Here is a 125,999-nt window from a genome sequence, read left to right as displayed (position 1 = left end):
TAGAAACATGTAATATTGTTATTCAAGTCGCGTGAAGCAAAGTTAATTTGCATGTACACAATTATTTTAATATTTGAACATAGAAAATAAAAAATTAAATAAATAAAATAAAACATGCAGCACCATCTCATCCATATGTAATCTTTGACTAAAAGGAATTTTCAGAGAAGTAGTGGACATATTGGTAAAGAATCCAAGAGATAAAACATGAGACTTGATCTAGATAATTAACGTGTCAGATTAATGCTCAAAACTGGAAAGAATAAAATCCATAATATTAGCCAAGAAGCGCACCAATCATGCAAATTTATTTGCCTATTGCTTAAATTCAATCGTATATTTATTTTTTAAAAATCAACTTTTTAAACAAAATTAAATTTTATAGCTGATGATACAAGTAACTTTTGTAAACAAGAAGTCGAACATATGGAACACATATTTTATGATTTTCCGGTGATTAAACAGCTTTTGAAAATCTTATATTGCATCAGTTAAGAATTATATACTAAATATTACGATTTCCAGAGGTGGTCTTTTTCTTAAATGAAAAGTTTTGGTGATCTAATTAATTCTAACTGCAAAATTTATAAGACACGTTGTGCTTCAAATCGAGTTTTTTTTTAAAATGATATAGATTGTGAAACATAATAGTCAGGATATCTCAAAATGTATACATTACTTACAAACACCGTATCAGGTGGTCTTAAAGGGAATTTGTAAAATTCACGATAGTTAAGTTTCGAAAAAAAAAAAAGACAAGAAAAGACATTAGTCAAACTTTTGTTTGGTTTTACAGTAATTTTGATGGACGCGTTACGCTCGATGGACTCATGCCGTACGTTAACATATCCTTACGGCCAGATGAGCTAAAATTGTATTATATGACCTTAGTACGTATGTTTTGTGAACGGCACTTAGACGACATCGCTATTAGTTGAATTTTAGCCCGTTCGTACCTTGTCCCAATGTACCAGATTAAACCAGGATATGTTAACAAATTTAAAAAATAGGATTTCTAACATACCCGGGGGACAGCATTTAAATGTAAAAATGAGTCGAGGTTTAAAAACTTGAAACAAAGCCACCTCAGTTCCCAGACGCTCTCCCTAAAATTTTAATTTGTTCATTGATTTGAGGACGAATTTTGTATTGCTTTCCATTAAATCACACACACGCACACACACAGACACGCAAACACACGTTTTTATTTCATTGTCACGTTTTATGGGGACATATCATGGGAATGGGATGGGGTAGGGTGGAGTTGAGGTAGGTAGGATCACGTCACCCTTTTAGAGTTTCTGACTAGTCCGGAGCACTAAAAAGAAATGACTTTGTCATATGACGGATAATAAAAAGGCAAAAGCGGGACACTGTGAACCTAGTTTAGGTATACCTTGCATCATGTTTTGTATGTACATTTATACAAAAATTAATCAGCCAACCATTCAATCCAAATTTTATGTGAGCACAATCAAAGTACAAGCTGAATAATTTTTTGTTCTTCATAAATATATGTTATTATTTTTGCACATATAAACTATTTATTTCCAAAGACATTTGTTTCACGGTTTCCAAATGACATATCTAACTCTGATTATTCAGATAAAATAGTTGTTATTTTAGAATCCTCATAGTCTAAGCAGTGTATGACTTAGATTCTAGTATGTATGTCAGGTTAACAAGACAGGTGCGACTAACATATCACTGTGGTTTAGCACAAGCTCACGAATAGGTAGGTATACATGTGTAAAGATGAGTGATTAGAGAATTCGTCCACCCTATATCTACAGGTTAATGTTCAACTTCGTAAGTATATGTACCTATGGAGGGCCAATGTGGCCACCTACGGGAATCTTGTTGCTGTTGCTGTGGGTTTAACGCCATTTTCAGCAAACGATAGGTTATACATGGTGGCCAGTAAAACTGATGGAGGAAGGAAAACCCGCTATGAACTTGCTTACCCACGGGAAGCTACTGGCAAGCTTTCTCACATACCCAGGATGGCGATATTTTCTTCGAGTCAGTATAGCCTCAAAAGGAATTTATAATAAATTTAATAATATTTGTTTGACTTTCATACGCAGTTCAGAGTTCTCTATCACTCTTTGATGTTGTGCAACATGTAAATTGCAAATCTTTAAGACTTTCCGACTGAATATCCATTCTCCAAGAAGTAACGTGTGGCATAGTTAAAGGTGTTCTACCATTTCCAGTATGCTCTCCGTGATCAAAACTTCTGTTACTATATGAAGACCAAGTGGACAACATCGACAGAGCCGGTAGTATATGTCAAACCAGTCTAGGTGGTTTGTTTGGTGCTTTACGGCACAATAACACAAGTAGTTTTTTTAGTGTCAAGATAATTGGAGTAAAGTGCCTTGCCAAAGGACACACCACGTTAACTGACCCACGCTGGTCCGATGGTTGGATTCGAACCCGCACCCTTTTGGTCGTGAGTCCAGCCAGCACGCTACCTAGTGAGCCACAGCAGCTACTAAAATTTATGTGAAGGGAATGGTATTTTAAAAGTGTTGTAGTATAGACTATAGGTAACTAGGAGTTAAACAGACAAAAAGAACAAGAAAGTTTATATTGATGTTGACTAGCTTTTGTTAAGATGCATCTCTCAACCCGTTGTTCTTTTCAAGGCAACTCAAATCTCCCAGAATAAAAACCTGATTATTATTGTCCACATCAATATTTATGTTTGTATATGCGTGCTCGTAGTTGAATGTTGTAAGAAAAACTTTCCTTCCCTTATCAGTTTGTTTGTTTCTGGGTATTTGATTGTAAGTGTGTTAGTAATTCTATAACAGCATACCCCCCCCCCTTCATCTCATCCGTTTGTTTCCATACTTATGACGTTAGAGGGTACACAGGTGTCTGTAACGACAATTCCCACTTCCCCAGTCCTTTCTCGTTTGTAAGGGTATAAGTTGTATGGTAATGGCGGGTTATTATTGTAGTTATGTGTGATGTTGACAATTACCTATTATGTACCTTTCCTAACCCGTTTTTTGTTGTTGTAAGAGTTGGATTTGGATAATAAAGTTTTATGTTGGATTGTAATTATGTGTACTAGTGAAAATCATGTAACTCTCATTTCGCTCCTCTGCTTTTTGCGTGTAGAAATTTTTGTCTTTAAAAAAAGTGCGTTGTTTTGTAAAAACAGGTGCTAGTCCTCATAACTTCACCTTATTCTTCAAACTGCCCTAAACACGAGTCGTGTGTGCTCGCGCGCTCTTGCGCGCGCGTGTGTGTGTGTGTCTTGGTGAGTAAAGGTGAGTATTGTTAGGAAGGATGTATGTTAGTCAGTAAGACTGTGTTAGTAACCATTTCGTACTCCCTTCATCCGCTCATGTTTTTGAATGTATAGGTATTTGTTTTTCAAAGCGTGTGTTAGTGACTATTACCTATCAGCCCTATGCGCTCGTCTGTTTTTTTTTGTTTTTGTTTTTTTTTGTGCTCGTGGTAATTGGTTTGCAAATGCAAGTCACTGCCTGTATTTAGGTACGCTTTTATCTGTCTCTGCATTTCCAAAGATGCCCATATCTGGTCCTAATATTAAAGTTCCATATAGGGTTATACAGTTTGCAAATGCTTACGTTCTGTTCAGGGCTATACCATTATAACAGGCGGCAACATGTTCAGTTTTTATAAATCCTACAGTGAACATAATGTTAAGCTTCTATTAGCTCCGTAGTGACATTCATAGTGTTAAATTTGCATGGAACCGCATAGTAGACAATAATGTTAATTTCTCATAAGGACCCATACTGTTACATTCATGTTAACTTCTCATTTGACTTTACAGCGACACAAATGCTATTTGTTAACATTAGAGCCACGTTAAGGAATTTATATATATATATATATATATATATATATATATATATATATATATATATATATATATATATATATATATATATATATAATAACAATAAAAAACCCACTAACTTTAGCTTCCCTTGTAACCCCATACTGGCCCCATAAAGAAAAGAAAAACACAATCCCCACCCCACCGCTCAAAAACAACAAAATACCATAACCGAAAATTCCCGTAGGATCCCGTAAAGGTCTAAAATCACTAATGACATGACCCTGTAGGTCACATTGCACCATACATAATTCTAAATTCCGATAGGTCACTGTACCCGCTCAATTTTGTTTATCGTAATGTAAATTTCCAATGGGGCCATACTTCCTCCATAACTACTTTGGTATGACAGCACTTCTTTCTCGTGACTTCTAATCTTTTAGTTGATACACAGGCTAGCAGATAAGTACCCAGAGGATTTTAATTAGTCACAACAAAACAAAGGAAATATCTAATAGTTATATATTTACAACATCATAATCAAGGATAACTGAACAAAGAAAATGAAGATATCAAGGACCCTGGTTTTGCGAATCACCGCTATGATCGTAGGATGCCTGGGTATGGCGATTGCTGGGTCCGTGTACGCATTTGGGGCTTATGCCAATGCTGTAAAAGCTACATTTAACTACACACAGTCAGATAGTAAGTATATCCTGAGATTCTCACTGATCGGGTATATCTCTGTTTTATTTTTCTAAGTTAAAATAAATTTCTAGTAACTTATCGAGTTTTTAAAAAAAAAAATATTTCAAGCGCCCATAATGAATGCGCCTTGCACACGACATTCGTAAGATTTAAATTATGGACCTACAGGGCAAACACAACAATCTGACATAGCAAGGTCTCTCTCTCTCTCTCTCTCTCTCTCTCGCTCTCTCTCTCGTTTGCTGATTCTTTGGAGTACCATTTGCATCAGTGGAAACTAAACTAAACGTATTCTACTTAAAGACTTGAAACTATTTGTGAAGAGAATTATTCAGTTCGTTATGAGTAATCAGTCAACAAACAACATATCCTAATGTACATAAGCAATAGTCGATGGCAGATCAAGGACTGTGTTGTTTGCAGTTAGACTCGATTTATGCGCAAATATACACGCACCTTAAAATTAAGGGTTTAACTGGTTCGGTGTATTACAGTAGGTTACATAGTACATATGCTATAAGAGTAAAGTGCGTCCAAGGATTGCGCCGTTGTAGCGAACCATAGTTACCCACAAGAATTCATCTAAATAGTAAGATTCGAACCCTCACCGTTCCGGTGACGAGTCCAGCACCCTTACCACTGAGGTACTGCAACTTCAGCCTACATTAGTCGGCTCTAGTTATATGTGAGAGGGCTAATATGATGTATTCTACATATCTGAGCCATCAAGGGTACATGAAGAAGAACACAATGGACAAATATGTAGACAAATTCTGCAACTTAGGGGACAAAGATAAATAAGCTACAATCAAAATATAACAGTAACATGAAACACTTAAATAATGCAATGTGATACAGATTTATATTAGAAAATGCAAGCATACAGACAGCAAGTTTTAAAGGGATTGTTACGCATGAAACATATCATACAAACAAGCATGCATAACAATTAAAAGCACTATACACCAGTTAATACTGGATAAAAACACAATATACCAAGTATCACTGAATATAAACATTAAAGTGAATATCTTAAATATCTGTGATACTGAACAATTTTTTCTTAAAAAGTCCAAACACTTGCGGTTTGCACATATAGTTGAAATTCCTTCGTTTCATGCCCAGGAAAGGAGTCGCGAGTTCGATACCCGAGTAGGCCAGTTCGCTTGCGAGTGTATTGGACGAGCAAAGGTCGTGGGTTCGATACCAAAGCAGACCAGCCAGGTCCTTGGGAAAGGTAATTAGTGCCCATTTGCTCGGCACGATATATACTGTATTGAAGGTGCAGACTGATGTGATGTCAGCCATTATATAGAAAATGCAAGCATACAGACGAGAAGATATAAGTTTTGAAGCTAATGATAAAGAACATTAAGGTGAATTGGTTTGTTAAGTGTTTGGGAACCAAGCCATGTACGATCTTCGACATTTAACGGCATGTACTGTATATTAGTTTATTCTGAAATACTGAGATCACTGAGCTGGTTGCGAATATGAACCCTGAGTGTGGTAAAGACAGTTTAAATCAATTAGCATCCTGCGAGTTTGTATTTTATTCAGTCTGTCACTATAAATATTTGGCATACTATACAAAATATTAAAACAATAATTTATATCTGAGGAAAAATAGCAGTATACGAAATCTTCCTTGTAATCATTGGAATTAAAGGGGGAAAAACAGATTTAAAAAGACACACACACACACTCATATTTAACTTGCTAAATGATGATTGCAATTGTTATTCAAAAATTATTTCTAATGCAGTTACAGCTATGTCAGACTGGAGAACAATTAATGAAATATTCAATGATGGCAAGTTGAGTTAGTTAATTTTTGTTTCGACTGATATTGGTTTACAGGGAGACAAAGGCGTAAACCTTCTCAACTGCATTATATATATATATATATATATATATATATATATATATATATATATATATATATATATATATATATATATATATATATAGATATATATATATATATATATATAACATTCTTTTGAAAGCAAGTGAAATATATTGTTTTCACTGATCGATTTGTACTTTAATGTTAAGAAAGTTTCGGGACAAATAAAGTCGTTGTCTCTCTACAATTTCATTAAGTAAAACATTAATTCGTTATTAAAGAAATTGTTGATGATAAAGAGAAAAAGTCTGAAAATTAACCGCAAACTTTATCAAGAATTACCTCCCTTCCATTCCCCTATTTACATGTGTGTATGTTGTGGGTATGACAGAAGCATACATTTGATCTTAGGAAACTGGGCCTCTTCTGCATTGATACATCAGAATCCTATGGAATGGCTTGGAAAATTACCATGCCACATAAAAAGCTAAAGGTAGGAAAGCTTACAACTTGCTACAAATTGTAGCCGTTACAGATTGGAACGATGACCTAAATGCTTTGCTTACCCTTATGGAGCCCACTTAAGTTCAGACTATGATATATTTGACTGTGCATGGATCATCAGTACGTTAATCTTCCCTTCAAATGATCGATCCTCTTAAAAATCAAGATTTGCGTTTATGCCTACGTACATTTAGAACTTTGTCTATACAAAGTCTGAATGCTAAAACAATTAATCAATACTATGGTTACGATCCACCACACTCTCTTCAGTCTGTCATATTCCAGTCTATCAAATCCAGTATAAACTTGGGTATTTTATCATGATACATTTGAAGAAAAAACATTTTCTTAACATTCAGACTCCGATTTCGTTCAAAATTTGGAAGAATCCTATATTCAAAACTCCATATATTGCAATAAATTACATACCTCGTAGACTTACTGGAGACTCTCAAAAATTATTTACGATCGCATCAAAATTAAGAAATTCAACACGGCTTCAAATCCTTCCAGAACCAAAGGTTTGGCGACCAAAAATCAATACAGTGTTTAAAACCCTATATGTTTTACTGATCAAAGGACAGGGACAGGACGCTACATATTTCATAGTATGTCGTGGTGGGATCAAATGCCGGCTCTCCGATAAAACAAACATCTCAGAACGCACAAGGAAGGGAAATCATCCTAGCTACAGAGAAAAGTCTCAACACAGTCGATTCATTATATTTTCGGACTCTTTACTCACATTCCTTGCACAACCGACAAAATAAAAATGCATTAATATTGCAGGTGGAATAGAAAGACATTTCTCATTATCTCGTTTTCAGTCTGCTATCTATTGATAATGTTCCTATGTCGGTTTTGAACCTGTCAATCACACATTTCAGCGTTTTTTTAACTGGTTTTTCAATACTTTATCACAAGATATACCCAGAAACATGACAAAGCACTTGGGATGATGATGATGAAACATTGCACACTCATACAACCACTTGGTGATTTTGGTGTTCCGCTTCCAATCGGTTTGCGGAGACGAGGCTGTTCTGTGTAGACTACGTTATATACGTCTTATTCGTACTGTTTGAATGGGGTGGCGTGAGCTCCGCCAAAGTGCACTTCCTGTCAGAGATTTTGATGGAATGCATTGATTTTGTTGCCTTTAAGTAACAATATTTATATGGCTTGTCATTCGTGGCACATTTTGTAAGAAAGGTCGCTGGATACCGAAGTTAACAGTTATAAGGCGGAGAGTTATTATGTTATGGAGTATGTCCATCCGTCTGTTTCTTACTAATTTACTTTCTACAAAATAACTCTAGTTATTAATCATCTAATGTTACCACGTGTTGTAAATGGCTAACACCGAAAGACGGAAAATGGTTTCTGCACAATAACTCGAGTTTTCCACCATCTACAGTTACCAAACTCTCCAGATGATTTGCGCTTTAGGAAGGTAAGAAGCCCGTCATTTTCTGGGTAAAATGTATAACATTCATAGTCGTTGTAGCTCAAAGAAAAACGCTTTTCTGTATCATCTTCTACTGTCATCAAACTTTGTGTATGGCTTGCGCTAGGAATAAGGAAGAAACAAGTCGATTTTGGGGTATAAATTGCAAGGGTAAATATGACTGAAGCAATGTAAGTGGCTTCTGCAGATTAATATCCATTCTGTATATGTAATGTCAACTATTTATATTTTAACTGTATTTTTAATACTTTTTCATTTTACATTACCACTGTCGGTACAAGGTGGCTTTAGTAATACCGGCGTTCCGTAAAGCACCATTTCATCTTTATCATAACGTTGATTTTATACTATGAACCTCGCTTACCACACGTTGCTATCGCGAGATGGCATGAATGCACTTTGGGATTTGTAGGCTGGTTCTCTGTTGTAGAATCTTTGCTCACGAGCCAGATATCCTTAACAGAGCAAATAAAATCCCAGAATACGTACATGCCAACTGGAGGAGTAATATGTGGGCAAGTTCCATCAGAAAAGTCGAACTCGTGCAACTGATGGATACTCAGATCAAATTTGAACAACCTGCATGAATGGTATCGGATAGTCATAGAGTTAGAATAAGAAGTTGGATAAACAGGACCAGACTGTATTTTTCTATTAACGAAAATAACTTTTTAAAACAATTTTGTAGTCGAGATGTTTGCCTCTCTGGGAAACTTCGGGATATCAGTGGGATTTCCAGCGGGATTCCTGTTTGAGAGATTCGGTCCAAGATGGACGTCATTTGTAGGGCTTCTGATCAGTACGCTCGGGTTTATTCTGCTATGGAGTACAACGCTTATGAAGGAGTTTTACCACGATCATAGCTATCTTCAGTATATCTACTGGTTTGTCGGAGGTACATACATACATACATACATACATACATAGATACATACATACATACATACATGCATACATACATACGCAGAGCCGGATAAACAGATTTAAAGACACAAACAGGTAAAGATATTCAAAACCTGTGCACTTGCACTTTTCATCGTGTTTCGTATTACGAAAAATTTTTTCTAAGATTAACGTTGATAACAATTTTCACTTGCTTTGCTATTCATGCCCTCAACATTCAAAAAGGTAAACATTATCTCATCCGATGGATAGTACATTTTTTAAAATTTATATTGGCAGAGAATGTGACGAGATTGAGGAGGTTAAACACACATATTTCACACCATAAACATACACATCTTTAACACGATGAACATACACATCATTAACACAATAAACATACACATTTTTAACACAATAAACATACACATATTTAACACAATAAACACGTAACTGGTTGGAGTAGTCGAAAAACCGTCAGATCGGTAGAAATGTTTGGGTCGTTCGTGTTTCGACTATTAATTTTACTTACAAAAGTGTAATTTTGTAAAAACTTCCGTGCTGCATTTTATTGTTAAAAAAAATATTACTATTATATCTTCAGAGCATCCGCAAGATGACCGAACTTCCAAATATGAAGATAAAATCATTTACCAATATTTTTAAAACAATTTTAAGTGAGAAGATTCGAAATAATTGGAACATACCAAAAATATCACATAACGTATCTTGCTGGTGACTTCCACTGAAACGTCTCAGAAAAGGCGAAATTTGAATGTTAAACAATCAAATATCTTATATATAAAATTGTTTAATAACAAATGGAGAACATAACTTTTGAATTAAAATGGCACTTTGTTTTCTCAAAATAAATTTATTTCATCGAATACTTTTTCTTAACCCTTTAGGTTTTGGTTCAGTGTTCCTATATATATCATCATTAACAACCAACATGGAAAACTTTCATCCCAAACATCGAGGTAAAATTATTGGCCTTCTGGACGCTTCCTTCAGTGCGGGACCCGCTCTCATTGCCCTCATCTACGGGGTCAGCTTCAAGAATGGTCACGAGACAGATGAACAAAATCAGGACCTTAAGGGATTTTACCTCATGTCTGCCATCCTGTTTGCTGTAATAGCAGGGCTTGGGGTCCTTTCCTTAAAGCATTATGGGTACGAAGAAGAAGAAGAAGAAGAAAAGTCCAAAACTGACGTGGATGAAGTGGAGACAGAGGAGCTGACCACGTACAGCTCTAATGAGAACATAACAGGCTTAAAGCTGTTACGGAAATTCAGTTTTCAATTCATCTTCTGGGCTTATATATTTTGTGCTGGGCTCCAGCTAATGTACAATATTAACATAACAGCGTACCTTAAATCCTTCGATCTTGAACATTACAGCACGATGTTCACTACACTTAATCCTATTTTCCAAGTAGTTTCTAAATTCATTGTCGGATTTTTGTCGGACGCAATCGTACACAAAGTTCCGAGGATCGGCGTTCTTTTCGCATTCAACATACTGCAAACCATAATCCTGGTAATCTGCATATTTTTCGCAGACAATATTGTAGTCTTGTATATATCCTTAGTCGGTATCGGAATGCCAAATGGCGCTCTTTGGTGTCTTACACCGACCATGCTTAGCGAGTACTACGGTATGAAATACTTTGGTCGGAACTGGGGAAGCGTGATGCTTGGGAATGCGTTTGGGGGATTAGCCATCCAGAAGGCATACGGATGGATTTACGACAGCAGTATTACAAAGGAGGGTGAAACCTCTTGCTATGGTTTACACTGCTTCACATGGAGCTTCGCTATGGCTGCCGTGCTAAGTTTCTGTTCATGCATATTAAACATGGGGGTCCTGGAAAGAGAGTTAAGAAGAAGAAGCAACGCGAAAATTTTGACTAAATCAGGGTCGTTGTCAGAAAATGATATGTGCTGTACAATAAGAAGCATCAATTAACAGAATATTTACAGTAGGTTCCTCCCAATTGTCGCAAGCTACATGCGAAATTGTTGTACATTCTTTTCACTCATAACTGCCAATGTTACGATTTCGGAGTTTCTCACGAATATGCGTAAACAAAATACATCTTCAATCTGATGAAATAAGCAATCATAAGTCAAAGAATGTGACCTCTTATCGACTGATCAGTGACTGTGTTTGGAAAAGAAAATGTGATTGGCTTATTAAGTCAGCGTGAAAGGTCATGTTAGGTCAACAATCCTTGAAACCTTTACTTGCAATGATTGGTTCCAATAAAAATTGTACTTGCAGGTTTATACTATTAACGAGATTAGGCAGGCAGCGACAGGTGAGAAGAACGCGCAGCGGGCTTTTGGCATGTGGCTTGCCAGGATAGATGCTCCCTAGTGATCATGTCTAGTCAAAGATCAAAAGAAGCTTGTAAAATCATACATCACCAAGGCCTGTAACTTATTATAGTTAATGGTTGAGGGCGTGCCCACAAATAAATACATCATATTATTATAAATGGTAACTAGTGAAACTGGCTATAAAAAGGTAATAGGGAAACTGAACTAGTATACAACTGCAACTATTAAAAACACTTTAAACAATGCCCTACATAAATCGGTATGAACAATAATCTCGTAGAAACAAATAATATTAACACCTGTTTGATGACGTTTCCATCATCCCCACAGTCTTACAATTAGTTTAAGAGCCGTTAATTAACTAGGTTATTATGAAATTGAACGGCTTCAGTAAATTCGTTGACATCACCTATAATATTTACTCGCTTATACGACGAGTCCAACTGCAAGACCCAGATCTACCGTCGCTTAATGCGAAGATTGACACGTGTCTGTGCAGTTTATTGAGAGTAATAAGGACAACGTACAACATAAACATTGATATGTAGGTGGATTTACTCTACATCAAATCAGATAATATCTTGTTTGCAGTTGGGTTCGACTTTTAAGCGAGTACATGCAATACTTTACAATCCACTTCTTAATTGGAGCTTTGGCAGAATATATCTTTCTTGATCATTTCATTGCAAAAGCGTTTACCGTATTTGGACAGAAAATAAGTTTCAACATTGTAGAATAAAACCTTAACTTGTTAAGTTTACTTTAATTACTCCCAACAACATTATAAAATAAATCTCTAGGATTCTGGTTAAAATACTGACAGCAGAAATTAAAATAAATCTCTAGGATTCTGGTTAAAATACTGACAGCAGAAATTAAAATCTCTCCTGATCTTGTCGTATTTATTTATTATTTCTCACTGATATATTGGGTGGCCGGACAAAATGGTAGCGGACGTAATGGTATTGGACAAATTGGTATGGATAAAATGGTACGGACAAAATGGTATTGGACAAAATGGTACTAGGATTAAATGGTATAGACAAAATGGTATGGATAAAATGTTGCATACAAAATGAAATGGGACATATGGTACATATATTAGAATTTCGCTTGCTAATGAGAATATTAATTACATAAAATCATAATAAAATTTAAATTTTATTATTATATTAAAATATTCACGCATCCATAAACTAATTGGAAAAGAAACCAATACAAATGAATTTTATTAAATTCGTGTAACTTCGGAAATGTAAATTGTATTTTATTAAAAAACTCAAATGAAACTGCAAATAACTTATGCCGAATCTACAAAATGCAACGATAACAAATAGTAATTAAATGCAATTTTAATGACTGAAAACATTCGCAACAATTCTGAATCAACAAAATCAGTCTTCCATTACTTAAAAGCAATTTATGACAATGTACCTGTGCATTCAACTCATACATAAACTAATGGACAATGATTATTCATATCATCTGAGATAGAGTTTATGTTGGTCTCATTTTTAAATCAAATAAAATTAACTTTATGATGACCATCATCAAACTGGCTTTCTGGCATTGAAATTAAGCATTTACCATGAAGCCTAGGAATAACTTGATCTAGTCTTTGTGTCACGCTTTCATGCTCTTCCTTGCTTTCAAAAATCAATTTGTCTGTTTGTTTGTTTTTTTACATTTCGTATTAATTATAGTCGTACCATTTTGTCTATACCATTTAATCCTAGTACCATTTTGTCCCATACCATTTTGTCCGTAATATTTTGTCCTAGTACCATATATTGTCTTTGCAAAGACTATTTAAACCGATCCTGTACATGCATTAATTTCGTCATTACTTACAATAAAATGCATTCCCCTGATGTGTAGAAATATAATCATGGGCAGGATTATTGGCAGAAAGTACCGTGGCAAAATACTACTGAAATATGTATTAAGGTACTGCCTGCAAGACTGTGGACAAACGTGTTTTTTTATTCATATGATTTTATATTCAAGTTTATATTTATATATTTAGCTCTATGCAAATATTTTAGTGCTAGTGTGTTTTCTTAAAGAGACACAATTAACAATCACGATAGATTCCTAGAATTCTTAGATATTTATAATAACTTTTACTTCGTGTAATGCATGCCAAAGAAATAATGTTTTAAAACAGATAATAATATGCAGTGATGTAGATCTGTGTTTTTTATGAATATATTAATAAGAACACTGTGGAATTTTTTTTTAAATGACAAAATCCAGTTTTCTTCCCCACAAATGGATTAATTTTCTTTACTGAAAACAACCTGAATGAAAAATGGAATAAACTTCTATAACTTTCAGTAGTGTTCAGCACCAGGACTTGTGTGTATTCTTTTAAATTTGGCTTTAAATATTTACTTTTTTAGAATATGCAGATTACATGGCACCTGAGTATTTCATTTAAAGCAAAGTTCAACTGCAAGCGACATATACCCTGGTCTGCTGGCGCACGACTGGCCGGCAGATATGGGTCGATGTTGTTTGTTCGAAAGATTACTCGTGATCCACATCTGCCAGCATATTCGTGACAGCTGATCTAGGCGGTTTGAAATTCAACTTGACTTGCATACGATTATATATGATCATACCTGATTTTCACAGGTACCTTACGGTCATAATCAGGTAATGAGGTCATCTTTGGTATACAATATTAAGATTGTTTACTGAATTTGTTTAAATACTAAATCTATTTCTTTCTTGCTCTCATGAAATTAAAAACATTATTCCCAAAATCATTTGTTATATTATTTAAACTGTATCTTTGTACTTCTCACTGTATATAATAAAATTTAGTGGTATGGGTGTAACTGAAGACTTGTTGCCGTTCTATACTGAATAATGATTAATCTGTTTCACCAATGTTAACACTGTGGTTTGGATATTCTTATATTATCAGGAACAATGAAATACGGACACAATTTCTCATCAACATACATGCAGGTATCTCCCTTTCCGTTTCTCTGTAGCATTATTAAATATGTTACTAAATTACTAAGCACAAGAAGCAACGATATCTGTGTAGAGGGTGTGAGGTCTGTAAAGGGTAGTCTTATATATCTTAGCCACCTATACAGGTGTATTAGGGCTGTAGCGTGTGTGTGTGTTGGATTTTTAACGTAGCTATAACAATTTTTCAGTCAGATCGCTACGATGTCTGCAGTGTGATAGTTTATGGATGACCCCGAGTGGCAGAATGGTCTAAAGCGCTCACCGTTACGGATCACTGCCATCTCACCTTGACTGCATGGGTTGGAGTCTCGGATTCAGTTAATGTGGTTATGTGAGAAAGCTTGCCAGTAGCTTCTCGTGGGTCGGTGGTACTTTCTGGGATTTTCAGGGTTCATTTATACTGGCCGCCATGTATAGCCTATCTTGTGCTGAAAAATGGCGTTAAACCCTACAACAACAGTTTATGGTTATGTCTAGCACTGGGGTACCATGCCGCAGACATTTACATTATCCGGACACCAGTCCGACCAGTCCTAACACTAACCTCTTAATGCTGAGCGCCAAGCGAGGTAGCTGTTAGTACCATTTTTATAAGTATTTGGTATGACTCGACCAGGGATCGAACCCACGTCCTCCCGCATCCGAGGCGGACGCTCTAGCCACTGGGCCACCGGTGCGGTCGTGTAGCTTGTAAAGGGTAGTTATACAATTAGCCACCTGGAAATGTATAGACGTGGTGTACTTATAAATGGTAATGTTACGCAATTAACCACCTGGGCATACGTAGAAGGAGTGTAGCTTGTAAAGAGTAAAATTATACAATTAGCGACCTGGGCATACGTAGAAGGAGTGTAGCTTGTAAAGAGTAAACTTATACAATTAGCGACCTGGATAATTGTAGACGGCGTGTAGCTTGAAAAGGGTAATGTTATGCAATTAGCCACCTGGGCATGTGTAGAAGGGGTGTAGCTGGTAAAGGATAATGTTATGCAATAAACTGAATCCTCCTAACTCTCTCTCTCTCTCTCTCTCTCTCTCTCTCTCTCTAAACATATCAGCCAACTAATATGGGATTTAAAACGAAGAGGGGGCCCCGAGTGGCCGAGTGGTTTAAAGCGCTCACCGTTACGGATCACTGCAATCTCACCTTTGTCTGCGTGAGTTCGAGCCTCAGGCTCGGCTAACGTGGGTACGTGAGAAAGCCTGCCAGTAGCTTCTCGTGGGTCGGTGGTTCTTCCCGGAGTTTTCCAGGGTTCTTCCTCCACCAATTATACTGGCCGCCATGTATAGCCTATCTTGTGCTGAAAAATGGCGTTAAACCATACAACAACAACAACCTAAAACGAAGAACATTTCACTTTGTATTGCCAACTTGATCACAATGCTAAGACTACCAACTTTTCTTTTGTTTGTAGTTGTATTAAAGACTTCAAAGAACATGTGTATTATTTTCCTTTTTATCAAATTTGAATTTCCAGTAATTTTATATAGACTTTTTGTACTGGACAATGTTGCTTCTTCAGCTCATATGCAATGAACCCTCCTGGGGCCTCAGAATGCACTTTTTGAGTCCCCCAAAACCCCCAACACTGTCTGAGAATATGGCAGGTATGTGATGTCAAGAGACTGAAATGAAATATAATGTATGGTGTTTTTTTATGTCCTACATAACTGTGAGTCACTAATCAACGTTCAGAGAATAATACAATCAGTACAAACATTGCAGTACTCATTTTTTCTTATATTCAAAATCACTTTCCAAAATTGCTACTCAGTTTATTAGTAACCTAAACTTTTAATTTCTCTCTTGTTGTACAGAACATTAAACAGGTACTAGTGTAATCAATTTCATGACTGATTTTCTTGTATACCATACCTGTTTTAACTAAATCAGTTGATAAAGCTAAAATCAAAATGTACACTTAAGCTTCTTTTTGTTACTCTCTAGTTTTGTTACTGTACAGATTTCTGAAAAAGTACCTGATTATCAATTACACATCTGAACATTTTTGACAACCATACCTTCACAGCATGTACAGGTAAAACCAGAGAGTTTAAAAACTTTGCCTTGAAGCACACTTGCAATACATTCGGTAGGCTTATGATTGATTTTGAAGGTTGCAAGTTGTACCAGCACCAAGCCGCTGATTACATGCAAGAATTTTGTGCATAACCTAGCACCCATTCAAAACTAACACATATACTTGCTTACAAGACAGGTCCAGCTGCAAACTGCACAAACCAGATGTGCTGGTGCATAATGTGCTGGCAGATCTGTGTCTATGCAGTTTGTTAGGAGTAATCATTAAAACAAACAACTATGACCCTGATCTATCTCTGCATTATGGGATAATGTTGTTTACAGTTGGACTTATACACGAGTATATACAGTAAGTGTGATGGACTGAATCATGACAACAAAAACATGTTTATATATTGTGCATGATGTCTAATCCTTTCAATTAATGTCAATATGAACTATTCAGTAGATCTTATTGTATGTTCTCATTTAAAAGAAATTACAAACTTTCAATTTTCTCAGTATATGTAAAGATTAGAAAATTCGAAATTAAAAATAGTCTTCAAATTCATGAATACCCACTCCTCTTTCTCTAGTGTATGAGCAAACTGAAATAGGATTTTAAAAAAATTTAAACAAATAAAAAACATTTCTGATGTTATTCCATACTTAGTGTTTTATACTGAGCTGAACAATCTTGTCTGGCACGTGAGTCTGAATTACATTCTGCATAGCTGTGACAAAATCACTAACCAGTATTCAAAGGGCATTTAAATCAGTACCAATTTTTTCTTATATTTTAAATCAGTCTCCAAAACCGATCCAACAGCCATTTCTTTGCCCCTACTAAATCTCTAGGGAAATATTTGACTAGCTGATTCTTTCCCCCTCTAGTTATTCCCCCCACTCCTACAACCAATTAGTTTCCTCCTCCAGTTATTTCTGCCCCTCCCCCAACCAACCAATTAGTTTCTTTTTATTAATGGAGTCTTTGGAATAAGCTTAATGCCCACATGTGAAATATATATGTAATGGGTCACTTAACTAATAAGGGGGAGGGGCAGAATCATCTTAGACTAGCTTGTTCTTTCATTCTTTCCCCCAACAACAAATAATTTCTTTTCATTAATAGGCTCTTTAGAAATTAACTTAAGACCCACAAGTGAAATATCATACATATAACGGGTCACTTTACAAATCGTGTGGGGACAGAATAAGCTAGCTGATTCTTTCCCCCACTACAACCAATTGGTATCTTTTCATTAATGCACTTTCTTAACCTGCTAAATACTTACTTATAATAATTTCACTTACCTAAATCTCACATGAGCCTTTACATTACTCACGATTACAATTTCAGACTAATAACATTTCAAAAATCACTTAAAGAGCATAAAACACAACTTTTAATTCAATTTTAAGCTTCTTTGTAGCATCCTAACACTACATTGGCAAGGTCTGCAAATAAATTCCAGACTGCGTGAAAGTGTCCAAGGAAAAGGATGCTGAATACCTCAACCAGTCATACTGTTTAACTCCTTTGGAATTTTATCCACTAGCACTATACGCATAAATGTCTGTGGATAACAGTGATGCTGCATCCATAATCTCTGCACAAGTTGCTCACACAGTATTTGATGCCATATTACTGTCTTGTAAATATTTATTTACATTGTTTATGAGGTAGTTGCTAAACTTTTAGTAACCGCTGCGTGCATATGCCTGTTAATGTTATTACAGCAAATTTTGTAGCTCTCTTCACTTCCTGAAATTGCAAAGCTTATAGCTCTAAACATGAAATTACCATCACCTCATACAATTTTGGGGCTGTTGTTGTTGTTGTAGGGTTTAACGCCATTTTCCAGCACACGATAGGCTATACATGGCTGCCAGTATTATTGGTGGAGGAAGAACCCGGGAAAACCGCAGAAAGAACCACTGACCCACGAGAAGCTACTGGCAAGCTTTCTTACATACCCACATTAGCTGAATTTGTGACTCGAACCCATGCAGACAGCGGTGAGAATTTTGGGGCTGTGGATGTCTTATGTGAATTATATTTTAGTCGCTTCACAAAAGTGATTTGAATTTTCCTGCAGCTGTCTTTACATTGTTTTCTGTAGGCAGATTGAAGACAGATATTTTTTTCTGATATTATGAATGTTTTTGTTTTCCTTGTGTACCTGGGGCCTCTTTGAAAGTCTTGTTGGCAATATTTTCAATTGTTTAATTGTTTGTCTTTATGAACTTTGTTTTCTGTTTAATTAGCAATTTCAATAAAATAAAATTATTTACACATGACAATAAAAACTGACAAATTATGACATACTTCTTCCAAATGAGAACACAAAATAATTTCATTTCCTCATTTTATATTCTAATTATACATAAAAATGCAAACAAAGTAATACAAACATAAACCACCCTAAAGAAGAAAGTGCATTAATATATTTTTTGTTAACATGGTAGGTTCTAATATAAATATTTATTTTAATATGGTTCATTTTAAAAATATATTCATCTTCAGAAGGGAATTTGTTCTTTTTAATTTCTTAAAATAAGTTAATATGCTTCTGTAAATTTAGTTTCGCTAATTGTTCTAATGTATAAAAAGTGCAATTGGAGGCTGGAAAGAAACACCTAACCAATTCTTTCCACAGGGGGAAACATTTCAGCTGGAGGGGGAAAGAACAGGCTAGCCAATTCTTTCCACGGGAAAACTGTCAAAAGGAGATCAAATTGACTACTATACCGCTACTAACTAAATTTAAATTTAAGTTAAAACTAAAAATTTGTACTGCCCCAAAAGGATATATATTTCCAGGATTTGAGTTAATGATAAATAGTTGTGAAATTGTATAGTATTATATATATGTGTGCACGTGTGTGTGACCATAAACTGTCAAACTTTTCATCCCTAATTAATGTTAAACTTAATATTCTGATGTTCTTATATAACAAAGTTTTAGCATTTCACCTTTTTATATATTAGTATTCTACATGACTAGTATAAGACTAGTGTAATTATATTCTATGAGGCATGACTTTGATTATTAAGATTATTATCTAAAAACTAGTATGATTATATTCTATACACTAGTGTGACTATATTCTATACACTAGTGTGACTATATTTTATACACTAGTGTGACTATATTCTAATTAATTACATACTAGTAGTGTGATTATATTCTGTAAGACTAAAGTATCTATATAGAACAATCAAACAAGAACCAAAAAAATACAAAAATGTAAATTTTAATAATAAAAAAGTAAATACAATCAAATCAATTTGTGTGGATCTTTTTCCTTACACAAGTTCTTATGTACATTTTTCGAAGCAGGGAATGATGGTGCTTCCTCTACTTCCTGAAAAAAATATACATGTAAACTTTACTCAATGAAAACAGAATTTTGAGTCATACTGGGTAAATAAGCAGACTCTATGATAAAATAACTTAAGCGCAATAATCAAAGGGATGAACAAAACACTATGCTATTATACCCCCCCCCTTCTTGCTGAGACTGCATTTTATTTTGTAGCCATGTATAAAAGACTGATATTTAGGTTTATCCAGAGTGTGGACAGACATACAGACAGACATGTATATGGGCAGGTGCCAAAGTGATCACTATTTCAACTACACTGTTGAGTGCTCAAAGAAAATGAGTCAGACCACAGTGTTGCACTCAGAATCACAACAGCATGAGACAGTGTCCCCTGCCCTCGAAAATATGGAAAGCAAGCACACAACATTTTAAAGGCTCAAAGTAGAATTGTTTTACATAGTGCACTAGCAGCAATAAAATATTGGACAATCTTATTTGTTCGAACAGTTTGGAAACCTTATCTTTATTGTGTGCACTTTACTATCATATTTTCCTTTGACACTAACACTGAAATAAAATGTTCTATCATGTGCTCAGGTAACTCATAAAAAAATAACTGTTTGGATAACTGGCTGACAGTGGAATTTTCTATTCTGGTTCTTGATTTCATTTAACTTTAGTTTTTACTTATTATCTACCAACATTTATTATAATAAACAGTGTTTTTAGACATAAAAAAAGTTTCAAATTAATAAATCATTCCTTAAATGGCAAAATGTGAATTTGCTTAAATTTGATTTCTTTTATCAATAATTCAGCTTCAAATTACATTTATTTGCTGTATGCGAGTTTAACCTTGAAAATATGCTACACTATTGGCCATCAAAGACTTCACATTGCAACTCAACTAACTGCCATAAATCTTTACAATTATCATTGACAGATATAATGTTTGAAAATGATTTACTGCCATCTCACAGTTGTTATCACCTTAAAGTGACTTGGATGTAGATGTGTTAAAGAAATGAAGGTGAATTTTTGAACTTTTTTTCTGATAAAAAAGCATGTCCATGTAAAGATTTACAGGACATAGACCAAAAACGGGGAACCCCAGGAGATTCCATGCTCAAGGTGCAACACTGAGACCACAGCACAGATCTGCATTGGAAGAAATCAGGCCCTGCATTTATGAAATATTTTGAGCAAGAAACTTAAGCTAAAACTCAAAATCCCCAGATCAAATTACATGACTACAGAAATATCAAAGTTATAAATATCTTCAAAGTTTGATGAGATTCTCTTCATTCTAACATCAAATGCTGCAATGAAATCAGAATATCTTGTGTAATACAAATTTTTTATTTTGTTTCGAGTGAGGACAAAAATTTTAAAAGCCTTCTAATACATGACCCTTTTAACTTTTAATAAATATATATTACAAAAGGTTTACATATTAAATGGAGAAAGCAAACTTTTTTGTAAATTATGTTTCTCAAATAATACCTGATCACATTACATTAGGATAACTTTCTGCTACCTCTGAATCAAGTCCTCCTGGAAAGACGTAAAACGTCTTTCTGTCTACATACATGTTATATAGAAAAAAGAAAGCAACTCTTATAGGTTAACTCCCCTTTTACTTACTAGGGGGCCACTGTTATACCATGATATGCCATTTTTTTATTACTCCAGTTAAACATTAATGGATGCCTGCATTACATGAGGAGTTGCGTTAATTATTTATAAAGTAATCAGGTAAGTATTATCATACAAACAAAATTTACTAAATTTGCTTTCACTTTATCACATTACATAAGGTGATAATGTAAGAGGTGGAAATGCTGAGAATTCTACCACTATCTGTATCACCCAATAGGAGCATGATTGCTCTGCTTAAAGGATGAACTAATCCTAATATTAGTTTAGTAAAAGAAAAAGATATTTTTTACATACATGTGTTCCCTTGATTATAGTCTCACCTCAAAAGTTTCCTAAGTGAATTCAGCAAAAGTGGTAAATTACTGTCTGTGTCAAAGGCTGTGTTTTCATGATTGTTGTGTGTGTGTGTGTGTGTGTGTGTGTGTGTGTGTGTGTGTGTGCGTGTGTTTTTATATTGAATGTAGCTTTAACAATTTTTCACTCATATCACTATGATGTCTGTAGACAGCAGTTCATAGTGATGTCTAGCACTGGGGCATCATGTCACAGACATGTAGCATCATATCCCACCCAGTCACATTATCCTGACATGAGTTCAACCAGTCCTAGCACTAACCTCTCAATGCTGTGTGCCTAGCAAGGCAGCTGTTAGTACCATCTTGAATTGACACATTACTTTCATGGCCAGGCTCATGGAAGTCACTCATATTTCATGAACTGAAATGTTCACTGGTATACCTGATCCTGTAAGGGTTACACGTACATCGATTTAATAACTACCTTAAGTCAAGTGGAAAAAATAGTCATTTACAGCCAATGAAGATTTTCTCCATGTATCTCAGTTAAAATCTGATGGTACATACAGCATCCTTCAGTTCTGCATTTCTCAACAGATCATTCAAAGATAGGGAATGAATAATTATTGTTGGTTGTCTAGTGACAGTAAGGATGGAACCTGGCCATATCATTTGAACCAATGAACCATCAGAATGGAACTGCACATAGTTTGGATCTACAGATATCATATGCAGCTCGCTTACTTTACATGCCAAAGTTAGTGCTATCATAAATTGCAACTCATGTATGTTAGCTGCTTTAGTCAGGGGTCAGGGGAGAAAATGATAGCTTAAACTCAGATGAGTTTGTCAATGTCAAAACCCAAGAGAGATTCCACTGGGGAATAATGTCTGATCTGGACATGTCAAAACCCAGGAGAGATTCCACTGGGGAATAATGTCTGATCTGGACATGTCAAAACCCAGGAGAGATTCCACTGGAGAATAGTGTCTGTGATCTGGATATGTCAAAACCTAGGAGAGGTTCCACTTGGGAATAATGTCTGTGACCTGGACATGTCAAAAACCCAGGAGAGATTCCACTGGGGAATAATGTCTGTGTCAAAATTGGACCACAAGTCAGGGATTACCTTGTTGCAGTCTCTTCCATGAACTGTGAATGTGTCTGAAATCATGGAACAGTATCCCTTATTATGATTGGGACTAACTGTCTTCACAAGAAAGAGAAAGAAGTTCAGCATCAGGTAATGGGTGCTGAGAATCACTAACAACACAATATTTCCCCCTGTGTGTCCACAAAGTGGAGGATCTTCACCTGTTACAATCCTTTCCATAAATGAAGCTCCAAACTGCTTTTTTGATCAGGACATCCCCAAAAGACACTAGGAGTGAAGGAGGAGTTCTCAGGCATGTATAAAATAGTGGCAGTCTTGACTGCATGAGCTTAGTCAAGGTCGCTATGACTCATCTGGGTATGTCTGTTGCTCAATCGTGTAGATCACTGCTTCTGATTGTTTCATAAAAGTGGAGCAATCAGAACTATTGCAGTCCGTGCCCCTCACTTCTTAATTATCTTCATAATCTAAACTGGTGGAAGAAAAGTGTATGGCCACATCATCTGCCAGCTGATTAAAAGTGCAGGTATGGAAGAAAAGCCAGCCAGGAATGTGCCAGACATGGAATATTACAATCCTGTGAGTACACATGAAGGTATTCCCCTACCATGAGGTAAAGGTCTCTTGACTCCGCACCCCTTGCTGAGGTACATCACCCTAACTGAATTCCCTGACATTATCAGGACCATGTTTCCATGGACATGTTCACCCCACACATGGAATGCATTGAGAATGGCTTTCATTTCTAAGATTTTGATATGAAGAGCCTTCCCCATATGAATCCACATGCCAATGACCAGCAAAGGTCGAAAAGCAAACTGGCATTGCAGCAGGTCCTCTCCCCACCCCTCAGAGTCAGGTGAGGAGCTGTAAGAATCATCCTTGCCTAACAATGTTTTGTTTGATGCTTTCTCCGATGCATGACCTATATTTTTATGTCTTTGTGAGAAAGATGCCAGGTTAAGTGTTAAGAGTTCCATTTCAAGATGGACAAAATGTTGAGAAGGGATAAGGTCATACTTCTTTACACTGATTATCCACCATGAACTACAAACAAGGGCAGTAAAGTTGTTCAATTCATGTACCAAAAACCATGCTGTAGTGTGTCATCAATGAATGGCTGCCTTCTTTGTGAAGGACATCCTAAACTGGCTTGTGACTTGGTGTGACATCTTCCTGAGGGTATAACTGTAACATCTTGGTTGATTCCTTTTCTGAAGCCTGAACGATTCTTCTGATGCGTTTGGGAGGAAGATGCCAAGTTGGAATGTTTTTAAATTGTTCAGAGGGAACAAGGCCCAATGAGGGAAGTAAAGTTGTTGTGAACCAAAAACCAAACTTACCAAATGTTCCTGTGGTGTTTCATGCAGGAACATTGTGGCATATGTCCTGAACTCTTTGTGAAAACCTATGGGCTTGGGTTTTTTCCATATTAATCAGTATATGAAAGTATATTCTACACATGACTGATCAGACACCAACTGCATCTGGACCACCCATCATTCTGCGAGAATGGTTGGTCCTAATCTGATGAAGAGGGCATAGTCTGGCACCTAGGTGGTTTGCCAGAAGGCGTTCATGATGATGTATCACTGATGTTTAACAGAAGGTCTGGGGAAGGAGAAACTCTGTTCCTGTATCTCCTCTCCCAGCCTGCCTGCAAAAATACGACCATATGACCAGTTGTTGGTGAGAACCACCACAGCAAATTCTCTGCCAATAATCACCCTACTCATGCATGCTCCCTAACAGGGATGGTCAATTGCACTGAAAATTAAAGGAAAACTTTGTGTCCTATAGCTTCCTCACCTCCTCCATTTGATGGCCTAACAGAAGTGGAGAACCAAAATGGACAGAGTTCGTAGGAAAGCAACAATGATTGTTAGCAGCCTTTTTGGCTAAACAAAGAAAAAATCATCAGATGCATAAAATCATGTAGGAAGAAGTCAACACATTTGTAACTTTGGCGTAATGTTAAAGACTTGTCCGTGCACTTTATCAATTTCTACATGCAGGGAAAATATGCCTTTATCTGACTTTATATCACTGGGTTGAGAAAGCAGTGTGCAAATGACTCACCATAATGAAGTTCTTGCATTACTAGGATTACAAATGCTCCACCATGAGATGCCCAGTAATTTAAGTAACCTTCATCAGTTGTGGCAAGATTCTGAATGATGAAATGTCACCCTCATCATCTACATCTATCAAGGCACTGACTTTGAAGGTAGAACTGACTGACAGTGGAGGATGGCATTCCATGGGAGAAAAGAATCCTTTAGATTTCATCTACATCTGCCGTGAACTAAAATCTATCCATTCCACTGTTGGACTGGTATGTTCTTGCATTTTTATTTCATCAACTTCATCAAAGGGAAAAGATAATCAAGTATGCAGCATGCATCTTCATTTGCTCAATTTGGTTTTGTTTTCTGTTGTTTGGGAGGGGGGTACTTTCACAAATATGCCATCAGCACTGACTGCATTACGGAATTCCAGTCCGGCATTGCCAGTCTGACTCAGTTGGATGGCTTCATAAGTAATGATGCCAGTTCACTATACATTTCTTAGGAATGATCAAACCACTTGATCTTTTGGCCACCAACAAATCAGAGAAAACAGACTCCTGACAATTATAAATGTACATATCTTGTTTGTATGGCTGAACCAGCTGGTCAGCAGTTGGAATGGTGTATCAAAAATGGTATATGCCTTGCAGTCTGATTAGCTGGACAGGTGCAGTATGGTCATTATGGCTGGCTGGCTATGCAGTCCATCTAGATGACTAGTTTGCAGGTCAGAACTAACACATTTCTGATCAATGTAACTGTAGACGGCTTGTTCATACGGATCGACAGGTTGGTCAGAAGTCTGTCACTGCCATATAGTCAATCTGCAAATCTTCAAGTTTTCTTAATATTTTTGTGCACAGACAGGGTAAAAGATTGTAAGCCATATTTAGAATCTTCATAGGGAGTTAAGAGAGCGTTATGACATCACCCACAAGACTGATCAATGATACTCCTGTATTCATGGATTCAGCATGTTGTGACACTATTCTTTTTCTTCATGGGGAGTAAAGATGGCTTGACATCACCCATGAGACTAATCAATGATTCTCCTGTATTCACGGATTCAACATGTTGTGGCATTATTCTGTATGGGACGTAAAGATGCCTTGACATCACCCATGAGACTAATCAATAAGTCTACTCTATTCATAGATACAGTATGCTCTGGTGCAGTTTCTACATCGCTCTACTGGGAGTAAAGAGCTTCTTGACATCCCCAATGAGTCTAATTAATGAATCAGATGTGAGGTGTTGTTGAATGTGCTCATTTTTTTGGCCCCAAATTTTCTCTGGTGAAACTGAATGTTACAGATCTAAATTTCATATGAGAATAATGAACAGTACAATAATTGCAAAAAAAATATTAATAAACTCACTGAATTTTAAAAAGATGTTGCATACACCAGTTAAAACAACATTTTCATTTATTGTAAAACTGAAAAATAAATGAAAATGATTCAATTTAAATTATAAAGTGTATAGACTTTAACTGGATTGTTTGCAGGACATCTTAGCATATGGCAGAAAGTAAAAACTGGCACATCCAGGTATAATAGTTGCCACTGAGCAGATAAAAAGGGGAGTTATCCTATACGATTTGCTTCCCTTTGCCTATATAATATATAAACAGAATGACAATTATCTAATTTTAGAGTTATGCATCTTGTCTCTTATTGTTTATTTATCTAAGAGGCCATGTATTTAAGAAGGGTTTTGAATCTGCTGTCTTCACTAAGTGCATATATTAATTTAAAGATTTAGACCCATATTAGTATAAATCTTGCATCAGGCCTCAATAATTTTTAGTAAAAGTGTCAATAGTGAAGATGTGTACAGTGTTGAGGATAATGAGGACTTGGACAACTGAGAGGGGAGTTAACCTGTATGAGTTGCTTCCCTTTGTCTATATAATATATAGAAGGCTTTTAAACCAGTTCTCTTCACTATGAACATTTAAAATAATTTTAATGATTTAGATCCATTTTAGTTTCAAGCTTGCATCAGGCATCTATAGTTATTAGTAGGTGTGTTAAAAGAGTAGATGTGAACAGTGTCAAGTATAATGAGGACATGGACAAGAAACTATAGCAACACACTCAATCCAGAGATGGGTGATTATAATTGATTTTTAAGATACCGTCAAACCAAGTTATCTCAATTATGTTGGGGGTTGGGGTAAAAAAAAATTGTCCATATATCAGGGTCTCACGATATTAGGATTCATGAAAAATGGTAACATAATTTTAAAGATGTCCTTGACCTTTATTCCTGGTCTTGCTCTTAGGTTTACTGGAATGAAAACAGGTTGTAGCTTTCAGATTAAGAATTGCCTTATTTGTGTACAGTTTTACTTTAAGAACAAGTGTCATGATTTCATAACCTTTTAGACAAAATTCAATCTTGCTGTACATAGAAGACAATACAAAAAGAACAGTGTTGATAATAAATTACAAGTGTGTACATGTATGAAATAAAGGTACTCAATTTTCTCATTTAATTCCACCGCCAATGCATATTTTGCAGTGAACATACAATAGTCTGAATACTCTTCAGTAAATAAAAATACCTTACCTTCAGAAGATTTTTTTTACAAACTTAAAGAAACCTGACCACCCCTACTTAAGCGAAATAGATTTGCTTGTCTTTGAAGACAGGATATACATGTACCGATAGCTGCCATGAATCTAAATACAAATATTATTTAATGGAAATTGATACAGTGTAATTGTGTCATTATGTCAAATTTTACAGGCTCAAGACAGAATCAGAATTATAAAAAAACAACTGTTTATAATAACCCAAACTCACGTACCACATTGTAAAAGATAAAAGAAATGATCGTTTTATTTGTTCTTTTTTACTCAAATGGCTTCTGAGATGCACACATGTGCTCTAAATAATTTATATTTATTATTAAGATCTTACAATTTTTTACAAATTCAATTCAATGATTTTTGTACACTGAATAAATTCATAATACTGGTTTTAAAAAAATGGTAGTCTCCTTTTTTGTAATGTATAATCCATTGTCAACAAATGTGTGTAAACAAACAATTAACCACAATATCCATTTGGTTGTTTAGCTGTTGCAGCATTTACATGCTACATGTACTTAAATTGGCCTAGAATCTGGGCTGCCTCAGTGCCCGAGACAACAAACGTAAAAGGGGCACCCAAGTGGCTGATTGGTCTGAAGAGGCTAATCATATGGAAATGAATACCTGTCACCAAGTTTTTATCTATTAATTAAGCATAAGTATAACTTTCACTATATTTTTACAAGCACGAATCCCAGAGTAGAGTAATGCATATAATTATGAATAACCTGCAGAAAATGAAACTTGCACTACAAAATAAATTTGTTTCAATCACCAATAACTATGAAAAATGCAACATTCAATGCCTCAATCAGAAATGTCATCTTAAATCAATGGCTGATGAGAATGGCATTTCTCGGGAAGAATTTTCTAATTATGTACACGTGGATGATGAAGCTAGAGTGAAATGGCTGAATGTATTAAGTGTTACTGGTGTTGAGCTGTTCCATTTTAAATAACCAGTCCAGATGCTACTTAAGACCGAAACGTATGCCCAACATAACAGGGTTATCGACTTAACAGGGTTGAGATAAGCATGGTAAAATTAGCATAATAAAGAAGGATGTTTTCGAGAATGGACCGAAATGCTCAACATAAATGAGGTCAAGATAAGCAGGTTTGACTGTACATATTGGAACAAAAATGCTAAAAACATAGATGGATGAAATCCTTATAAAACGTGCCAAAATCTGGTTCAAGCTGATGACATATAAGAGTGCCATAGACTACTAAAACAACACTGAAATATTCTTACCTCAGCTGGAGAAATCCACTGTAAGATACAGAGAATGAAGAAGTTGATGACAGCAGCAATAACAAACAGTTTTCCAGCCAGTGGTCCACACTGATAGTACCTGAAATATACTTTGCTTTATACACAAAGTTTACAACTCTTTATACAAGCAAGGTGACAAACTTTGGAAGGATTTGAGACTCATAAAGGGAGCAGTGGCATAATATTTACTCATGTTCGTCATAAAGTTCAAATTTGTATTTCTTCTTTTGTACAAGCATAATGGACTCCTCGCTGGGCCTGATTAGAACTGGATGTAATACAGGCTTGTGGTTATCAGACTTTTCTAAGCACTACATGGGCTGGTCCAGTTGCTGAATTTGAAAATTGTTCCCTTAATATAAAATAGATGTCTACAGTTCAGGTCAAGAAAAATAGGCATTAGAATGACCCATGTAATAATATCATTTTATGATTGTCATTTGTATCAAATGACTTTGTTTCAGGGAGATAATGCAATTACTGACAGTAAAAAGAGTAATATTTTATGTCATTTCTACTACAGTAAAACCTGTCATAAGCGACCTCTGCTATAAGCGACCACCTGTCATTTCCGGCCACAATCGTAATGCACGGATCGATTTTACTATATAAACGCTCTGTTATGAACGACCACCTGCTGAATGCAACCAGCGACTGCGATTTCTTGGCAAAATGTGCATTTTGACACTGCTATGAACGACCGCATCGCCAAAAAAACAAAACAGATTGACACCACTGACCTTAACTTAATCCTTTGTAAATGCTAGAGCTCGGGATAAATGTAGTATGCAAACAAAGTGCACATTAAATAACACTATAGTTGAACAACCATATATCGAGATAAACACCTCCAACCATCATTTAATCCTTTCTAACAAAGACTGCATAATTAGTAAAGACTGCTCTAATAAAGTATTTAAAAAGAATTTGTCTTGCTACAGTACCAGTTTTGTGAAATTTACAACTCTAGCATACGGTGTCATTTGTAAACTGCAGTAAACCAGTCAAAAGTACATGTCACTAACCGCCATTGTAGTGCCGAAGTCATGTGAAATGAGGGAAAAAAGTAATATCAAAGGGAGTAATGATGGATATACACAGTCAATTTAGAGGTTTGTATTTTTTCTTTATCTTTATGAAAACTCACAAAACGCTGGTAGTGCTTATGTCCCAGTGAGAAATCGTTTGAAAGGGCTCCAGTGTACGTTTGAGTACATCGTTTGTCTTTCCAGTTAATCCATAATGCCTGGAGGGTGAATGAGCTCATTGTCTTTAATACTAGTAAGTGAGAATCATTTCCGGATTTTTTTTAAAATTATTTTTTATTTCTTTTGTTAGTGTTTCACCAAGCCACCATCTGTTTACCTGTGCAGATGGTCGCAACCTTTGTTTGTCGAGCTATAATGCTGTTGATTTAAACTTCGTCTCAGAGTTTCTTGATGAGTTAATTATGTCTTTTGGTTTCATTCATTGGTACATAATATATATTTATTCCACATTTCCCCAAAACCTGATCAAAACCTATAGTCTTTATAACGTCAACACTAATAACAATGGCAGAACCTCCACTGAAAAAAAGAAAAATTTTAACACTGGAAGAAAGGATTAATGTCATTAAAAGAAATGAAAAAGGGGAGACCGCTCGCAAAATAGCAGTCAGCTTAAGCGTTGGTAAAACGCAAGTTCAAAATGTAATCAAAGACAAGGAGTCCATTAGAAACGAATGGCAGAAAGGTGCATAAGCACAGAAGAAATATGCCACAGCACGACGGACAGTTTACGGAGATCTGAACGAGCGAGTATGGGAGTGGTTTTGTGTTGCAAGAAGTAAAAACATACCAGTAAGTGGAAAGTTGATTTAGGAAAAGGCAATAATTGAGATACATGTTCAGACCAAACAGCTGAGTAAAACATGTCAACAAAGAAGTATAATGGATTTCTTAAAAAACAAGTGAATAAGTGTATAGAATAAGATATATACATCATATCTAACTGTTCATTTTTTGTACACATTAATGTGATGTTGAAATATAAATTTTATTCTCGTTGTTTGATAGATGTATATCTTTATTATGTAAAGATATTTTGAGAGGAATGCATGCAATATTTAACAAGATTCATGAATAAAGGATATGATACATGTACAGTGAGTATGGGTATTATTTATTTTTCAACAATGCTAACTATTAACCCTGAAACCAGTCCATTTTCACACACCTTTTATAAGAGACCACCTGTCTTGAGAGACCACTTTTGGTTGGCAGAAGAGGCGGTCTCTCATAACAGGTTTTACTGTATTCCCTTCTAACCCTCTGTCACAGATTTGGAGCACTCAGCTCAGGTTTATGTGCTACCTGAGCATGTACAAATCTAACAGAAGAATTGTATCTGTAACTGTCCCTCTTAAGAATGAAAATATTCAGAAATACAATGAATAAAACTTAAAATGTAATCTGGCAACTGCAAAAATTTTACACTTAATTACACATAATGGCTTACCCTCATTATCTATTCACAAGACCCGGAAAAGATCTCTAGTGTTTTTAGTGTTTTGTATCTTGTACTACAGTATTAAAAGCTGAAGAAAAACAAAATAGCTTATGCAGATTGCTATGTGAATATTTTGTTCCCAAAGGCTGGGTAAAATTATACTGAGAGTAAGATCAGACATGGTGTCCTCTTGGTTCATACTGAACATCCTGCACAAAATCCAGTTCTCAGTAAGTTGCTGAAAAACTAAGATAAGTCATTTTCAATGTTCCAAATGTCAATGTATATGAATATATAGTTGATATCAACATATTCTGGTTCAAGATAGTGGGTTTAATACCTTCTGAGTCTGGCTGCCAGATCTCGGCATTCTAGCTGATGAACTCTATTGTACACAGTCTCTGTCCTACATGCCACATCAGGCCACGTGTACAGCTTTTTAATCCTCTCATGTGCCTTGAAAGGCGGCACAACTTTTCCCTGCCTTTTATCTTCAATGGCCCTTTCCAATGCTTCAAGTAGACCTTACGAGAAAGAACAAAAATGAAAGTTTAAAATATGGATTGCAGTGAAGATAATGTCTCCCTTGGATACAGTAGTGTGTTAACGCTATTAATGATGGACATTATCTATCTCCCTCCCTCCCCCACCAAATTAAAACAAAATACTTATATTTTCAAATTTAAATTTTTTTCTCAAGAAAGTAAAAAGAAAATCTACACTGCTTGAAATATGAATGTCCGCCTTTAACTCTGTAATTTATCTAAGTCATTATTATATGCCAAAATTGGGCTGCGTGTATGTGTCATTGGGAATGGGACTTAGTTTATTTCCTCTAAATGATACAGCAAAAAATGTTAAATACACCAAAAGAACCAGAAAATAGCAAACAAAGATATATGTCTCTGATTAATAAAACATAAATTAATGTTTATACTACAGCAATGGTTTTTTTCCAGACTATGCAAGATCCCTAGGATACCCCAAACTATTACCACCGTTGTTACTCTTATCTGCGACAGCTTCACTGTAGTTTGATACTCCTTGGACATCATCTCCTCATGATACTTTTCCATAGAGAAAGAATTCTCACAAACAAAAATGTCAGAACCTTAGCTTGAGATGCCAGGTTGAAAAAAAGTTAAGAGGACCCGGTGTTCCTTAGATCACTCACCATAATGAAACTTCTGTAGTAGCCAAATGCAAGAACAGGAAATCTGGGTCAATAAGATACTTTCCACTGACATGTTTTTTCCACTGCTGTTGATTGCATATTGAATGAAAACAACTGCTGACATGTTTTTTTCACTGCTGCTGATTGCATATTGAATGAAAACAACTGTTGACATGTTTATCCATTTTTTTAATATCTGTATCCATATCTAATTTCAAATCAACATATTCTGTCCAGTATAGAAAAGCTTTCATGCCCAGATTTCTTTTATCAAAGCTATCAAATTTTGTTCAAGAGTTATTTTAGATACAATTATTTCATTGTTTTCCTTATTGAGTCAAAGAAGTCATGTCTCATGAGAGATCAGCAACAGATGTCATGTCTCATGAGAGATCAGCAACAGATGTCATGTCTCATGAGAGATCAGCATCAAATAAAAACCAGAAAGACCTTCAAGCTATGATGCTTCATGTCAAATTTATAAAATCTTGGTTGAGTGGCTTTTTATCAATTTGGCGTTCAAAATTATCTAATTTAAGTAACCATGGCCATGTTTCAAGTACAGCCACAGGTCGGCATCATATAATAACTATTCAAGCCCTTCATACCAGCATGCTTTCAATTCCGTTTATCAGTTTGGTTTCTTTCAAAGCCATTAGAAGTTTTTTCTCTTTTTAGGAATGGTGCAATATTTGAAAATGGCTCTACAACATTTGCATGAACTTGAAAGCCATAAAAGATTAATCTAGTTTTTTTAAGTGGCCATATTTTATAGTGGCATGACATCACTGATATCATTTTACAAGCACTTTATGTCAGGATGCTTTCATTTTAATTTGGTCACATTTTGTTATAATAACTGAATTAAAGGTTTCTATATTTTTAGACCCCCCACCCACCCAGAACATTGTGTTTCCTTTTGTACTGGTTTTAAAATTAGGGTAGGCATGTAGTTTTGTTTTTAAAACATTACATATATTATAATGACTAGTGTATATAATGTACTAAGCACTTCAAGCAGTGGTAAAAACTGGCTCCATTAGATGTACAAATCATTGGTCGGGGGGGCACCACGTTAGTACTGGTGGTCATATTTCATGGCATGTCAACATTATTGGTAAATTATGTGAAAGACCTCTTTGACAGGATGCTGTCAATGAAAATTGAATAAATTCTTTCCACAAATTGTAGAGAAGTAATTTTTCGAATCTGAGTAACATTGACCATGTTTGAAAACAGACTGCCATAACTTGTGAAAGACTTAAGGTCTTCATGCCAGGATACACTCTGCCAAAATTCGATGAAACCGGTCCAGTGGTTTATGAGAAAATGTTGAAAACAACAAATGACAACAGATGTCACAAATGAATGGATGAAACACAATGTATGCTGGAACATACCATGAGCTCACTAGTTCTTACAGCCAGGTGAGTTAAAAGCAAATCCTAACTTACATTTAACACTTGGTTCTGCAAGGTAAATCAGGTCTGGAGGCAACACCTCAGGTATACCACCAACCCTGGTACTCACAACTTGTAGTCTACAGATACAAAACAAGAATTCTACATCATGTCATGTCTTAAATGCTCTGTCAAGGAATATTTAAACAAGAGACCCAGGTGAGCCTGACATTGCTCACCTGTCTTACATAACTTAATGATTGACCATTTCACTAAGCAGGCTTATTGAATATTGTAAGAATATAATCAATGTAAGTCTACTGGTAATACAAATTTATTCCAAGATAAAGACATAATTAGTATGCAGACTCTTGCTTATAATCAAAGTCATTAGAGATCTTTAAAAGTCACATTTACCTCATAATCAAAGTCATTAGAGAGCTTTGAAAGTCACATTTACCTCATAATCAAAGTAATTAGAGATCTTTAAAAGTCACATTTACCAACAAAGCTTTTAAATCTTTATTGAAAGCTAAAGATACAAAATACCTTTTATTTTCTAATTTGTGAATTATGGCACTAAGTGTATGAAATGCCTTAAAATATTCCACAATACATTTGACAAATGTTTTATGCACTTCAACACAGCCATGCTAACAACTGTCAAACTCTAATTCACCAAACATATCAAACTTGCTTCCAAATATTTAAGAGTAATAATTGTGATAAAGCCTTTCAACCTGATACTAAATTGTAGGGGAAATTGTTTTTTAGAGATCCAGTTAGCTTTCTAAATTTTTAGAAGAAAAACTTGGCTGGAGAAATAGGTCAGACAACACTAGACTTGTGCAAGTAATAATGTAGATAATGCTGAGAGAAGTTGACCTACCCACAACAAGCTGCTTCCACCATGGCTATGCAGAATGCTTCAGTTAGTGAGGTGTTTAACAAAATGTCTCCCTGTACCAGAATCTAAAAGACAATTCAAAATTTTGTGATTCTAATGGTCATTCTCAATATTGAGAGCAATATATTCTTTTATATAATGAAATGGCCAAAAATGTTTGAATACCAAACTACCTAACATTTCATGAAGTCTGAAAACACAACTGAAGAGTGAACTGTTCCAAGTCAGATATTTTAATTTATTACAGTATTTATTTTCTTCTGCTTATTTATCTTGCTTATTTCTTTTGATTATTCATTAGTTTCTTAATGTCATGGAAAGAATGCACTTCTTTATAAAAATGTAGTTCCTAATTTTCATGCATGTAACTAAGCTTTAAAAGCATAAAGCTTTTTGAAAATCTGATTGTATTAATAAAACATTTTTTTAATCTTGTACAACATTCTGAAGAAGCTACAATGAATTGCTCTTACAACTTAACTGTTCAGTTCAATGTCAACTGCAAATCTGGGGATCATAAAAAATGTGAATGTCTAACAACTGTAGAGCATGACGTCAATTGTAAATAGTAGGGATCATGTCAGATTTGTAATTCCATGAGGAAAGAATGCAAAGATGAATCATGGGGGTTCCAGAAAACTTTATACAACTGTTTCATAAGATCAATTAGCAAATATTATAAATGTATTGACCATATAATAGTAGAAAAATCTTAACTCAATCTGCTTGTGTAATTCAAATGTTTCAGCAAAGCTTATATCACAAAACTAAATGTGTCTTACATGTGGATCAGTTTAACTGGCTATCTCTAAGTAAATTCTCTTGCTCAATGATCCATTTGTAATAAATGTATAATGCAATGGTGGATAACAACAGCAGAAAAAATAGTGATTTATACTGATGACTAGGGAAATAGCCTGAGATAGAAGTTTCTCATATGTGGTAAGCCATACCATATTTGACACATGTAATGAAAGAGAGATAACTGTAAATTTTGAATCTGAAATCCATATTGTTACAACTACAATACTGAATTTTCTTTACAATGTGGCTGAATATAGAGTCCAACTGATTTTATTCTAATTCAAGCAAAGGTCCCTTGGTAGTTGTTATTGTGGGCTTAATGCCATTTTTCAGTATATGATAAACTTTGCATGGCAGTCATTATATCTGGCGGAGGACGAACCCTGAGAAAACCCCAGGACGAAGCACTGACCCACATGAAGCTACTGGCAAGCTTTCTCACATACTGACCTTAGCCAAGCCCAAGACCCAAACCTACATGGACAGAGGTGAAATGTCAGTGATCTGTAAAGGTGAGTACCTTAGACCCCAGTACTTCAGTAGAGCTGAAGTATGCAAGTGCTTACCTCTCTTACTTTGCCATGCTTCAGTGAACCAATCAGACCAACCCTGTCATGCAATTGGCATTTCTCTCTAACCTCTTCCAGTACAATCCTCTTGGGACCATCTCCACCTGTGGGAAATAGAAAATGCATAACAAATGAGCTTACAAGTCCAAACTTATATGCACTGAAAAATAAGAAATGTTAGTTGTAACAGCATGATACCCAAATCCAGCCATTGGTGGTGATTTTACTCTTCATTTATTTTCAAGTAGTAGATTTTTTGCCACTGACAAAAGAATATAATCATGTAGTGCCAGAGTGATGGCGTTTTTGGATGCTTATCTGAAACCAAACACTTGTAATAACAATTATATTATGTGAGTAAGTATATTATATTGGCATATACCCAATTCTGGCCTCGTGTCTTTATTCCATTTTCTATGACTTGCAATTGTTTAAATTACAAGATGATATATATGTCTGATACAAATGCCCATCAAGCAAATCAAAGAAATAAATGCAAAATGGCAAAATTAATTGCACACTTATTTTAACCAACATCTATGACTGGCAACGTTAACCCCTACTGACAAAGCCAAAAAAGGAACAAGTTGGTTTACTTTAATGATTCTGATTTTATTCAATTATTTCAGCAAAGAATATAAATAATAAGAACTTTAACAAACTAAGCAAAGAGATAGCTTCGAAGTAAAATAGACAGCATCTAAACTAGTTAAAGTGACAATACTGTGATTGTTATTTTGAGTTTAGTGCCATTTCTCAGCATAAGATAAGCCATACATGGTGGCCAGTATAATTGGTGGAGAGGAACCTGGGAAAGCCCCAGTAAGCTACTGGTAGCTTTCTCACTTACCTACATTGGCAGAGCTTGAGACTCAAACCCATGTGGACAGAGGCAAGATGACATTGATAAAAAAAGGTGAGTGCTTCAGACCACTCTGCCATCCTGGGCTCCTTAATGTCTCAAATTATCAGGAATAAAGTAAGATGTACAGAAAGAAATGAAATTTTACAGCTAGTTTCGTAGTAGAATCTCTGAGGAAAATACCAACAAAAGCATATAAAAATATTTTCCTCATAAGCTGAAGATATTAACTGATTATTGTGGCAACCTGTTATATAATGCTGACTTTACATACATCTTGTCAAATGATTACTGGTTATTGAGGCAAACCCGTCATATGATGCTGACTTTATGTGCATCTTGTCAAATGATTACTGGTTAATGAGGCAACCTGTCATATGATGCTGACTTTACGTACATCTTGTCAAATGATTACTGTTTATTGAGGCAAACCCATCATATGACGCTGACTTTATGTGCATCTTGTCGAATGATTACTGGTTATTGAGGCATATTGTCAAGCAATGTTGGATTTATTTACAGCTTGTCAAATGATTACTGGTTATTGTGACAACCTGTCATATGATGCTGACTTTATGTACATCTTGTCAAATGATTACTGGTTATTGAGGCAACCTGTCATATGATGCTGACTTTATGTACATCTTGTCAAATGATTACTGGTTATTGAGGCATCCTGTCATATGATGCTGACTTTATGTGCATCTTGTCAAATGATTACTGGTTATTGGGGCATCCTGTCATATGATGCTGACTTTATATACATCTAGTCAAATGATTACTGGTTATTGGGGCAACCTGTCATATGATGCTGACTTTATGTGCATCTTGTTAAATGATTACTGGTTATTGGGGCATCCTGTCATATGATGCTGACTTTTATGTACATCTAGTCAAATGATTACTGGTTATTGAGGCAACCTGTCATATGATGCTGACTTTATGTGCATCTTGTCAAATGATTACTGGTTATTGGGGCATCCTGTCATATGATGCTGACTTTATATACATCTAGTCAAATGATTACTGGTTATTGGGGCAACCTGTCATATGATGCTGACTATGTGCATCTTGTTAAATGATTACTGGTTATTGGGGCATCCTGTCATATGATGCTGACTTTTATGTACATCTAGTCAAATGATTACTGGTTATTGAGGCAACCTGTCATATGATGTTGACTTTATATACATCTAGTCAAATGATTACTGGTTATTGGGGCAACCTGTCATATGATGCTGACTTTATGTGGATCTTGTTAAATGATTACTGGTTATTGAGGCATCCTGTCAAGCAATGTTGGATTTATTTACAGCTTGTTAAATGATTAAAGGTTATTGGGGCATCGTGTCATGCGATGTTGACTTTACATACATCTTGTTAAATGATCTACTGATTTTAGTACCCTTTATCAAGAACTAGATATTTACTGGCTATTGGGCCATCATGTCAGGCACTTTATGAATAACTTTTCAAATGATCAACTGGTTTTAGTCTGATACCCTTTCAAGAACAAGAAATTTACTGGTTATTTTGGCATCCTGTTATGCAATATTGGCATTATGAACAGCTTGTCAAATGATCAACCAGTTTTAGTCTGGTACCCTGTCCATGGTCATCAGACCCAACTATTTCACTTAGCGGGTCAGTTTTAGTCTGGTACCCTTTCAATTTCATAACCGAAGAGAAGCTACTAAAGCTAAAACATCATTTTTACAATTTGGAGAACAGATGTTATGTTGACTTGAGCTGAACTACACTTTATTACAATGTGTAGAACAGATGTCATCTTGACTTGAGCTGAACTACACTTTGTTACAATGTGTAGAACAGATGTCATCTTGACTTGAGCTGAACTACACTTTGTTACAATTTGGAGAACAGATGTCATCTTGACTTGAGCTGAACTACACTTTATTACAATTTGGAGAACAGATGTTATGTTGACTTGAGCTGAACTACACTTTATTACAATGTGTAGAACAGATGTCATCTTGACTTGAGCTGAACTACACTTGTTACAATTTGGAGAACAGATGTCATCTTGACTTGAGCTGAACTACACTTTATTTATGTAGTTAGCTTTAATGATTCTTATAATTATCAAAGGTAATAAAAGCCATTATCAAGTGACAAGAACTTCTGAGGAATGCAAATAGTGAAGATACTCAAATAACGTATCTACCTGTAAGGATTAAAGCTAGGTAGCTGCCAACCTTCCAGGCTCACAATTAGTGAAAATAGGGATAAAAAGTTGTGAATTTTGACATGAATTAGTGAAAAATACCATGACAATAATTCCACCCACTCTGATTGTCAATACCACACTATATAAAGATCACAATATAAAACTAAAACACTACATATATGCAGAAATATTTATTTATCAAAACATGATACTGTGGCAGACCTGAACTTCCTCAACTGCTTGATCATAAATTTTGTTTTCTAAACAGTTCAGACTTCTTGCCTGCTGGTTGATCTTGGTGACTAAAATTGCTGACAAATTTTTTGCAGCTAAGAAGGCCTTAAAGTCTGTCCTATTTTTCCTCACTAGATAAAATACTCTTTCGCTGTACTGTTGCTGTGAGGAATGCACAGGAGCTGCAGCACTTGTGGTTCTTCCACAGGAAAATTTGGAAGCGCTTTTCAAGTCCAGGAACATTCGTTGGAACAAATGTTTAGCATGGTTTCCAGCTGATAAAAGTAGATTGTGTTCAACAAGAAAACTCACAAAAAATGTTTCAGCGTTGGTAGCTTGCAGGTCTTCTGCCAATGGCTTAAAATATTCCAGAGCTGAAAGCAGGTCTTCTGCCAATGGCTTAAAATATTCCAGAGCTGAAATTAGCAAGTTCTTAATTTTCCCAACTTCTATGTGTTTTTTTACAACCGATGTGCTTACTCACATTGTCTCTGCGGTGGCACACTGTGTGCAAAAGGCATGATGAATATCAATGTTTAATGGCAGAATACATGGCTGAATTTTGATATATTCCAAATTAAACTTCACTTTTTCAGCAATACATTTCTTTTTCCTTCGTGGTGAAGACATTTTCATGATCTTACATATGATGCTGAATGATAACTCAAATCAGTGTTGGTGACACATGTGCAGAGCAAAATTCCGGTTAGGTCCCAGTTTCTCTCAAAAGCATCTGTAAAACTACTCTTATACATATAGATTAAAATAGGCTAAACTGCTTGCTGCTTGGCCAACTGTACAAATCGGCTGTAGGTCTACTAATTTCACGACCAGCAGTACCGGACCATTTCGGCAAATGCGAATATCACAACAGCGCTAAATGGGAAATCGGTTATTCTATTTAAGATTTAAAATAATTGAGAATTGGAGAATTCGTGAATTTTTGGCTTGCTGTGTGAATCGCTGAAAAAGTCGTGAAATTCACGCCAAATTTTTCAGGGTTGGCAGCTATGTATAGGTATGGATAGGTGTGGACATCAATAGCTTTCTGTGTCAACATCAATAACTTTAGGGGTCCATATTAATAACTTTATTGGTAAATATTACTAACATTAGTGATCAATATCAACTACTTTAGATGTCAATATCAGTAACTTTAGGCATGTATATCAGCAACTTACCTATGATGAACTGGACTTCAGGAAATTTGGCACACAGTTCTGGAATGATACCAGCTAGAAGATCCATTCCTTTCCTGTAAACCAGTCTACTGACAACAATAACTGTAACTGGAACAAAAAATATTGAAGACTTATGTCCAAAAGTCTGAATATGATTAAACTTGCACAACTAATTTAAAAGACAACAAATTAAAATGAAAAAGCTGTATACAGGTCATCTACACAGGCAAATAACATGCCAGACAAACATTATTTGCCCATGTTAATGGTGCTAAGAAGGGTTCACCCTCGATGCTTACACCAAAAAAGGTCCAGAAGTCAGACAAATTTATAAAAACCATTCAATTGGCATGATGTTTTAAAGAGATTATCTGTATACCAATAGAATATGTCATCCAAATTTTGGAAATGGAGGTTGGTGCCATGGTCACTGATGGTGGTGCTGTTGTAAGTGTACCAGACTTGTGACCAAAAGGATACGGGTTAAAATCCTATGATCAGATCAGCCTAGGTCAGTTACCATTTCACATTATTGAGCAAGGCACTTTACTTCAATTTTTTGGCTCTCACTAGCCTGCTGTACCATAAAACGCCAAACCAAAAACCAAACAACCAAAGTTTACATGCCTAGGTCCAATGAATTCTAAAATGAATGTAATAGAAAAATGTTTTATGTCCACAATTTTTAACAAAAATCTAGATAAAATGAAAGAATTGTTATAGTTTGAGTAAAAATCTAACAGGATCGTCTACATATGTACACAAAATATGTAAATCGAAATTCATTTGTGTACCAAAAGTGGTTTTTGCTTTATTGTTCTTCAATAGCTTTTGTCCAAAATGACTAAATAAAAAATATTCCAAATCTTAAAATATAAATTAATGTAATGGCATGAGAATCTAATCACTAATTTACAAACAAAATTAAATATGCATACTAAATTTTGCTTATCTCAAGTGCTTTCTGCTTCAGTATGCTTGAAAGATTTCTATTAAAAATGTAACAAAACTTCAATGTCAAATATTCTAAAATTTCCTTTTACAATCTAAAAATATAATTAGGCCCTTTACATATAACCACAAATATGCCGTATAAAATTTTGTTTATCGAACTCAAGTGGTGTCTGCTTCATCATGTGTAAGTTTGTTTTTTTCTCCACAAAATGTGAAAAACTGTAATATTGCTGTCACATCCTAAAAATCTTGGTCACCTACTTACAACTATGATCAAATGTGAAAACTTTGCTAGCCCCAAGTTTGATAGTTTGATAGCCTCAAGTCTGATAGCCCCAAGTTTGATAGCTCCAAGTTTGATAGCTCCAAGTTTAACTTTTTGTGCTATTATGCCAAAGTGGATTCAGGATGGATGCATTGGCATATGAACATGGAGATATCTAGACAGATGCCAGCATAATAATAGTTTTCCTTCAATTATCACATGGGGAGGGATAACAATGTTATGATTCAAAAAGCATAAAAAACTAAGCAGGTTATCTTCAATTAGAAACATAAATAAATACACCAACTGTCAGGATCAGTCACTATGAGGACAAATTTTAAAAAAACTCTGAAAGGAACATTGTTTCCATTTAACTCATATTTATCCCAAATAAGCTGAGCCCAGCAAGGGTAATACTTCAGACAGCCTGTCACTCAATGCAGACTCTGGTTATTTTTAATCATCTTACATTCATTTGCTAAACCTTCAAAATAATTTTCATTACCTGGATAATTTTATACTGATTCATGAGTGTTCTTCTGTGTGATAATATGTAGCTGGTCCCACCAACACAGAAGCTGCCAAACCAAAGTGCACAGGTTAGTTGATTTAGAGCCCGTAATTTAAGAGGTAGGCCACCACTACAGAGTTGTCTGACATAATAAGGAGTGTGCCCTGAGAGATGAACCTTCTAGAACTGAAAGGCATTGATGATCGCCTTAAATTCAAGGAGGAGGATGTGTAGAGGTAGTTCCTTGGCTATCACTACTAATAACCATATCGAAGACTGGCAAAAGGTGAATTCCCAACTATATGTACTGAAATCTGTACATACTGTCACCTTGATGTCAGCAAAATTAGGAAATGTTTGTGACACCAGGTGGACAGGGACATGAAAATGTGCAGGTCAGATTGAGACTGATGACATAGTTGTCCCTTCTGATAGAAAGGCAAACAGATCTCACTGTCTAAATCTTGAATTTACGTGGAGGAATTTATTGACTGAGTCGAAACATGGATGACTACTGAATTTGCTGTTGGTCTTTTGTATAAGGAGAAGCCTTGAAATAAAACCCTAGAGACTGTAAGTTTCTCTATACTGCGCTTTTGTGATGTCAAACCAGCTTCAACAGATCCTGTTATGGTGTTAAGTCCTTCACCCAATCTGATGGTACATCCATTAGGAGGGAAGAGAGAGAAAGAGGATGAGCTTGGATAAACGAAGCCCCTCCAAAAAGATTTGGATTCCCCATTCATTCTGAAAAAAACACACTGATCCAACAACTTTTGAACCGTGGTTGTCTGGCATCCAGCAGTGAGCTGTCTGTGGGCAGTGGGCTCAGTAGGGCAAGAGTTATAAGGCTGGAGTAGGAGAAACTTTGTTTCTTGCCCTCCACCTAAGGTGGTTGCCTCTTAAACTGGTTGAGGTTAAAGACTGTTTTTCCTTTGCTTGCCTATCTTCTTCCACTATGGCAGCTGGGGGGAGGACTGCTCTTAATAGATTGTGCTGGGTGGGTGGCAAGTTGGTGGGACGTCATCTTTAATGCCAAAAACTTAATGTGGCTTGGGTGACATGGAATGCAAAAATATATCAGAGCATATCAGGTCACAAAAACAGCCAGAGCATTTGCCATGGAATGGTGAGCCGACCTGTTAATGACCTGAGCATCTTGGATCATTGCCTCCCAGGCATGCTCATTGCCCAATTTTTCCACAAGTTGGAAAATTGCCATCAAAGTCAAAATTAACACTGATGATGAGGTGACAACATTTCAAACCAGCTTCAATCTGTCACAAGACAAACTCCTGTCCACTTTATAAGGAAGTGGGGTGGATATGTGTACAGCTATTGAATTCTTATCCTGAATGAATAGTTTAGTATGGAATGTTTCAGAGTGTGTTTTTACCAGTACAATGAGATTGTTGCAGGCACTTAGCTTTCAGCCTTCTCTGAATCACACTCTTCCAGATACAAGTCATTAATTTCCCTGATCTTCACTCACTAAAATCCCTGTCTTATCCCCGTAATTGTACTATATGTGTCTCAAGCATGCAGCACGCCAAGCCATATCCTGTGGCCCGCAAAATGATTGGTCTCACAAGGTGTCATGATAGATAACAAAGGTGGTACAGCTCTTCGGCCATTGAAAATGTCCTCATGCAGTCCTCAGGATGGTTGAGTTTGAGACCCCTGCACTATATGTTGTTGTTGGCATGGTAGGAAACAGAGATCAATCATTAAGATCTCAGTATTTTAAGAGGTCAATCTAAAGGCCTGGTGAGATAAACAGATCTTTCACTAAGATCTCCATAATTGTAACTGTACGTAGCATGGTTGGATAGGCAGATCTAATATTAAGATCGCCATAATTGTCGAGAGATATGCCATAGCCTAGCAGGTCAGACAGATCTTTTAGTAAGATCCCCTGGACAATTAGGGACCAATCCAGACAGCAATATGACAATACAGGTTGGATCTGCTAAAACTCTGTGTACCCAGATTAACAGACCCAAAGTATATGCCAAACATAATAGCAGGACTTATACCTCCTGGGCTGCCTAAAAGTTGGGTAAACTTCCTGCACTGTATAATAATTACCAGCAGGAATAAGAGAGTGATAAAGGGGCAAAAAAGTGCCTGGAATCAATACAGGTGCCATCATTTACCATTTTGCATGCCTTTGATCAACTTCTGCAAAACTATATTCCAAACACTCTTGGACAATATGGTATGTCTCAAGTACTTATATGTGTCTTCTCTGGCCTAAAACTTGTTGCATTTATTACACTTTGTCAACATGTTTCACTGAAACAACCAAGAAAACCCCACAAAAAAATATATAAATTAATAATAAATTAACAATGAAGCATGTAAATTAGTCATAAAACACCCATTACCAAACTGGGTGAGTGAATAATAGGCAATGTGCATAAAACTGTGAATCACAACATGCATCAACAATGGCATGTTTTATCATGTGGTCTAAATAGGCAACATCTGAGAAAGTGATAAATTCATCAAAATATTATAAAAATTTCAAAAACAATGTATACCACCAGTAGGCGAATGACTGATATATAACATAAATCCAAATTTCTGATTTAATGGTTAAAGTTCCCATCAATATTGACATGAATTGAAAGGATGGTGGCAAAAAGGAAAGATAATGAGCAGGAGTTATTGCCCTTTGTCTATCTTGCATTCTTTTTCTGCAAGTTTGAAATGTTTCATTTTTCATCCTTCTTTTAATTTTAACTTTACATAGAATTATACTTGTGCATAATTGTTTTCCTTTTCCTTAAGTAATTCATTTCTACATATAATAAATAAATAACTAGATGGTTTTGTGGAAGTAGCAATTAAACTCTAGTATTGCAATGTATATGGCAGATACATGTATAGTTACATTAGACACAAAAATGAATTTGCTTGAAATATACCTACTGCATTTAACAAGTTAATGCTTTGCTAATTTGTCTTGGTAAGTAAAGAAATTGCTTTTGAGTGACTGGCAAAAGATAAAGACAGGAAATGTACTGTTCTTAATTACTTTTGTCTGGATTTCTGCGACTAGGATCCGGTACAAACATCGTGGCATCCACAGCATTAGGTATGACAGACACTGTCTCAGGTTTGATGCTGGCTCTCAACACTGTGTTCTCCTTACTGAAAAGTCATGATACAGACAAGTCTCAAAATGTATCTATTTTAGACCACCTCTATCCTCCTCCTCCTCAACACCAGGAAAGATTTCAAGAGTACAGTCCTTCTTTTACAACTCAGATCTGCCAATCAATGCTCATATTATACATTTTTCGACCTATCTAAACCTGCAACTACCTATAGGTATATACTTTGTCACATTTTGAGTTAAAAGGAGATAAATGAATAACATTTACATGTATTTATGACACACTAGCATTATTACTTTCATAAGGTTAACCTTGAAGACATAAATAGTAAAGTGAACAAATCATTAAGTAAATTACCTTTTAGTTTCATTTACTCAGTTCATATAAACACATTTTGTAATATTTCAAAAAATGTGTACTTTGTAGAATACAAATTGTAAGGAAGTAAAGAGAAATATTTTGAATATTTTTTATCAAGAATACTGCATTAATCAAATAAATTGAAATTCTGAGCATCACTTAACCCTTTAGCTAAAATAATTTTGGCAGAAAAATATATGATATTGTTTATGCAACATAAAGATGTTTCAAATTTTGTGTGATCTTCCTTCTATAAAAATCATGTGATATAACAAATACATGTCCACACTTTAATAACAGACTGAGTATTGTCGAATTATCGTATAATTTGGAAAGCTGACGATGGCCAGGATAAGAACAAAGTTTCCTGGCAATCCGATGAAAACTGTGAGCCTAGTTCACAAGATTCTGTCAAACATACTCAGCTGCAAGACAAAGAAAGCAATACTTCATACAAAAATAGTTAATTTCTCAAAATGCAAATCTTTAAATGATGACCTTAATACATACAATGTATCATAGCCATCCTTCAAAAGCTGTATGACACAACATTCTGCAATACGCTACATACAGCTCCAAAGTTAAAAAGAGCAATAATTCAGGCAAAATTACAGTGACTTGTTAACATGAAGATCTTTTGATGATTATCACAGCACTTCTGCAGTTTCATGGTATTTAGTTACATTGAAATCCACGAGAATAGTTCCCAAGTTTCATGGCAATTTGGTTACACTGAAAACCATGAGACAAGTTGATTCCCAAAATTTGCAAGAAACTAAAGCCAGCTGTTAAGTCAAAAAGGACAATACAAAAGTCAAAGAAACACAGTGATTTCTTGACATGTACATCTTCAGATTATGATCACATAGCAATCCATCAAAAGCTCTAACGTTAGTTGAATCCACAAGACTCTGTTATACACAGCATTCAGCTATAAGAAATAAAGGATAAAAACTTTCAAAAGAAATTGCAATACCAAACTGATTTTCTGATATGTGCAATTTCAGATGATGGCCATTAATGTTTACCATGTTTCAAAATAAATAACTAAAAAAAGTTGCATTTGCAAACGTTTGTCGTACATACAAATATAGTATTCAACTACAACTCAAATGGAAAAATAGCTTTTATAAAATGATGTAACCTAGAGGTCATGTAAGTACATTTACTCACGTATGTTTAAAAATTATTTTATTTTAAAAATTTAATTATGAAAATTATCAATCACTATGGACTTTTACAATGGCAGTTTGGCATTACACTCAGTCAAGAAAGTCAATATTGAATTTAACTATTAGTAGTGCAGAGGGAATGAAGGTACGATAGTGTGAACAAGAAGTTGCATGCATATTCTTCATCTCCTGTATGGATTTTCAACTATGAATGGCACAGAAGATTAACATAAAATAAGTTTTATTCTTAGCATGAACATATAACATTTCTTCAAAATGATAATTTAGCATTATGTAAAATTTAACTATAATAAATCTGAATTGACATTCGTGTTTCATGTTTTTAACACGAATGAAAGCACATATTTGTATGGGAAAAATAGGTCTCATGTACGAATTGAAATAAAAGACATGACATACCATACATAAGATATATACAAAATTACATATTTGCCTCCAATTTATTGGACTTGTGTGCCAATTTGTTTTCTTCTCCTGCCAATGTTTATCCAGGCTTTTGTTTATAAATGATGACACTATCGCATCTCTGTTTTGGTTTGTAGCACAATTTTTTCCCAACCACAGGTGCATTCCCTCTTACAACATAGCATGCAAATAAAACAGTTAAAACAAGATCACCCAGCATGCTTGACTGTGCCTAAAAATGTCAAAGAATGTTATCAATGAATCTGCTGTAAGCATTTTCAGAGGAATTTATACATTAATCTTCACTGGAATTTGGATGGACAAGGCGCAAAATAAATGCTACTTAAAGGTATGTGTGATCAAATTCTCCAAAATGACACCTGTAGCTGCAAAAAGTGACATAGAACATGAGCTATGTAACTTGTACTACAAGAGTAACCTTGAACAACCTTGAACAGATGCTGATCTGCTGTAGTATTAAGCAATAGCAGATCAAGGTATATACTGTTGGCACATGGACTCAACTTATAAGTCAGTTTATACAGTAATTTGAAAATATACTGTGACAGTCTTAAAATTAAAGGTTATGGACATTCAATTAAATGACGGTATGATTTATAATCCAGAAAACCTGGTTTAAATCTAAGTCTCTCACTGCATCATAATAATTAAAGATACCAGTTTATAGTTCACATTGCACATCCAATGAACTATGACCAGTTTCATTCAAAAACAAGGCAATGCCAATAAATAAAACAAGTTATGCTTAGTTTACTTGAAATTCCTAGCTGTATAAGTTTCTTTTGCAAATGGTTCAACTAATGTGTGCTTCACCAAATTTTTAAAATAATTATATCTTGTTCATTTTGTTCTTTATCAAGTTCAAGTTGGTACAATCAGTTTTTTCATTTACAATTTTCCACCACATGAAGGATAAATGAATAACGTGAAGAATCTTTTTATTATAAAGTATCTGATTCCAGCTGTTGGGTAGGTAGAATGTATATACTTTCTCACATGTTTGAAATTTTCACTTTTCTTACTCATATTACATAGGAAATATTTGCTGCTGAAGAAAGACCCCTACAAACCTGGTGTGTGATACACATATGACATGATTACAATCAGCCAGGGAGAACTTGAGGAGCTTGTTGGTCAAAATGGAACTGGCATCAGCAAATCCAAATAAGGAATGATCTGTGAAGACAGCTTTCAAACCCATGGTGCGAGCATGGAACATGGATTCATGAGCCAAAGTGGAAAAAGCCTACAAAAGAAATGCTGCAATCTGTTTGCTGGATCATTACTGCACTTAAAACTAAATATGTGTAAAAAGTATATGACAAAGATTTTTTTAAAGATTTTTTTAAAATGCTTACTAAAGCTGAGTTTCAAAAAAGTATCTGGGCACCCTCACTTCATAATTTCTAATTTTTGACGTTTAAAGATGTTTTTTCAGTTACCATTATTATTTTTTAAATACATCTAACACAACTGGTTCTAAATGCTGAAGGAAAATTGGATACCTGGTCCAAGAACAGCAACCATGCATTTTCTGTGGGTTAATTGGTGCATAGCTTATAAAGCACTTGTATTTTTGTTATTTCGGGGTTTAACATCAATTCCTAGTTCAGGTTTTATATTGGTAGCCAGTATAAGTGGTGCAGGAGGAACCCAGGAAAACCCTGATAAGAACCACTCACCCATGGGAAGCTACTGGCAGCTTTCTTACACATCCACAGTGGCCGAGCCAAAAAGGTGATTGCTTTTTTACCACTCAGCCACCTGGGGCCCCTGGGAAGCACTACAGTCTCAGTGATGACTGTTAACCTGGAGTGTACAACCAATCACATCCTGAGCATGTTTTGTTTAACTAACAAGTAAAACTAATGTTGTAATTACTACAAAGTGCTTGTTTGTGAGCTATAGATGTTCCGTACATCACATGATACATTTATGAGTTCCAGTTGGCAGCCTAAAGGAATAAATTCTTGGACAGTAAGCATTTCCCATCAACTAAAGGATGCTATAGCTGGCTAGAGGAATTATACTTATTCTAACAGGCACAATTACTACATACCAACATTACAGGTTGCCACACGATGACATGTGATGCATGAAACATATTGTTGACCTTTTCAATGAGAACGGTTCCTCCATAAAGTGTAGTGTGGCAGACTTTGCAATCTTGCCATCTTGCCCTCAGCCAGCTGCATAATACCCAACCAATTCAAAACACTATCTGAACTCCCTCAAAAGATGGCTAACATAGAATAAGAGTACATATTTTTTACCAACAGCTATAAAAACTAGCAACAAATTTATACAGGAGAGTATACACAAGAACAACTCAAAATTAAAGTCAGGTGTGTCCCTGGGAAAGGCATTTACCTCAAATTTTCTTGGCATGATGTTGCCAATAAAATGTCCAAAGTATTGTAAAAAAACCAGCCCCAAAAAATAGAAGATTAGTTGGACCTTCACATTTAAGCCATAGTGTGTGTGTGTTATTTGGATTTTTCACATAGTTTTAACAATTTTTCAGTCATATGGCAATGATGTCTGCAGTATGGCAATTTATAGTGATGTCTAGCACTGGGACATTATGCCACAGACATGAAGCATGATGTCCCACCCAGTCACATCATCCTGATACCAGGCTGACCAGTCCTAACACTAACCTCTTAAAGCTGAGCGCAAAGCAAGGCAGTTGTTAGTACCATTTTTATAAGTGTGTGGAATGACTTGGCCAGGGATCAATCCCACGACCTCCCAAATCATTTAACACAGAGACATTCTGAATAATAAATTGCGCAGTCTGTTCTCTTCAGGCAGCATATGTTCTTAAAACAGAGTACAGTCAAACATTGTAGACTTGTATTTCCTTTCCCTTCTTTGTAAATAAATTTGTTCTTTGATACCAGACAGACCTTTGACACTGACAATACTATTATCCTATGTTTGATCATGACACTGTCTGTATCTTGTAATACAGAAACTAGAATTTTGTCTTCGCAAAACATTATCATGCACTTCCTCATTTTGGCTCCATGAACAGTTTGAACTTAGGATCCATCCTAAGCCATTGGAGTAAAGTGCTTTGCCCAAAACCTGAGCTGATCAGATGGCAGGATTAAAACAGAATTCCACATCCATAAGCCTGCAGGAGTGAGAATCTCAATAGGTTATGACGCATAAACTAATTTTCAGAGGCCTGAGATGCAGTTGGAGACTAATACCAGCATGAGGTAGAGTTGTTATCTCATGACTGTAAGTGTAAATATAGTTGTAGGGCAAGAATCACAGCTCTTTCCAAGTAATGACCTACAATCCAAATCCTTAAAGGCAGGAATCACAGAGAAGTTAATGGCAACTGTATGTATATATTTGTCCTTACCATGCTTAGTAAGCATGCATAAGGTTATAAGGTGGAAATCTCCATATTTTTAACTTATGACTCAGGTCTTAGGTTTCAGGGAATAGGGAAAGACCCCTAGGTTGCATCCCCTTGCATTATGTGTTGACACTTGATTATATGTTATTTGTCACATGTGTAAAGCATACAGCAAGTTACCTGAAATTATGTAAAACCATCCCAAACTTCCTGGTCTGCACCCCACCCCACACTGGTTAGTGATCACAATTTCAAAAATGTTGGCAAAATCTAAACTCACAGTGTTGTTATTGACACAAGTTTCATTTGACTAATGGTGTTGGGCTCCTTCAAGGACATTACACAGCTGAACAGACTGCTATCAGAATATTGTTCACTTTTTCTAATTTTGTTGAATAAACTACTCACTGAATGCCCATGCACAATGGTTATCTTTTCTCTGATGAGGACATTTCTGATCAGAGGAAAGGTGGCAAAGATTGTTGGCAGAACACACTGGTTGTAGACTGCAGGAAAAGGTAGGTAATACACCTGTAACAGAAACAATTCATTTAAGTAATAGGTAAAAATATAGTTTGAAAAGTAATATCATAGGAACATCAATGACAAAACATACATCTCAACCACTAGTCTAATATGCATACCATGTTTCCTGAATAGTTTTTGAAGTTATGTTCTGCAAATGAACATATTTACTGAGGGGCAGATGGTTTATGTCCAGACATAGTGCATTGTCCACAATGGGAGTTTTAAAAAAACAGCCAAGTAATGTATAAAACATCTTTAGTCTTTCTTGTAGGGGTTGAAGATTAAGAGAACTCACATAAGAGTACAATTCCATTTCATGCAGATTTCAAACTTTCTCCACATATCAACAATTTAAATGAACTATTAGCCCTTTCATACACTATATATCATGTGACCCATCATTCAGCTCTGACCATGGGTGGCAGGATTACATACACTCAGCATGAAATCTTATTGGACGAATTTATTAAAAGCAATTCTCTAATGGACTAAAATAATGCTAAGACATTTATAATTAAAAACATCATAGAGATGTGAAAGTTTGATCAGTTTTGGAATTATGGAACTTAATCCATCACTTCCATTCACAATTTCCATATTTTATACTGTCCACAATGGTGTTCCTGTGATACCATTTAGGTCCATCATGTTGTTGTTGTTGTAGGGTTTAACACCATTTTTCAGCACACGATAGGCTATACATGGCAGCCAGTATTAATGGTGGAGGAAGAACCCAGGAAATCCCTGGAAAGAACCACCAACCCCTGAGAAGTTACTGGCAAACTTTCTCACATACCCCCATCGGCCGAATCCGAGACTCGATCCCACGCAGACAGAGGTGATGGCAGTGATCCGTAACAGAGAGCACTTTAGACCACTTGGCCACTCGGGGCCCCAGGTCCATCATGAAAACACTAAGGCTAATAATATGATATTGATGTATTAGTCCCCAAGTGACCAACTTTACCACTTAATCTACTTAAGTCAACATTATCAATTTACTTGAAAATATTTTGCTTAAAATGTTAGTCAGCAAGATAGAATAACTGAGAAAGTGGAGTCTCTCCAACATTACTCAACAGATGGAATATACCATATTCCAAACTGCACATACCCAGATCTGTTACTGCATTGTGTTCAGGCAGATATGGGTCTATGCGATTTGTTTGGAATGATCAGTAGAAAAAGCAAAACAGGCCTGATTTACTGACACATCATGCGAAGGAAGTTCAGGATCTTTTTTGTTTGCAATTGGACTCTACGTATAAGCCAGTATATAAGGTATCCTATTACTACATGTACATTAAGAAAAGGAAGACCTGCATGCCAAGCCCACAAAGTACTGCCATAAAATATATAGAATGAGCAAGCATGTCGAAAAAAATGTCTTTTCTTCATACTGATTCCTCTGAAGAATCAAGAAAATCCATCAAGGAAATATAAACAAATTAAAACCTCTTTAATCAAAACTGTAACAATTTTTTATGACAGTGACGTCCCAAGATCAAAGAGGCATGTCACAGAATAAACTGTCTTAGTTTCATAGTGATTCCTTCCCAAATTAAGAAAATCCATGAGGGGATTTAAGAAATATAAGCAATTTTTTTGGGTAAAAATTCATTGGGTGCAGGAAATATATGCACATTAAAACCTTTAACCAAAACCTAAGCAATCTGTTGATAATGATGCTGACAGAAAAGTAACTATGTGTCTCTACTGATACTAACATGCAGTCAACAAAAACAATCCCTAAAGTGAGATTTCACATGTCAAAAGTTTCAATCACCGATTTTAACATTTTTGGTGTATCAATTAGTGATTGCTCTAATTCACTTCTTTGTCTGAAAAGGTGATTTATTAGATGGTTATCCTTAAAGGTTGATTAACAATGAATAAAATCCCTCAAAAGATTCACTCCTTTCAAGAACCACAATTTCATTCACTAAATACATGTTGTACTTCATTCAGAATTTATAAGATTTGCTCATTAGAAGCTTTACAATTGTAACCTTTGAGAAAATACAAGGCAGGATGATCAGAAACTTTTTGTCTTTCAAAGACATATCTAACTTATCTATTTTTCAAAACAAATATTAATTCTCTATTTTCTTAAACAAAACTAAATCCTCTATTTTAAAACCAGGAATAGTGACTAAAATTTTCTATACAGTTTGAAAGTACTCTTTAAGCATAACATTTTTTTCCCCAAATCTGCCAATCAATCACTCTTACATTTCTGATTTCTGACATCATGAAAATGTTATCTAATTTAATTAAATTTGCTTCGATAAGATAAACCATGGAAACAATAATTATACCATGTTATGAACCTATGATTTTGAAACGAAGATGTAATCTACATGTACTATAGGAGGACTGAAGATAGACTACATGGTAGGATTGGACTACATGGTAGTAATAGACTATATGATAAAAATAGACTACATGATAAGAATAAACTACATGGTAGGAATAGACTACATGATAAGAATAGACTATATGATAAGAATAGACTACATGATAGGAATAGTCTACATGGTAGGAATAGACTACATGGTAGGAATAGACTACATGAATAAGAATAGACTACATGGTAGGAATAGACTGCATGATAAGAACAGACTAAATGATAAGAATAGACTACATGGTAGGAATAGACTACATGATAAAAATAGACTACATGATAAGAATAGACTACATGGTAGGAATAGACTACATGATATGAACAGACTACATGGTAGGAATAGACTACATGATAAGAATAGACTACATGGTAGGAATTTAGACCCAAATCTAACTACGCATGTGTTTACCGTCAAGAAATTTGTGGGAATCCCAGTTCTATGTGAACTCAGATGTTATGAACTATCCCAAGTGATGAAATAAGCACAGCTGTGGGAAGCTGTATGGGAGTCTATTGTGGTAGAGATGGAAATCTTAATTCCACACCAGCTGATCTGTATAAAGCTATCAATAAGGCTTAACATCTACACAAGCCATGTAAATAACGTAGTATAGCTAAGTGTCAATATGCATTTAATGTTATAAGTTGTATACCCACCTAAAAGTATCTGACACATTTGTTTATTATGTGGGTATCTCACTTCTCTGTAAGTTCAGATCTTATAGACAACAACAACTAATGAAATTATCATAACATAAGTGCATGTAAATCCACATTGGAAGAGTGAGAATTCACATCCCACAAAAGTTGTCCTGTATATTATTTTTTTATAATTGCAGGTCATTATATCTTTATAGAGCAACTGCCATGCTGAGAAGAATTTGAAAGAGGAATATATTAACAATTCATGCATCACATACAGCGTTTGACATCAGTTAATGTTGTATCAAACACCAAAGGATACACTCGCTGAATGCAGGATTCAGCAAAACATCTTCTGTACTATTTTTAAAAACCAATTTTTCCAAGTAAAATATGTTTCTTCTAGAATACTTGTAATTGTAATACCTTAGGAGAACTACTAGTAGCTTGCAAATCCAGCCCTCTCAGATACTACTTTTAAATAGCTAAAGGGAGCTAAATGTTGTCTGCCAACCAATGCATCAGTCAGGAAGAGTGATCTCCCCTTAAGTATAATACTTGGTAGCAAAGCGTAATAATATACAAGTTACTACTGGAGCAGAAGGTATGCTACCAATGGATGGAACTGCTGAGAGGCTGGGAAGGTGTATGTGTATTATGACTGTATAAGTATTCTTGAAGAAAGATATACTAGGAAAAATTGGTTTCTTCTTCAAATACATTTCCCAATCATAATACCTTACGTGGCAGGGTCCAGTTTTGTAAATTGGCCCCTGGCAAATTTCTTAACTTAAGGCTATGGTGTGACTTTTTCAGCTATTATTGTTTAGTATTTATAGATATGGGTATATTTGTGAACTAGGTGTTTTGGGCTTGTGTTGTTCTTGAAATTGATGTCAGGCATGTACACCTTCCATAGTTGCTCTGCAGTATGTTGATAGTGAAATACCAATAGTTGGCTAGGAAGAAGAACTAGCCTCCCATAGCAGTAGACACGTGGGTTCAAGGCAACTAGAGTATCTCAAAAACGGCTTGGATGACAACTATTCTGAATTGCATCAAACTATTTAGTAGACAATATTTTTCAAAATTTTCATCCAGGGAAAGGGCTTGCATTTGCACTGTGAGCACCACATGCTGTCAAAAATGGCATTTGGATGTGAAAAATAAAGGTATAAAATAGGGGTTGGGGTGCATAAACCTCTTCTGCTGTGAACTGCCATTGACTTCTCTGGTCAAGTGAATACTATTCTTATGCTTTGTTTTAATATAGGTATCTAAAAATATGGACCTTTTTGACCTCACTTGTGTATTTGAATTTTTATGATTTTTTTATACTAGGTCGCTGATTGCGGCATTAAATTTGTACATAAAAACTGGACCCTGCCCCCTTAGGAGAATACGTAACAGGTGGAGGAAGGTACATACATTTACCCAGGAGAGGTAGAAAGGGGCATGATCTCCCTTGATGCAACAGCTCTGTTCTATTAATGTACCACTACAAAGACCTGACTGGGTCTTGTAGGTGGTCTTCAGTTGATGTGTCCAGATGAGACAGAGGTTTCATGACAAAAGTCTGGTCACCCTTGACAGGGTGACGGTTCTTGGCAATGAAAGAGTACACTGTCATAAGTAAGACTGACCTGTCTTGTCAGAACTGCATGTAATTCAGGTCTGCGGAGATTTCGCTAATTCTGCCTGCCATCACTAATGCCATGAGGAAGCAGGTCTTGTTGGAAAGATGCACCAGAGATGCCTTTGCAATTGGTTCAAAAGGTGTCTTGTTTAGCCAATACCAAAGACAGGTTCCACTTTGAGCAGAGGCTTAATGTTTAGGCCACGTATACTCAAAGTTGGCAAGTAGATCAGATATGTCCTTGTTCTGTCCGATACCCTCTCTCCCATGATGACATAAAGTTTTAGGGATCATGGAACAGTAACCTTTGATCATACCTGGTACTAACTTTCTATCTTCGAAGTGCCAGAAGATGAAAGTAGCTATATGCAGTATAAATGCCTGGAGAGACATATGTACCTTTATGCACCACTGGCTGAAAATGTGCCATTTGCCTTCTTACGCTTTTCCGAGTAGATATGGGAAAACCCAAATTTTCTGTGTGATTTCCAATGAAAGATTGATGAGGTCACTGATCCATGACTTCTCCCATCAGAGTGATGCAATGAGGATGAGATGACAAGATGATTCCCTTGCTTTCTGTATCACTTTTGGAAACATGTGTTGGAGTGTGGGCATATTTGTTGGCTGGTCCAATCTTATGAGAGGGCATCAACTGCCCATGCTTTTGGGTCCAGGACAGGAGAGACAAAGGTTGGGAGTTTGGCATTCCGTCTTGTTGCAAATAGGTCTACCAATGGTCGGTCCCATAGGGTACAGATCTGAGTGAAAACCAAGTGACGGAGAGACCATTCCGTCTGTATTAGTTGACTGTTCCATGACAAAGAGACGGCCAGTACATTGAAGTATCCAGGATATGGCAAACATCTGGATTTGTTGCCAACAACATCACTATAGAAAGTCCCACACCATGACACAAAGGTCTGGAGACTTGATTCCTTGTCATTTGAGGTAAGTCACAGCAGTAGAGTTTTCATATAGAATTTGGACTCCTTTGCCAATTATGCATTCCTGCCAACAGCGAAAGGCTTTCATAATGGCCCTCATCTCCAGAAGATTGATGTGCAGAAGGCATTTCTGGGGAGACCATGTACCACTGGCTTTATGTAAGGATGGTAGTAGGTGGGCTCCGCAGCCCCCCATACTGGGACTGGTACAGATTGTAATCTTAGCTGGTGGTACTTGTTGAGGTATACCCGCCATGTGCCAAGGTAGGTTGCCCCAAGGTTGCAGATGGTGCCTCAGTTGTGAGCCGATGGTGAGAGGTTGGTCCAGTGGGAAAACTTGAGACAGAAGAAGCATTTGCAATGGATAAAAAGAAGACAGAGGATGAGGAGGTCCACTGCCGCATTGAGTAATCCCAGGAGACAAAGGAATTCACGTGCTGTTTGGGAAGGTACTAGGTCAGATTTGTCTTTGTTGACAATTAAGTACAGGTTGGTAAGCAGTGTGACAAGGGTTATCATTTCGTGATGTAAAACAGAACTCACCTGATGTTTTTGTAGGATATCGTCCAGGTAACTTGATGTTGCCACTGTAGAAATGGTTGACGTGTTCCATGACTTGATTCATGTGACAAGTGAATACCAAGGGGCTGATGTTGAGTCCAACTGGGAGTGCCATGAATTTATATACCATGTCATTGTCGGCGAGTCGCAGGAATCTTCCTGGTTAATAGGGCCATGGAGATAAGCATATTTTAAGTCCACACTGATGGCACAGTCCCTCCTGAATGTCATTTACAATGCGCTATGGTGGTTCCATTGAGAACCAATTAGTATGAATTAAGTGACTGATGGTACTGAGGATTGATGACCAGATGCCGAATACCTTTTGCCTTTGGAACCAAGGAAAGTCTGGTATAAAACCCTGGAGAGAATGTGTTTCAAATAAAGTTCTACCACCCGTTTCTTGAGAAGGTTGTTTACTCACTGCTGTAAGGTGGTGGCCTTGAGTGGACCTGAAGGGATATTTGTGAATGTTGGGACTCTGGACAGCGGAGCAGGAGTGTGAAAAGTGATGCAGAATCCCTCTGAAACCACTCGTTGAGTCTAGGTATTGTGGCAAATCTTGTCCCATTCAGCAGCAAAAAAACGAAGCCTTCCTCCAACCGAGATGTCTAGAAAGGGCAAATTAGAGACGATGTCATATTTTGAGGGTAGGAGGCTGTTGAGAAGAGAAACTTTGTGATGAACAAAAGAACCCTCTCAGTGATTTTTTTGCTTTGGTTTGCGAGGGCTGTGGCTTTCGCTGAGTGCAGCTTTGGTAGGACTGTTTTCCAGAGGTTTGTGTCCTATGTGTGGCTACTGAATCCTGTTCATGATTTCCTGTAGTATCCCTGTATTGATGCTGTGGTGGCAGATGAGGGAACTTTGTCTCCTTGGTGGCTTGTTTGCAAACTTCTTCAATCTGGCCATTACACAAAAGGTTGCAAGACAAAGGTTGTGCATGCAGTCTGGCCTGATGGTGGTCCTTCAGAAAAGTGGCAGTAGAGAGAATTGAATCGCATTCCGCCATCCAGAGATCAAGAGCTGCAGTGACAGCATTGATCAAGGTGTGTTAGATGGCAATATTTAAAACACTGGTCATTCTTGAGTTCAACTCCCATGCATGTCCTGTAGTATTTGAAGTGAGAGGAGATAGGCTATGTTCTGCCTGTTAGAAGACAGCTAATGAAAATGCAGTCCAAGAAAGAGCATACAGTGACAATATTGTGAATTAACTATTGAGTGTCATCAAAGGCCAACCGATCCCGAATTAGAACCATGACCTCTAGATGGTCACTGAGTAAAGAGTAGGAGACTTGTGAGGCGATATCTGTAGAAGTGTGAGCAACCAACTCAGCATCACATAGGTGGGGCTCAGGCAACATATGTGTTGGAGCAATCGCTGAACATGTTGCCATTCTTTCTTAAGCTCTTTCCCTCGCAGTTCAAAAGAGAAAATGAGTCAAAGCCAATAGGAGTTACCAATAATGCTTGGTCTGGAGGCAGTGATTTGGGTTTAGGGATAGTTTCTGATCGTGGGTGGAGGGTGAAGGGGCGAGTTATCACCCTTGTCGCCAGAAAATCTTGCACTGAGGAAAGGTCAGCATGCAGACTGATGATGTCATCATCTTTTGCTATCCATTACTGTGCTTTGCCCATAGTTCCAATCTGTAAGTATAATGTGCAGAAAATATAAACATGTGGGGCCTTGCACATGTCACCTTGTACATAATATCGGTTCAGAGCTAGAGCTTAAAGTTGGCCCAGTGAATGATAACAGGCAGAATTATGAGCAATGAACTGTACAGAGAGTATAATCATAAACAATATGCAACTATATGCATACACCTGTCATGTTTGGATACTGATTAGGTGCAGAGCTAACCAAGTGATAGTTACCTGTGATTGAATTTAATGCCAATACTACCTGTCAGAGAGGTCAAGGACATCATGGACAGGTAGAATCGTTGATGCGTGATGTCCAGATGCTAAGACTGCCTAGGTAAATAAATTAGAAGACAAATCATTAAAGGAAGGCTCTGAGACCGCCTGTACAAGTAACTCATGGACATATGGTAACAAGGCACTAAAAAATGCAGTGGTAAAGTACACCAATCTGTAAGTACCAGAAATGAAGGATCCATACAGATATAACAGCATTCTGAATTGCATAAAAAATTTGCACACATAAATTATTGCAGCCTGGACCTATCCAGTGGGGACAAAATGGTCGCCCACACAAGTGAGAAAAAGCTCTACAATATGCATGGATGACAAAGTGTTATCAAATGAAAAGTAGACCTTTATCAATGTAAGGAAGAGAGAAAAGTTGGAAATAGAGATGGAGTATACTTTCCTTGAGATGAAAGGACTCCTCCAAATGAAAAAGGTAAATTCCAATGTGAAACTGGTTGGCAGGGTCTCTCTTGAAAGAGAGCACTCTTTGTTACATGAGTGGGTGTAGTAAATGGTGTATTCTTCCGCTTGGCCATGAAGGGGGCGCTCACCAGTTAATATGTACTTTTGAAAGAGTGATGTATGTAAGGTGAAGCTGTTTGCATTTAAGACATGCACAATGGAGAGAATGGTGGCATACATCTATGCTACATTAATGTAATGTGGATAATATTTCTTTGGATATTAAACTTTTGGAAATTGTACATGATTTAAACACACTGCTACCTAAAATGAATGCTCCCTTACGCTAAAAAATCAGCCTGAATTTGTCTAAAGTACACTATCCATAGCAGCTATTAAAATAGGGAAAATGAATTTTGCCAGACTAGACAATACCAGCTTCTGAAAGTGCAATTATTGAATTACCAAATATATAAATTGTAAAAAAAGTTATCAGATCTTTTTTTATACAATTTACCTCTGAAGTTCAGGAAGTGAAAATGACCAAGTGGAGCTAGCATTTTTTTGAAAAGTGCACATCTGGAGTAAGGCCAAGCTGTATACTCTATAACACCCATCAATCATATACCAAAATAAAGGGAATTAAAGGTTCTTTGAATTATACCCAAGGTATACGTCTTTTTTAAATAGCCAGTATAACCAGTGAGGAAAGCCAGGGAAATTCTTTTCTTTAAAATCCTAACCCTATGCAAAATACGAAACTGTAGAGCACCACCTCAGTCTTTTATGTATGGGGAGATCACTCTGGTTGGCAAGGTCTCTCTTGAAAAAGAACATACTTTGTTGCATGAGTGGGTGTAGTAAATGGTGTATTCTTCCATTTGGCCATTGTCTTATATGTATGGGGAGATCAATCTGCCTGATCACCACATAGGTCTGCAGACAACTTTTAACTCCCTTTAGCTAAAAGTAGCATCTGGAAGGGCTGGATTTGCAAAGCAGCTGTAGTTCTCCTCAGGTATTATGATTGGGTAACATATTTGAAGAAGAAAAAAAGCCTTGAAGTGGCAGAAAATTACTCATCAAATCGATCAGCGAACAAGATTGTTGACAAATTTGAAAGTATTTTGCGAAATTGTGTCCAGTTCCATCATATATCCAAACTACATTATCTATTCAAGCTACAGTCTGGCTTATATAGAGTACAAACAAAAATTAAGCCCTTTTAGTCAATATCACAAAGTACATCTAGATACTAGTTTCATCTGTGTACATGTACCAAGTTTCATAAAAATATCTCAAATGTTCCAAAAACAACTTTATAATTTATGAATAGGCATACAGAGCCCACTTCTATAACGCCGCCAACTTCAAAGGTCAGAGGATGATCATTTTGAACCACAATGTACCTTCAACCCATTTGTCAGATATCTGATTCCCTTTCTGTTTCCATAGCAATGAGTAACAACAATGACCTTATGACCTCTCTGGAGCAGACACTGAGAGAGTTGATATATGTGACTTTCCACTCCACCTTGGTTTGGGAAGAAGAAGTCGGACACCATGCTAGAGTGAAAAAGAAAAAGTAAAGTATGTTAGGTCCCCTTTAAAAGACAAGATGTAAACCATGGCAAGTTGATAAGAACAAGACATGCCTGTAAAAACAGGAGTCATGTCAAACTAAGCAGTGCTTTGATGCATCAATTAACATATCATAAGGTAATTCGAGTATTATCTGTGAGTGACTGCCACAAATACAATAAAAAGCCATGATTTTATAAACCAACATTCAAAACTCTAAAATATTATCTTAGATCATAAAATATCTATATTACTGTCACTTACTCAATAATTTCTTTTGAGATAGTCCCTAGATCTTAAGAGAAGAAATAAGTGAGTTATTTTTACCTATAATCCATTTTAAGCAGTCAATGACTGATTTGGTCATAATGAGATATTTTTTACGTAAACATAAAATAACATTTATTTCTTTATCACCTACATTTGTTTATTATTTATTATTAGTCTGAATCAAATAAACAAATTAACTCAAAGATCCCTAATGTCATTTCATTATAGGTCTAAGTTTATAAAACAATTCAATCTATCATTGAAATAAGAAAGGGAATGGGGGGGGGGGGGCAATAAATACTAAAGTGGACAAATTATACAAAAGTAAAGTTTGATAGCTCTTTTAAAATATATTACTTCCAGAAACAAAAAACAAATTTATTTACTTCTTCTAAATATTTTTGTAAGAGCTAATAATTTTCGGAGTCTTTTACAGTTATTTAATGAAGAGAGATAAGAGAATCTATGCAAACACGACTTCAAACAGGATTACTTGTGTATGTGTGTGTGTTTGTGTTTTAGGCATAAGTGGTTAGTGCATCCGCCTCACTTGGTACTCAGCATTAAGAGATTAGTGTTAGGACTGGTTTGCCTGGTATCAGTATAAAGTGACTGCGTGGGACATGATGCTACATGTCAGCAGCATGATGCCCCAGGGCTAGAAACATGATGCCCAAGGGCTAAACATCACTATAAACTGCAATATTGCAAACATCATAGCAATATGACTCTAGTTGTTAAAACTATGTTAAAAATCTATAAACACAAACACACACACAAAATCAATCTCTTCTGAAGTCATTCTGTTGCAGGACTGCCTGAACGTTACCCACCATATGCTGTGTTTCATTTTGCTCAGATCTGTCCATCAGGCTATGTAGTAAAGTCCTCATTCTACTCATCGTTAACAGCCATAATACTGGTCTACAAAGAAAAAGAAAGCTATGGAATAAATATATTTCATGTTTACTCTATGTATATTCATTTATAAATTATTACAACTTCAAACTACACAGATCCAGATCTTCCATTGCATTATTGTACTAGCAGATCTGGGTCTATGCAAACTATTAGAAGTAATGAATAGAACTGACAAGACAGACCCAAATCTGCTGGCACATTCTGCACTTGCAGATCTGGATCCATTTTGCTTGCATTTGGACTCCACTTATAAGCAAATATATAAAGTATGGTAATGTCAATGATAGTTACATTCTATTCATGCTGAAATATGGTCCAAGTAGGTCTGACATTGCTCACCTGGTATGCATTGGTCTAAAAGGCAAATTTAGTTGGAAAAAAATGATGCAGGTACTTTACTTTTAAAGACACCCAGGTCTGGTTAATCTGCAACTACCATGGTTTCATCTCCTTCTGCAGGCATTAATTTTCCTGCTTTTGTAAACCAAACCATTTCCATTGTTACTTAAATGTTATGGAATGGCTGTTTAAGTTTGTATATTTGTAAATATTTGAATCTGTAGGTTAACATCAACAAATGCAACAATAAAGAATAAATTATAACAAAGATATGCTGGCAACAAGTAGTGGTGACTTCAGTGGCTAAACTAATATTAATGCCATTATGAGCACAATTGCCCTTATCAAATAATAGCAACATAAAGCCAAACAATAACTGAAACATATCCGTTTTCTTTTTACTTAAACCACTGTCCATAAAGCTGCACCAAAATCAGTCTATTTGATGAATGTGTTTTGTGGTTAATGGCATCATTCCATGTGTGTATCAATCACATGACCAACTGACTGGTGCTCCTTGCAATCAGCAGGTTATGGCAGGCTTTGATATGTAGTGGAAGAAAGTGGCACCAGACACAATGTGTGAGATCAGTCCTAACTATCCATGACTTTGAGAAAGATGGAGTTGTGTAGTTTGCAATATTGGAACTATATGTGACATACAGAAGACTTGATTGATGTCAAATGAGATGTGCTTTCAGAAGAATTTAAATTTTAACCAGAAAGTTTGCTACCTGTAATTAGAAGTCTAAATGTTTGCATTTATCTGTACATCATGTACATTATGCCTTTAGTTACATTATGATTGTGGCTAAATTAAATCATACAGAATTGCAGAAAATAAAGTACAATTTTGACATTACAGTAGTTTTGACAGTAGATCCACCTGAATGAAAGACTGATGCAAATAAATATTCAATAAAATTTATGTACATCATGCCATTTCATTTTGATAATACCAATACCTACATACTGTATGCTCTATTTTCAATATCTGATCTCACATCTTATACCAATTTAAGACAATGAATGGAAATGACAAATACCAGATAATGTATGCATACATTTGTATTAAAACAATGCATGGAAATGACAGATGCCAGATAATGTATGCATACATTTGTACTAAAACAATGCATGGAAATGACAGATGCCAGATAATGTATGCATACATTTGTACTAAAATAATGACTGGAAATGACAAATACCAGATAATGTATGCATACATTTGTACTAAAACAATGCATGGAAATGACAGATGCCAGATAATGTATGCATACATTTGTACTAAAATGATGACTGGAAATGACAAATACCAGATAATGTATGCATACATTTGTATTAAAACAATGCATGGAAATGACAGATGCCAGATAATGTATGCATACATTTGTACTAAAACAATGACTGGAAATGACAAATACCAGATAATGTATGCATACATTTGTACTAAAACAATGCATGGAAATGACAGATGCCAGATAATGTATGCATACATTTGTATTAAAACAATGCATGGAAATGACAAATACCAGATAATGTATGCATACATTTGTACTGAAACAATGACTGGAAATGACAGATACAAGATAATGTAAGCATACATTTGTACTAAAACAATGAATGGAAATTACAGATACCATATAATGTATGCATACATTTGTACTGAAACAATAAATACTGCTTTACAACTCTTTTTAAAAAACATTTATTAAAATAAAACCAACATTTACACATACAATAATAATTTATAACAAAGGAAGCATCTTGATTTCATCCTTTAAACCTGTCAATTCTGCCATGTATTCATCCTGAGAAACTTGTAAGCAAGATTGTACAAAACTCAATCACACAAAAACAATGAAATCTGGTTAGAATATCTGTATGCATATGTAGATCACCAGATTAGATTTACATGACATTACAGAAAATTTTCAATTCTTTTATGTATTTTGACACTTTTTGAGCAACTGACACTCCAGGCTGACAAATTTATAAACAGATCTGTTTTCAAAGTTCATTTAAATTGTACAAATGATAATGATATATGGACAATATTGGATGAAAAAGTAGAAATATTCACAATGGCAGCCTAATATTTTTTTAATTAAATAAACTTAGCAGCTATTGTAATCATGATCTGTTGCTATCATCTAATGTTCCTCCGATGTCGGCAAAGGTGTTATTACAAACAACTAAAGTTTTCCTGTGGGATGAAGAAAATGATGTGGTCTTCAACACATCTGCCAACAATGTGCCAGAGTCACAGATACTAAACCTTCCGTCTGTAGATGCAGTCAGTTTTTCTAGTTGATTACTGGAATGCAGCAGAACACATTATTTGTCCAAAAATATAATTTTAAATGTACGATAGCACGAGCCACGTACTCCAACAGAAAGGTTATCAGCAAGAATATTTTGCCAAAGACCATGTTATCAATGTAGTTTCAATCGCACCTGAGATGCCAAGTAGGCAGCACTTCCAGCTGTTATTGAAACAGAGAAAGCACAATTGATCCCAGCTGCTCAAGGCTTGGCTTGGGAGACTTTTGATAGTTCAAGTATTTCATGTTTATTGCTTTCTATTCTCATTCCATCCAAATCTAAACCGATACATTTAAAAATGAAGAAACTGTAGATACTCTCACACCTGTGGTTATATTCCTAGCAGAGATTGATGACGCATCATGTAAATGTGTTATGCGTATCACGTTATACACAAAACTGAAAATGTAGGACAAACAATGACAGCAGCTGAGAAGATGCATTCGATAATGCTAGAGCAAAATGATGTCCCAGGAGCTAAATTTTGTTGTTCTGAAATATCAGAACATTCAGTTTGTGAGCTGAAGTGATGGCATGAATGTTGTGGATTGGCAGTTGCGAAAAAAAAAGAAGCAGGAATTAGTCAAAACATAGGTCGATTCTTCCTTACAATACCACAATAAATACAATAACATTACTACGAGTTTGTTATTGTAACATTCTTTTCAGGCAAATAACAAACTGCCACCTCTATACAACCATATTCACTGCATGAACAGCAAACTAAAACTCTTCAAGTCCATGTCGAGTTCTGTATGTAGCATACTGTGCCATTTACCATTTTGTCATGAGGGTGGGGAAAGCGTGCAAGGATAAGTGTCGGAGTGCCTGTGATTAATTACTGTACTAATATTATGGGGTTACTCAATTAGATATTTGTAAGTTTCATAAAATATTTTATCACAGTATTATTCGTAAGTATACAAATATACAGAAATCTGTACATACAAGTAAACAAAAAACAAGGACATCAATAATTACAAGGATATACACAATTATCCATCCTGTTACGAAGTTAACATAGATGACATTACACTAATTATTAACAGGTTCTAATATTCCTGGGGTCACAGTGTTTTGAAATGTTCACAAAACGTTTTGTTGTTTCAACAGCTGAATTATTTGTTTGTGAAAATAAATAAATGTCTAACATTTTAAGATCCTGTAAAATTCTAAATGCAGGTAACAACTCATTTGCTAAATTTTTTGTTACTGCACACAATTATTATTGTTGTTTTAAATTTATATTGTGCATTAATACCTGAAAACAATTTTATTTTTATTTTAAGTATTTGGAGTGTATAGAATCAAACAACACATAGTTATGTTGATGGAGGAAAATGATGTGAACAAAGATTAAGTTAGGTGTTATCTTCTGCCAGGACCAAAAAGTCTAAAAAGACTGTACCTTTTCTTCCTACAAGCGATTGGAATACTTTCCCATCTGTTAATATTCCAAAAGGATTTTTTTATGGGAGAATTATGAACACATTCTATCAACTACAAAGGTGTACACATTTAACTCCGCCTCTGATAGTGAAAGTGAGGACAACTTGACTGACTTCAACACATCAAAACCTATGTTGAAAGGTCGACAATATTTTATAAGTGGTCATGTGAAAAACTTGCAAAATAATTATAAAGAGGAGCATTATTGTTTAAAATCATCTGTAACGGCATCATACACACAGCAAGTTGTGTATCACATATATGTGACTCTAGCAACACTCTCAGGAAAAGTAAGGGATGCATCATGGGACTGTAAAGCATCTTCCATGAGCATTAGCAATCATAATGCTTCTTTACATTTTGCCATGGAAGATTATACTCTTCAGTTTGGATATAAGCTGTGTGCATCTCCCATCAAACTTTGTACATGGAATGTTGGGAAGCAGTCTAAACGACAGCCACAATCATGCCATTCAACATCATACAGCAAGAAATTAAAAACAGATAGGTTTAGAAACTATGATCAAAATTAATGAAATAAAGTTTGTTAACAACTTTATTGCTACATTACCCAATTCAGGTTCAGATAGCATGTTCCGCCAAATATTAGAGACAGACTACCCTGATTATGAGGGGCCCCGAGTGGCGGAGTGGTCTAAAGCGCTGTCCGTTACGGATCACTGCCACATCACCTCTGTCTGTGTGGGTTCGAGTCTAGGATTCAGCCAATATGGGTATGTGAGAAAGCTTGCCAATAGCTTCTCATGGGTCGGTGGTTCTTCCCAGGTTCTTCCTCCACCATTAATACTGGCCGCTATGCATAGCCTATCGTGTGCTGAAAAATGGCATTAAACCCCACAACAACAACCCTGATTAAGAAGCTGACATGGAAGTATTCAAGAATAGAACTAAGTCTGCCTTACACTTAATGGAGGTATTATAGGATAGAACTAAGTCTGCCTTACACTTAATGCAATTTGACAAAAACACAGTCCCCTTTGAAATACCAAAATAAATGATCAGAGTCAGAAATGTGGCACAGTAGCAGATTCTGTAGAATAATTGCTTTGGTAGCAAAAGCTGTAGCAGTTGTCCACAGTAAATGAGGGAAATGTAATGTTCTGAACAAAATTCTATGGGGCAACAAAACAAATGTAAAATATGGAAGACAAAGAAAGCTTTTCGAAACATGGCTGAAAATACTGGAAAGATGTTACACCACAAAAAAGTAGATTTTGGATCAATCCTCTGTATCCAGAACTTGGATGTAGTCCTGATGGCCTTGTCTACAAACAACAAACTAATAGGCGTAGTTGAGATAAAATGTCCATTTGTTTTAGCAGGAAAAGACCCATTATGTGTAGATGAACTTAGTGCAAAAAAAAGAAACAATCTTTGTTATAATGTTATGATTGGTAGGACATTTTTATAAGAAATCACATAAATATTACTATCAGGTACAGGTGCAGATTGCACTTTGTAAAGTAGACTTTTGTGACTTTGTCATTTGGTCTTCAAAAGGAATGATTGTAGAAAAAGTATTGCTCCATATTGAATTTTGGAAAGATTTATGTTCAAAACTGATAAACTTTCATCAGAATAATACTGACAGGTAACTTATGTCAGGTTATATTCAGATTAAGGATTCAAAACATTGTCTGTGGTTATACTGGTGCTCCACTTTTTCAATTTAGCTTGTATTAATTAAGAAAGTCGGACAATAAAAAACATAATTATACAAATACTGAATGAACAATTTTACAATAACCTGTGTTATTTATAGTGGGTCATTGTATTATAATGACTTGTTTTATTTATAGTGGGTCCATGTATTACAATGACCTGTTTTATTTATAGTGGGTCCATGTATTCTAATGACTTGCTTTATTTATAGTGGGTCCATGTATTCTAATGACTTGTTTTATTTATAGTGGGTCCATGTATTATATAGTTTGCTGTCAGTTATTCATGTTTATGAACATTCATAAGAAAATAAGGTTCTTGATAATATAGCATGTGTAAGGGAATACAAAACAATGGCATGGAACTGCATTTTTATTGCTGCTTTTATCTTATGGCTTTCAACAATGGAAAATCTATATATAAACAAAATACACTACAAGAAACAAAGTAAATGAATGTATGCTATATTCCAAACAAAATACACAAATGCAGATTCATCATTCCACGACAACATTATTAATGCACACATAACTCTAGCTAGATATATTTGAACTTAGTCGTGCACTAGACATCATTTTTGGAAAAAAATGGCATTTTTGTCTACTTAAAATTGAAATTTGGAGTCATATTCTGAATGAATGCGCATTGCAACAACTTTTCCATTTGATCTGGAATGAATAGATTCTGGTATTTGTGTCGATTTCACGAAATTTCATGACTATGGACTGGATTTATATGTGACAATTCCACATGAAATTTATTGGATTGAAGAAGCAAGGGATAAGCATGTTGACATCTGCAAATGTGTTTGTTTCTGTAATTGAATGTTTGAAATCATAATGTGGGGAAAATGTGAAGTCTTTCAATTGCAATTATCAAAAACGCGCTATTGAATTTAATGCTTATTTCATTTTGAGTGCAGTAAGAATGATGCAATTACACTTATATTCGAAATTACAGTACAATTTAGAAATGTGTAATCAAGATTGAGGTCCTGTGACATGGTTCATGTAATCTGGATTTGCAGAACTAAGAAAGTACATTTTGAGGAAATTCAGGATGTAAAACTGTAAGTATCTTTTCTTGCCATTCTTATCACCAGCTAAAGAAGACAGTTTATGCCTTGTCACTTGTATGTTATTTGTAAGGACTTTCTGGCGTCAATGTATAGCTAGCCTAAATCCGAAACAATGTTAAAATACGGAATGTGCCAAAGCAGCTGGTATGTGGCAGGCCATGAAACATTTGCTTTACTTCATTCAAAAACAAATTTCGTCAAACAAAACGTAAAGTGCCAACTACGCGAGTGTACATGATTTGTTTACAAATCAAAAATGCTGGCGTCTGCGTCCATTGTTTTTTTACAATTGAAAGTAGTTCCTTTATACACGTGAATGCAATATGAAGGTGTGCAATATCGCAAAATATTGAATGATTCTGACAATATAAAGTTAACGGAGAAAAAAATGAGCATATAATAATTGACATGATTCTCTGTTTTGATTTAGTCTATACTGAAGACAGTTTTATTTCATGTTTTTAGAACATTTTGAAGAGTTAATCTACATGTATCATTTCAAAATAATAAAGTTGTATATTATTTTAGTGATAATACACTTGTACACACAAGCTGTTTTAAAACTGATGACAATGAAGAAATGTTTATCATTTAGTAAATAGCATGCTATCCTAAAATATTCATAAATCATTTGACTTTCAGACAGAATATCAAAGTAAAATCTATTGATGATGCAAATTTTGTCTCTTTTAAGGAAGTTTCCACCATTTTGGAATCATTGTTTCCTTTATACTTTTATTGGCAACCCCATCACTGCCATATTAGATAGTTTGTGTCCCAGCATCACAAACAGGGGTTGCTCTATACATGATGGCCTCTTCTAGTATCTACAAAACAAATCAGAAGACACAAGTACTTATGTTACATGTCACACTTTAATTTTGAATGTTTGAGATTTATAAGTTTACTTACTCATGTTTTGATTTTTACCCTTAAAAAGAAATATCTGAATAAAGGTTCCTACATATTAAATAAGCTGCTATTTGAACATTTACATTGTCTTTCTATGTAATATAAAAACTGCAAACTTTGGTAATACATAATTTATGCCCCATGGGTCCCACATCTAGTTTATGTTTTTTGTATATAAACACCTCTGTACAGTTTTGTATATCAAGCCTGTAGTAATATACCATTATTTAGACACTTGCAAGGATAACATTTGAAAATATATATTCTTCTGATATCTGAGTTGATGGCAGGACACTAAGTACCCCCTCCCTTGCACTGAGCAAGTCTGTATATAATTATGAAGTATACAAATAAGAGAGGAGGCAGGACTCCATATATATATATATATATATATATATATATATATATATATATATATATATAACTGGTCAACTCTAAATTATGCAACAAAGTTACTCAGTTCAATAAATCTTAAGTGTGTTTTCTTATTTGTCTGTGTGTATATATAAAGTTCTAGTTCTTGTGTACTATTTTGATTTATTTATTTATCTAGACCCCCTCTGTTTCATTCTTGAATCCACCCCTGTGTCATGGAACTGAAAGTTTTTGCATTACTAGCACATCTATTGATTAAATACATCCCCCACCCCGATGTTAATCGAACATGTTCTACTTTCTAAACAGATGTAAATGACGAACCTGATTTGGCATAAGTGTTGCTGTGATAGGGTTGGGATCATCTGTTTTCGGTCAATTCCCACCTACGAAATGTTTACTGCAGATATATGTCCATCTTGTGATTTTGTCAGTAATAAAAGTTCCCCTTCAACAGCTACACACCTAGCGCCTGCACATCTTGAGATTTTTTTCAGTTTTGGAAATGGAATCCAAAATACACATGTCATATGTTCACGATCTGAATATCTACTATCACTGTTACAAAGTCCAAAGCAACAATGTCTTGTAGTACCACGATTTTTTGGCTTTTCACTGGTTTAATTGTCCTACATTCTGCAGCGGAATCTGCGATCTATGAACAGGCATGCTATTTTTAGCAATTAACAGTGTAGGTTGACCTCTGCTATACTGTCTTTGTTGTCAATAGTAGTGATACCAAAGACTTACAAAAAATGGTACTAACAGCTGCCTCACTTGGCGCTCAGCATTGAGAGGTCAGTGTTAGGGCTTGTCGGCCTGGTGTCAGGATAATGTGACTGGGTGGGACATCATGCTACATGTCTGCGGCATGATGCCCCGGTGCTAGACATCACTATAAACTGTGACACTGCAGACATGGTAGCGATATGACTGAAATATTGTTAAAGCTATGTTAAAAATCCATATTACACACACACACACAAATTTAGCTTTTTATACATAAAAGCTGTCTACTTTTTTTATCATGTGATTACCTGCTTTGTTGTCATAAATCTTTTGACTGAACCTGATCACAAAACGTGAGATGTATCACACGAAATATTAGCATCAAAACAAAAATATCGTGTGATACGTCTTACGTTGAAGCAAAATATAAATAACATAATACGTCTTACATTGTAGGACTTGATTGAACCTAGATGGGTCTAGTATCTGCTATATGGAATTTACAATATTTTATCAATCTTTAATTAATGAAATTAAGTTTCCTTTTTGACAATTCATCGTAGTATATACTAGAATAGCACCATGATATTCGGTCATTTTCGAAAATATATCATCGGAAACATAAAACTTCACGCAAAACAGGCCTGTCTCTCATCGGTCCCCTGCCACTGAAAGCAACATGTATGGACTACGCTTGAAAATAATATCATCTCTCTTGTGTAATCAAATAAATGCAGAAAACTACACCAGCTATATATGTAAGCATATAAAAACAGTTTAAGTCTTGGATCAACTACAAAAATAACCCGCAGTGTAGCGTAATTTCGAGGAAGTATTAAGATCACGCACATTTCAAGCAATAGTTGATCTTCAAGAATTAAGAAAGCGATTCATATGTTCTAATTGCTACATCGAACTTGCTGTACATATCATTATCTAATTAACATGAGTTTAGTAATTAACTTTCAATACCTCTCATTACAAATGTATTAACACGCACAGAGACGCGTGCATGGAAACGGACATACAACGACAGCAACAACGACGCTACTACTACTACTACTACTACTAATACTAATAATAATAATAATAATAATAATAATAATTATATTTAAAATGCTGTCGGGCATTTCTGCGCACTTAAAGTTTCCGTCTCCAATTTTGAAGCAAACGCATACCGAATTCGACCGATTGACGAAAATAAAATACAGTACAGCAATGCTTACTATTTGAAAAGAGGCAATTGTCACCAGAATATTCTGTTTAAAATAATATTAACTTTGGACACAGGGGATACCTCCCCCCGTGTTTTCCTGACTCGCGATATGTCGGTCTATTCTGCGCACAGCATTGAAAAGATGTAATGTTTATCCATCGGGCTATAGAAATTAAAAATATTACTTTGGACTGTTCCTGTCAGCAGTTCAGTCGAGTAATTGGTTCAGGTGTATAGCTAGTTTTACAAAATTCAAGGTAAAAATGCCAATAAATGGCAAGAGATATTCAGCAAACTAAACCGATCTTGTAAAAAAAAAGTTAGTAAAGGTCAACGTTTAATAAAAATTAATATATTATGTGGAAGAGAAAAACAATGAATAGGATGTAATGTGTTTACAACGTCTTATTAATGGTGAAACAAATTACTAAAGAATTTAGAAACAGGCTATACGTTTGGGAATTTCTTGAGAATTTATGTTCTTTTTTTGGGGGGGGGGGGTACCAGACAGATCCCCCCCCCCCATTTCCAAAAAATAAAAGTATTTTATGTTTGTGTGTTTTCCCCTAAAATGTGTTGTATGTTTTATTTAAAACAAAATTTTATATAAAAAATGTAGTTTTTAGAATTTTTGATGGGGTATTTACGTTTCCTTAGTGTTATCTAAAGGGTTGTTCGTCCGAGCCTGGTTTCCCTTACCTTGCTCGAAGTTCCTTCCCTTGAAATTTTGTGACCTTTGCTATAGGTCGCCTAGGCCTCAGTGTTTGCTATATATAGTGGTGCTATACTGTGTATATGCTATATTTTCTGTATGTTTGAGACAGCAAGTATAAATCAAATATCTTTCCCAGTTGTATTTCTTCCTAATTTGGATTCAAGATCCGTTATGATATATTATATTTTATCTTTTAATTTGTTTTATGGTTTTCGAATTTTGACGATGGAACGGTGTACTATTTAGATTTGTTATTTAAAAAATTTCTATTGTATTATTCGAGTGATAATGTGTCGTTCCTCGTAATAGTTTTTAAAGATGTTGATAGGTAGGTTACGTTCGATCCAAGGTCCACACTTCTTTCATTCTCTGTGTGTTTCTCCTGGGTCGAGTTAGGCCTCCTTTATTTAGTTTATCTGATTATTCTTTATTGAAAGATCCAAAATTATTTAATGAGACCACATTTTTGTATAGTGGTCAACCATACAGTGCGGGAGCTGTATGGCTTTTAAGATATAGAAGAAGTTAATAGGGTTTTAAACTAAGTGTTATACAGTATGTATTTGTGTCTCTTTTGTCTGTTTATCTTCTACATGGGGTGTTTTCAAAGACTCTTTCATGGGCCTGTCACTTCGCGTAGCGCCGTGTGACTTACCCCCCATGATGTCATCGCCTTTTACTTCCCCATATAGTTTCCCTGTATCCATTATTATATGTCTTTAGAATCTTCTTTTAGCAACAAAAAAAAATTTTTTTTTTAAATAACAATATTTGATATATAATTTGACATTTTCTTTGAAATATGGCTGTTGTGGGGTGAGAGGATGGGGTATGGGTATGGCATCGGCTCGCATTTGCGCTACTCGACCCTTCCGTCTGTAATACCGATTTCTCCCTCCACCTCTCTCCCCCAGTTCCAACATAAATTACGTTATATCAGCCTGACGGTAAGTATCTGTTCGTCGTAAGACATAATGAGTTCTTACTGTGGTTAATACTCTTATTTGTACCACATATCTTATTTAAAAATCTTTATCACCTGTCCACAGGATATCATCGTCGTTACTATATAGTCTATAATTTTTAGAACGATTTTGTTTTCGTAGTCTACATCTATCAATAAAATGTTATTTTTGTTATGCTTATATTTTTTGCATATTTCCATTATTAACTTTGACCTATTATGTTTAGTTTTATCACATTGGACAATCGTATGTAGTTTGGTGAAGTTCGCTGTTTTACATAAAGGGCATTTCGGAACTATCCTGATCATGCGACGTTTGATTGCTTCTTCGCCTGTTAACCAGGCGTTGTGCAGGTATTTAAAAATTATACTTTGTGTTTTGACAGATCTTATTTTTTCCCAATTTTTCCAAGTTTTTGTCCAATTTACCCCCCAGTTGTCCTGCTCTACTATACATTTTATATTTTTGGTTACCTCCTCCCTGATCCAAGCGTGACTTTTACTTATTTCTATTTTCCATAAATCTGTTTCGTCCCTATATTTTAAAATTAGTTCTCTTATTTGTTTAAATTTGCGTGGTACTTCGAATTTTTTTATTAATTTGTTATTTTTGTATATCTCTGGTCGGTTTCTCAAGGTGAAAACGAACCAGTAGATGTACAGTGCTTCCCACGCTGTAGCCGGATCTGATTGTAATTTTTTAATCTATTGATTATGTTAGTTAATTTTGGTAGTAGGGGGCTTGGCAACCCCAAGCCCCATCTACTTTTGGCCCTATATAATATCTCTTTTTTATACATAATGCATTTTATGATTCCATATATAATCTATTATTTCATTGTCTATTTTGTTTAAAAGTTTATTATCCATATCTATGGATTTAAAAATATAGTTAATATTTGAGTATAAATAAGTCTCGGCCACTTGGGCCCGCTTCATGATACATAATGGCGCCATGGCCCAGATTTTCACATTTTCTCTTATTTTGTTGATAATATGTTTATAGTTTTCTACAGCTTCCTTTTTACCAAAGTAAACCCCTAGAGCCTTTACCGTGTCTCTCAGTAGGTGGTGGTGGTGGTGGTGGGGGAATCCAGGGTGATTGCCCCTCCAGTTACCTATTTTTAAGATTCAGGTCTTGTCGTGGTTTATTTTGGAACCCGAGGCTTTACTAAATTTTTCAAATTCTTCTACTAGATGCTTATAGCATTTCCCCTCTTTTATAAAGTTGGTGCAATCATCTGCAGGTTGAAGCATTTTTAATTCTTTTTTTAGGTTTGGTATTTGTATGCCTTGTATTTCTGGGTTGTTTCTTATCTTGTGACTTAGAATTTCTATTGCCATTACGTATAATAGCATTGATAGTGGACATCCTTGTCTCACTGATCACTGTATTTCAAATTCTTTCGTGCATTTCCCGTTTACCTGTACGCATGAAGTTATCCCAGTGTATAGGACTTAGGTCCATTTCCGGAAGTTGGGTCCGAAACCAAATTTGTTTAAAACATTCTGTATATAGTTTTGTTCTAATCGGTCGAAAGCTTTCTCCTGGTCGAAGAGTACCATAGCACCCTTCGTACCAGTTTCATTTATGTAGTCAATTATAGTTTTAATGTTTAAAATATTGTTTTGTATATCCCTCCCTTTTCCCCCACAAGTTTGATTTACATTAATTATTTTGTTTATCCCACCCTTTACTCTATTTGTTAAAATCCTACTTAAAATCGTATAGTCCGTGTTTAAAAGTGATATGGGCCTCCAGTTTTTAATCTCGTCTCTATCCCCTTTCCCTTTGTATATAATTGTGGTAACCCCCTCCGTCATAGATTTAGTCATTTTATTTTTACTTAAAAATATATTATTATACAAAGCGTTTAAGATCGGCGTTAGTTCACGGTGGAACTTTTGGTAGAATTCCACAGTGAGTCCATCTTTCCCTGGCAATTTCTTTTTAGTGGGTGTAGCTATACTCTTTGTGATTTCTTCATCTGAGATGACTCCATCACATTGGTCTCTATGTACCGTTGATGTCATATCACAGTCGACATTTTTTTGGTAGCTGTCGATTGTGCTGAATTCTATGTTCTGTGTGGTGTATAATTCTTTATAATATTGGGAAATACTATTTAGGATTTCTTCTTTTACAGTATAGGTTACATTGTTTATTTTGATTTTGTTTAAATTTTTATCACCCCCTTTTCTAAATTCTTCTCGTTTATATAAGTTTTTTGCCTTGTTGTAGATCTCTGTAAATTTTCCCGCCCTTATTATTCTCCCCTGATTTTCGTCTTCTTCAATGATTTTAATTTTGTCTGTCAATCATTTTTTTCATCGTCGTTTGTTGTTTTCTTAGTTCTAATTTGAGTTCGTGTTTGTCTTTTTTCTGTTTTTCCGCCCTTCTATTTGAGTACTGAATAAATATTGTTTTCATTATGTTTTTTAAAACATCCCAATCATTTATTATATTAATATTTTCTTCATTTTTGAAGGTTTCAATTTCTTTTGTTATTATTTCTACATATTCTTTGTCATTTAAAATCTTATTATTTAGTTTACATAGCCCTGGCCCCCATTTTTCTCTTTTTTTCATTTTTAGGTCCATAGTGACTATGATATGGTCTGATAGTATTTGGTTGGTTATTGCAGTATTAATATATATTAATGGATCATAAAAATTCCCGTAAAATTTATCAATCCTGCTAGACTGGGTTTGTTTATAGTTAAAGGTAAATTTTCTTCTTAATATGTTCAGTTTTCTATAAATGTCATGTAAATTGTGTTTATTTAATAAATTTATCATTTCAGTTCGGTATATTTGTCACTTGTTGTTAGGTCAGTCGTTCTGTCAATTTCGTCCCCTATCCAATTGAAATCTCCCCCTATGATTAGATTTTCCATCGAATATTGTTGTAGGTAGTTAGATAAGTTTTCTATAAAATTTAGTTTCTTATTTCTATTAGCTGGCATGTACACATTTATTATATGCCAATTTAACATTTTAACATGTAGCAACCGTCCCTTAAAAAATTTCCCCTCCTCAAACCTTTCCCAGCTTACTCCCTGTTTATTTTTTATTATTGTTGCTACCCCTCCTCTAATATCATTATTTGTAAAATTGTTGCATATCACTATTGCGTTAAGTTTGTCTTCTAATAAAAATTTGAATTCTGGCGTAATTCCATTGTGTGTTTCTTGTATCATTATTACATCAAAGTTTGTTTCTTTGGCTATTTTGTCTGCTTTCTCTTTGTTTATCCTATTGCTGTTGATAGTAGCGATCCGGAAGTTTGTTTCTTCCATTTTTGCTTCACTCCCAGGTGCCGCATCACTTTTATATAGAATTTAATTGTATGTATTTCAGTTAAAGTTGTTATATTCAAAAACAAATTATATTTTATTTATATTATGTATACATTCCTGTGGGACTCTGGATTGGTCCCAGAGCCTCGTTTGATTGGTTGCTGTTTTCTGTAAGCTGTGAGTCGTTTATGGTTTCCATGTCTAATTCGTATTCGCTTTCGTTTTCCGTGTCAGTTCGATTTTCGTTTTTTGTTTGTTCTGTCGTGGTTTCAAGGTCCCTGTCTTTGTCTTTGGCTTTCCTTTTTTTCATGATTTTAGCCCTTACGGGCGGGATTACTGTTCCTTGGGTTTTGTTTAGTATTTGGTACACATAGCTCAACTCCCCTTCAGGGGAGTAGTCATGCGACGACGTGGCGTGTTTGCGCTTCAGCGCCGGTGTTGACTGCGCCGGTGTTGATGTTGATGTCATGGGTTTGATTCCTGATGACTCTTCTGGTTTCCCCTCACTCTCTTGGATAATTTCATCCTCAAGTTGTATTAGAAAATACGGGTTTTTCCCCAATATTTCATCCTCGTATTTGGGGGTTCCTGGACGGCAGGTCTTTTTTGAGGTGACAAAGTCTTCCCACTCTAGATCTTTGCCAGTCTATTTATTAGAGCAGTTTCCCAAGCTCCTGGAGCATGGGAATTCGGTAGGTGGCAACCTGGTTATTCTTATAGGTTTCAATTTTCATTTGACTGAAATGGAAACCCATACACGTCAAGACTCATAGATTATATTCACATTTTCATCCTCAAACAGTCAGTTAGCCAATTTTTCATAGACTTGAAGATAATGTTTCAGTCTTCATTGGTCTCCCACGAACTTGCATCATATTACATCTGCGTCATATGCAATCTTGTTTGCTACTAAGAGAAACCTATCAAATCAAAAATATAACCCAGCTAATGCATGATATATAAGAAAACCTAACATCATCGGATTAGTGGGGGGTATGGGGGTAGTAATTTCATGGTGTTTGTTTTTGTGATTTGGTTGTGATTTGGATTTTTAACGTAGCTTTAACAATTTTTCAGTCATATCGCTACCATGTCTGCAGTGTCACTGTTTATAGTGATGTCTAGCACTGGGGCATCATGCCACATACATGTAGCATGATGTCCCACCCAGTCACATTATCCTGACACCAGGCCGACCAGTCCAAACACTAACTTCTTAATGCTGAGCGCCAAGCGAGGTAGCTGTTAGTACCATTTTTGTAAGTCTTTGGTTTGACTCGACTCGGCCGGAGATCGAACCCACAACCTTCCGCATCCGAGGCTGACGCTCCAACCACTAGGCCACCGGAGCGGCTTGGTTTTGCAATCTTGTATATGATTGTATGTGTTATCTATAGTAAGTCCAATTTACTGTTGTTGTTGTTGTTGCTGTTATTATTATTATTATTATTATTACGATGGCAAAGCCAAAGGGATAAGAATTTAAGTATGTAGTCTCCTTACCACAATTCAATAACTATCAGCATTTCTTTCTCATTTCTTTATTTGTCTTCTATAGCAGTGGGTAAATAGCTAATTATCTGGATTATTATTTTTGTTGTTATTATTGGTTGATTGCTTGTAGATTTTATTGAGAACAGTAAGGCTACATTGTAGCAAATAAAGGTTATATGATAAAAACGCATTTATCAAAAATTCTTATTACCAACAAGCAATAAAAGTACAAAAAATCAACGATGATTTTGTGAAACTATATGAAAGTGCTCGATCAGCAGGCGATGTAAATGGTGTGTATAAGGGAATATTAGATAATAAAAGTTAATTAGGGCAACTAACAGTTCAGATGCTGGTTAAAATACTCAAAGTAGGACTGCGCACTAACTTTATTTATAACAAATGTTAACTTCCTTCATCTACTGTATAAAAAAGTTCGTACATATATTGAAGATTGTAGTGACGATCGCATGTGGGTTGGAGATCGAAACAATCGATTATAATGTTTCACACTGAAGGGTTAATTGCAAGAAAGACACTCATGTGGGTCATGACCCTTTAATATGTAGGAGTGCGTTATGCATGTATAACCAATTATAATGCTTGAATACGCTGCCCCTTATGTATTATTATTATTATTATTATTATCATTATTATTGATTTTTAAAGCCACACCCGACGCTGTAATTTAATGGATAAAGCCAGATCATGGGCCACAATTTGTCCCCCCCCCCCGCCCCTTGTTCTAAAGTTACAAATCTTGTTTCCAAGAAACGACGCGAACACCCTGGCACACTTGGTAATTTTCCAAAATTAGTATTACCTTTTCTTGTAAGACTTTGAAGATGTTCCAAAGGAAGAGTTTGTATTTTGAAAGAAAAACAAGATCAGGATAAGCACACTGATTGATTTGTGAAACACAACCAAAATCGACTTCATGAACACACAAATCTTGAACATTTAGTAGAGCGTTAAATAACATAAATAAAGATGAATGAATATCTTATGATATTACAGTTTTCAGAAAGGTGATCGAAACATTTCAGGAGTTTGATATACAAGCGACAGGCTCAGTATCTAGATATACGGTGTATTTGTTTACAAGTTTGGATGGTATAGACGTGTGTTCAAAGCGTGTTCTCTTACAAAACAACATACAACAGAATATAACTGTTTATTGTATGATAAGCAGTGAATTACTTAATTTTCTAATTAAAATAATATTGATAATTCACTGTAGTGAAAAAATAACTATTTTTTCACTGTAGGAACTACTTTTGTGGGTCAGAACATACTTACCTCCCTTTCATTTTCTGTCAGTGAACTACTTTTTCCTTGTGTACATGTCTTTCTCATCTCTGTGGCGTCTGCAACCAAAATTAAACTTGTAGTTTGTTATTCTGGAAATATCAGTCAATTTTTATCAATCTGACGTGGAACTAATTTTGTGCGCAGGTACACAGCACAGCAGAACATGTACGGTAAACAGCTTACATTGACGTAAGAAATCTGCTAATTCACTGTGTCACAAACTTTAGGAAGCCAACGTATGTGAGCATAAAATAAAAAGACTATTTGCTCGAAACGAGCGAATAACGGATACATTTCATCTCGTCGGTGAAAAACTCTAGTATTTTCGCCACTCATGAAAATACTGAGTTTTTCATCCACTCGATGAAATATATCCGTTATTCACTCGTTTCAAGCAAATATCCTCTATTTATTTATCGATTTAAAGTATTGAAAAAGATATTCTGCAATGTTTTAGAAACGATTTACAGTTTACATTGAATAATGATCAATCACTAAAGTAGCATTATTAGATCAGTATGATAGGTATAGTTAGATAAAGAAGAAAATATCTTATTTGCTGTGGGTAAATATACACAATTTGTATTCGGTTAATCTTGCAGTATAATTAAAAGATTTCGTTAACGCTTGCACGGTCAGTCTATAATGATTCATCATTAACAGAGAAACAATTCGTGCAAAACAAAGTCACATTAAAAACAGCCCGTGGTTACTCAGTATTTGAAGTAGCATCTGTTTCAATCATCCATAGGAATGACCAAATTTTACCTGTAAAACTAAGAATATTGTTGTTGTTGTGGGGTTTAACGCCATTTTTCAGCACGATAGGCTATACATGGCGGCCAGTATTAATGGTGGAGGAAGAACCCGGAAAACCCCGGAAAGAACCACCGACCCACGAGAAGCTACTGGCAAGCTTTCTCACATGCCCATATTGGCTGAATCTTAGACTCGAACCGCCGCAGACAGAGGTGAGATGGCAGTGATCCGTAACGAAGAGCGCTTTAGACCACTCGGCCACTCGGGGCCCCAAAACTAAGAATATATACCTTTCTGTAGCATTATAGGTTATGACTCCTTAGCTTTCGACCCTGTCACGAGGTCTTCATCAGAGGAATGGATTCTGGTCTAGTTGATCATGTGACTCCAGTCCAGAAGTCCAGAAGTCCAGAAGTCATACTTCTGACGATAAGGTCAAAAGGTAAGGGGTCATAACCTATTGTGCTATAGAAAAGTATCCATTCTTAGTTTTCTTGACTGCAAAAGGCTGTAGCAGGTAGCAATATTCATTCTATAATATCTTTTTTCTTCTTCTAAATCTAAAATCATTCGTGTTTGAAATGACTGAGGAAACGTTGCAAATTCTTGAAAAAATAAAAGTTTCCATTGTACAGTTGCTTTGTACGAACATCAGTCAATTATGTGAACAAATTACACGGAACAAAGAAAAGAAAAGAAAATACTCTGGAACGAAAGAATTACACCATCCACACATTGCAAGGATATGAATTCCAATATAGAAAATCACATAGATAGTCAGTGCCAGGCACATGAAAATGATAGATACAAATACGTTCTGAGAGAGAGAGAGAGAGAGAGGATATTTGCTTGAAACGAGTGAATAACGGATATATTTCATCGAGTGGATGAAAATATTAGAATTTTTCACCCACGATATGAAATGTATCCGTTATTCACCGGTTTCAAGCAAATATTCTTTTTATTTTATGCTCACATGCGTTGGCTACCTAACGTTTGTGACACAGTGAATTAGCAGATTTCTTACGGAAATGTCAGCTGTTTGCCGTACATGTTCTGCTGTGCTATGTGTACCTGCGCACAAAATTAGTTTCACATTGGATTGATAAAAATTAATTGATATTTCCAGAATAACAAACTACGAGTTTCAAGGATATCAGACAGGAATTATTAATCTGCTAATAATTAAGTATTAATTATTAATTTGCTAAGGTGCAACATCAAAGGGAGGTAAGTATGTTCTGACCCAACAAAGTCAAATATCAATATTATTATAATTAGAAAATAAAGTAATTCACTGCTAAGCATTATATATATATATATATATATATATATATATATATATATATATATATATATATATATATATATATATATCTTGTCTAAATAGACTCAAAAGGTGCAAATAAAAAAGGTAATAACCTTCAAAGACGAAAGTTTTCCAAATATGTTATTGAAGATTTGTTACAAATCGTGCTTTGAGTAATATAGTCATCAATTTATCTTCATTATGTCATAGTTGTGTTCTAATAATTTGTCTGGTGTCTTCAAAACAATTATGTATTTTTACATATACGTTTCTGTCTGTTTTTCCTGTTGGTCTATGATGAGTCAAATCTTAAAATGTTTTGAAGTCTAAAGTTACAATCCTACTTAATGAGCTGCGGGAAGGCATCCAAAAATACCTTGTACACATTCAATTGAAACACAAAGAAGAAATGCAACCGAAACGGCACAGACGTTTTAATCGTTGTTATTTGAATGTTAAAAGAGGATTATTTCCTTTTTAAAATGCTAAAATGGTTAGAAATGGATCCACTGCGAATATATTGTAAGACTTGTCATGCCCCCAATGTGAATGACACCGTTCCATGCTTAGTGGATAACTTAGTACCTTTGAAAGGACTGATTCCACAAGACGAGAAGGTTCCTTTAAATTGAAGACGACATGTCTTGTGCGTGTGTTTGTGTTATCTTCCATTTATCGCCAGATTTTTATTTGTGGCAAATTAATGAACAATACATGTAAAGACATGACAGCCATTGGGACTTGACCAGGTGAAGTTTACAGTGTTACGTGCAAGATATCGTTCTAAATTATCTGGAAGCCCCTAGGTAGGTGGTAGGATGTAAAAGTTATCTCCACGAACTACCGAACAACTTTCTTCCTTGGCTGATCTAAAATGTTGCTCGTGTTCAAAGAGGTCTAAACGGCGCTCTCTGAATAACTAGATATGAATATTCCAGTCACATTTCTTCTCGTCAACTGCGTTTTTATCTAAGTCTTAAATCATGGAAAATTAAGAGGCATGCATTCAGACCGATGGTGTTGAATATTGGCCAATCATGTCTTCAAAATCACTAGCGTAGAAAGTGTTGGCTTTCTAGTTCCTACTTGGAAATGGGCGATCGTTTCATTACAAGTAGGTAACTGAAATTCAATTAGACTAGGTTACATCTCCCTCCGTATATATAGAACACCCCATTGACCTAAGAGAATACACCCATTCAGCTTTTGTCTGTGAAGAAGAAAGAGTCAAAACAGATCGCAGTTCTGCTCAGATACTTACAGAGAGTCATTCGAACGTACATCCAATAAGACTACTGACTTTTCGGCTCAAGCTAAAGCACAAATACATGCTCTCTATGTCAATAAAAAGGACATTGCGATCCAGAATATCTATATCGTCAATGAAAAGTAAAGACAAAAGAAAATAGATGCAAAAGTGAAGATACCGGTTATCAATGCATTGAAAAAGTGCATTGGACTTCCTAGTGTCACAAGAGAAAAGAGAATAACGAGACAGCGCATTCAGAATCAGAAACAGACGAAGAACCTACTAAATGGAAAAAATGAAAAGACAGCAGGAAAAGAGACAGCCGAAGAGAAAGAAACAGTGAAGAAGCTTTTTAAAAAAACTCAAAAGAGAAATAAAGCCAAATAGTGGGTTATTGTGACCCGTAATGAAATGTCATTGTGATTCTAATTTAAGAGAAAATGCCCAAACACATAAGTATTTTTATATCTACATTTGCTATTTTGGTATGGATTAGATACTCCAACATAATTTCAACCAAAAAAGACGTAAAGAAGATTTGGTTGGATTTTAAATATTGTGTGTCGGGTAGTAAATGTTGGGTATTGGATAGTATACGACTGGGTGTTGGTCACTCTATCTTTTTCTTCGTTAGTAAATGTGACGCTAGCATGAAATGTTTACTTTTGCTTAAATATCTTTCACAATTTGTCAACAGCTATTAAATGGTAATTTTGTTTTACAATTTGTAAACCAAATTACAGTTTATTAATTTGTCGGGCATATTTCAGCCTTCGCTAAATTCCGTATCATTTGTTTATGTTTTATTTGTAATCTTTTTTATTAATTTGTAAATTTTCATCTTTAACTTTTAAATGTTTGGGCAATTGTAAAAATTGTTTCTACACTTTTTGTACCTTAGGAGAATATTTTCAGGATCAGCTAAAGTGCATATCAGTTTAACAATTATTTTAGTGCGTTTAGTCACGGCTAAATTTGTTTATGTTTTTTGGACTTTTTCAGTCCCGGCAAAGTCCGGTAATATTTGCAGTTTCAGTGCTACTTCTAGTGTCGTCCATTTGAGTGTTATTATGAGTTGGTTTCTGAATTATAGCGACTTATACCACCAACTTAATACATGTAAATTTACCAATACGACGAACATAATTTGTGGTATATGTAATGTTTTATATGTAAATCTCGGATATAAGCATATAGCCACGAAGCAGCATTTGACGTCAGCCACTTTTGACAATACAACAATCTAGCTCCATCCTATATCAACTACTTCTTTCAATGTTAAAATGTAACTCCAACTGGGGTCAACCTATAGACCATTTTAACAAAGTATTTCATGTATGCCCCCATACCAGCCCTTCCATATTAACCTACTGCGTAATGCTAATTTCCGTATAACCCCATACCAGCCCTTGCATATTAACCTGCTGCGTAATGCTAATTTCTGTATGACCCCGTACCAGCCCTTGCACATTAACCTACTGCGTAATGCTAATTTCTGTATGACCCTATACCAGCCCTTGCATATTAACCTGCTGCGTAATGCTAATTTCTGTATGACCCCGTACCAGCCCTTGCACATTAACCTACTGCGTAATGCTAATTTCTGTATGACCCCATACCAGCCCTTGCACATTAACCTACTGCGTAATGCTAATTTCCATATAACCCCATACCAGCCCTTCCATATTAACCTACTGCGTAATGCTAATTTCCGTATAACCCCATACCAGCCCTTGCACATTAACCTAGTGCGTAATGCTAATTTCTGTATGACCCCGTACCAGCCCTTGCATATTAACCTACTGCGTAATGCTAATTTCCGTATGGCCCCAAATCCTCCCCTGTATCTACTTACAGTAGTAACGTCGACTGAATTAACTAAGAAAATAAGTTTAAGTCCTTTGAAAGGACTTGTTTTTGTATAAACCTATTCCCCTAAACATTTTAGCACTATAACAACCAGTTGATAACAACTCTTTCAGCCAACAAATCTGCACACTTTTTAAATTGGATTGAATTTATACCATGTTGTGGTTGTCCATGAACTGGTTAATTTTCCAAGAGGTATATTTTTTATAATTCACTGGAGCGAAGTATAAACTTGATTTTGTCACTCCATTAAATATAAAACGGTAATACTATCACAAATTATTTTTTCATACCCCTTATTGTCAGTACATGGTGACGTGATAGGCATGGCGACCCGTCATGCAGAAATACCAAGTTCGAATCCCACATTTTTGGTAGTATTTTTATTTTAATGTGCTGTTTGTTTCGTTTGGGAATCGGAGGTCTTTACCTGGAATTACAAAAGAGAAGTTAATATCGATATGTTCTGTGCAAATAAACACAAATTAACAGCGAACAAACGGAAAACAATTGATACTGACGCACGGGATTCCGTAAGAAATATACTGTTTCAGTCTGTTATACAATGTAGCCAGCCAACACGTTTGAACATAAAATAAAAAGAAAATGTACTGGTTCTAAACGAATAACAATTATATCTATCTTATGGGGAAAACCTAAAGTTGTTTCATCCACTCCATGAAAGATATATGTTATTCTCTCGATACGAGCAAATATCCTCCATATAACGATGCCAGCAAATGGATTTCTAAAGTTACCAATATTTGGAAGTTTTGCAATTCTAACTTTATTTCATCCAAATTTCTTGTACCTACAGCTTACATTCAAAGATTACAGTTTGTTGTCATGACTACATGACACCGCATGTACATACATACTTTACTACAGTATGGAAACTTAGCAGTAAGACAACATGTATATACCAATTTGTCGCCATATATACAATAGGTAACTCGTTCAGTTGACGTAAACAATGTCATCTTGATAACACTTGCTATAGCCATGTCTCGTGATGACGACGGCAGCTTAATGCTTCCTTAGAGAATAAACATACAGACGTCCGAAACAGAACTTAAAATGTCCCTGACTAAATATTAAGACCGGAGTTTGAATGTAAACATGAACATTAATTAGACGCTCACTTCATATGCGATCTACATGCACGTGGTAAACGTCATTTAATATTTAAGCGCATTGGAAAAACAATAACTTCGGGTTGGAAAACGCTAATCCTCCTGCTTGACCATGTTTTGGTGTTAGACATATTGAATACTTCTCACACATCGATACCTTAGCTGTCCAAGCAAATTACTGCTAGCAGGAGAACCGGAAGTTGCAAAAATACACACGATTATGCGTATCATTCTTCCGACGAAAACCATTTAGTGGTGATAGTATTCCACCTTCCTTTGCATGTACGAAAAGTCAATGGTGAAGTGAACAGAAGGAACCAAACCAACAAACAGAAACGACTTGGTAAGAGATTAATTGTACGCATGCATTTAAGTAATTCATCATGATAAGACTTCCTTTTGACCACCACGAAAATAACTTGTCTATTTTCATGGTGATATTAGACACCAATACAACCGACGACCAAGCCTTGAATGGCGCCGAATTCCCCAAAGTTTCGTGCAAAAAGACAAGGGAATGCAAACCAAAAGCAAAAGTAGGATATGTTGACACAAAATTTGTAACAGCGCAAATACGAAATAGATTCTCAGTAATTAGAAGCAATCCAGTTTTTCAGAAGAAAATAAACAACTTACTTCCACACAAAAAATACTAAACACAGAAGCCGAGAGAAATCATGAACCCCTGCATGTTTGAATGACAGAGAAATCTACAAACAAGAGTTAAGAAACACAGAAAGAACAAAGGAATAACTGACAAAACAATCTTAGAAATGGTATAGTTCATTTTTATTCTGCTCTGACGTCAGAGCAACATAGATCAGCAACAAAAATCGTTGATAGGGTGACCGTCTCTATCGCATAGAGAACCATCTTGTTTTTGTATTTTAAAAAACACCACGACGACAGCAAACAATATACATGGACGGAACGGAACTAAATATATAAAGTATACATAGTCACTAAAGACTGACCTAAACATACTAGGTTTACATAAGCACTGAAGCATGGACAATATGTCACATTGCCCTATATTTATGAAACTGATACAGTGCTCATCTGACTGTATGCTTATGTACACTTTCATGACTATTATAACAACAATGTCCAAAAGTTGATCTACATATGGAGACGTACAAATTCACAGAAGCCTGATATAAATTACAAATTGTTGTTTATAGTCGATAAGGCATGGTAAGTATGTCACATTGAATACATTTATGACAGTGTAGTACTCATCGGGCTGTGAAAAGTAGGTCACATTAAAATACATACTCAACGGACTGTGCTTACATATCAAGTTTAATGACTACAAATAACAGTGTATGACAAACATGCCCAAAGATTATATATGTTGACTCGAACGCCAACGCCGCCACAAGAGATCTAAATCAGAAGACGTTTTCCATTTTCCAATCGTCTTCAGGAATTCTTAATGTCTTTTTAAATTATGTTCGAGATAGCTGTAGCGGGAATTAGGCAAATGCTAATTTGTCATGTTCCGTTCACGAACTGGTTTTTGCTGATCCCAAGCTAGTGGAACACAAGACGAGGCATTCACATTTTGTCAGAGGCAGCTGTGTAAAAAAGTTGTTACAATTTTGGATGAAGTTTTCAATTTGTTAAGATTTCATAAACTCCGTGAGAGATTATGATGCTGCATGGCATGAATCATTATGATGCAAAGGTAACTCGTTATACATTATGCTCACTCACCCCTTTTACCCTTTGATCAAGGTCACTGACATTAAATAAAAGTTAAGGTCTGGGGTAAATAAAACATGTTTTCTTTATTTGACAATATTTCTTATATTTGTAGATTGATTCTCGTCATGCGACGAGTATTTCAAAAGTTTTAAATATTACAACGTATACAACAAAATATATATGTTCTGTGCATGCACACTAGGTAAATTGTTATTTCTGGCTGCATTGATAGAAACTGTTGTGTTTTTATTTGAATTTCATTTTTATAAACATTTCAAAACAAACATTTTAAACCCGCTTTTCACAGGTCCATGAAACGTGGTTTATAAATTTATTATTGGGTTGCCTTTGGCGATGATGATGATGATGATGATGATGATGATGATGGAGTGTGTGTTGATAATAATAAAACTGTGCAATGTATAGATGGCAATAAAGAATTGATAAAGTCCCTTTCTTTATTGTTTTTTTTTGTTGTAATTTTATCAAAGATTCTAAATGATATAGCTCAGATGTTCACTGGATACAAATATCTACAAATAGTTGATTATTGATGTCTCTAGAACAATGATCGGGGCCCCGAGTGTTTCTAAAAAGCTCAGCGTTCCGGATCACTGCCATCTCACCTCTGTCTGCGTGGGTTCGAGTCCAAGGCTCGGCTAGCGTGGGTACGTGGGAAAGCCTGCCAGTAGCTTCTCGTGGGTCGGTGGTTCATCCCTGGGTTTTCCAGGGTTCTTCCTCCGCCAGTTATACTGGCCGCCATGTATAGCCTATCATGTGCTGAAAAATGGCGTTAAACCCTAGAACAACAAGAACAATGCTCATCAGTAATTTTAACGTTTTGTGTTCTAACCCGTTAAACAACACAAACAAAAAATATTTCATCTTCCATACGCAGGCCCATCATCATATGATCGAGTTAGATGATACAAATTTGTGGTTATTCCCTTGATAATGAAACGTGCTCTTTAATATGGTTAGGTTAATATCATTAGGCACGGTCATATTTACATATCATTATCTAAAGACGATTATAGCTGTGTATCATTATCTGAAGGTGATTATATTTGTATTTCATTATTTAAAAACGATTATTTATATTACATGATTATATGTGTATATCGTTACCAAAATACGATTGGGGCCCCGAGTGGACGAGTGGTCTAAAGCCACCTGCCATCTCACCTATATATGCGTGGGTTCGAGTCTCAGGCTCGGCTAACGTGGGTATGCGAGAAAGCCTGCCAGAAGCTTATCGTCTGTCGGTGGTTCTTCCCGGGGTTTTCCAGGGTTCTTCCTCCACCATATACCGTTCAGGTGGTCTAGTGGTTAGAGCGTCCGCCTCGGATGCGGGAGGTCGTGGGTTCGATCCCCGGCCGAGTCATACCAAAGACTTACAAAAATGATACTAACAGCTGCCTCGCTTGGCGCTCAGCATATTAAGAGGTTAGTGTTAGGACTGGTCGGCTTGGTGTCAGGATAATGGGACTGGGTGGGACATCGTGCTACATGTCTGCGGCATGATGCCCCAGTGCTAGACATCACTATAAACAGTGACACTGCAGACATGGTAGCGATATGACTGAAAAATTGTTAAAGCTACGTTAAAAATCCAAATCACATCACACACTTCCTCCATCAGATATACTGACCGCCATGTATAGCCTATCTTCTGCTGAAAAATGTCGTTAAACCCAACAACAACCATATCAACAACAAAACACGATTATATTTGTATATCAGTAACTAAATTTGTTACGGTAGGGTACAATATCTGATGTTGCTCTCTTACTTTTATCTCATATTGTGTTGTATAATTCTTCCAACATTCTCTGTTGCGGTTGATCATCATTGAAATTATATATGATAAGCTAATAGTTAAATAATCGTGTAATAATGTGATGCTCTTGCTGTTTTAATTATTTTTTTATATCATTGTTATTTCTAATCAACATTTTTTAAATTTTGTCAAGTCAAATTCATCAATAGTTACACAACCTTTGGTTGTTTTATTTCCAGCCATATCGAATGTGCCACCAATTGTATAACCAAAGTTTTAACGCTATTATATCACTATGATCGCGGTAAGTGGTAGTAATAATATCCACACAACTTTAGTAGCACATTATTAGGCTTGTGGTGGGTCACCCGCTTTAGCACTTAGTTTTGTTCTTTTATTTATATTAACAGTATTAAACATATTATTACATTACTAATTGTAGAAGTACTGCTTGTTTTACCAAATCTAACAAGCTGCTCCTTTCATATTTTGATTCGTAAACCATCACAAGTTTTTTTTTTTTTTTTTTTTTTTACAGACTTCTCATCATCATCGTATGTTATTATATGTTTTCGTTTCCGAGTTTGATTGCAAAATTATCTCTGGAAGAAATATTGAAACATGCCAGCGTTCTTATCTTATAATCGACATCACTGAAGTAGATTAATACATCCACTTTCAATTTATCGCCATTTATTTGAAATAAATGTCATCTATGAAATAGTAAATACTCTCAAGGATAATTTTAAAAGAAATTTTGTAAGTTCTTCTAAACAAAAGAATTATATAAGTATCAGTCAGCTGGAAGAGTAAAGTATGACTGGTTATTAGATTAACAAAGATCTTATCATGTAAAACTGAGGAAGAGAAATGTATAAAGTATAAACATACTAGCGCCTAATCTTATGAAGAAATAATTATTTGTAGAGAATAAAAACTACCTAATATTTTGAATAAACAACTCTTTGCTGAGTATAAAAACTAGTACCTAATCTTATGAAAAACTACTACATATGAAGTATAAAAAATAGTACCTAATCTTATCAATAAACTACTAAATACGAAGTACAGGAACTAGTACCTAATCTTATGGACAAAAAAAAAACCAACATGTTTGCTTATAGAATGTTAAAATACGTCTGATGATAGAATTTAAAATCACAACAGTTCACAGAATAATTAAATTAAAAAGCAAAAGCCATGGATGAAGTCGTATATTAATCAAATTATATATATATATATATATATATATATATATATATATATATATATATATATATATATATATATATATATATATAAACAAACAAGTGAAGCAAAAAAAAAAAAGAAAACCCACAAAAAAGAAAACCCACAAAAAACAAACAAACAAGCAAAGCAGTGATTATGAATCTGATTTATAAAAAATAATGAAAAATGCTGATTTTGATAAGACAATGGATAATAGGAGAAATAGAGTGGACGTGAAGAAGAGAAGAAACAAAATACAAAATTATTCATCAAGTCATCATCTGGCACAAAAGGTATTTAATTAAGATTACGTTGGTTTAAATGTGATTGACAAAACAAATCAATGTCAAAAAACTAATCTGCAATGGCAAGTCTATTCTGTGTCTAAGTAGTGTGTGTGTGTGTGTGTGTGTGTGTGTGTGTGATATGCGAGTGTGATATGGATTTTAAAGTAGCTTTAACAAGTTTTCAGTCATATCGCTACGATGTCTGCAGTGTGCAGTTTTATAGTGATGTCTATCACTGCAGCAACATGCCACAAACATGTACCATGACGTCTCACCCAGTCACATTATCCTGACACCAGGCCGACCAGACCAAACATTAACTTCTTAATGCTGAGCGCCTAGCGATGTAGCTGTTGGTACCATTTTTTTTTTTTTGAAGTCTTGGGTATGATTCGGCCGGAGTTCGAAACCGCGACCTGCCGCATCCGATGCGGACGCTCTAACCACTAGGAAACCAGAGGGTTATATTTAAGTAATAATGTATAATATTTATTATGTTCATTTAAAATTACAGTCTGGTTACAAAATGAAATTGTTATATACTGCTGCAAACTCATTAATACTGGAAATATTTGCAGATGCGGCAGGTCGCGGGTTCGAACTCGGCTGAGTCATACCAAAGATATATATAAATGGTACTAACAGCTACCTCGCATGGCGCTCAGCATTAACAGGTTAGTGTTAGGACTGATCGGCATGGTTTCAAGATAATGTGACTGGATGGTACATCATACTACATATCTGCGGCTTGATTGTCCCAGTGCTAGACATCACAATAAACTGTCACACTACAGTCATCAAAGCAACAAAACTGAAAATACTGTTAAAGCTTCGTTAAAAATCCTTATCTCGCATACACGAGCTGAATATGTAAACGACATTTTCTTACGATTACAAACCGCTTAAATGTAGGTAGTAAATTTAAAGATGAGTTAACATGTAACAATATTACTGAATATATATATATATATATATATATATATATATATATATATATATATATATATATATATATATATATATATATAATTAAAGCAAAAAATGTATTTAACTTTATTTTAAATCCTCTTCTTCCTCCTCATACTACTACTACTACTGCTGCTGCTGCTAATACTAATAATACTAATAATTTATGTTTAACATTCACGTTGAACACATGGGTCGAATGCAAATGTTAAATTTAATGGTAAGGAATACCAAAAAAAAAAAATACATAAAATAAACATAAGATGGATGTTCATAAAATAAATAAAACTAGTTAAGCGCATTAGATGATAGAAAGGATATCGTGACTGGATTTATAAGCTGGTGCTGTATTAGCATGAAGTAGAGTTGTAAAATTTATTCGCAACACTTTTGAGGCATACAAATGTCCAGCGACAATAGCAGAGTCAGGCAGTGGCACCAATACGACCTGGATCGTGACATAAAAAGGTATGCGTATAAAATTCTCTTGATAGTCCGACTAGGGATGACATCCGGTTGGTCCAGTGGTCTAAAGCTCTCGCCCTTACTGATCACTGCCATCTGAACTCTATTCGCCTCGGTTGGTATGTGAACAAGCCTGCCAGAAGCTTCCCGTGGGTAGGTGGTTCTTACCAGGGTTTTCCTGGGCTCTTCTTCCACCAACTATGCTAGCCACCATAAATAGTCTACCATACGAGACATCAAACCTAAAACGACAAACAAACAATAGTCAGACTACATCGATACATATCTGGCCTCAGCTTGTTTTCCCTAATCCAAACTTATTTTTTCTTGAGTAAGGTTCAGAAAGGTATATCCATGTTTCGTCACCTGTGACAGTCTCATTCAAACATATATGGTGGCTGTTTTCGTATTTGGGGAGGAGCTGTTAGGCAAATTACAGCTAGAGTATGTTTTAATAAACCTTAAACAGCAAAAAGGGGACCCATCTTGCACAAACCTTTATCAGCATCAACTGATTTTTTAATGTATAAAGAAACAGCTGACGAAATAATGCCTGTAGTAATGGAACTATACTCCACAGTATATTGAGCAACTTGAATTGCCCACTTCACAGAACCCATTTCCTGCCCACACTCGCAGTCAACTTCTTTCCAGAACATTGGTTATCTTCCATGGATTCGCGACCATTTTAAATCCATGAAACCACGTCAAAATTTTAAAGTATCCCTGAGAATTATTACATCAGTAAACTAAATCGGCCTTAATATCAATCCAACGTATTATAAAAGTGCCCGTAAAGCACTTAGTAGAGTTGTTGTCCTCCAACATTTTTACATGACTATCATTTACCTTTGATAGGTCACACCCTGAAATCAGAAGGTGCCCGGGTGCTGCAAACGCAAATGCATATCATTTCGTCTGTCGATCGGCATTAACTTTATTGACAGATTCAAGGAAACAAAGGACTTGTCAGAAAAATATTTGGAACTTTTCAAGTATGAAGAAAATTCATCAAATATGTATGGTTGAAAGGAAAATATATATTCTGCTTATATATCCTAAACATATTGATGAATTTTATTCAAACCTGCGATTAATGATTAAAAGCTTACACCATTCGTTTAACGACACGCGCTCTCGCCCCATTGATTCTTTGGGGTTAAAGTTGACATTCATGGACAATTTACGTTAATCTTTTAGGCTAAGTTTTTTGTTCTTTTTAAATTCTTCAACTTTTCTAAACCCTTGATTGTTTTTTTATTCATATGTGAGTATTGGTTTGCATGTATGGCCACTCTGTAGTACACTTAATGACTTATTTATACGATTTATACTCCATTCTCCATGTGTTCGAATGGACATATCTGTCTCTGTTGTGACTAAATCAGAGGCCATCCGATTAAGACTGTAAACAGCAGTAGAGCTCCAAATTGTATGGTCTTTACTTAGTCGTAAATATGAATTTTGATACATTTTGTTTAGAAACAGATGGCAGCAAAACGAATTTTTAAATGTCAGGCTGATCCACTAGTGTCAAAAATGCAAGAACGTAGAATAAAAGTCCGTCATTATTTATAAGGAGAAATAACTTTGCACCATGAAAACGATGTCCCGTTATGATTTATGCGCTACATACGATATTGAGCTACATAATTCCATTCCTCCAGCTCTATTGATGCGCCCAAAGCTCTGTGGCAGCAAATGATGTAATTTACCGGTGTGAGGTAGAATTCGAAGCCGTTAAAAACATGTCCAAATCAAAATTCAATGTTGAAAACTAGATTCAACAGCTGTGGAATATCAGTCATAGTTGTTGAAAATTAACATGATTTTGAGTACATTTTCAAACTTACTTCTTTCTGCAGCAACCGGGCCAGTTAAAAAAAAAAAAGTCATGCAGGTAAGTAGGCAGGTAGGTAGATTGTTTGATCGATTGATTGGATTTGACTGACTGATCAATAAAATTCTATTACTTTCATTACATTAGACATTTGTTCTTTACCACCCCCATTACTCTAAATCAATTGTTCCACTTACAGAACTAAGGAACCATGGAGTCTGATGGACGTATATTTCCCGCCCCTGCGCTGCAGGCCCTGCTCGCACACGGTATCAATACACAGCCGGAATGGACTTTGGAAAACATGACAGAGACAGTAACAATGACGCTCCAGTGGAATTTAGAGAAAATTGCTGTGAAAAACAAAAATAACGCCGACATTCCGAAACAAATAGTCATTAAAAAAGAAGCTGCCTCTGAAGAAACGAAGTCGATGACGGATAAAATTAATACAGATGGTCAGAAACAAATAGTCATTAAAAGGGAAGTTGCCTGTGATGAAGAGAAGTTGGTGACTGAAAAATATAATGCAGACAGTCCGAAACAAATAGTCATTAAAAAGGAAGTTGACAGTGAGGAAATGATGTTGGTGACGGAGAAGCAACCTGAAAAACCTGTAACTACATTCATTCCTAAGCGGGCTGTTGATGTGCTATTGTTATTGGACTTGACCCTGCCAAATGAATGGATTCTCACAACTCCGGGTAATAGAACAACTCTGTTACTGATATGGAACAAGACAGCTTTAGCTGGAAATCAGGCAGTCATGGACAGTAGAAGAAACAATGACGTTATGCTAGACTCTCAAAGTATACCGGCCACTTCGTTTTTGCCTGAATGCGCTCTTCAGACGCTTCTTGAGCGTCACCTGTCTGTAGCCAGTGACTGGAACTTGAAGGCAACTGAAAACTGCACTAGACTGATGCTGTTTTGGGAAAACACCACAAAGGGAAAGCCAGCCACAGTTTGTGTCATGAAAGAAAAATTGACCTGTAAAAGAAATCAGCAAGTCAAGGAAACGGAAGAACAATCAAAGAGACGCCGGGTAGGGCAGTATAGTAACACCTACAAGGATACCCACAGATGGGAACCGAGATTCAGTAACGGTTTTGTATATAGTAACCACTATCAGTGGTAAGGGGAATGACCCAAAACGGTTATGTGAAATAATTCCGAACCTTTGCTACCTTCGTCATTTACGTGACGATCTTTACGTTCGACGATCTTGCTGCTTGAAGTGCGTGCATTGGATCAAGATGGTGCATTTGCATTTTCTCTTTTTCTAGCTTTAATAGCGTTTGCAGTAGAATTATGTATGTTTCATGCGGAGTTCCTTTTGATTTTTTACTTTGTAGAGAGGCGCGTGTGTGTCTTTCTGTCATATTCAGCCAATAGTTTTGTTTTACTTAAACCTCCGTATTAGATCCAGATTGTATTTGTGTTAGTTTGTAGGATCGTAATGTGTTTTCAGTAGAGATTTTTATTATTTTATAGTTCTTATCACCCTTTATATGTCTTCTGTGAAATCTGAGCTTTATTTATATATGTGTATGTCTGTCTGTATGTATGTCTGTATGTATGTATGTATATGTGTGTGTGTGTGTGTGTATGTATGTATGTATGTATGTAGGGAGGAAGGGAGGGAGGGAAGGAGGGATGGAGGTAGGTAGGTTGGTAGGTATGGATGTATTATGTGTCTCTGTATGTATGTATGTATGTATGTATGTGTGTATGTGTGTGTGTGTGTATGGGTGGATGGATGGATGTGTGTGTGTGTGTTATCATTAACTCATTATTTACATTCATGTATCGCAAACACTGATGGAGGTTTTTGTAGCATGTCTAGCCTTTCATGTCCTTTAAGCTTGTATTTTCTTAGTAATAGATATTGACAAAATTAAAAGTTAACACAGACGTCTTTTCGTCGCTGATGTGTGAACACAACTTTATTTTCTTTCTCATTCCTTCTTTCTTTGCAGTAATATATACAACACTTCGAAAAAATGCAGATAATGCTGTCTCTTAATTGAGAGAGAGAGAGAGAGAGAGAGAGAGAGAAAGAGAGAAGTCGTAAACATTTAATTTCAACCTGGATGAATAGTCAGATAAAGACAAGGCCAAGGTCGATCTGGATGTGCATTTGTCCCAAGAGAGGGTGCTTTGAGAATCTAACAATTTAATATCGAAATTACAAAGAATATTTTGAATAAATTGTATTTTAGATTACTCTAATTATGCCAGAAGTACAGTAAGACTGCATCTTTATTTTGTTCAATTTTTAATTGTTTTCCAATTTTTAAAATAGTATTTACTTCTGAGCGCGCGTTATTACATCCACAACTGTAGAAAATCAGATCATAGGATATTATTAGTTTAAATATATATTACGGAGATACTCGACTGTGCGTGACGCACGAAAATTGATGCTTCTTTAAACAAGCCAAAACTGAGTTGTCCTTGTAATAATGTTCCGGAACATTTCTTGAATTTTCCACATTGTACCTTTTGGATTAGATATCGAGTTCGAATTCCGCCAAAAGTCTTGCTTTCTTTCTTTATTTTAACTCATGCCACTAAATCTAATCAGAACTTTTTTCTTTTTTGGGGTGGGTGGGGGTGGGTGGTGCTTCTCTGATTAAACTTATAAATATTATATTACAGTTGTTACCAAGATATCTTGTATCTTATGAAAATGCAATAATTGTAGAGCCGTATCACGTACGTGCACGTGATTCCTGTAGCATGTAAAAATTATAAATACAATATGGGCGTCATTCATTTGATTAGCTCAAGCGACTAGTCGCGCGTTTGTTGTTGCTCTGCCTAAAAAGACGAGCCAATATCAGAGGCTGCTAACTAAAAAAACAATCTCCCTTGCTTTTACACTTTTTCAGTTACGTCGCTAGGAGGTCTGCGGTATGGCAGCTTAAAGTGATGTCTAGTACTGGTGTAACATGCCGAAGACATGAGCATCATATCTCACCCAGTCACATTATCCTGACACCAGGTCGAGCAGTCCTAACACTAACCTATTAATGCCGAGCTTTTAGTACCATTATTATAAGTCTTTGGTACGACTATGCATGGGTTCGAACTCGCGACTCCCCGCATTCAAGGCGGACGCTGTAACCACTAGCACACCGGAGTCCAACGTGTAGTATAGGATTTTGCAATTAAACAGGGAAGCATGCTAACAGGCGACGTGCATCATGGGAAAATACGTTCGGAGATTCCGTACTTTCACTAAGATGGACAATGCTAGTTATGTGCGGTCTTACGAGCACCGGAAAGTGTGTGTGTGTGTGTGTGTGTTGGACGGATCCTCATTAATCCGGCATTCTTATTAGCAAAAGCTGATTAAAAATTAGCTACTCATATGTAGTTCCGTTTGAAGAAATTTTCAAGATTTTGGATACCTCTAACCTGACGGATTATCCTCACCCACCTGATCCACACCCCAGCTCCCTTCCAGGGGCGGAAGTTTGAAACCTTCGTTGTTATCTATTATTGTCCTGAAAAATCATGTGAAAAATAATCAGCTTGTCTAAGTATGTGTGTGTGGAGTTCAGGCTATACCGAAAACCGAATGATGAATGGACGCACATGTACCCAGACGACGTTACAAGACCTAATACAATATATCCACGTAAATGCGAATATGATTTTTTACCACCACCAACACATACAAACATGCGCGCGCGCGGACAAAGCCCCTGTTCAAGTCCATGAACTTCCAGGTAGAAATTATAGGTGTTTTGTTTCACGTCTTCATGACAAAACTGGTTGGATTGAAGTTCAAGTTATTTATCATGACATTTCACATTCTCCACACCCCCCTTCAATAAAACGAGGACTTTAAAAAAAATAAAATAAAGAGCATTATATTTTTAACATTTTACCTCGACATCTTTCGTTGTTCGGACCTTTAAATCGATAGCGACATAATTTTATCAAAGCGTTCTCTTCGTATGAAATTTAACGATAATAGAGGAAGGAAACACGATTTATCATGCGGAAACCAAAACAAACAATTTGAACTCCGGTGATCTTGGAATTTACCTTTCCTACCCGATAATATAATGCTGCCTCAACCACACCTGGTTGATAACATGTTTCTTGAAAAATGTCGCAAGAAACTTTACTTTTTGCGGAAACTGAATTTCCACTTTACCTGCAGCGACCTTAATATTGGACATTAAATCGCTAAGTACATGCAATTATCCTTGTATAAAATTGAACGAGAGCTGGATACGTGAAACTATTTATAGTAAAGCCAATTGTTTCATCTCCTGGCTTTGATTCTCGATCATTTATTTCCCAAATCATGAGGGTGCTGCGTGTACCCAGTTACATCACAAAAAGTCTTACGAAAACTTAAGCGTTGATTAACCTATGAAGTTCAATATGGGTGCAAAAAAGTCAATATATCATGCAGAAATTAGACCACACGTTTTGCTCCGGTGACCTTGACATATGACCCCTGGATATTCGGATAATTAGGAGTTTCTGGCTTCAATCCTTCCCACCTAAATAGTTGTGGTTTAAACATAATGTCTCTTTGGAAATAATTTCTTATACAGAAACTACATTGTCTATGGACGGATAGAAGGACATGGAGACAGACGCAGTCATTGTTGTCGTTCCAAATCTTTCAGACATGAAAGGAGACAAGAAGGAATGGTCGAAAAGACATAAAACCAAATCGACAAGTAGTGGTAGATGAGTACCTATTTTTACACCTGTTACCTTTGATCACCTTATATATCTCAGTCTTACTATCTGACATCGCGTGCATGACATTGATTTATTTGCTGAGATTATCTTCGTAACATCAAATACAAAACTTGCCTAATTGGTATAGTCGTTGTATATGTGTTTGCTTTTATTTGAGCTGTCCCCACTGAGCAGTATACGTAGAATGGTTTGCGGTTCTTCAGTGGAAAGCGATCTGAATCATTGACGCAAACACATAGAAGAATCAACAGCAATCTGTCCATGATTTAATGTCTGTAAAACAAAATACATGGATTGCGTGTTCTGCATAAATGTGACCAGCAACTGTACAAATGTGGCATATTTTTTTTCTGTTGCTGACAGTACCTTGTGGAAATGTTTAGTCCTCTGCACATTGTTTTGACGACAATATCTAATATCTGAAAAAGTTGATCGGAGGATATAGTTTCAATATTCTATGATGACCTGTATTATGTTGTTCAGCGTTAGCATTGTAATCTTACAGACAGTCATTTTGCTGTCTCGAGAAGCACTGTTAGGGCGTGCTATGTTCTTATCTTCGCGAAGAGACCGCCAACGTCTGTCTCAGAACAGAAGCGGAGTTCAAATGCCACCGTGGGGATATTCTGTCAGAACTGGGAATATACAAAGAGATGGAAGAAATATGTACCAACGAGGGTCTGCTTTTTTCCTGAGAAATCAAGATGAAGCATTTCATCAAAGTAACGTGAGAAGTTTCGAGAGGAATCAGCCAATAGAGGAAAACTTATTTGTCTCATCGCCACAACGACAGACGGAAGTTGAAGATATATTCTTCAGAGAGGATGTGACTGCTTCAAGGGACGATGATACGACGGAAAACGGTAGGTATAGAACGGGAAAACGGTGTTGTGAGTGTATGTAGGTATACATATGGTCTAGCAATACATAAACACAATCATGTGATATTATACCTAGCAAGTTTAGGCGTAGATATCCCTAAAAAATGAGTACAAAAGAAAGACAAAACCAAGCAAGGGAAGTATTCTTAAAATGCAGAATATTTATTTTCATATAAACCACACTCAGTGAAAAGAAAAAAATCAAAGACTTCTTCAGTTGAAACATCTTCATTTGACGCTTCATCGGACAAAGCAGTTGTCTCCATTAATCTCCTCGCACGACACACAGGAGGGGGCATCGGGTCTTTTCTATATCCCCGTACCCGCAGAGGGTTTCGTGAGTGTAGCTGGTACATAATTTAGGGACCAGCAACATACTTAATCTACAAATGCGAATCAATTTATAATTTTCAAAAAATAGCAAATATACAATTTTCCTCATGCGTTAGCAATAGACGGTGTGTGTGTGTGTGTGTGTGTGCGCGCGCGCGCGCGTACGCCTCGGTTTGATTACAAATTGCAGCCAGAAAATTCTGACTAATGTTGAGACATTTAGATTTGCGTCAAGTAATAAACTACTGTTTGAGAGTCAAGGATGTGTAATCTGTTGGTTTTTAATCTTTATCTCGCCTGCATTAGCAATTAGTCTTGCATAAACATTATTTCTTGGATTAAGGCGGTGGCAGATCCAACAATTTAAACAGTTTGACGTAAAGCTTTTAATTTCGGGACATACACTGTGACATGACTACTGTGCTATTTATATTAAAATACCCGTAATATTCCTTTCACATACGTTTACATTTGTAAAAACCCATCAGTTTTTTTTTCGCCATCGCTCGTAGAAGATATACATTATTCAAATCGTTTCATAAAATTCGTTGGCAATGAGCACTCTAGTAAGATCTGTTATGTAGCGCGATTTGGTGACAGTACATTTCTCCAAGAAACGGTTTGAAAATAGATTATATAGTCCTAACTAGACGATCTTTACTACAGGTTTGTCTAGTTCACTCGCACATTTTAAGTAAAAACTTCTCATCATTTGTATGTTGACATATTCGTTTTCTTGTTCCCCATGCATAATACGAACACTGCAACATAATGATCCACAAACTGACCTCCAGGTTGTATTCAAAGTAAATAAAAACAATGGCTGATCAACTTTAGACTATTTAAACGTCCCTGTGCGTGAATTAGTTTTAATATTACAAAGGCGTCAGATGAAAGAAAGTGAATTCTTCAGCATCAGCTAATAACAATATCGACAAAAAAAGACAATTGTTGAGGACTGAAAACCATCGTCGTTATCATTATAATCATCGTCGTCATCATTGTAATCATCGTCGTCGCCATCGTCATCATCATTATCATCAGCATCATCACTATTGTCTAGTAGTAATATCAATATAAGTATCAGTGACTTTGCCAGTATAAACAGCAGCAGAAGACGTTTATATATTGTTTAAAAAAATAACAAACGTTGCAATAGCAGTGGTAAGTAATATACCTTGAATCAAACTTTATCTTTACTGAAACCACTTTTAAAAAAATGTCTACCTCAAAATAATGATGACGCAGACAATGTTAGATAAAATTGACCCTGGCAATGAGAATCGAAACGAGGGCCTCAGATGTGCTTAATGAGAATACTATCAAGACAGCATCAGCACGATCGCAGATGATTCTGTCGTTTATCTTATCGTCATCTTAGTCCTTGTGTTGGTGGTAATACTATTGGTAGTTTTGTTTGTTAGTGTGTAGAATCAGCAGTAATATAAGTATTTGTTGTAGTTAAGTAGTGCAAATACCGGCACAAACGAAGGCAATACCATCATAGGACGACCACGATGAACAGACATTATCTTGGCAAGATGAAGAAATGATATGACAGTTGACCTACTTTGTTTGCTATAAATAGCAGTCAGCTAGGTTTCATTGATTGTGACGGTATAAATTATTTCAAAGGGACATGCCATTATCCTTTTATGCTCCGTAGATTTACCAGATCGATTGGTTACTGAATTAAAAGAAAAATAATAAATTAGGAAGTAGCTTTCCAACCTATCAATTATCCTGGGTTTAATTAAATCTGCCAAGAAGCATCAATTACGTAAGCAGTTTCCGCCATTTGCATAAAAAAATATACTACCGTTGCTAGAGTTCGAAGGTCACTTAAAGAATTCCAAGCATTAATATTGCAGATTTGTTCGCACGGAAACGAGGGGTGGGGAGAGAAGAAAGAGAGGGAAGGGGAATAAAATGACAATAATAAATAAAGTATTTTGCAGCAATGTACATAATGTACATTCACGTTTTCTAGCGCTATAAGACACACACACGCACGCACGCACACGCACACACACACAGATATATATATATATATATATATATATATATATATATATATATATATATATAGTTATTACAGACAGACAAGAAACTTTAAAGAATATGTTTACTTAGTACGATTTCTATCATTTGGATTATATGCATGTCAATCAGTGGACATCTGCTTATTTTGGATCAAACGAGTTAATTCCCTACATAACTGTCTGCAAAATGCAAGTTTTGCTGAATATATATACAACAAATTTTAATTAATCTTTGCCTGATTAACATTTCACATTTTGTCCACCCATTTCTTCGTCTTCACACCTGAAACCAACAGAATAAGCAATACATATAATGTACCTATTTTAATCTGGTACTTTTACAAGTCTTATTTGAACCTAGAGATTTACCGTTACATATGGAATTCGCTTGGTAGAATATATGCATGCAGTTATATGTAATTTAGAGTTAAATGTGAAATATAGCACATGGTCTATGTATCCCATAAGGATTTTTACTGCGAAAGCTGCAAAGCATCTGTCAACACAAGAGAACGTATTGTTACCTATCATTGCTTTTTTACAGGAGACAATCAAGGATATTGGTCTAGAGCCCAAGCAGGTTTCGCTGACCTTCTTTGTCTACTGTGCAGAAGAGAGGGACGTATGAATTGTGTAAACATATATTGTAACAAATAACTAACTATTACTGGCAATCCTTATGTTAGAATTAGGAACAATATTTTAAAACCTGGAACTATATGACACATTGATGTACTATAGCGATCTTACATGGGATTACTCACACGACACGTGCATGTACTTACTATATAGCTATCTTACATGGGATTAATCGAACAACACGTGAATGTACTATAGTTATCTTACATGACATTACTCACACGACACTTGGATGTACTAGTTTTCTTACATGGAATTAGTCACACGACACGTGAATGTACTATAGCTGTCTTACATGGGATTACTCACACAACACGTGGTTGTACTATAGCTATTTTACATGGATTACTCACAGAACACGTATATGTACTATAGCTATTTTACATGGATTATTCACAGAACACGTGGATGTACTATAACTATTTTACATGGGATTACTAACACACTACGTGTATGTACTATAGCTATTTTACATGGATTACTCACAGAACACGTGGATGTACTATAACGATCTTACTAGAGTTATCTTACCTAGTGTTACTCACACGTCATGTGGATGTAGTATAGCTATTATATACGGATTACTTACACAATTATATATCTAGACAAGGTGGCACTCAGAAATTATATTAGGGCCTAATATGGATTTTTACTTCCGTGCGTGGCATTACTGCAAAATTATTTTCGTAATATTGTTCCTACACAAAAGGGCGTTGTCTCACCTGCTCAAAATAGTTAATGTACATGTATCTCATACTTCAGTTCGATTTATTGTACGCTTTAGATTAGATAAAATAGCAGCATTCTTCCGCAATGGTTTAATTCATAAGGTAATGTTAAGTAATAAGAAAAGATTTATGTAAATCAATTAAGTTACATTTTTCTCTCCACAAAGTAGAGCCGAGTAGATATTAAGATTGCGGGTTTTTTCAAATGTTTGGAGTCGCCACATTTTCTGTTTCAAAGACTGAGGCTGGTTGTTTAAATTCTTTTTCATTTCACAAATCAAGATCAAACCGTGATAGAGCTGAATAAAAGGTATAGGACCAGTCTACGAATACCATTATGGCACCCCTTGCCATTGCAAAACGTCCTTGACACTATAAATGGCTATCTCAGAAGTACCAATATTGGTATTTGCATGATTGTACCTATCACGGTATTAGTCGGTATTATTTAATCGAAAGCATACGATAGGTGACTTACAACATTTATGAAATATAGCTTGACAGTTGTACAGTTTTATATAATAATGTAAACCTATTCCCATATATTTTGCATTGTTCAGTATTTTTCCTGTACAATATAGATACGTTTATATTGTAGTGAAACTTTCTTGCACGTAACGTTGGCAGTCCTGCGACGTTTTGTTTACAGCAAACATGGGGTCTGGCGACGCTAATGACAGGTTGAAGCAATCCCTCGCCCAAGAAAACCAAACGATATTGAGGACTTTATGTGGCATTTTCAATAAAAAGTCGATATTGGCGGTATAGTGGCCAATGTAAATAATAGATATGACTATTATTAGTAACAAAGTGATATCTGGGTTTCAGTTTCGCGGAGGAGAAAATGACATCGCAAAAGTCGGCATAAGTACCACCTGAAAGGACGGAGACATATTTTGTGCAATGTAACGTTGTCTTTTTACTATAGCACTGTGATAGCGTACTTGAAACTAAAATAGCATGTTCAGACAGAGGTAACTCATGATTACTTACAGAAATATGGATACAACATCGATACGATTGCTGACAGAAATGTGGATACATCATCGTCATGATTACTGACAGAAATATGGATACATCATCGGTATGATCACTGACAGAAATATGGATACATCATCGGCATGATCACTGACAGAAATATGGATACATCATCGGCATGATTGCTGGTAGAAATATGGATACATCAAATACTATTATGTATGCACTGTTTGCTTTGGCAGGCTGGCTAGCAAGCATGAGTGCTACTGTCAACGCAATTTGTTACCACTAATATTTTTCGGTACAAATTAAGTGACCGACACTTATATTGGATGTATAAATTATCATGTTTTGTTTTGTTTTGAACTCCCTAAATAGTCACCTATCTATCTATCCATCCATCTATCTATCTATCTATCTATCTATCTATCTATCTATCTATCTATCTTAACGCAGACACAACACAGTCACCAACTATTCTAGCAAAGGCACGTTAACATCAGCATCCTACATAGTTGGTTATTCTAACAGATCATGTCATGATGTAATCAGAAAGCTTATAATTGGTTTTTCCAACAGATCAGGTCAGGATGTTCTCAGTCAGAAATCTTATAATTGGTTATTCCAATAGATCATATCAGAAAGCATATAATTGGTTATTCCAATAGATCATATCAGAATGGTATCAGAAAGCATGCAATTGGTTATTCCAATAGATCAGGTCAGGATTATATCGAAATGCTAATAATTGGTTGTTCCAATAGTTCTGGTCAGGATGGTATTCGAAAGCATATAATTGGTTATTCCAAAAACATCAGGCCAGGATCACGCGCAAATGCAAATAATTGGTTGTTCCAGTAGGTCAGTTCAGAATGGTATTAGAAAGCATATAATTGGTTGTTCCAATAGATCAGGTCAGGATGGTGTCAGAAAAATAATAAGTGATTGTTTAGATTAGGTCAGGATGGTATTAAATCGCTAATAATTGTTTGTTCCATTAGATCAGGTCAGGATGGTGTCAGAAAGCTAATAATTGTTTGTTCCATTAGATCCGATCAGGATGTTATCAAAAAGCTTATATTCGGTTATTCCAATAGATCGAGTCAGGATGGTATCAGAAAGAATGTAATTGGTTGTTCCAATAGATCAGGTCAGGATGGTATCAGAAAGCTAATAATAGGTTATTCCAATAGATCATTTCATAATGGTATCAGAAAGTTAATAACTGGTCGTTCGAATAGACCAGGACATGATAGAATCAGAAAGCTGATAATTGGTTGTTCCAATAGATCATGTCAGGATGGTATCAGAAATCTGATAATTGGCTGTTCCAATAGGCCAGGTCAGAAAGGTATCAGGAATCATATATTTGGCTGCTCCAATAGATGAGGTCAGGATGATATCAGAAAGCTAATAATTGGTTGTTCCAACAGATCAGGTCAGGATGATAAAGACTCTTATTTTGTAAATATTTGTTACTATTCTCCTCATCGTTGCCTAATCTGAACATCGTTTTTATTGTATCTTGCTGTTCGTTATGTTTACATTTATTTGTAAGGGATGTTGCTCCTAATTGTTCTCCAAATTACTTTTTACGTTTTTGGAACTTTACATTTGGTTGACACCATATAGCCATTATGGTGATGACGTGCTGTTAAAGACAACATGCATATCTTATTGTGTACAGCAACAGAAAGAAATTATAAGAAAACTATCTTGAAACATTTTTGAACAAATTATGTATCATAACTGTCTCCGATGCAGCATATACAGTGGTATGTAACCAACAACTTACTTATTCAATAATGTTAGGATTGCTATTTTTTGCTTATTGCTTCTATTTCAATTTTATATTACTATAGATCTCTGTATAATACTTATAATTCCCAAGAAAGCAATTTAAGCATACCTTTGAACTGTTTTCCGTCGTTATATCTGATAGATGCTTGAGAAATGTGTATATATATATATATATATATATATATATATATATATATATATATATATATATATATATATATATATATAAAATGGAATAATTGCTTCAATTAATATAAATTGTAAATGCAATCCATATGTTCTCGCCCCACCCCCACCCCCACCCCATGATAAGCTGGACTACTGTCCAATTTGTAAACGCGATGGATGATATTGTATATGTTCGTATCGAAACGGCACAACTATTATGACCCTGTATTGCCATAAATGATTGATAACCATCGATCAACATTATATCCAACCTTTATAGCCATCGATCAAAATTCAAATTATGACCCCAACTGTCATCGATCAGAACGGCATATATTTTATGTCCGAGGATATTCATTCTGGTACAGTCCTACAAGCCAGCGTGACCCAATACGGAATTTGTATTGTTTTTACCAGGTTTGCCATAGAGGATAGAAAATGTATTGTTTTTACCTGTTTAATGTATAATGATGATTTGTATCAGTGCCGGACTTAGCGGACTCCTTTTGAAACTTCAATATATACTAAAATTTCATTTCGGTGAAAATCTCTCCGAAGACAAGGGAAATCTGTTCGTTTTCCTGTTAAACAACAAATAACTGGGAATGAAGCATACTTAATATAGTGTGGACGTTATGGAAGCAACTGGGCCAGTGTAGGAACTATAGAGATTGACATTATGGCATCCATCTTTGACTCTGCCGGGATGGAGAAAAGAGGAATTTAGCATTAGTCCACATGATTAATATTGTGGGCTGGCATCGAGACAAGTGAAAAGATAATGTTAAAAACGACCATATGACAAATAAAATAGCATTATGGAGAGCGAGGTAAATTCAACATTATGTTGGATACTGGCCACCACTCACATCTTCTGACCAACATACCGTCTAACTGCCTATCACGCGTATCTACACACTCACATCTACGCATACTAACCAATTCATTACTACTGACCGGTATACCTTGTTGCTGATCGAAACCCTCACTTATTGACCAACACAGTGTCTTAATGCCAACGCCCAACTGAACTGATCCACACCCGTTGTTGCTAACTAGCATCCAAAACAACTGACCAACACTCACAAGTTCTGCCGAACACCCCTAATATTTACCAGATAACAGAGCCACAAACTGACTAACACACAGTCTTCCTGATAAACAACCACGCCCACTGACCATAACCCACACCTTCACATAGCTGTGCAAAGATATGATGTAATGTAAGACAAATTAGAAAGAGGACAAATAACTAATTTTAGAAAGGCAATTTCTTACAATTATCACAAAACATACTATTTGATAAACCAAACAATAACATGGAAGTCTGAAGGAATGAATGATGCATAGTAGTTACATGCATATATCAGAGATTTATACATAAAGAATTTCCTATACCTGAGATTATATTGGTCGTGTCGGTAACCGTTGGTAAATAGGCATATGATGTGCCGATGTTAATGTATGTATAGCATCATTGTATCATCGTATCACTGACATAACACGAAATATATAATTTTTTCATTTAAAGGAAATTAGTATTGCTGAGTTTCATTTTTATGAAAAATGTATGCAACGAGTGGTATATCAAAGATATAGCATACATACTATACATATATTTTATTTAGATCACATACAAATAGACATACTTGCATATCCAACGCAGTTAAGACTGAGTACCAACAAATGTGTTTTGACGGAATTAATGAACTCTGCACGACCCTGTCCAGTGTGTCCGCTACAAAATGTAGTTCTTAACCTTATACGAATAATTGCAATTCCCATGTTTCTTTATTGGTCGATTAGTCTGCTGCCTATAAACGAACACAGTGAGAGAGAAAAGCTGGTGGTAGTGGTGGTGTAGAGCTATTCTGTTTAATGCTTCATTTACTTTTATTTCATTTTTCATTTTTTATAATATCTATTAATAAGGTCTAAGAGCACATTGTTTAATATTAAAATGCCATAAGACCGCTCTTCCCTCCCCCAGCTTGATCTCTATCATTGTGTGGTTTGGTAAGGAAGCAGACTAATCGACCAACGAATAAGCAATCTCCCAGAATGCATGATCACATCTCTCTCTCTCTCTCTCTCTCTCTCTCTCTCTGAAACTTCGTAAATAGATACCCGCGAAAATACGTTAGAAACGAATATTGTGCGGATTTTCGTCTATATCATGCGTCTGTGTCTCTTGACATATGAATGATGGAAAAATGTAGTCACACGAAGCAATGGAAAAGGAAAATATAGAAATGGAGGATATAAACAATTGTATCGTTGGTAGCAATTAAATTATAATAACAACTTAAAAAAACTGTAAATACATTTAAATGTTTGAATTACCTCCTGCCAGTTCCACTTTAATATATATTTCAAATTCCTTTAAATATGCCCGTCGCTGTGTGAGAGCCAGCGCATCAAATGTTGAAGCAGTTAAACATGCCGTGTCTGTAGGGCTCTTCGTTCTTTAACCCATCTTTCTTGTTTAAATCATATGTCTTATATTTATTTAGTCAATATGAATGAAAATAGAAGATGGACAAAAAGAAGCAACTTATCAATTTGCAATGGGATTTCGATTAGTAGCACAGGATAAGAAATACGTCATGCAGCGGATAAACTAGACTGGGTTGTGCAGAGTTCATTAATTCATTCCGTAAATGCACAATCGTTTGTAGTCAATCTTAACTGTTGGAAATGCAAGTATGTGTATTTGTATGTGATATCAATAAAATATATGTATAGCATGTACGCTGTATCTTTGATAGACCACTCGTTGCATGCATTTTTCATTAAAAAGAAACTCAGCAATACTAGTGTCTTTAAATGAAAAATTTATATATCTTGTACGCTGTATCTTTAATATACAGATCGCTCCGGTGGCCTACGTGCTTACAGCCTCCGCCTCGAACGCAGGAAGTCGCGGGTTCGAAGCCCGGCTGAGTCATACCAATTATTTATAAAAATGGTACTAGCAGCTGCCTCGGCCAGCAGCAGTAGGAGGTTAGTGCTAGGACTAGTCGGTTTAGTGTCAGGATAATGTGACTGGGTGGGACATGGTGCTACCTGTCTATGGCATGAATGATGATGTACTTGTAATAGACATCACTATAAACTGTCACACTGCAGACATCGTAGCGATATGACTGGAAAATATATATAAAGAATACAAATCATATGGCGAATAATAGTCCTTTCAAGTGCACTGGATCCAGCAAGGGAACACTTGTGTCAGGGATTGATTAAGATAAATGCAATAAACTGACAGAGCAAAACTAGCATCTAATAAGCCTAAGCGCTTTCGACTCTCAATGAGTCTTTTTCAAAGACAAATACAAAACATAGACAAGACAAACACATTAAACACAAAAACCGTCGTGTTTGCAAAACTTTACATGGCTGTTTCTACAGAAATCAAACCTTTAAATGTATTATGTTTCGACTAGTTTATTACAACTTGTTGCAGATGCTGGAAAATATTTGCATTGACCTAAAAATCGATGAGCTATAACGGCATTTGTTGTTTTATGTAAATTTGTGTAAGGACAAATTATGTCCCGGATATTTTATTCTTATAGTAATACCAACGGCTATTAAGGAAATTTAGAGAATTATTTAAAAGAAAATGTGTCGGCTGCAAAAGATAATTTTATTTGTGCATGGTTGTCTTTTTCTAGTCTTCTTGGTTTAATCCGCTTGGTTTCAATGTTCTAAGGCGGCGTATCCAGTAAGACTCTTTTTCTTTTTCTTTCCTGGTTTCGGAACTCCAGTTGGGTTGTGAGCAATTGCAATAAGTGTTATATCACTGAAAGTGTGGTCAGGGTAGGAGAAATGTTCTGCGACTATATCTTACATGCGATCAGATAAATTACATTCTCTGTTTTGCACGTTTTGTTTGGATTATGTATGTTTAGTTTTCCTCTAGTCACTGTGCTAGAAAATGTCCTGGTCTCTATCATATGTTGTCAGACTATGCACCTCTCGTCGCCACGGGGGCCAGATTGACTTGTGTGGTCTTGATTAGTGATTGGCGTTAGCTTCGCCATGACTACGATGTCCTTGAAGTTTCTTGATGACTTTCCATTAGTATCAACGAGTTGATGTGACTGACTCTTCTGGTTGGGACTGCTGTTAGTGGTTGCCGTAGCAATTGTCGGTATATTTTAACAAGGCTTTGGGAAGAAGAAAACTTATACAACTTCTGAGTAATATGATCCTTAGTTTACGTCTTCTTGTAAACAAAACTCTGCAATAAATACAAGAGGGTGGAAGGAATGGTGAGAAAACGAGAAATTCTACATCAGTCCGGAATGAATGGCTCAGAAAAGAGCTAACTATCTTGTCGTCATTTGAGTGTGCATGTCTATAATATATTTCAACATATGGACATAGAACACAATTAATTTTACTATATGTTCTCTACGTTTGTTTCTCATTATTGACCTTTCCACTGTGTGACAATCAATATAAATCATATGTTAATCTAAAATACCTTCAAACAAAGATGACTTCACGGTGAAGTTCTCGTCAAACGTTGACCTGCTCTTTATATATATATATATATATATATATATATATATATATATATATATATATATATATATATATATATATATATATATATAAGCAGACTGATATATGCCAAGAATGGAGTAGAATTGTGTACACCCTTTCCCAGCCCGCCCATAAACGCTCCAGTACGCAATATAACACACATAATTGACTAATTTACCCTCGGCCGAGGATGGCATCTGTCAATCAGTTATCTTAGCTAACCAATGTGATCTCCCGCTGGTGTGAATCGTCACGGAAATGAACTTGCCTAACCAATTTGTGCAGTTCGAAAGAAATTGCTATTCAGCGTACATCATTGTAACCCATTAATATTTCCAGGTTCAGCGTTGAAATTTCTTGAAATGTTTTACAATATTCCTAGCTGGTATTTTCTTTTGAGCAGGGATATTTTTTTAATTAATTGTTTGCCTCAAGATAGTTTGCATTTCTCAACTAACATCACGGATTAAATAGAGGTCTTTGTTTTCTTTAAATAAGAGGAAGAAAAAAATATCAGATTTCAGCCTTTCTCACTCTAAAAACACAACAACAACAAATTAAATGTTCCGTCTATTGGTGCTTGTTTCAATACGAATTGCGACTATTTTGTTTTGGGTAGCTTTTCAAACGTGTTACTGGAGCATTTTGCATTTTTCCGAAAGGTCAGTTCAGCTTTGTCTCTTTACGGAACTAGTTACAAAAGTGTGCATTGAATACTAAACTTTGAACAAAATATGTTTTGTATACGGTAGCAGCAATTAACAGTTGTAGGAAACAGAGCAAGGTCACCCACCTTTGAAGACATCGACCATTAAAAAAAAAACATGAATATATTTTCAAAGGCAAAAGAGAACGAAGAAACTTAGAATTAGTAAAATTATTTAAGTAAACCCGGATTAAAGTCACACCATCCAATTTATCCCTCACGCCGTTCGCTCGACTCATGAAAATCCCAACATTCACCATTGGTAACCCTATGAAGAACCTGCACTGAACAAAATCGAACGGTTGTCTTGTATGTGGCAGAGATAACAGCTTCTCAGTTATTACTTACATAAAAAGGCAAGTGGATCATAAACGGGCTGGTTTCACACAATATCACTCGCTACGAGGATGTGAAAACAGAACTAGGACAAAATCGGCTGTGGCTCATACCCGTTGTAGGCCAAAAGGAAATTTCGAAACTGGCTACCATAAACGTGTTTCTGCATCAAATTGAAGTGGACCTCGACAGCAAACAGTTCAGTAGTCCAAAATTATCGGGGAAATAACCTTAAGTTGCACACTTCAAACATAACATAGTTAATTCCCTTGATTTTGTTTAATGGGTAGGTAAATGTCGCAATAAACCTTTCGGATATTGGATGAGTTATGCACATTTAACATGACGATGATAGAGACATGTAAACCTTGAATTAATCCGAACACGTAGCAAAACTTCAACTAACGTAGCTGTTTTAATCTTTAACAATGATGCTTGAAACAAGACATCACTACCGACAAAACGAAACTAATAAACCCTTTCGTGAGCACATAAACACATGATGATTACCGTAGCTAACGAAAATTAGATGCATCTTTCGAATACTCAATAAGTTTATTTAACTGGTAAAATGGTATTAACAGCTTATTGTATTTACATCTTGGCGCAAAAGATATGCCATGTGAAAACTATCGACATTTTACATCATTTCACACGGATGATTTTTATTTTCTTTATGCTTGATTTTTTCTCATTTTTAAAAAATTAGAAATCAAATAAAATTTAAAGCGATTATTCCATTTCTCAAAAAAAAAAATGTTTGTATATGTGTTATCTTGGCGCCTTTTATGCATTGCTATAGAAATTTTGCAGTATGGAAATGACATTTTCACATCTCGAAAGTGACAAAAGTTTTGGGATGGTAACTTCCCCGTTAATTTTTAAACAAATCAATATCAAGCAGCTTTGAAAATAGGACATGCTAGACTTCGTTCAGCAGCAACTAGCACCCAACTAGGAATTGATTCAATAACCAACAGTTCAAAACGCAGTTACTTGGAAGGGAAAAAAAAATACAGCATACGCTACAAACGAGCTATAAATATAATTAGATGGAAACGGAACGGACGGGCAGACATTACACATATATATACACATATATACAGATATATATATATATATATATATATATATATATATATATATATATATATATATATATATATATATATATATATATATATATATATATATATGAAGCTATTCCTTGTTGATTCTTCATGTCACCATGATGTCTTTTTGCTTTTTGTAAGAAAACGGTATTGTTCCTAGAACGGTGTAGCAATCTTCTCTTTCGACTAGAACAGAATGTCCTCCTTCATCTGCCAGGAAAATCTTCTTCTGCTAATTTTGTGTACAGAGTTCACTTTTACGTCACCTTTTTATGTGTCCACATGGCTATGGCAGATCGTGGTACTGAACCACACACAATGTGGATATGAATGACACGTGTCCCAGTTCTGGCTTCCTCAGACTGTTATCGATCGATTTTACTTATGGAGGTAATCAAAATGGCACCGAAAATGTTTTAAAACAGAATAGTACATGCACAATAAAGAGCACTGGTAATCATAACATTTACTTGTTCACTGATTTTGATTTAAATGTGTTACACTTGGTACAGGTGTATGGTCCACAGAAGAAGTGACAATGTCTTTGACTGTATGGTTGCTCTCAGTCCGAAAAGGTTATAAAGGAATACAAAGTATTGACTAAGCTTTAAAAGAAAATATCTGAGGAATGAAATGTAGAATTACCTTGATCTGTATGTTGAAGGACGAAAGAAAAGCCCAGTATTAATAGATCAGATACATATGTATTACACTTATCAATTGAGCTCAAGCGGTAAGTTCAGTGGTGTGCTACGTATTCACAAACAGTCGCAATCATTTGGTTCCCAAGAAAAGCAACCGCAGATCTGACGTGGCGCCACCATCTATATCGACACAAAAAACTGCATATTCAAGAACGGTTATAGAATTTTCGATTGATCCGAACCACGTGCAGTTTTTACCTTATCGTGCATGGTATCTCTCACCCTGTAACACTGCAGCAATGTAAATGAAAAGAGTACTATTTAGATCGTCAACTTTGCTATAGTTCGAGTCTGATTAAATGCAAATAAAGATTGACAGATCCGAGCTAAAAGTTATCATGAATATTCAAGTACCCACGGAAACAGTTAAATATCCAACATACGATTTTAACTTTATAAATCCAATTTGTAAAATATATTGCTTTTTTCTTCTTGAAAAATAACAACTTTAAATTTATTGATTTTTACTGAATGAAATAAATGAAAATAGTTATTGAAAAGTGAAACATCTGTTGAAATATTTCATTCAAAATAATCAAAATAAATTTTAAAATAATCAATCAAACTCCATCTAAGCAGATTAGAAAAACCATTGCTGTCACGTTTAATATTTGTAAAGTTATTACAAAATTCATGTATCGAAATATGTAATATATAAACGAAAGCATAATGAAAAGATTAAGACATTACTTTCACAGAAGTTTAAATGAGTGTAGATTTTACACTTGGAAAGAGAAATATTTTTATCAAGATTTTAATGTGAGTCGTTACATATCGGAAGATCGCGAAGAAAACTTTATAGACTGGGTATATATTCTTTTTAATACAGAACTAAAAGTCGCTAAATATATTAACAGATGCAAAATAGATAATGTCACGGTTTTCCACAGTTCACATACTAAATTTAGACATTACTGATTAAATGGTACTCATTAACCCCCAAAGAAAGTAAATTCATGGAAAGTATAAAAACTGACAAAGACGATTTTACTTTATTTCAATCTGAAATATTGAAAATAGTACCGATCTTGAGAGAACTAAAAATAATCGATCATTTTTATTTCTTCTTATAGTCAAAATCTATAATGTTTAGAATATTCAAAAAGAAACATTTTTGTGAAAGTTCAACAAATGTTCCCTTAGGGAGCATATATATATATATATATATATATATATATATATATATATATATATATATATATATATATATATATATATATATATAGATGTGTGTGTGTTGATTTGTCTCACAAGTACTTTATTGCGCTTACAACTGTAATATTAGCTTCTCCTTTAAGCTGTGATTTATAATTTATTTATTCGCCAACTTCGGTATTGCTGTCTGTAAAGTTTCTTCTGGATTAATGATGCTATGTATATATGTGATGCAATGATGTTTTTGATATAAGTATTTAACTATGTTGTATAGTTTCCCGCTTGTTTGAGTGCTATGTATTTATCGTACGAACACATATATACTATTTATATAATATAAACCTAAAACGATAAGCAGTATTCACACAAACACCTGTCACAACTGCATTGAATATGTGTTCGTATTTAACTCGGCCATAAGAAGATTTGTGAAAATCATTTAGTTTTTTGTTTCGTTTGTGTGGGTTTTTTTTTTTCCTTTCTTCTTTCAATTTTGTCTTGCCATTATGGCCTCTAACATTAATTATGTTATCAGCACCGTGAGTAGATGTTTATAGATAAAAAGCATCGTTCAGGTTGTTTATGTACTGTATCACTAAATCTTTGTTCTCTCAGTTTTACATTGAATGAGTCAAGAGTATGTTACCCGTTTTAATGAATTCTGATTTTGTTATTTCTCCTGTACTCTTCATTATTCGGTCGTATCTAATTTTACTATATCGTCTTCAGCCGGCTGAAATAAGTTCAGTAGAAAGGCATGCTAGACCATTAGCAATTACTCGAATAATCATATCTTGGCGACAGCAATTAATTGTTATGTAATTATAAATTTGTTGATAGCATTTGTCAGTTTTAATTTCCATCTGCTGATGCGCAATTAATTGAATCGCAGGCGCAATTCGAAAAATGTAAATTATATTCAGGCATTAATTTGGTTTAAATAAGATGTCGGCCTATTTCCATGTTTGAACTGTCTTTATGCCTTTCAGTTTTAATTGGTTCACTATATTCATTTAGCGCTAGACTCTTTTACAGGCTTGAGTACTTCATGAATCGGTATCTACGTTAAACGTTTGTACGAAATGATTCAAATTCCTCCTCATTTGTTTAACCTTTTGGTGCAATTCGTTCATGATGCCTTGTACCAGACGTACACTATTGACCACTTCGAGATCAACGTATGATTTTGTATCTGTTTTAAGTTGTTCGACATCAATGTATAATTTGTTTTTAAATTTGGTGAATATTAGTTTTTTGTATTATAGTTTACATCTTATTGTGGACACCTGTAATACATAAGCTGTACGCTTTCTCAAGATATAATTGTTCTTTCATTAACATTCCTTTTTTTCGTCTACGCGCATTTTTCTGATTATTTCTGCTAAATCATTAGTTATTATTTATTATAAGTGTTAAAAGTCATCTGGTCATTCAGCTCAGTAATTTGTGAGGTAAATTTATCTATTACCTTTTTCACATGGTTGTTGGATTTCGTTACTCAAGTCATTTATAACTGATCAAGATTTACACTGTAAAACACGGTATTTTCTTCACGATATTTGAAAAAACAAGATGGCCGCTATCGCTTAACCGGCTTGAAGCAGCTGTTTCGTTTTTTATTGCCATTTTCATGATATCTGTGCCTGTTGCCTGTTTTCATCTACGTTATTGTGTTCTATATGTATTGGCTGTTAAATAAATTCGTATGTGTTTATTCATCTCCTTGTTTTGGAAATGAGAACAATTAGACTTTTTCTCAGCTGTCTTGCTCCACTGTTTTTGAACAAACCGCCATCACGTGATACTCGCCAGTAAAACCGATTATGCTACGATGGATCACTCTTTGGCTCTCCACACTACATTGTGCTCTAGACTAAACGAACTGGGACTACATTCATCATTACCCAAATGTAAACAGAAGCGAAAAATGAAACGTTGTTTCAAAGCTGGTCGGCGCAGAACAGGAAGGAGAATTCCAGTTATCTCCCTTATTTCGGCTCAATAATTTAAAACAAAATCGAATGTTAATTTAGATAACCTAATTCAAATCCCTATTAATTCGTCAACATTTGTGTCAACTATCCAGGAGATACCTCTGCGTATTGCATTATTCAAAGCCCAGTCAGTATGACCACCGGAAAAGCGCACATAAATAGTTAATTTTATCAACGACAAGAATATTGACCTCTTTTTCCTGACAGAAACATGGCTAATGAGCCCAAATGTGTGGATCTAACACCCACAGGTTACTCCATCAAGTCATTCCCCCGTAATTCTCGCGATGGTGGAATTGCTGTCATCACAAAGAACACCATGATAAAAGGTCTTAACCACATCACAACATTCAATTTCAACCACACATCGTTTGAACTAGTCCAAGCCACACTCACACTGGAGCAAAGGTCAGTCCATTTTTTCTGCCTATACCGCCCTCCTCCTAGTAGAAAAAACAAGCTGGCTGACTCTCTCTTTTTGGAGCAGTTTCCGAATATCCTGGGCTATGGAAATTCGATAGGTGGCAACCTGGTTATTCTTGGAGATTTCAACTTTCACTTTGACTGTCCCGGAAACCCAAATACATCAAAACTTATAGATTCCATTAATGTTTTCAACCTTAAACAGTCAGTTAACCAACCCACCCATAAACATTGTCACATTTGAGACTGGATTCTTCATAGACCTGATGATAACATTATACGGTCCTCCTTGGTATCCCATTACCATGCATCAGATTACCTCTGCATTATATGCCATCTTGACGTATCAGTCCCTAATCCTCCACCTTTATCAGCTACTAAGAAAAATCTCCGTATGATAAACAGAACCAAATTAATGCACGACATCCAAGCTAACTTAACAACTTGCAGCGAAATCAGCCCACTACACTACTAAGATCATGGAAAGTTCCAGCTGCAAAGAGCTCTTCGAGATTATTAACAAGAAATGTCAAGGAACAAATCAACACCACTTCCATCTACCTTCTCTCCAGTTGACCTTCCGGACATGTTTGCAAATTTCTTCCGTGATAAAGTACAAACCATTACACATATGCTTGACACCACACTTTCAATTGACTCGTCGTCACCATACAGTTGGGATACAGAATTTGAGCGGCAACCATCAGCAGCATTTTAACCTCTTTATTGATTTCGTACGTACAATCGTGAAGAGTGCACTAAAGTCATGTGAACATGCTCCAATTCCAACATCACTGCTGCTTGAGTGCTTAGATCCAGTATTGCCTTCATTAACTGATGTTATTAATACCACTCTCTCATCTGGGGAATTCCCATCATTTTTCAAAACTGCCATTGTAAAGTCATGAAGAAACCAACACTAGACCATAACGATTTAAAGAACTACCGCCCTGTTTCTAATCTCCCATTTATTTCAAAAATCTTAGAAAAGGTTGTTCTATCCCAGCTTGTATCTCATCTAAATTCAAACAGTCTTTTTAGCACTGTACAATCTGCATATCGCCTTTGCGAAACTACTCTTCTAAAAATAGTTAATGACATTCTCTCTGCGTTGGATAGCGGAAAGATTACAGTCCTCACCCTCCTTGATTTGTCTGCAGCATTTGATACAATCGACCATGATATATTACTTCACCGTCTACAGCATGTATTTGGCATTCATGGTATAGCCTTACTGTGGTTCAAGTCCTACTTGGTCAACAGGACACAAATTGTATCTGCAAATGGAATACACTCCAGCCCAGTTGATCTATGTTGTGGTGTTCCACAGGGGTCTGTTCTTGGACCTGTTCTCTTCATTCTGTACACTCAGTCCCTCTCAATTGTCATTTATCATCATCCAGTGTCTCACCAATTGTACGCTGATGTCAACCAAATATACAAAACTAGCCACCCAACTGAAGTTGATGCTACCATCCAAGGTGTAGAGGTGCATTTCTGGTGTGAAATCATGGATGACTTGTAACAAGCTGCAGATGAATGATGACAAAACTGAGGCCATTCTGGTCACAACACAACGGCTTTCTCATTCACATCCTTTACCTCAAACAATAAATATCAGCAACATCAACATTAAAGTCACACAATTAGTACGAAACCTAGGTGTTACTCTGGAGAGTACTCTCACATTGCACCGACGTGTCATGAACATATGCAAGGCTGCATATCTTGAGCTGAGACGCATCAGCTCAAATCGCAAATATCTTTCAGCTGATGCCACTAACACACTTGTGCGTTCATTAGTACTTTCAAGACTGGACTATTGTAACTCAATTCTGTCTGGTTCATCTCAATATCTGCTTCAGAAACTTCAAAACACAGCTACTCGGTTCATACTTGGAGTACCACGATCAGAGCACACCTCTCCGCTGCTCTGTACCCTACACTGGCTATCCATTCGATCCAGAATCAAACACAAAATTTGTTCTCTGTGCTACGTTTCACTGTCGGACTCTAGTCCAACATGCCTGTCCGATCTCACCCATGTGTACACACCAGCAAGATACTTATGCTCCTCTTCTGACAATCGTATACTCATTATTCCCATTATGAAAATAAAGTCTTATGGACAGCGTTCTTTTGCATACCAGGGCCCAGCAACGTAGAATTAATTTCCCACTGAACTTAGACACAAAGACACAGTGATCATATCCAAGAGGGCTCTCAAAACTCACTTATTTCGGTTGCAAGAACAAACATAAAGACATAAAAATATTTCCTACCGTAAATAATCTCATCATGTTTTTAATGTTTCCTAATTTCATGGTGTTTGTTTTTGTAATCATATCATTATATGTTTTTTTATCTTATAGGTGTTGTCTAATGTTGTAAAGTGCTTAGAGCTTCTAAAGATTAGGCGCTATACAAAGTCCTCATTCTTATTCTTATTCTTATTATTATTAATTATTTTTTCTTTCCAAGCGAGAGAAATATCTAGCTGTTTTGCTAACCTTACTTTTCTTATCTTAATCTTATTGTCTCGTTTGGGTTGTCTCAGTCATGGTGACCACGTTTTAGGAACTACTTTTAAAAAGAAGAAATCCCTGTCTTTAGCTGTGCTTGACGGATTTTTTTTCAAATCAAACAGCAATAACAACAACAGATATACATCTTTTTTTTTAAATTCATACCACACATCATGCGAATTTTATCCTATCCGTAACGTAGTAAATTTTTAGGTCGGCGTCCTCAAATGTAATTAAAAGTATAGAATCAGTTTTAAAAACTTCGTGTGAAATAATTAGGTACTTTTAGCTAAATTTAATAAAGCTGGCCCGAATATTTGCTGAGCTACAGATAGGATCAATTTTTTGTATCGAAGCTGTGTGGAACGAACTATAACATAAAACAATGTTTCAGACACACATAAATATGATATGTCTGACCTACGTTCTTCAAACTTTGTCAAACACCCACAACCAGCCCCAGTTGAGTCAAACATTGTTATCAAATGAAAATAAATCTTACGTATTTAGTTATATACTATTTTATTTTACAAAAGTGTTATATTAGACGCATCATACTATTCCGCTGAATCATCAATATTGATAATCATGTTGTTGTTGAGGTTTAAATCTATATTAACAGCTTCACGATATCTATCAATTCTGTATTTGTTTCTATATGAAGGTGATGGTGCATATTGATATATATATATATATATATATATATATATATATATATATATATATATATTTATATCTATATTTATATATATATGCTATTTTATTTACATGGCAAACATATTACATGCATTCCGTGAGATCCTATCACTTTCCTATTTTCTTCTCATGATGTCGAGATTCAGTCAGCTAATTGTACATCTTTGTATTTTTCTGATGTCCATTAAAATTATATGAAACAAATTTCGTGTGAAATAGCAGTTCTGACTGGCAACGATATTAGCAAACTTGAATAATCGTCTTTGGAGCTATTTTTGGTGTCATGAATTTGATCGAGATAAATGTATGCATTTCTTTGCTAAAAAGACGCACAAACCGTACCAAATACAATAGGTGCCTGAACACTTCCCTTCCTATTGAATCTTAGCAATTTGGAATGCACTTTGCTTATGTACAATGTGTAAATATTGCTCAGAGTTATTTGAACTTTTGAAACATCATCAATGATACTTCCTCATAATAACCTATTTATAGTTATTCCCTCTTTGACTTTCTCATATATTGTTCTAGTTTTTAAAATATGTAACAGAATGAAGCAAAACAAAAGTTTAGGTAAAATCAGGAAGAAATGTATGTCTCTGCAATAAAAAGTGAACATTCAAGAGACTATTTCAGTATTGTGAATTAAATCAAAATAATCCTAAATGTCATATTACATGTCCAAAAATATAGAATATTCCAAATGAATTCTAATAGTCTTGAATGTCCTCACATAACAAAATAAAGCAATTCAGAATGTATTAGAATCAGGTGACAATAATTCAAAGTAGTGTATATATTAATACAAAAATACAACCCAATGAAGAATTGAAATGAACAATTCCTTTCGAATTATATCCGAAAGACTGACCTTAAACAGGAATGAATTATTTGTTTATCAAAAACCTGTTCATGCGTATCTTCACTTGACCTACCCTGCAATAGAATCGGAAGAAAATCCCAGTGTAACTGTAAACAAGACGGGCCTTAACCTCTTTCTGCGTAATCATTATATTTACAACTTAAAATCTTAGACGAAAGTTAGCTATGTAAACATTATGTTTACAACATATAATCACGGACATAATCATATGGACTTTTAATAATTTGGCTACTAAAATGCTTAATGCTGTTATTTTGATCTTTATTACTTCGCTGCCTTGTTGCCTCAGATGGATTTGTAATCATTAGCTTATAGCCGTTTTATGGCTTGTCATGATGAGCTCTATTGACTCTCAAGTGATCAATTGTGAAATGAGAGAAAAGAAACTATACTAATTAGCTTTATAGTTTTGGTCGAAATATATTGTTGTTGGTAGAGGGATTGTAAACGTCAATGGCTTTTTCGGGGCATGATGTAGGCAACATTTACAAGGGCAGTTAATGTTATGTGGACATTTGTTTTTGATAATGATTTTGCCTTTGTTTGACATTTTCTGATTTATCTGATGAAAATGTTAAAAGTGTACATTTGATCGTAGATTTCCTTCCACCGTCTTAATCTTTTTAGGTGAACGTTCATGTACTATCCTGTAGTCGAGTGGGTGTCCAGATTAGTACGCCCGATCGACCCAAAGTACAATTAGAATGATCAGATTTAAATTTTCTTCGGTGTTCATTGTTTCTCGTATATCAATTGATACATTAAACAGATGTCAGAACAGGTTGAGGTAATCCATGATTAACATAGCTAATAATTATTTCGATTGTTTTCGCTCGATATGTTTTAACTTATGTAGCAAATGTATTGGCAAACATTACGGAAGACTTAGAGTTTGTCTAAAACATTTCTGGCATTGATTTTCGTGTAGACAAATGTCTTCTGCTTTCAAATAGTTGATTTTCGGAAAGCTGACGCTATACAAACTCATTCTTTCCTTATGCTTTGAGGTAAACAAAATATCTCTATTTCTGACCCCATGAATGTGATGCTTAAAACAACCAGTCTACGATCAATCTAATAATGGCTTTTGTTGTTTCAATTTCTTGTAATCTTTGTTGCATTGTCTTCGCCATTTTGGACTCATCTTGTTCTTTATTTTCTCGTCCGGCTTTGATTTTGAATTTCGACCAACGTTGAGCAAGTTGGATTATATAATAAAAATGTACGTGGATATCCATGCTTTTGTTAGATTACATTCCCTTGTTCTTTGCTTTCTGTGTTTCACCTTGCTATTTGTCTTCTTTGCCTCCCATTGTTCTGAATAGAAATGTTAACTAAAGCGATTTCAAGATGTAACAGTGTTGCCATACGAAGTTACTTGCTGCAGTGATGGCTAGTTTAACATGGTATTTGGTAAACTTAAGATCAGTTCCAAAACATATTCAATATGTGCTAAAGCGAAAACTTTCTCAACAAGAGTTCTGAAAGAAACGCATTACGAAAACAGAGAATATGGAAAGGAATACAAAAGAAACGATTGATATAACAAAACAGAAAAGTATCGTGAATACAGGAGACAATGACGAAAATTACAGATTAATGCAAAATACAAAGGCACGTAGTAGTCAGTATGAATGCAACAGATTCAATCATGTTGACATCGTTGAGTTCATTTTGTGAAATGTTCAAGTTGCCGATTAGAATATTTCTATTTATTGATGCAACATTATAAATTACGATATCTTACAATAATCTGGAAATTTTAGTAACTCTAGTGTGTACAGCGATTTCAGACTTCTTCTTGATTTGCTTCTCTTCCAACACTACTGTATTTAGGATATTATGGCTATCTCCTTCTACGTTCCATTCACAATTGATATGCTTTTATTAATATTGTACACTACGATTTCCAAACATCCCAGTTCCTTTCTACCGGTGACGTATCCATTACGTATTCATTACGTCACTAATTCAATGTCCATTAATAGCTGAGGACGGGAAAGATTTTAAAACGAAAGAAATTTAAAATGACTCGCACTTGTATTTTTCATATTTTTGCAAGTCAAAAATATGTGCTTGCCGATAAATATTCGCTTACCTATATCAGACCTTTCGGTATATAAATATTTTTCTTGTTTCTTGGTGTAATATGTAGATACATTATTCAGATAGCAGTTTTGTGCAGATTTTAGATTTCTTTCATTTCAGTATGACAGTGACTGTGTTGTTAAACCAGGTATAAAGTTTCCATAAAATATGCTACACTAGACAAAGTGTTCTAAACATTATCAACAAGCAAACCGTTCATCTAGTTACAACGGAAAAGCTTACGTTCAGCAATTACCAATGTTTCTTTACTCCTCTCCAACGTATGAATGATTTGAGATTTATGCCCAATTTTGGCATTCCTGTGGATTGACAAAATGCTGTGTCATGCACTTAGCCAGTATGTCTATTCTAACTGAACTTTCATGATTTCTACCTCAATTCTTCTTGAATCATGGTAGATTGTCCTTGCAAAGTTTACAATATCTTTGGCTCGTACATTATAGTTACCGGAATACAAATTTATATGTTCACTGATATCAAATACTTAATATATTCCTCGTTCCCACTGTACTGCTGTATTAATCTTGCTCTTTTAATTAATGACGCTTATCATCATTAAATATAATCTGCAAATCTGCGGGTTGTTTTCCAGGAACATTTCATGATATATTTTCGCTGTTTGAAATCCACAAATTAGTATTGTCATTTGTCTTGTGTGTTAGTTTTAACTTAACCATGTTTGCCCACACTTTTATACTCCCAAATGTGTAAAGAAATACATACGATCTTTTGGTGTTGATAGTGTTGCCTTCGTGTCAAACTCATCAGATAGCACTGGACAACAAATTTTTACAAAAGTCATGTTACTGAAATAAAATTAGTCAATTCTTATCAATTTTTATGTGCTGAACACGAATATGACAGTCAAATTGCAAAATTGGCTCTAGTTTTTTGTAATCTGCAAGAAATTAATGTTTACATAACGAAATGCATTCCAATAGTAAAAGGTCAACTGTAATAGCCTACCTATAAAAAATCAAGTCATTGACTACATCTTAGATTTCTTCGCCTGTCTCTTGTACAGCTGTTCGGGAGCATCTCTGAGGAGTGTCCAGCAGTAGTCAGCCAGCATTGTAGTGGACCATTTTCCCTGGTATCTTTGTTCCATTGTTGCGATATCTTGATGAAAACGTTCGCCGTGTTCATCACTAACAATACCACAGTTGCTAGGAAAGAAATCCAAATGGGAATGAAGGAAGTGAATCTTTAGAGACATATTGCAGCCAAGTTTCTTATACTTCATCAACA

The 125,999-nt window shown here is 35.4% G+C and overlaps 2 protein-coding genes across 9 annotated transcripts; one reads left to right on the top strand and one right to left on the bottom strand.

Moving 5' to 3' along the window:
* Nucleotides 1-4,303: 4,303 nt before the first annotated feature.
* Nucleotides 4,304-16,054, top strand: LOC149781963 (uncharacterized). Its single transcript, XM_089936143.1, has 3 exons — nt 4,304-4,528; nt 9,041-9,247; nt 10,143-16,054. Exons 1-3 carry the CDS (start codon nt 4,387-4,389, stop codon nt 11,201-11,203), a joined length of 1,410 nt encoding a protein of 469 aa, XP_089792269.1. The 5' UTR covers nt 4,304-4,386; the 3' UTR covers nt 11,204-16,054.
* Nucleotides 16,055-19,824: 3,770 nt separating this feature from the next.
* On the bottom strand, nt 19,825-72,725 carry LOC149781962 (phosphatidylinositol N-acetylglucosaminyltransferase subunit A-like). 8 transcript variants are annotated; one of them, XM_089936144.1, is made up of 13 exons: nt 72,630-72,725; nt 62,623-62,770; nt 61,405-61,561; nt 51,349-51,471; nt 48,638-48,813; nt 45,507-45,622; nt 40,737-40,844; nt 36,269-36,375; nt 34,881-34,963; nt 34,046-34,131; nt 31,758-31,941; nt 28,907-29,006; nt 19,825-19,951 (listed from the first exon to the last, which is right to left on the bottom strand). In XM_089936144.1, the coding sequence occupies exons 2-13, from the start codon at nt 62,694-62,696 to the stop codon at nt 19,865-19,867; spliced, it is 1,401 nt and encodes a 466-aa protein (XP_089792270.1). In that variant the 5' UTR covers nt 62,697-62,770; nt 72,630-72,725; the 3' UTR covers nt 19,825-19,864. The 8 variants fall into 8 exon arrangements, with proteins under 8 accessions (XP_089792270.1, XP_089792274.1, XP_089792272.1 ...); XM_089936148.1 differs by having other exon boundaries at nt 61,471-61,561; XM_089936146.1 differs by having other exon boundaries at nt 62,680-62,770.
* Nucleotides 72,726-125,999: the final 53,274 nt, after the last annotated feature.

This window comes from Sinohyriopsis cumingii, chromosome 15 (genome assembly GCF_028554795.1).
Source record: "Sinohyriopsis cumingii isolate HCF-2022 chromosome 15, ASM2855479v2, whole genome shotgun sequence".
NCBI classification, from domain to species: Eukaryota; Metazoa; Mollusca; class Bivalvia; order Unionida; family Unionidae; genus Sinohyriopsis; species Sinohyriopsis cumingii.
The sequence above is the reverse complement of the archived record's forward strand: the minus strand, read 5'-3'. Positions and strand labels throughout refer to the sequence as shown.

Excerpts from the sequence above, each read along its gene's own strand:
- LOC149781962 (XM_089936144.1), bottom strand. The coding sequence starts at position 62,696 with ATGAAACACAGCATATGGTGGGTAACGTTCAGGCAGTCCTGCAACAGA. Across the intron at positions 48,814-51,348 it reads CCATTGTGCATGGGCATTCA|GCTTTTTCCACTTTGGCTCA; the intron begins GTGAGTAGTTTA and ends TTTCTTTTGTAG. Across the intron at positions 34,132-34,880 it reads GTGGAAGCAGCTTGTTGTGG|ACTACAAGTTGTGAGTACCA; the intron begins GTAGGTCAACTT and ends TTGTATCTGTAG.
- LOC149781963 (XM_089936143.1), top strand. The coding sequence starts at position 4,387 with ATGAAGATATCAAGGACCCTGGTTTTGCGAATCACCGCTATGATCGTA. Across the intron at positions 4,529-9,040 it reads TAACTACACACAGTCAGATA|TCGAGATGTTTGCCTCTCTG; the intron begins GTAAGTATATCC and ends ACAATTTTGTAG. Across the intron at positions 9,248-10,142 it reads TATCTACTGGTTTGTCGGAG|GTTTTGGTTCAGTGTTCCTA; the intron begins GTACATACATAC and ends TTAACCCTTTAG.